Source organism: Conger conger, chromosome 10, assembly GCF_963514075.1.
Source record: "Conger conger chromosome 10, fConCon1.1, whole genome shotgun sequence".
NCBI classification, from domain to species: Eukaryota; Metazoa; Chordata; class Actinopteri; order Anguilliformes; family Congridae; genus Conger; species Conger conger.
The window spans coordinates 22,755,939-22,900,117 of NC_083769.1; the positions used below are offsets into that span (position 1 = coordinate 22,755,939).

General features: G+C 44.9%; 3 protein-coding genes across 4 annotated transcripts in view; all 3 read left to right on the forward strand.

The window, feature by feature from the left end:
* Nucleotides 1-27,332, forward strand: part of dip2ba (disco-interacting protein 2 homolog Ba) — a 69,388-nt gene extending 42,056 nt beyond the window's left edge. Inside the window, exons 14-38 of the mRNA XM_061257612.1 lie at nt 1-15; nt 524-617; nt 999-1,118; nt 1,780-1,894; nt 8,553-8,692; nt 9,120-9,256; nt 9,549-9,629; nt 10,043-10,170; nt 10,626-10,740; nt 11,617-11,818; nt 12,241-12,353; nt 14,550-14,630; nt 15,318-15,441; nt 15,756-15,877; nt 17,352-17,463; nt 18,796-18,905; nt 19,958-20,088; nt 20,567-20,735; nt 21,712-21,882; nt 22,346-22,407; nt 22,531-22,588; nt 22,795-22,869; nt 23,024-23,198; nt 23,370-23,493; nt 23,743-27,332. The exon at nt 1-15 is cut by the window's left edge and continues 50 nt beyond it. Of these exons, the coding sequence (XP_061113596.1) occupies nt 1-15; nt 524-617; nt 999-1,118; nt 1,780-1,894; nt 8,553-8,692; nt 9,120-9,256; nt 9,549-9,629; nt 10,043-10,170; nt 10,626-10,740; nt 11,617-11,818; nt 12,241-12,353; nt 14,550-14,630; nt 15,318-15,441; nt 15,756-15,877; nt 17,352-17,463; nt 18,796-18,905; nt 19,958-20,088; nt 20,567-20,735; nt 21,712-21,882; nt 22,346-22,407; nt 22,531-22,588; nt 22,795-22,869; nt 23,024-23,198; nt 23,370-23,493; nt 23,743-23,995 (3,027 nt within the window). The 3' untranslated portion in view covers nt 23,996-27,332. The remainder of the gene's footprint in view (nt 16-523; nt 618-998; nt 1,119-1,779; nt 1,895-8,552; nt 8,693-9,119; nt 9,257-9,548; nt 9,630-10,042; nt 10,171-10,625; nt 10,741-11,616; nt 11,819-12,240; nt 12,354-14,549; nt 14,631-15,317; nt 15,442-15,755; nt 15,878-17,351; nt 17,464-18,795; nt 18,906-19,957; nt 20,089-20,566; nt 20,736-21,711; nt 21,883-22,345; nt 22,408-22,530; nt 22,589-22,794; nt 22,870-23,023; nt 23,199-23,369; nt 23,494-23,742) is intronic.
* Nucleotides 27,333-30,797: 3,465 nt separating this feature from the next.
* Nucleotides 30,798-37,484, forward strand: atf1 (activating transcription factor 1). 2 transcript variants are annotated; one of them, XM_061257124.1, is made up of 8 exons: nt 30,798-30,986; nt 33,210-33,313; nt 33,965-34,087; nt 34,174-34,268; nt 34,878-35,011; nt 35,467-35,640; nt 36,101-36,257; nt 36,723-37,484. In XM_061257124.1, the coding sequence occupies exons 2-8, from the start codon at nt 33,215-33,217 to the stop codon at nt 36,865-36,867; spliced, it is 927 nt and encodes a 308-aa protein (XP_061113108.1). In that variant the 5' UTR covers nt 30,798-30,986; nt 33,210-33,214; the 3' UTR covers nt 36,868-37,484. The 2 variants fall into 2 exon arrangements, with proteins under 2 accessions (XP_061113108.1, XP_061113109.1); XM_061257125.1 differs by lacking the exon at nt 30,798-30,986 and adding an exon at nt 31,076-31,186.
* Nucleotides 37,485-44,685: 7,201 nt separating this feature from the next.
* Nucleotides 44,686-120,359, forward strand: LOC133138880 (sodium channel protein type 8 subunit alpha-like). The gene is made up of 27 exons (XM_061258001.1): nt 44,686-44,789; nt 54,385-54,723; nt 61,701-61,819; nt 63,348-63,437; nt 63,869-63,997; nt 66,679-66,770; nt 71,282-71,491; nt 71,886-71,949; nt 72,288-72,429; nt 76,859-77,065; nt 77,328-77,615; nt 79,337-79,618; nt 82,678-82,813; nt 83,272-83,510; nt 84,623-84,796; nt 85,337-85,693; nt 86,024-86,494; nt 90,146-90,263; nt 90,979-91,133; nt 91,445-91,618; nt 100,435-100,557; nt 107,829-108,113; nt 109,104-109,157; nt 112,936-113,073; nt 113,310-113,414; nt 115,001-115,271; nt 117,853-120,359. Exons 2-27 carry the CDS (start codon nt 54,442-54,444, stop codon nt 119,004-119,006), a joined length of 5,859 nt encoding a protein of 1,952 aa, XP_061113985.1. The 5' UTR covers nt 44,686-44,789; nt 54,385-54,441; the 3' UTR covers nt 119,007-120,359.
* Nucleotides 120,360-144,179: the final 23,820 nt, after the last annotated feature.

The window sequence follows — 144,179 nt, forward strand, 5'->3', positions numbered from 1 at the left end:
CATGGCGTTCTGACGGTAAGATCAGCCCCCTGCTCTGTGCTATGCTCTGATTGGTTCTGACCTTGATCACCCCCTAGCTTCTTTAATGCTGAGGCCTGCAGGATTTCAGATTTTACCTATAGCTGAACTTTATATTCAAATATGCGAGTAAAATATAAATGACTATGGTTACATAAACCCCAGTGAGCTGCACTCAGGGAGGAGACTGTTTAGAGAGGGCTGTGTGTAATCTAATGAAAAGAAAGCCTGTTTTGGTGGATGCATTGCATTTTCTAGTATTTCTGGACATTGGTATTACAGTTTGTGTCAGTATATGATAAGATAATTAGTGTAATTATCTGCCGGTGTCAGTGGCAAAAGATAATTAGATGTAATTCAGCATGCGAAGATCACCTGTGTTAATCAGGAGGTGTAAATGAAGGCAGAAAAATCAGTCTAAATCCTCCAGTGTTGTTGTTGCCATGGGAGACTGCGCAGACCTAGGAGCTGAACATGCGTGTTCTGCATCCATGTGCTGTTACAGAGCGTGATGAACCGGATCCACACCATCAGTGTTCCCTACGCCGTGATGAAGGCCTGCCCCCTGTCCTGGGTACAGAGAGTGCACACCCACAAAGGTACACATGCTGGCACGCACCCACACACGCACACGGAGAGACACGCACATACCCACGCACACGGAGATACACACGCATACACACACACACACACACACAAACACACACACACACACAATCAGACACACATGGAGACAGACTCACACAAACAAACCTGTACACACATACACGCAGACATGTAAACACACACACCCTTGTACAGACACGTACATGCGCAAACACGCAGACACACAGACACACACTCTCTCTGACACACGCGTACACACATACACGCACACAGAGATACACACGCATGCACGCACACACACAAACACACACACATGCTTGCACAGATACACACATGCGCAGACACACACATGATGTGTAACTGGTCCCCTGCAGCGCGGGTGGCCCTGGTGAAGTGTCGGGACCTGCACTGGGCCATGATGGCCCACCGGGAGCAGAGGGACATCAGCCTGGCCTCCCTGCGCATGCTCATCGTGGCCGACGGAGCCAACCCTTGTGAGTCACGCCGGGGTCGCAGCGGGGTGGGGGAGTGCTGGGGTGGGGAGGTTAGAGAGCTGAGAAATTATAAGCTTAGGAACCGTGGAGCCTGAAGGCTACAGCTGCCTAGATTACTGTTCCTGTCATCAAACAACAGCTTGGATCTTTTAAACAAACGCTGCTTGGATCTAGAAATCTAGGAATGACAGGTATAAGGGAGGTAGGCAAATAGTAAACAATAACCATTGAGCAAACACCACCTCTGAAAAGTGAATAAACTTTAGAAAATTGTAACTCCAAGGAAAAACACCATGGCACTTGGTCTCTGGGTGAAGAAATATGTATAAGTCTTTAATGGCCTAGAACAAGGATAAAAGACCTATGTGTATCAATTTTACATTAGGTCTTCTTCAGGGTTGTGTCAGTCAGAGATTTTATCAGTAGCTTCAGAAGTGCATGTCATTCGTGCTGTTGATTTGATACCACGTGGGAGAGTGTCATGTGAGCCGTGTCGCGGTATGCTCTGTACTGTGGCGAAGTTCAGCTGTATTCCTCTGCCACATTGTCTGGTACTCAGTGGGTGGAGGTCTTGAGACTTTGTAACTAGATGCTGCTTTGCTATTTTGTGGGCATGTTTTATGCAAATTTTTTGTTTCACTGTTTTGTGGGCGTGTTTCAGGGTCGGTGTCATCATGTGACGCCTTCCTCAACGTGTTCCAAAGCCATGGCCTGAAGCCGGAGGTCATCTGTCCCTGTGCCACCTCCCCTGAAGCCATGACTGTCGCCATCCGCAGGTACGGCAAGCTTTCTCCTGTAGCTCCTTTAAATATTCCCCTGTAGTCACCTCAAGCTTTCATCCACAGGCATCCCAAACTTTCATCCACAGTCACCCGAGACTTCCCCTGCAGTACCCCAAACTTTTGCCCACAGGCACCCCAAACTTCCCCTGCAGTACCCCAAACTTTCATCCACAGTCACCCAAGACTTTCCCTGCAGTACCCCAAACTTTCATCCACAGTCATCCAAGACTTCCCCTTCAGTACCCCAAACTTTCATCCACAGTCACCTGAGACTTCCCCTGCAGTACCCCAAACTTTCATCCACCGTCACCCCAAACTTCCCCTGCAGTACCCCAAACTTTCATCCACAGTCACCCAAGACTTCCGCTGCAGTACCCCGAACATTCATCCACAGGCACCCCAAACTTCCCCTGCAGTACCCCAAACTTTCATCCACTGTCACCCCAAACTTCCCCTGCAGTACCCCAAACTTTCATCCACTGTCACCCAAACTTCCCCTGCAGTACCCCAAACTTTAATCCACCGTCACCCCAAACTTCCCCTGCAGTACCCCAAACTTTTATACACAGTCACCCGAGACTTCCCCTGCAGTACCCCAAACTTTCTTCCACCGGCTCCCCAAACCTCCCCTGCAGTACCCCAAAATTTCGCCCACAGGCACCCCAGACTTCCCCTGCAGTACCCAAAACTTTCATCCACAGTCACCCAAGACTTCCCCTGCAGTACCCCAAACTTTCATCCACTGTCACCCCAAACTTCCCCTGCAGTACCCCAAACTTTCATCCACGTTACCCCAAACTTCCCCTGCAGTACCCCAAACTTTCATCCACTGTCACCCAAGACTTCCCCTGCAGTACCCCAAACTTTCATCCACAGTCACCCGAGACTTCCCCTGCAGTACCCCAAACTTTCATCCACTGTCACCCAAGACTTCCCCTGCAGTACCCCAAACTTTCATCCACCGCACCCCAAACTTCCCCTGCAGTACCCCAAACTTTCATCCTCAGTCACCCCAAACTTCCCCTGCAGTACCCCAAACCTTCATCCACAGTCACCCAAGACTTCCCCTGCAGTACCCCAAACTTTCATCCACAGTCACCCCAAACTTTCCCTGCAGTACCCCAAACTTTCATCCACAGTCACCCAAGACTTCCCCTGCAGTACCGCAAACTTTCATCCACAGTCACCCAAGACTTCCCCTGCAGTACCCCAAACCTTCATCCACAGGCACCCCAAACTTCCCCTGCAGTACCCCAAAATTTCATCCACAGTCACCCGAGACTACCCCTGCAGTACCCCAAACTTTCATCCACAGTCACCCCAAACTTCCCCTGCAGTACCCCAAACCTTCATCCACAGGCACCCCAAACTTCCCCTGCAGTACCCCAAACTTTCATCCACTGTCACCTGAGACTTCCCCTGCAGTACCCCAAAATTTCATCCACAGTCACCCGAGACTTCCCCTGCAGTACCACAAACTTTCGCCCACAGGCACCCCAAACTTCCCCTGCAGTGCCCCAAACTTTCATCCACCGTCACCCCAAACTTCCCCTGCAGTACCCCAAACCTTCATCCACCGTCACCCCAAACTTCCCCTGCAGTACCCCAAATTTTCATCCACTATCACCCGAGACTTCCCCTGCAGTAGCCCAAAATTTCATCCACAGTCACCCGAGACTTCCCCTGCAGTACCCCAAACTTTCATCCACCGTCACCCCAAACTTCCCCTGCAGTACCCCAAACTTTCATCCACAGTCACCCAGGATTTCCCCTGCAGTACCCCAAACTTTCATCCACCGTCACCCCAAACTTCCCCTGCAGTACCCCAAACTTTCATCCACCGTCACCCCAAACTTCCCCTGCAGTACCCCAAACTTTCATCCACCGTCACCCCAAACTTCCCCTGCTGTACCCCAAACTTTCGCCCACAGGCACCCCAAACTTCCCCTGCAGTACCCCAAATTTTCATCCACTGTCACCCGAGACTTCCCCTGCAGTAGCCCAAAATTTCATCCACAGTCACCCGAGACTTCCCCTACAGTACCCCAAACTTTCGCCCACAGGCACCCCAAACTTCCCCTGCAGTACCCCAAACTTTCATCCACCGTCACCCCAAACTTCCCCTGCAGTACCCCAAACTTTCATCCACAGTCACCCGAGACTTCCCCTGCAGTACCCCAAACTTTCATCCACAGTCACCCAGGATTTCCCCTGCAGTGCCCCAAACTTTCATCCACCGTCACCCCAAACTTCCCCTGCAGTACCCCAAACTTTCATCCACCGTCACCCCAAACTTCCCCTGCAGTACCCCAAACTTTCATCCACCGTCACCCCAAACTTCCCCTGCTGTACCCCAAACTTTCGCCCACAGGCACCCCAAACTTCCCCTGCAGTACCCCAAATTTTCATCCACCGTCACCCCAAACTTCCCCTGCAGTACCCCAAACTTTCATCCACAGTCACCCAGGATTTCCCCTGCAGTGCCCCAAACTTTCATCCACCGTCACCCCAAACTTCCCCTGCAGTACCCCAAACTTTCATCCACCGTCACCCCAAACTTCCCCTGCAGTACCCCAAACTTTCATCCACCGTCACCCCAAACTTCCCCTGCTGTACCCCAAACTTTCGCCCACAGGCACCCCAAACTTCCCCTGCAGTACCCCAAATTTTCATCCACTGTCACCCGAGACTTCCCCTGCAGTAGCCCAAAATTTCATCCACAGTCACCCGAGACTTCCCCTACAGTACCCCAAACTTTCGCCCACAGGCACCCCAAACTTCCCCTGCAGTACCCCAAACTTTCATCCACCGTCACCCCAAACTTCCCCTGCAGTACCCCAAACTTTCATCCACAGTCACCCGAGACTTCCCCTGCAGTACCCCAAACTTTCATCCACAGTCACCCAGGATTTCCCCTGCAGTGCCCCAAACTTTCATCCACCGTCACCCCAAACTTCCCCTGCAGTACCCCAAACTTTCATCCACCGTCACCCCAAACTTCCCCTGCAGTACCCCAAACTTTCATCCACCGTCACCCCAAACTTCCCCTGCTGTACCCCAAACTTTCGCCCACAGGCACCCCAAACTTCCCCTGCAGTACCCCAAATTTTCATCCACTGTCACCCGAGACTTCCCCTGCAGTACCCCAAAATTTCATCCACAGTCACCCGAGACTTCCCCTGCAGTACCCCAAACTTTCGCCCACAGGCACCTCAAACTTCCCCTGCAGTACCCCAAACTTTCATCCACCGTCACCCCAAACTTCCCCTGCAGTACCCCAAACTTTCATCCACCATCACCCCAAAGTTCCCCTGCTGTACCCCAAACTTTCGCCCACAGGCACCCCAAACTTCCCCTGCAGTACCCCAAACTTTCACCCACTGTCACCTGAGACTTCCCCTGCAGTACCCCAAAATGTCATCCACAGTCACCCAAGACTTCCCCTGCAGTACCCCAAACCTTCATCCACAGGCACCCCAAACTTCCCCTGCAGTACCCCAACATTTCATCCACAGTCACCCGAGACTACCCCTGCAGTACCCCAAACTTTCATCCACCGTCACCCCAAACTTCCCCTGCAGTACCCCAAACTTTCATCCACAGTCACCCAAGACTTCCCCTGCAGTACCCCAAACTTTCATCCACAGTCACCCAGGATTTCCCCTGCAGTGCCCCAAACTTTCATCCACCGTCACCCCAAACTTCCCCTGCAGTACCCCAAACTTTCATCCACCGTCACCCCAAACTTCCCCTGCAGTACCCCAAACTTTCATCCACCGTCACCCCAAACTTCCCCTGCTGTACCCCAAACTTTCGTCCACAGTCACCCAGGATTTCCCCTGCAGTGCCCCAAACTTTCATCCACTGTCACCCGAGACTTCCCCTGCAGTACCCCAAAATTTCATCCACAGTCACCCGAGACTTCCCCTGCAGTACCCCAAACTTTCGCCCACAGGCACCCCAAACGTCCCCTGCAGTACCCCAAACTTTCATCCACCGTTACCCCAAACTTCCCCTGCAGTACCCCAAACCTTCATCCACAGGAACCCCAAACTTCCCCTGCAGTACCCCAAAATTTCATCCACAGTCACCCGAGAATACCCCTGCAGTACCCCAAACTTTCATCCTCAGTCACCCAAGACTTCCCCTGCAGTACCCCAAACTTTCAGCCACCGTTACCCCAAACTTCCCCTGCAGTACCCCAAACTTTCGCCCACAGGCACCCCAAACTTCCCCTGCAGTACCCCAAACTTTCATCCACCGTCACCGCAAAGTTCCCCTGCTGTACCCCAAACTTTCGCCCACAGGCACCCCAAACTTCCCCTGCAGTACCCCAAACTTTCATCCACTGTCACCCGAGACTTCCCCTGCAGTACCCCAAAATTTCATCCACAGTCACCCGAGACTTCCCCTGCAGTACCCCAAACTTTCGCCCACAGGCACCCCAAACTTCCCCTGCAGTACCCCAAACTTTCATCCACCGTCACCCCAAACTTCCCCTGCAGTACCCCAAACCTTCATCCACAGGCACCCCAAACTTCCCCTGCAGTACCCCAAAATTTCATCCACAGTCACCCGAGACTTCCCCTGCAGTACCCCAAATTTTCATCCACTGTCACCCGAGACTTCCCCTGCAGTAGCCCAAAATTTCATCCACAGTCACCCGAGACTTCCCCTGCAGTACCCCAAATTTTCATCCACTGTCACCCGAGACTTCCCCTGCAGTAGCCCAAAATTTCATTCACAGTCACCCGAGACTTCCCCTGCAGTACCCTAAACTTTCGCCCACAGGCACCCCAAACTTCCCCTGCAGTACCCCAAACTTTCGCCCACAGGCACCCCAAACTTCCCCTGCAGTACCCCAAACTTTCATCCACCGTCACCCCAAACTTCCCCTGCAGTACCCCAAACCTTCATCCACAGGCACCCCAAACTTCCCCTGCAGTACCCCAAAATTTCATCCACAGTCACCCGAGACTTCCCCTGCAGTACCCCAAATTTTCATCCACTGTCACCCGAGACTTCCCCTGCAGTAGCCCAAAATTTCATTCACAGTCACCCGAGACTTCCCCTGCAGTACCCTAAACTTTCGCCCACAGGCACCCCAAACTTCCCCTGCAGTACCCCAAACTTTCATCCACCGTCACCCCAAACTTCCCCTGCAGTACCCCAAACTTTCATCCACAGTCACCCGAGACTTCCCCTGCAGTACCCCAAACTTTCATCCACAGTCACCTAGGATTTCCCCTGCAGTGCCCCAAACTTTCATCCACCGTCACCCCAAACTTCCCCTGCAGTACCCCAAACTTTCATCCACCGTCACCCCAAACTTCCCCTGCAGTACCCCAAACTTTCATCCACCGTCACCCCAAACTTCCCCTGCAGTACCCCAAACTTTCATCCACCGTCACCCCAAACTTCCCCTGCTGTATCCCAAACTTTCGCCCACAGGCACCCCAAACTTCCCCTGCAGTACCCCAAACTTTCACCCACTGTCACCCGAGACTTCCCCTGCAGTACCCCAAAATTTCATCCACAGTCACCCAAGACTTCCCCTGCAGTACCCCAAACTTTCGCCCACCGTCACCCCAAACTTCCCCTGCAGTACCCCAAACTTTCATCCAGTCACCCGAGACTTCCCTGCGGTACCCCAAACTTTCATCCACTGTCACCCGAGACTTCCCCTGCAGTAGCCCAAACTTTCATCCACAGTCACCCGAGACTTCCCCTGCAGTACCCCAAACTTTCGCCCACAGGCACCCCAAACTTCCCCTGCAGTACCCCAAACTTTCATCCACCGTCACCCCAAACTTCCCCTGCAGTACCCCAAACTTTCATCCACAGTCACCCGAGACTTCCCCTGCAGTACCCCAAACTTTCGCCCACAGGCACCCCAAACTTCCCCTGCAGTACCCCAAACTTTCATCCACCGTCACCCCAAACTTCCCCTGCAGTACCCCAAACTTTCATCCACAGTCACCCGAGACTTCCCCTGCAGTACCCCAAACTTTCATCCACAGGCTGCCCAAACTTCCCCTGCAGTACCCCAAACTTTCATCCACAGTCACCCGAGACTTCCCCTGCAGTACCCCAAACTTTCATCCTCAGTCACCCGAGACTTCCCCTGCAGTACCCCAAACTTTCATCTACAGTCACCTGAGACTTCCCCTGCAGTACCCCAAACTTTCATCCACAGGCTGCCCAAACTTCCCCTGCAGTACCCCAAACTTTCATCCACAGTCACCCGAGACTTCCCCTGCAGTACCCCAAACTTTCGCCCACAGGCACCCCAAACTTCCCCTGCAGTACCCCAAACTTTCATCCACAGTCACCCCAAACTTCCCCTGCAGTACCCCAAACATCCCCAGGGTCCCCACAACAGTCAACTATTCTATTCTTGGCCTTTGTAGCAGGATGGAGCAAAACATATACATGGTGGTTGTTCCTAGTACACACTTAGCCTTTCATTCACTAGCTTTCATTCATGGCCTGGTTCCCCCTCCCATTGTCCTTCATTGGTTCAGAGAAGATATAAACTATGACTCTGCCTCCCCTACAGGGCCCAACTTCTTTTCTATGTGGTCCCTTCTGGCACTTTTTACTGTACTTGTCTTCAGTGCACTTAATGTAATGTACTGTGTCATTTGGTCAGGCCAGGGGTCCCTGGGGCGCCCCTCCCAGCCCGCGCCATCTTGTCCATGTGGGGCCTGAGTTACGGCGTCATCCGCGTCAACACCGAGGACAAGAACTCGGCCCTCACCGTGCAGGACGTGGGCCACGTCATGCCTGGAGGTGAGAGACTCAGGAGGAGGATGTGTTCGGGCATCTGTCTTAAGAGCGTTTTTAGTCTTTCAAGTCTTTCAAGTTGAAAATATTAGCTTGTATTAAGTTACTGTTTGCTTGGCAAGTGAAACTCTCTCACCCCATTGGCAAATCTTAACATGAGTCAAACTTTCTCACCTCATTGGCAGTTTGTCTCATTTAGCAAAAGGTAATAGGAAGGAGATTTTAAGTCTAAATATAAGACTAAGATACTTGTTAAGACAGACTTATTTTTTGTTTTTTGCAGTGCAGCTCTGATGTCATTAATGTGTGTGCTACAGTTCTGATGTCATTAATGTGTGTGTTACAGTTCTGATGTCAGTAATGTATGTGTTACAGCTCTGATGTCAGTAATGGGTGTGTTGCAGCTCTGATTTCAGTAATGTGTGTGTTTCAGCTCTGATGTGCATTGTGAGACCAGACGGGCCGCCCCAGCTGTGTAAGACGGATGAGATTGGGGAGATCGTTGTGAACTCCCGCGCAGGAGGCACCATGTACTACGGCCTGCCCGGGGTCACCAAGAACATGTTTGAGGTCAGAGACGACCACCGGACTTCCTGTGTCACGTGGAACTCTCCTGTGTCCTGGAAATACAATAACTCCTTTTAAAAGTGTTAAAGATTAATCTTTTCTGCCTTTTCCGCTTTTCCACTAACAACTCTCACCCAGCCATAATAAACTGTTACATTACTATTTGCTGGGCCAGGAACTGACATAGGCTCCTCCATCTTGTCTGTGTGTAGTTATCAGTGTGCTGTACTGTGCCTGTCCTCTCTGGCTCTGTTCAGTCTGTCCAGTGCTGTAACAGTGTGTTCCCCTCCTGCAGGTCATCCCTGTTAACGCCAGTGGAGCCCCCATCGGAGAGATCCCCTTCATACGCTCAGGACTGCTGGGCTTCGTAGGGCCGGTAAGAGACAGGGAGCGAGGGAGGGGGGGAGAGAGGAAAAGAGTGACAAAGGGATGCAGAGCAGGAGGTATGAGGAAACAGTGAGGGAGGGAGGGGAAGAGAGAAGGAGAGATGAGAGTAAAAGAAGAAGGAATGATAGGGGAAAAGATGAGGGTAGAGAGGAAAAGGAGACAGGCCCGAGTTGACGGTTGTGAAACGGGTATGTTGCTATGGCAAGACGTCGGACAGAAAGATACAGGAGATCACCAATCCTTTATATGTCTGAAAGAATATGGACCATAGATATGGATTGTAGATTTGATCTGATATTGTATTGTAACAGCAAAGTAATTCAGTGCTCTGAATTACTTTAGCTGTAAAGATGTTAGAAGATAAGTAAAATTGGATGAGTGAGACCCCATGACCCCCTGCAGGGCAGCCTGGTGTTCGTGGTGGGGAAGATCGAGGGGCTGCTGATGGTGAGCGGCCGCAGGCACAATGCTGACGACCTGGTCGCCACGGCGCTGGCGGTGGAGCCTGTTAAAACCGTGTACCGCGGGAGGTGAGTGGGCCCGGCCTCCTCAACCGAAACAAAACCAAACCCCTGGGCTCGGGCTTGTGGTTCAGTCCAGTGTTTCTCATATACACCAGGAAAACAGGAGAACACTGTGTAATAAACAGAAGACATGTGTTTAATTTGTGTCTGCTGCCACCTTCTGGCCATTAGTGAGCCCTGCTACATCTGCAGCTTTGAGCATGTGCAGTCTGGAATGGTGTTTAGGACAACAAATTTATCTTGGTTAGTCTGTGTCTGTTCTCACTGTGACTGTTTGAAAGGGTGACTGTGTTCACTGTGCTGTGTTTGACAGGGTGGCTGTGTTCACTGTGTTGTGCTTGACATGTTGGCTGTGTTTGACATGGTGGCTGTGTTCTCGGTGCTGTGTTCTCTGCTGTGTTTGACAGGGTGGCTGTGTTTGACATGGTGGCTGTGTTTGACATGTTGACTGTGTTTGATAGGGTGGCTGTGTTCTCTGTGACGGTGTTCTATGATGAGAGGATTGTGATCGTGGCGGAGCAGCGGCCAGAGGCCAGTGAGGAGGACAGCTTCCAGTGGATGAGCCGAGTGCTGCAGGTAGAGCCACCCCCTGCCCTTCTGTCCGTCTGTCTGTCTGTGTATGTCTTCCACCCCTGCCCTTCTGTCCGTCTGTCTGTCTGTGTATGTCCTCCACCGCTGTCTGTCTGTCTGTCTGTGTATGTCCTCCACCGCTGTCTGTCTGTCTGTTTGTGTATGTCCTCCACCTCTGTCTGCCTGTCTGTCTGTGGATGTCCTCCACCCCTCTCTGTATGTCTGTCTGTCTGTCTGTCTGTGGTTGTCCTCCACCCCTGTCTGTCTGTCTGTCTGTGGATGTCCTCCACCCTTCTCTGTATGTCTGTCTGTGGATGTCCTCCACCCCTCTCTGTATGTCTGTCTGTCTGTCTGTCTGTGGTTGTCCTCCACCCCTGTCTGTCTGTCTGTGTATGTCCTCCACCGCTGTCTGTCTGTCTGTCTGTGTATGTCCTCCACCGCTGTCTGTCTGTCTGTTTGTGTATGTCCTCCACCTCTGTCTGCCTGTCTGTCTGTGGATGTCCTCCACCCCTCTCTGTATGTCTGTCTGTCTGTCTGTCTGTGGTTGTCCTCCACCCCTGTCTGTCTGTCTGTCTGTGGATGTCCTCCACCCTTCTCTGTATGTCTGTCTGTGGATGTCCTCCACCCCTCTCTGTATGTCTGTCTGTCTGTCTGTCTGTGGTTGTCCTCCACCCCTGTCTGTCTGTCTGTCTGTGGATGTCCTCCACCCTTCTCTGTATGTCTGTCTGTGTATGTCCTCCACTCCTGTCTGTATGTCTGTCTGTGTATGTTGTCCACCCCTGTCTGTTTGTATCTTTGTCTGTCTATATCTGTATGTATGTCTTCCTGCCCCACTGTGTCTGTCTGTATCCTTATCTGCCTGTGGCTGGCTTTGTCCTGCAGGCCATTGACAGTATCCACCAGGTGGGTCTGTACTGCCTGGCTCTGGTTCCTGCCAATACCCTCCCCAAAACACCTCTGGGGGGCATCCATGTCGCTGAAACCAAGCAACACTTCCTGGATGGCAACCTGCACCCCTGCAACATCCTCATGTGCCCCCACACCTGTGTCACCAACCTGCCCAAACCCCGCCAGAAACAGCCAGGTAACTCTTCCATAAACACCCAGGTAGCTATTCCAGAAATAGCCAGGTAACTATTCCTAGTAACTATTGCAGTCAATATGTGTGCGTGTAGTATTCAGTCTGTACTCCAACTATGCCAGCTTGACCAGCTTGAAAATTGAGCTGGTCAAGCTGGTCATAACCTGGTCGGTCTAGCTGTGTATGAGCTGTCAACCAGCATGGACAATCTGGTCATACGGTCATAAAACTAGTCTAGCCATGTATGAGCTGGTCAACCAGCTCGTGCCGGTAGCTTGTCTGTTCAAAACATAGCTTGTGCTGGTCAAACCATGAACTGGGCAACCAGCTACCAGCTGTTTCAAACTTTGAGCTGTTTTTTCAGCAGGGATCTCTGTTCCTCTTGCTTCATCCTTCCCTCTGTCCCCCTCTCTCTCCTTCTGCAGTGGGAGTGGGTCCGGCCTCCATCATGGTGGGTAACCTGGTGGCAGGTAAGCGTGTCGCACAGGCAGCCGGAAGAGACCTGGGGCTCATCGAGGACCAGGACCTGGTCAGGAAGGTGAGGGGAGGTCCTTTAGCACTGCCCGTCTCAGCATGATGACATCAACCAAAAGAAAAAAAACATTAAATAATCGGTATCAAGAGCGTTTATGGGGCCATCTCCAGGCCAAGAATGACATAACTCCAGGAGCGTTGACTGTAATTGTAATCTCAGTTTTGATCTGGCTGTTTAAGGCTGTGTTCTGTTCTGTCCTTCCTCACATGCTACGTGGGGACTTAGCTCTGTATGTGGCCGACCATGATGGTAAGAACTCCCCTCTGACAGCCTCCATGCCCTGCCTTTATCAGACGTGCTGCATAGTGACAAGCCCCCCTCCCCCTCCTCCGTCTGTAGTGTGGTGATGATAATCCCTGTGGCTGCAGTATCTGTGCAGTTGTTAATCAGGAGTCCACAAAAGCACTGTTTATTATTATGGAGCATATTATGAAGTCTTTCACTACATAAATTAGTACAAGGGGGGAATTTACACTGCAAGAACCAAACAGTAGCAAGCATTTTTGTCTTATATTGACACTTAAATCTTAATAATAATAATAATAAGAATAAATAAATAATAATACATTGTTTTGCTAAATACGACAAAGCTATTGACGATGAGTCAAGAGAGTGTGTCTCATCTCGAGATTTACCAATGGAATGAGAAACCTTGTCACGCAAACATTAAATTATAACAAGCGAATATTTTCTATTTGAGTGAAAACAAATAAGATCTTAAGTCTTATAACAAGACTAAAATACTTAAGACAGTCACTTTTTACAGTGTAGCCCATAGAGGTTGCTTGTTCTTCAGAGAGGATTCAGACCCAGCCAATTTACATTATCTGAAATCAAAGGTGTGTTACCTGATTGGTGACTGAGAGGGAAGTTGAACCCTATAGAGTCTATGTTAATGTGATTGTAATTGAAATGGAAGTCAGTTTGATAGCCCCATTGAAGCTGAACAGCAGTGGCTCAGCAGTGAGCCGGAGCCTTGCCCTGGGTAATCAGAGCACAGCTCTCACTGTCAGTATATCCTGATTGTGTTCACCCCTGTGACACTGTAAACACCCACAGTTTGTGTGAAGAGGCGTTACTTTTAAAAGATTCCCTCCGTACTGCTTGCTTTTTGCGAACAGTTCCTGTGGTTCGACTGCATGCAGCATATTTCGTTTTATGGGCTTTTTTTTTCTTCAACCAATTGGAACACCTTCAGCTTGCTGTGCTATTTAGCGGGCGGGCTTCTCAGAGAGAATCTGATTGGAACAGAGGGGGAAATGGCTGCCGTGTCACTACATCCAATCGCACTGAGTCTGAGTCACCTGCTTTACTGCCATTTTATTCACCAAACTCCTCCCACACAGGATGATCCATTATTGACTTATTTCCCCCAGTGTTTTTTTTTCCTTTTTCCATCTTCGCTTCAACAGCTTTTGTTAATTGCTAATAATGAGCGTGTTTTCTTTTGGCTTATTGATTTTACCAAACTAAGGGGTTTACATATTTTCAACTAGGTTATACTCATAACATTGGCGAAGATGAGATTTCAAAGAATTCTACAATATATTCAAATTGGTCTGCCATTGAAATAATACCATTTATTTCTGGTCAATGCCTTGTGCAAATATTTCATTTATATGTTGGGTTATGTTCTAACTGTATTGTGTGGTGCAACATGTTTTATTTCAGTAGTGCATCATTTGTAACTTAGTACTGACTTACATTGCAACTAGACTTAGTTTTTACTTCACAGCTGGTGAAACTGGCCCCAGGTGAGGGAGATGCAGGGTCAGAGAGACTGTTGTGTTTACCTGTCTGTGCAGGTATATAGGACTGTGTCTCCTGTAACACTTGGTTCTGAAAGCCCTTTTGGTTTAAGATGCACAGTCATGCCTGATGAAGATAGAAGCCACAAAACTATTCTTACTCACTGGGAGCTGTACAAACTGTCTAAATTACTTATGGCTGTGGTTTCATTTGTGTGGAGCCTCCTAGTAAGGTCAGGTTGGGAAGGTATAAGTGTGTAGTAGTACAGTGTGGTCAGGTTGTGGTTATGAGTGGTCAGGTTGTGGTGCAGTGTGGTCAGGTTGTGGTGATATGTGGTCAGGTTGTGGTGCAGTGTGGTCAGGTTGTGGTGATGTCTGGTCAGGTTGTGGTTATGAGTGGTCAGGTTGTGGTGCAGTGTGGTCAGCTTGCGGTCCTCTCTTCTCTCTGCAGCACCAGTACCTGACAGAAGCCCTGCAGTGGAGAGCTCAGACTGACCCAGATCACGTTCTGTTTGTGCTGCTGAATGCAAAGGTATAGAACACACCGTCACAGACACGCACACGCTCACACGGGCACGCTCACACACACACAGAAACAAACATTACGCACACACGGACTGAAGTGCACAGTTTTTATATTTTACATTGTGAAAGAGCTAAAGCACACAATGTCTTTCTCTCTCATCAACCCCCTCTCTTCCCGCTCCCCCTCCCCCTCTCTCCCCCCTCTCCCTCTCTCTCTCTTCTCTACCCCCCTCCCTCTTTCCCCCCTCCCTCTCTCTCCTTCCCTCTCTCCCTTTCTCCTTCTTCTCTACCCCCTCCCTCTTTCCCCCCTCCCTCTCTCTCTCTTCCCTCCCTATCTTCCCTCTCTCTCCTTCCCTCTCTCCCCCCCTCCCTTTCTCCCTCTTCTCTACCCCCCTCCCTCTCTCTCCCCTCTCTCTCTCCCCCTCTCACTCCTTCCCTCTCTCCCCCCTCTCTCCCTCTTTCTCTTTCCCTCTCTCCTCCCTCCCCCCTCTCTCTCCCTCCCTCTCCCCCTTTCTCCCCCTTTCTCTCCCTCTCTCTCCCTCTCTCCCCCTTTCTCTCTCTCTTTCCCTCTCTCCCCCTCCATCCCTCTCTCTCTCTCCCTCTCTCCCCCTCTCCCCCTCTCTCCCTCTCTTACCCCCTCCCCCCTTTCTCTCCCCCCTCTCTCTCTCTCTCTCTCTCCCCCCTCTCTCTCCAGGGTGTAGCGGTGAGCACAGCATCCTGTGTGCAGCTGCACAGACGTGCGGAGAAGGTGACAGCAGCCCTAGCGGAGAGGGGCGGCATCAACACCGGAGACAACGTGGTGCTGCTCTACCCGCCCGGTACGCCCTGCACACACACATACCTGCACACACACACACACACAAACACACATACATACCCACACACACACCTGCACACACACACACACACCTACACACACACACACACACACACCCACCTGCACACACACACACCCGCTGTCAAGGCAGCCAGCTATCAGTCAGGCCTTATGTCCACTCATTCTGGAGTCCCCACAAGCCCACTCTCTCTGATAATCATTCATAAGAAAAGTTGTCCTGGCGAGGTCCTGTGCCATCTTGGTTCTTGCAAACTGATTGCTGGGTGACTTTTAATATGAGCTCTGTTTCTGCAGGGATCGATCTGATCGCCTCCTTCTACGGCTGCCTGTACGCCGGCTGCATTCCTGTGACTGTGCGACCCCCCCACCCACAGAACCTGGCAGCCACGCTGCCCACCGTGCGCATGATCATCGACGTAAGGCTGCATGTGTGTGCGTGTGCGTGTGTGTGCGTGTGCGAGTGTGTGTGCGTGTGCATGTGTGTCTCTGTCTCTGTGTGTGTGTTTCTGTATGAGTGTGGTTTAAAGAGAATGTCTGTTTGTACTGTTTCAGGGTGTGTGAGTGTTTCTGTGTAACTATGTGTAGTACCAGTCGTGTCTCGTGAGCGGAAAATTGATGGAGCACAAGCATTTCTTATAAACTAATCATTACATTACATTACATTATCGGCATTTGGCAGACGCTCTTATCCAGAGCGACGTACGGTTGATTAGACTAAGCAGGAGACAATCCTCCCCTGGAGCAATGCAGGGTTAAGGGCCTTGCTCAAGGGCCCAACGGCTGTGCAGATTTTATTGTGGCTACACCGGGATTAGAACCACCGACCTTGCGTGTCCCAGTCATTTACCTTAACCACTACACTACAGGCCGCCCCTGATCTCAACCTGTTTTCATTAATTACTCTTGATTAACAAGCGTGCTATCGATCTGACTAATCATTCAGAAATGTTCAGAAAAACACACAGCTTCTTTCCATCGTGTTAGAGGGATTAAGTGATGGTTGATGGTAAGTACAATTTAGAAAAATCTGTTTTAATCACTGAACAGGTGAACTGGTGGAGACTTTCCCTGATTTTCCTTGGGTATCAACACAACAATTAATTCACAAAATACTCAGTACAAGTACCATCAGATATAGCCAGCGCTCTCCAATTTCCATTTCGTGATCTTATACATTTATTTTTATTTGCATTACGAAATCATGCACATTCTATCAATATTATTTGCAGACACGTCAACTTTCTCCGCACACTCAGGGAATAGACTAGAAGAGATGTGCAACAATCAAACACCATATGAAGCTGTGTGTTACTTGCCAATTGATTAGTCATATCGTTGACACGCTTGCTGATCAAGAGAAACAAATGAAAACATTTTGAAATCACTGATTATATTAAAGTTTTGTGCCACACCAATTTTCAGCTCACCATACAACACTGTGTACTCTTACTTTCTATTGTACATTTCAGATTGCAGGGTGTGGTCTGTGGCACTGGGAGTTGAAACATTTCTTCTAAATTATTTTGATGAACATCCTCTCTCTCACATCCTCTTGCCCTGATTCTCTCTCTCCCTCTCTCTCTCTCTCTCTCTCTCTCTCTCTCTCTGTGGCCCCTGACTCTCTCTCTCTCTCTCTCTCTCTCTCTCTCTCTGGCCCCTGACTCTCTCTCTCTCTCTCTCTCTCTGGCCCCTGACTCTCTCTCTCTGGCCCCTGACTCTCTCTCTCTGACTCTCTCACTCTCTGGCCCCTGACTCTCTCTCTCTCCCTGGTTCTCTCTCTCTGACTCTCTCTCTCTGACTCTCTCTCTCTCTCTCTCAATCTCTCTCTCTCTCTGGCTCTCTCTCTCTCTCTCTCTCTCTCTCTCTGACTCCTTTTCTCTGATTCTCTAGGTGAGTAAGGCAGTCTGCATCCTCACCACTCAGGCCCTCACCAAGATCCTGCGGTCAAAAGAGGCGGCTTCCACTGTCAACATCAAAACCTGGCCCACCATCATCGACACAGGTACCCCTAGAGCAGAGAACAAGCTGGCCCGCCATCGGACTGATACATGCTCATACATGCTATGATGCATCTTTTTTTCTTCTTTTTTTAATTGGGATTTCAAGAATTGTACACAATCACAATTAGCAAAACACATAAATGTTTCACAAGATATTACTGCAACATATTTAAACCCATCCCTCCCTCCTTCCCAATTCCCAAGAGGGAGGAAAAAAAAGATTTATTTTTTTTATAAAGTAAAAATAAATAAGGTAGATGATTCATTCTCCAGCAGATGGTACTAAATATGTATAAATAGTACACATGAGGAGGAATATAAAAGTGTGGGCATTTGGGGGTGTCAGATAAATCACATTCTGAAAATAAGTTGAGAAATGGGGCCCAGGAATTCTGAAGCTCTTCTTGCGATCCTTATTGATATGCATCTTCAGCCGAGCTCTCACTACACAACTTTTGCCCTGATTTTTAACTCCCAGACCAACTAATTTTGCAGTCTTGAAGGGTCGAACACAATGCATAATTGAGGCTCAAAAACAATTATTATTATTATTATTATTAAAATCAGTGATGTTTCATGAGAATTTAAACAGTTTAATCTTTGTAATACATATTGTCATATCATCATAAATGTGCTTGGCTTATTGAAAAATACTGCACAAAGAACAAGTTTGCAAAGAACAAGAATACTATCAAAATAAATTGATAATCATTTTGCTTATTGCCAGCTCCAGTCAACTTGCATAACCTTGGCAACTTTTGTGTAATGTGCCACCCCCCTGGGATTCTCGGTCTTTCCTAAATGGTGAAGTGTGTGCTTAATACCAGAAATCCTTAAAAGACAGCTGTGAGACAGTCCTTAGATGGCAAGCTCACCTTGAACAGGGTTTAGAAAATACTTTAAAAGTGGTGTGGCGTACACTCGTACACACTTTTCTATGTGACACATATCCAATATCATCAAGTAAAGTAATCTTGCATTTAATGATTGCTGTCTAAACACAGGGAATCAAATATAGATCCAATTTGAAACATGTCTGGGGATGGTGTGGGTAGGATTCTGCTGGTATTGGCGGAATATAAATGCTCCAGCATGCTGTTACCAACGTTCTACTGACACATAACATCCCATAATAATTGTCTGGCAGTTTATTGGTACTCTGTCAGGCTGGTTGTCAGGTTTATTTCGTAGTCTAAATGCTGGAAATCAGATGTGCGGTGTGTGTAAATGAACATGGGCGTGGTTCACTTCTGTGGATGTGTGTAAATGCAGAAGGTTAAGAGTTGATTAAATATCCAGCCTTGCGCTCATATGAAGCCCCTTCCTGCTCCCAGATGACCTCCCGCGGAGACGCCCCCCCTTCATCTACAAGCCCCCCACGGCCGAGATGCTGGCGTACCTGGACTTCAGCGTGTCCACCACCGGCATGCTGACTGGCGTCAAGGTGAGGGGCAGGGCTCTGTCTCATGTCAGTCAGGCCACAGGCCAATCAGGCTTATGCTGTATTCGCATAGATCACGGTAGACGGCAAACTGGATTTCATTATAGTGGACAAGAGCACAGTGGTAAAATAGGATTTGGACAGCAAAGAACTCCGTCAGTGAAGTTTTAAATTATTTAAAGGTACAATTGGTCACAATAGGACTTCTAACGGTCAAGAGAGGAATAACAGCACCCTCAAACCACAACATTGTTTATCCCTCCCCCTTCTCTGTGAACGCGCTGATGTTGAAACGCCATTGGCTGTGGCAATTAGAAACAATTTTCAACCAATAAGCTTGAATTATTGTACAGCGATACAATGTTCTGGTACAGAGTGTCGGGCCAACTGTTGAGCTGTAGTTGAGATGGTGTCAGTCGGCTGTTGTGAAGTGTAACGGCGGGTGTGATGTGTGTCGGTCGGGTGTTGTGAAGTGTAATGGCGGGTGTGATGTGTGTCGGTCGGGTGTTGTGAAGTGTAACCGGGTGTGATGTGTGTCGGTCGGCTGTTGTGAAGTGTAACCGGGTGTGATGTGTGTCTGTCGGCTGTTGTGAAGTGTAACCGGGTGTGATGTGTGTCGGTCGGCGGTTGTGAAGTGTAACGGCGGGTGTGATGTGTGTCGGTCGGCTGTTGTGAAGTGTAACCGGGTGTGATGTGTGTCGGTCGGGTGTTGTGAAGTGTAACGGCGGGTGTGATGTGTGTCGGTCGGCTGTAACCGGGTGTGATGTGTGTCGGTCGGCTGTTGTGAAGTGTAACGGCGGGTGTGATGTGTGTCGGTCGGCTGTAACCGGGTGTGATGTGTGTCGGTCGGCTGTTGTGAAGTGTAACGGCGGGTGTGATGTGTGTCGGTCGGGTGTTGTGAAGTGTAACCGGGTGTGATGTGTGTCGGTCGGCTGTTGTGAAGTGTAACCGGGTGTGATGTGTGTCGGTCGGCTGTTGTGAAGTGTAACGCGGGTGTGATGTGTGTCGGTCCGCTGTTGTGAAGTGTAACCGGGTGTGATGTGTCTGCGTCTCAGATGTCCCATGCAGCGGTGGGTGCTCTCTGTCGCTCCATTAAGCTGCAGTGTGAGCTCTACTCCTCCCGCCAAATCGCCATCTGCATGGACCCCTACTGCGGCCTGGGCTTTGTGCTGTGGTGCCTCTCCAGGTGAACAAGCTCACTATCTGTGTGTGTGTGTGTGTGTGTGTGTGTGTGTGTGTTTCTGCAGTGTGTGTATAACCCTGCTGTGTGTGTGTGTGTGTGTGTTTCTGCACTATGTGTTTATTACACTGTGTGTGTACAGTGCTGTGATTGCGTATGTGTTTCTGCAGTGTGTGTATAACCCTGTGTGTGTGTATAACCCTGTGTGTGTGTGTGTTTCTGCAGTGTGTATAACCCTGTGTGTGTGTTTTCTGCAGTGTGTGTATAATGCTGTGTGTGTTTCTGCAGTGTGTGTATAACGCTGTGTGTGTTTCTGCAGTGTGTGTATAACTCTGTGTGTGTGTGTTTTCTGCAGTGTGTGTATAACCCTGTGTGTGTGTTTCTGCAGTGTGTGTATAACGCTGTGTGTGTTTCTGCAGTGTGTGTATAACACTGTGTGTGTTTTCTGCAGTGTGTGTATAATGCTGTGTGTGTGTTTCTGCAGTGTGTATTCGGGACATCAGTCCATCCTCATCCCCCCTGCTGAGCTGGAGGTGTCGCTGCCGCTGTGGCTGAGCGCGCTCAGTCAGTACAGAATCAGGGACACCTTCTGCTCCTACTCTGTGATGGAGCTCTGCACCAAGGGACTGGGCACACAGACAGAGAGCTTAAAGGTACAGTCCCCACAAGCCTACAGTCCCCACAAACCCACTCACAGTCAATTTACACACACACACACACACACACTCACTCAGACAGAGCTTAAAGGTACAGCCCCCACAAGTCTACAGTCCCCACAAACCCCCTCACAGTCAATTTATACACACACACACACACACAGAGCTTAAAGGTACAGTCCCCACAAACCTACAGTTCACCCACTCACAATCAAAGCACATACACATTCACACACAGGCAGAGAGCTTAAAGGTACAGTCCCCACAAATGTTCAGTCCCCACAAACCCACTCATAATCAATAAACACACAGACACACTCACACACAGCCAGAGGGCTTAAGAGTACAGTCTCAACAAACCAACACATACACACACATATTGTGTCAGACACACAGTCACTACATATCAAGCAGAGGCAAGTTAGATGTTGGTGACTCATCCAGTTAGGTTTTCTACCCGTCTCCTCTTCCTGCTGCTGTGGTTTCCTGTTGTGTAACATCCCCATATTCATGCAAGAACACCACACACAGACACACATACCAACTGCTTTGGAAAAACGGGTCTTATCCTCTAATCTAACCTCAACAAATCTCTTTGTATTTATTTCTTTGTTTTAACTTATTTTTGAACGTATTTATTTCATGGCTTGTTTGTCTGACACGGGCATGTAATTGCGGTTGAGTATATTATCTTGATGCTTTCATAGATAATCTTTGTTCTGTTGTATTGCTTGTGATGAGAAAGCAGAAGTCAGTGGGGAATGTAAAGGGAAGTGTAGTGCCCTGTAAGAGAGCAGGGTTTGATTGTGGCCCTCTAAGAGAGCAGGGTTTGATTGTGGCCCTGTAAGAGAGCAAGGTTTGATTGTGGCCCTGTAAGAGAGCAGGGTTTGATTGTGGCCCTGTTGGAGAGCAGGGTTTGATACTGCAGTCCATTGGCATGGCGATGGGGTTCTGAGCAGTTTTCTCTGTGCAGGCGCGGGGGGTGAACCTGGCCTGCGTGCGCAGCTGTGTGGTCGTGGCTGAAGAGCGCCCCCGCCTGGCGCTCACCCAGTCCTTCTCCAAGCTCTTCAAGGACCTGGGCCTGTCCCCCCGGGCCGTCAGCACCGCCTTCGGCTCCAGAGTCAACCTGGCCATCTGCCTGCAGGTGTGCGGAGACGCTCTCACACTGCATGTGTTCACACTGTGCATTCACACTGACACGCTGCACTACACACTGTGAATGTATTCACACTGACGACACACTGCACACTGCACTACACACTGTGTATGTATTCACACTGACGACACACTGCACACTGCACTACACACTGTGAATGTATTCACACTGACGACACACTGCACACTGCACTACACACTGTGTATGTATTCACACTGACAACACACTGCACACTGCACTACACACTGTGAATGTATTCACACTAACACAATGCACGCTGTGCATTCATACTGACACACTGCGCTAGCACAGTGTGCAAGTACCCACACTGTGTGCTTGTGCACTGGTACACACCAGCGCATGTGTAGTATGTATTACTTTGTGAAAGAAAAGTGAGAACTAGCACTAGGTGAGTATGATCCTATGCTAACTCCACATCTGTCTGTCCCAGGGCACCACTGGACCGGACCCCTCCACGGTCTATGTGGACATGAAGTCTCTCAGGCATGACAGGTGAGACTGCTGGGTGTTGCCTTTGCTAGAGAACCGAGGTGCTTCTATTGAGAGCCACACCAGGGCTGACCGCGTAGGGCCGTGACCAGCGCAGTTGACCGACTCTGCCCCTCTGCATTTTAGGGTTCGGCTTGTGGAACGGGGTGCCCCTCAGAGCCTGCCACTCATGGAGTCTGGGACTGTACGTACCGCCCTGTCCACCTCACTCATAATCATAATTAATAGTCAGATCATATGAGTCAATATATGAGTGTGCCTGGAACAGTCACTGGAGGAGAAGTCAACAGTTATCCCACCACTGTGTACCCTTCTCTTCTTGTACATTTATTAAAACATGACTTCTCTCCATCTCTCTCTACCCTGCTGTCCACCCCCCACCCCTTCCAGATCCTCCCAGGTGTGAGGGTTGTCATAGTGAACCCAGAGACGCGAGGACCGCTCGGGGATTCTCATCTGGGGGAGGTGAGACTATGAGAGAACAGGGCATGCTGGGAGGTGGAGCACAGCATGCTGGGAGCTGTAGTTTATAGCCTGCCCATGGGCTGTTTTATGTATTCCTTTTTTTGTGACTTGTGATTTATTCCCCCTCTCTGGTCCTCCGTTTCCCATCTCTCAGATCTGGGTGAGCAGTCCCCACAGCGCCAGCGGCTACTACACGCTGTACGGGGAGGAGAGCCTGCAGGCTGACCACTTCAACACCCGCCTCAGCTTCGGAGACCCCCAGACCCTCTGGGCCAGAACCGGCTACCTGGGCTTCGTCAAGCGGACCGAGCTGCTGGACGCCAGCGGAGGTGAGCTGACCGGGGGGAGGGTTCTGGAGGGGTCCTGGGTGGGTAGGGCTGGTTCTGGGTGGTTTCTGGCCGGATGCTGGCCTGTGTTGCTCTGAAATGGGACAGGCTACCGCAGGCTGTTGTTTTGCATGTGTTTCTGAGCCCCTCTCATTGTAAACCCAAACTCTGCAGATCGCCACGATGCCCTCTTCGTGGTGGGGTCTCTGGACGAGACTCTGGAGCTGAGGGGGCTGCGGTATCACCCCATCGACATCGAAACGTCCGTGTCCCGTGCTCACCGCAGCATCGCAGAGAGGTGTGTGTGTGTGTGTGTGTGTGTGTGTGTGTGTGTGTAGTGTATGTCACTGTCGTGTCAAAAGTGTGGTACTGCCAATGCACCAAGTTGATTCCGGAAAATACCGACTGTTTTCCTGTAGTGTCAGGGTTAACACTGAGTGTTTTACTGTAGTGTTAGGGTTAACACTGAGTGTTTTACTGTAGTGTCAGTGTTAACACTGAGTGTTTTACTGTAGTGTCAGTGTTAACACTGTATCTCGCGTCGCAGTGCTGTCTTCACCTGGACCAACCTGCTGGTGGTGGTGTCTGAGCTGTGTGGCTCGGAGCAGGAGGCCCTGGACCTGGTTCCCCTGGTGACCAACGTGGTGCTGGAGGAGCACCACCTGATCGTGGGCGTGGTAGTGATCGTGGATCCGGGCGTCATCCCCATCAACTCCCGCGGGGAGAAGCAGCGCATGCACCTCAGAGACTCCTTCTTGGCCGACCAGCTGGACCCCATCTACGTGGCCTACAACATGTGACCAGCCTCGGCCACGCCTCCCCCGCCCCTCCGAGGGCCCCGGCCACGCCCGGGGGGGCAGGGGACACTAGTTTCGGAACGGGGCCGCGGAGGTGCGGGCGTGGACTCGCGCTCTCCCAGGGCGGGGAAACGGAGCGAGGGTGGGTAGGTTTATCGGAGACCCGTGACCTCCTGACCCCCATTCGCTCTCGGTTTGTCCGCACCTGACCCTCCAGCCCTGACCACAGAGACAGCTTGTGAGGGAGGTGTAGAGGGAGGCAGGAAGGAGAAGTTGGGTCTCCGTCTTTCCGTCCCACCCTCTCTCGTTCCTTCGGCTGAGAGAGCAGAGACCCTGCCCTGCGGTTTCTCATTGGGGCACACCTGCATCGATTGCGCTGGTGTTACATCACCTGCCCATGGTAGACTATGGGAGCCCTCGCTTCTGTACCTCTGCCTGCCCCCACTGCTGAGGATGGAGGGATAGAGTCAGTCAAAACAATGCTTTTGTTGCGTCTTCAGTGATAATACATCAAGTGTGGCTGAACGGACTTCTGATTTTAGAACCAGCTTCAAAATTCCATTAGTGAGTCGCAGAAAGGGACAGGGGGCCCAGGCAGACCTCGCCGCTCTGGTGTACAGGGGGCGGGGATGCCAGGTTTACCCCCTTTCATTTTAGGCACATTCCCCAGTCACCTTCAAGCACCGGTGCTGCAGCATGTCATACCACGCCTGCTCTTAAAAACCACAAGCCCCACGTGTCTTTCACAGGCGTGTAGCAGCCAGGCGGTTCGCGGTGGTCACCCCTGCCGCTGGGTACAGGAGTGAGTGTTCCAGAGGATCAGCTGCAAAAGGAAGCCTGCTGCTTGCCTTACTAAAAACCTGTGGATCTTTTCTTGTTTTATTTGTTTTAAATTTGTTTTTTGTTTTTGGATATTTCATGTGCATTGCTGTTGTTTTGTATATTCTGATTTTAAAAAGGGATTCGTTTTTGGGAGGTGGGAGCGGGTTGCTTTACAGGGGGATATTCGATGTAAGATATTGTACAGAGCCTCAGATACTGCATCTAGTCCGTTTGAAATTATTGTGTTTAAAAAAAAAAAGACTATTGAGTTGTGGGAAATTGAAAACTTGACTGATCTCTCATACTTGACAGCAATTTTCTGGATCACGGACTCCCTCAATCAATGAGACAGTAAAATGATCCCAAAAAAAACATTTTTACACTGATATACGTTCTTCATAAAAAAATCTGTGGTCAGCGACCAATCACAGCTTGCACTTATCTACGGGTTCTTATTTCCTGGCTCTTTCTTTGTGGACTCTGTCTCTGTCTCTGTCGACCACGTGTAGGGGTCAGCCTCCCATTCACCAAGTTCATCTGTACAAGGAAGCCTCTCTGGAAGTCTCACTCATTTTCTTTAAGAAAATAAACGGTTAAAAAAGACATGTTGTGCTACAGATAGTACCAAACACATTCTCCAGCAGTGATGTCATCATGAAAAGTTTGAGCTCTCCTCATAAGTATTAGCTTTGGTGTTTGTTCATAGTGGACCAGTTAGTTGCATAATTTGTTATAGCAGCAGTTTCCTTCTATTGGGTGGGTTTTCATGCAAAGTTATGGCTCCAAGGCCATGCCTGTGCCAGTCCATCTTGAGGCATTTCTGTGCCTGCGGCCTAAGAGTGGCTCATTGGCTGCTGCTTTAATGATATCAGAGCCGTGTAAGAGCATGACCATTTGAAGAAGACTGAAAACTAAGAACCGTCACTATAGCTGATGAAAATTGTCTCCTGGTGATGACATCATCAAGCTGGAAAGCTCAGCCAGTGTTGGAGCGTTTGTGTCTCTAAGCCAAAAACACAGTTTTCTCAGGACATCGCATTCTAGTGATGTGTGTTCGCCTCCCGCGACTGCCACCCACCCTGAAGCAGAAATATTTCACATATTGCGCAAGTTCCCTCGCAGTGCTGGGGGGATCTGCCGCTTACCGGAAGTTGTGCATGATGCAGCAGAACAAACCTAACAAGCTCTGTATACATTTGCTCTGCTTGTGCTGGGATCTACTCAGAAACTCCAGCCCAGCCTGGGGAAATCAGGCCAATGCAGTTTACTGCTTTTTGTTAACAAACCAGCCTCATTCAGTAGTCCGATAAATTAATAGAGCTAATTAATTTATGTTTATGGTTTCCCATAATGCAACGCAATGTTTTAGATAGACACCGAAACTGAAAAAACTGTGACTGAGCTGGTATAGAAACGGAGAGCAGATGTAGGAGTACAAGCCCATGCACTCACACACACACACACACACACACTCATACACATGCCTGTACACACACACACACATACACACGCCTGTACACACATGAGCACACACAAACAACTGCTGACATGCGGAAATAAGTGGAAGGACAGTTTTAAATGCATTTCTGAGCCATTGGAGGCCACAGCAGACACAGGAAGGACCGTATGTGCTAGACAGCAGCCATCTTGTTTCCTGGCCTGTCCCTGTAGTCACACTGGGGGGTTAAACACACAGAGTGTCCATGTTTGGGTGTGGCAGAGAGAACGCCATTTGGGAAAGTGGCTCTAACTGAAACTAACGACAGGAGCCAGGTGGGTTAGACCAGCTTTCCCAGTCATACTGGGAAGATTACTGCTAAAACTGGAAGACCCTGCAGCCTGGTGGCACCAGGCCTCTGAGACACTACAGGCACATAACAGACCCCCAACAGGCCTATGTGCTGTCCCTAGGGCCCAGGGCCACACCCGCTGGGCTGTGTATGACCACGCTGGTGTCCGGCTGCAGGTGCCAGTCCCAGAGAGGGCGTCGTTTTGGCCCTCCTCGCCGTGCCTAACTTGCTTCAGTATACATCTGTATGAATGGACGTGTAAATATGTAAGCTCACTGTGGAGGAGGGCATCTTCCAAGCACATCGTGAAAAATAACCGCTGTTTTAACACACACATACTTCCTTATTCTGCAGACTAATTCTGAGTAATTTCCCAATGTCGTGTTCTTGATTTATTTTAGTTGCAATATAAAAAGGTAAAGAAATATGTGATTTTTGAAGAAAAAAATTGTATGTCATCTCTTTGAGAGAACTGTTTTCTGATGGACAGTCCCTCAGGATACATGTTACTAAGAGCATGTTTATTTTTTTTCTTCTTTTTTTGACGAGTGAGCAAACATACAAACAAAAACAAAAGCAAACAAAGCACTGTGAAAGCAAAGTGATATTGAAGCTACGTATCCTTTTTTAAAACATTTTATTTTATCTCTGTATGCTTTTATGTTACCTTGAGTTTGGCCTTTATTTTTGATATCAAGGATTAAAATCATCATTTAATTTAAGAGAAACAGCATGTGCTTTGGTGCTTTGTCTAGAAAACATATTGCTTTCAAGTCCATAAAGGAGTTCAACATTGCAGCTCTGCAGTGAACTGTAGGCCTACACAAAGAAAGCACTAAAATAGCCCTCTACCCTGTCGGGCAGACGGATAAAATATCTCCTTAATGACAAAACATTTTGTCTTGAGTGAGAAAAGGGATTAGGGCTTTAACAATATACAGAATAATTTCAGAATCTGCAAGGACCAAAAAAGGAAAATGGAAAAGTCTGAAATGGCACTGAAGAATCAGGCTGGAGAATGACAGTTACAGCACTGCCTGTGCCTCAGCTGTGAGGGGAAGCATCTGTGGTGTGGCTCTGTATCTCTGGACCGTGCTGCCTGTTCCTTGATCGAATGCACGTCTTTCTTCATTCCTTGGTTTTTCACTGGTTTTGCAGTGGCAGTCTTGATTGTGTGATTTCAAATGGATGGTTACAAAAAACATCTCCAGTTCATAATACATTCCCGGAATTATGATTATTAAACAGTAGGGAAATGAGAGCAGTGGTTTGTTCCTGTGTTCTCTAGTGTGGATATATGAGAAATGGATAGACATTAATTAGAAGATGTTTATGCGGTTTCAAAAACTATTTTGCGTGTTATGCATTGTACTGTAACATGATATATTGTAAGGCCCAGATTAATGATTTTTTTGTGTGTATATGCATATATGTATATATACAGAGAGGTGCTTAAGAATAGAGGATGTCTGAATTAGAGTGTAAAGATTATTAGCATTGCTGTTTCAGTCTTGGGCAGCCTATACACCCAGGATTGAGGCTTTTAACACAACACAAAAACTTTCAGAGTTTAGTCCCATATCTGTATGGGTGCTTGGCCTTTTACTTCTGGACCCGAACTGAACAGTTTTAATTTAAATTTACTGAGTGTATTCTTTATCTTCCTGTACATGTATTATTTACAGGCCTTCGGTATTGTCTAACACTGGTATGAAATTTACCTCCACCCTCCCCTCCACAAAAGAGAAACCTATTCCTCTCAGCTACGGGGTTAAATTGAGTGAAAGTGACCATGTCCACATGCAAAAGATACTCCGCTGCAGCAGTTTCTTAATGTGCTGGTCACTCCAACGATTTGTGTGGTTAAACACAGCAGGCTGAAGACAGCCGGGCGAAAGGGACATTTCTCGGACCTCCTGATCGTGCTGACAGCATGGCACAGTCTCAAGCATTACTGCTGCTGCTGGCTTTCATATGTGAAGGTCCAAGATCACTGCACAATTGAGCACGCACAGTACCAAGCACAATATGGTCTCTTACACGTCTCCAATCGGTAGGCCAGGAAATTCCTGGATAACGGAGGCAAATAAAAGTAAGGTTCTTACTGCAATCCTTGTGTAACGCATGTCATCAAAAAAAGGACATGTCTGTTGTTCCGAGTGCAAAAGCCCTTAAATGAAGGAAAGGGTTGATATTGCATGCTGCAGTCTATTTGCAAGCTACAATGGCAGGGCCTAAAATTTGTCAATATACACTATGCAAACAGCTCCTGCGGCTTATCTCAAAAGGCTTGCGCTAAGTAGGATATGTGTGTATCTAAAACATATATTAATAAGTGGAAAATATAATGTTCGTCCCCAGCTAGGGTGGAATTCTAAATTGCACATCCTGTGTAAAAAAAAAAAAAGGAATCATGATGTCTTTAACATGGCTTACATCTATCATCTTAATCTGTATACTTGCTGTGTATATATTATTTGATGATACATGTTCTTATGAAAAAAATATTATGGTAACAACAAGAATAATACATTTTAAGATGAATGCAGTGATGGGCTGTAGATGGACTGACGGTTTCACACAGCGATGTTGGTGTAATATTATTTTTTGTTAAAAATGTAAAAAATAATAATTGGTTTACCTGCATCACTACTTTCCAGTCCCTGTCATTGCTCACCCTTTGATTTTGTAAACATGGTGATAATTACTGTTTTATATTTCAATTGCAAAATGAATAAAATGCTTTTATTTTGCAACAACGTCCATTATTTTGACAAAAACTTGGCCAATGTGTATTCACCTTTCTGCTAAATTAGATCATGTTCCCTGAATATGTGGAATATTGTGATGTCATATTATGCGGTCATAACAGTAAGAGGTCTGGATGTGCCTCTAGTGGGTGTGGAATTGGCCCAATGTTTAAGGTTTAACATTACATTACATTTTCATTTAAAAGGAGGAGGAAGGAGGCTTCCTGTCCTGTTCCTGTCCTGATCCAGTATGTGAGCATGGAAAAGAATAAGGGTGTAAAGTAGAAATACAAAGGAAAGACATACAAACTGAGCAGAGACATATGAACTTCATGAAAAATAGTTAAATAGTTAATAGTTAAAATAGAATGTTAAAGGGAGAAACTAGGGTTTCAGTGATTACATAATTGAGTATGGTAGTAGTTTGATCTAACTTATATAAGGAGAGGTAGAGGGATGGCATTCCTACATCAGGGGCCTGTATCATGAAGCAGGATTACGGAGTTACTTGGATAACTGTAAAATCCGGAACCCTCCCAAATCTGGAACATGGAAGTAAATAGAGCTGTTCTGGGGTTCAGTAATCATGCTTTGTGATACAGGCCCCATGACTATGGTTATTATGTAGTGTTTATCACTAGTGTGTGTAATGGTCCACCAGGCTTCCCATAGCATTGTGCTTAATATAGAAGAATGTGTGCTTCAGTTGACAGTAGCTTTCTGTATGTGAGCAGGTTGTTACCTGCAAACATCTGGTGCAAATCTCCCAACACGGCTGACACGGCCTCTTTTTAAGTGTGTACATAATGTTATCTTTCCTGTCTCTCTTAATCTGTCTCCCACAATGCTTAATTAATGCTTCTGCACCTGTCTGGAGCAAAAGATAAAATCTTTATTGTTTCTTATACCTTACATGTACAATCTATATCAATGCACACTGCAGCATTGTTTGCAGACAATTCCTCTTTAGAATAAATCAACATTGGCTAACTAAATAACAGCTGCAACCTTCTTCGGGGGCATTTCTTTTTACACTATTAGTAGATTAACATGGAAAGCTGTGAATATTATGTATTGTTGGTAATGCAAACACTTGTTAATAGTTAAAACAATATTTTGATATATTGGCCCACTGGCCCATGTTGAAACCGTTAGCTCAATATTTAAATGACGTATATTTAAGAGTAAAGTACTAGTCTGAGAAAGCCATTTCAAGTTTTTTTAACCGGAGCGTGGAAATCCTGCAGCTTTCCCTAACATTAAATATAGCTATATCTGCCACAGAACCTATGTGCGACATAGCAGAATATTTGTAGACAATCACCGATTAAACTTGATTTCCCTTCAGGGTGAAAGCTTGGGTGAAAGAGGTGTGGTGGTTACGTCATGCCGAGACAGGGAGATCACGTGTTCTAAGAGGGGCGGAGCACACTGTAACGCTAGCTTCTGTCCCTTTAAAAAAAACGCTTTTGGTTTTTTTTAATGGTTGCAAGCTATAGATCATAATAAAAAAAACACATTTCCCTCCTTTTTCCTGTTTGCTTGGTAAACAGAATAGGTATTTGGATATTAAACACCGCTCATCATTCGACAAGAGGCTGCGTTGAGGAACAGTTGGGACGGGATTTTAAGGTAATCTTTTTTTTTTAAATCGCGTTTCTTGGCTGGCTGTTAGCTCAACATTGTGCTCCTCGTAATGGCGGTTCTCCACTCGGTGGCTGTGGAAGGAGAAGGTGTATTAATGGCTCTCCGTATCGCTGACGTCTGTTGACGCGGTGACTTGCGTGCCAGTGACTCGGATACCGCACCGCCACACTGAACAAATACATTTGGTGATGAGACAGAAAAACTTTGTTAGCTGTGCTTCTTGGAGTTTGAGATGCGCGGCAGTTAGTTGGCTTAACAAGTAGCTAACCAGCTAACATTACTTAGCTGCGTTTAGCTAGCCAACCAGCTTAGCAGAACATGGAGTTAGTTTGCTAGCTAACATTAGCTATCTGACTTTACAACGCGCTAAGTGCTCTTTTTGAACAGTGTAGTCACAAAGTGTGCACTGTGAGCTAGCTGGCTAGTTAGCATGTCAGCTAACCTTAGTTGTATTTCAGAAATCTATTGTAGCATACAGTTAGCTAGCTAACTGGTAGTTACGCCCCGATCCAGGGACATCCTCAGGCCAGCCATACCTCGAACCTTACTAACGTTAGCTGCGGCACCTATTATAACTAGCTACCGCTAAGTTAGCGAGTAGCTAACGTTAGCTCTTTTTGAGTGAGCTAGTTACTAGCTTAACATCCAATACACTTAAAATATAATATAACTGTCATCTTTGTTAGGTAGCACGTAATTATTTGGCGCACAAGTTAAATGTGTCTTGCAGATGGTTATCACTGGTAACGGTTGGCAGCCAATGTTGGCTAGCTATATTTAATACTTGAAGCTAGCCTTGATTTCTTTACAGTAAGCGAACGTTATCCAGCTTTGCAGCAACTGAAGGGGATTGTTTATTGTCTAGTCTGTCAGTTACCTGAAATAAACCCGTCCATTGCACTTGCAGCTAGTCAATTAGCTTTGTAATATCATTCGTTAGTGATATTTGCTATCTGGGTATCAATTTTAGCACGATAATTAAGCGTACTGTATTATAATAATGTATCACCACCGGCTGTGAAGTCATGTTTCTGCTCTTTGAGGATAGTGAAGTGATAGGCGAACTAACGTTAGCTACAATATAGTTTGCTAAGTAACATTAGCTATCTATCTTGCATTAATAGTGAGATTATGTCCAGATCCATGCCTATAGCTCGTTATAATTTAACGTCTAATTTAGGCTACGTTTTAAACAGTGTCTTTCCTGGATTGTCTTGAGATAACCACGTTAACCGATTGCTATAGGGGGTGTGTGCCTGCCCACGTGGCTGTGAACATTCACAATCTAAAGCCATTTGCCCCCAGCAGCATAATGTTTTCATATTCATGTACCTGCATACCGTTGGGGCATATCAGTGTTTTTCAAGGATTATGAAATGTCCATTGTCATTTTTCCATGTTACAACATTGCCTTCTTATTATGGCTAGTGTCGTACCGTCACCATCAATGTCAGGGATCTGAATATCTATGACTATGCTAGCATTTTGTCCGCTTGTCTCAGTGGCTTTCAGTAGGTTGCAGGTAACCGTGACTCTGCGGTGGAAGGGGGAGGGAAGCACGCGAAGACAAATTTGAAAGCTCAGCGCCTTTTGCTCCATCGTGGTCCAAATCCGGTCTCGGGTCGTACATAAGTGGTCTGCATGGTTCTTGGCTGGGTTGTCGGTCTAATGTAAAACACACACACAGAGCGAAGTCGACGTGACGTGATCTGTCTGCCAAAGAAGCTCAGACCATGACGTTATATGATCGAAATAAAACACAGGCTTCTTAAGAACGGGTTCTTATTACATGAATCACAACGGTAACACAAAATGTCTATTCCACCAAAATGTATTCCGGAATGGCCAAACCTGCCGGGCATCAGTATTGATGCGAGCCCTGTATCTTACTGTAACAAATTGGACTTTAAAAGACACCACATTTGCTAACTCCTGATTGCAGTTGTATTCGATCAGCTTGGCAGTGTGAGGACAAGAGGCTTGTTAAGCAAAGATACTGAGTGTGAGTGTGTACTTGTATAGGTGTGATCATTACTGTTAGCAACTGTTTGTTTGGGTTGATCGCCCATCTGGTTTGCAATAGCTGTGTTGATGGCTGGTCTGGTTTTTTGATTGGTGTGTTGGTTTGTGATGGTTATCATAGTAATGGTTGTCTGCTCTGTGATTGGTGTTGATACTTTGTCTATTATGTGATTGGTGTGTTGACAGCGAGGATGGAGGAGGTGCAGCAGAACAGCAATGGCACTGAAACACAGACCATCACCATCCCAACCACTATCAGCGCCTCCCAGATCTCACAAATAGCCCAGCAGGTAACTGTGTGCATGTGTGTTGTGTGGGTGAGATAAGAAGAGCCTGGACAGAGAAGAGCATGTGTGTGAGAGTTGTATGTGTGACAGAAAGAAGAATGTCAGTGCTGTGTGCCTCTGTGTGACTATATGGCGACAACAGACAGCTGTACTCTGTGTCAGTTTGAAGGGGTGGTCCTACACACACACACACACACACACAGTAATTATGAGGGAATATGATTTAGAGTAGCTCAGTGTGAAGCTAATGATGTTTTTGGCATGTTCTCTGCAACCTCATTTCCTGGGTTGTAGAGGCACAGAGCTGACCTGGGGTTTGGTAAGAGGTGGAACTGGACTGCAGCAGCCACTGCAGAGGAGTGGGCCGAGCGGGGGGAATTTATGGAGGAATGTGTCACCTGAGGCAGTCTGGACAGTCTGTCGCTGGACAGAACCGTTCTTCTGTCTCATACTGAAACTGTCCTGGCCCCATGTGTGTTCTGGGGGTGTAGTCTAGTCTAGGTTGATGACTAATTTATGTATAATTTTTTTATCGGAGGGCTCATAAAGATCTCTCGTGTGCATTTTGTTTTGTGATGTGCGTTTGTGTGTTCTCGCATTCCATTTCCATGTGTATATTTGTTTTGTGATGTGCGTTTGTGTGTTCTGGTGTAGATGTCCCTGGGGGGCTCTCCGGTGACGCTGGTCCAGCTGCCGGGGGGTCAGTTCCAGGTGCAGGGGGTGATCCAGTCGGCCCAGTCCTCAGTCATCCAGTCTCCGCAGGTGCAGCACGTGCAGGTAAGACCGGCCCCCGCGCGGGGGTGCAGCCACGCCCTTTCCCCGCTGCCCCCGTGCCGTTTCTCACCGGGCCCCTCTGTGCGCAGGGCGGGTCGGATACCGACGACTCCCAGGACTCCTCCGACAGCGGGAGCTCCGCCCACAAGACTCGCGAGCTCCTGGCCAGACGGCCGTCCTACAGGTACCTCCCACCGAGACCTGCTGCCATGATGACCACACCTCTGTGACATCATTAGTCTGACATGGCTCTTTTCTGCATTTTAAACATGGACTGTAGAACATATGGACCAATTGACTGTCGCCCACTGACTATCCACAGGCTTGTGAAAAGCTTTTTTTAAACCGCAGAACTCAGCATGACTAGGAAATTAGCTTCAAAGGCGTCACAGTGCCTCCTTTTCAGGCTCATGTTCTCAATAGAGAAGCGTTCTCCCTTAGCCTGGATGGAATCTGGGCCCTGCCAGGTGTCCCAATTGGCTGCAGCGTAGCCCAGGGAGGAAGGGCTTTCAGTCGCCAGGATTACCCATTTGTAAAAACAGTATTGAGAGGGAAACCAGGAACGCTATTTCCTTATTTAATAATTGAAAAGATTAAATGAATAAATCTCTTTGCAGAATGGCTTTAGGCTTGAAATTCTTTTGCTGTAAAATGAGCCAAGTGAACGAATGTGTGTGTGTGTGTGTGTGTGTACATTAAATTAACTGTATTATTGTTATTTTTTTCTTGGATCATAATGTTGGGTTCATGTTGGCCAGTCACATTAGCTCACTGCTCGCTTCACCTCCTACAGAAAAATTCTGAATGAATTGTCTGCGGAGGAGTTGACCTCTCGGAACGAGGGAGAGGAGGAGAACCCTTCATCCACGGCGGCCACAGCGATGACCGTCCCCACTCCCATCTACCAGACCAGCACCGGCCAATACAGTAAGAGCTCAACGCCAAACTACTGCTCCCCACCAGGGGCAGCGCACAAGCTGTTTATGCTATACTACCCCAGGCCACAAGAGGGCAGCATAGTAAGCTCTTCATGTCAAACCACTCCAGACCACCAGGGAGTTTCATAAGGGTGACCTAATGAAGTCTACCCAGGGACTACAAATTCTAATGGATTATCTTTACCCTTCTTGTCACACAGATATGTTGATTACATTATATATTTGTTGATTAGACTAAGCAGGGTTAAGGGCCTTGCTCAAGGGCCCAACAGCTGCATGGATCTTATGTTTCACTACACTGGGGCTTGAACCACCAGCCTTCTGGGTCCCAGTTGTGTACTTTAGCCACTAGGCTACAGGCTGCCCCATGATGAGTTTGCACTGTCCATGTTTGCTAAATGCTGAATAAATGAGGGATCCAACCCCTCTCTTTATTCTCCGCAGTTGCCATCACGCCCAACGGGACAATTCAGTTGGCCAGCCCGGGCACAGAGGGCGTTCAGACCCTCACCATGACCAACTCGGGCACCACGCAGCCCGGACACACCATCCTGCAGTACGCCCAGACGCCCGATGGCCAGCAGATCCTGGTGCCCAGCAACCAAGTGGTGGTTCAGAGTGAGTGCAGTCGGCCCTGAGAGAGAAGGCAGGGTCATTCAGCAGGCCTGGCTCCAGAGTCACAACCCTGTTCTAAACTGAGAGGATATATGCCCAGGGCACGGAGCCATGTTGTAAACTGGGAGCCTGAGCAGGTAACAGCAGGGGGTGTCTCTCTCTACGGGCAGGTTTATCAAGCGGAGCTCCTCCCTGTGGTCTGTGGATACTCCTCTCCGTTAAGATCACGGTTGTGAGCAGAAGGCATGCAGGCCTGGTGGAGCTGTTTCTCTGTTTGTTAGGCGATTGTGTGCCTTCAGCTGGGGGGGCCAGCTTCGTGATCCTCACTGGCCCTCTGGGACTCCAGTTTGGCACCTGCCGCTTTGACTCCTCCACAGTTTCCATAGCAATGGCCGAAATCAGGAAGGAGCGGGAAGCCGGCGGTTTCCATGGTGATAAGATGAGCGCTTTGGCTCTCTCGTAGGTGCGGGCGGCGAGATGCAGACGTTCCAGATCCGCACGGCCACCAACACCAACTCCCTGCCCCAGACCGTCGTCATGACGTCCCCCGTCAACATCTCCCAGTCCACCAAGTCCGACGACCCACAGATGAAGAGGGAGATCCGGCTAGCGAAGAACAGGTGAACATCTTCACATCCTGTCCTGCTCGCTCCCCGAAACTCTACCCACCCTGCCCCACTCGCCTCCTAAAACCAACCCCCACCTGACTTACGTTCACCCCTCCTGCCCCAACTGTCTCCCTGAAACGCCACCCTGTCCCTCTCAACTCTTCCAAAGCTCCCAACACACCGCTAGTCTGTGTAATTGCATCTCAGTCTGCTACAAGCCCCGATAAACAGATCTTCTTTTTCTAATGTGTATTAAAGACAAACCAAAGCGTAGAGCGCTTTCAGGTTTGCGTTTAGCGGCCATGCACACGTCACACGCACACGTGCTTCTGTCGAACGTGTTCCCCGAATCCTGAAGTGCACGTCCTCAGACACGGGCTTATAGCAGCCAATGTGTGAATGAGAGAGAGGTCACACTGCACCGGCCAATCGCATGCCGGCTCTAACACTCTCCTCTCTCCCTCTCTCCGTGTGAAGGGAGGCGGCCCGTGAGTGTCGCAGGAAGAAGAAGGAGTATGTGAAATGCCTGGAGAACCGCGTGGCGGTGCTGGAGAACCAGAACAAGACGCTGATCGAGGAGCTGAAGACGTTAAAGGACCTTTACTGTGTGAAGACGGGCTAACGAGCCGGAGCCAGAGCAGAACCTGGCCGCTCGCTATGGACCACTGGGGACAGGGGACAGCGCCCTGTATTTACCATATTCCTTTTATTGGTTCCGTTTGGTTTTTTATCCTTTGTTTAAATGTGGTTATCAGCAGCAGAACGATAAAACAGCATTTCGGCAATGTTCGTGTGAAAACAGGTTTGTTTTTTTCGTCGATTGAGAAATAACTGATGAATTCACCAAAACCGTTTTTATCGTTTTATTTTAGGGACACACAGAAGCTGGAATTGAGAGCATTTAAAAAAAACAAAAAAAAAAAACAAGCAATGCTTTTGTAATTTTCAGAGTTTTTTTCTGCAAGCCAAGGTTTTTGTTCTCCATTTTTATTAACATAGCAGTAGGAACGTGCAGTTTTAATCTCTAAGACGCCGCATTGTTGTGAGTGTATCTATGAATTGTAATCATGTATCTTTTTGTAAGTAAAACATACTTTTCAGTTGTTTCTCTCCTTGGTTGAAGGCATGGTGCAGATCCTCTGTTACATGTCCTGGTTTCCTGGGAACTCGATGGAAAAGCTCCTGGATGTTGGTGTCCTGGTGGGACGCTTTATCAAGGAGCAGAAGTTGTAGTTCTGCCTGGGGGGTGGGGGCGGGGGGGGGGGGGGGGGGGGGGGGGGCGGGCGAGCCAAGGCGGGTCGGGCTGGGGGGGCGGGAGGGGGGTGGTTGTTTGGTTTGAGCCGGCAAATCAAATGTCACTCATTTGGTAGGTGAATCGAAATAAATATTTTTTTCCAATCTTTATTCTGCTGTATAAGTATGTGTTCCAGAACTGAGACTCATGGATGTTACAGGTTCAACAGGGGAGGCAGTCAGTGTTGAGAATAGTGAGCCAACCATCTGGGTAGTACGTGGAATCTTGTGCTTGTTCCAAATGTGACTCAGTTTAAGAGTCATGGTTTTCCACCTTCTGCAGGTCTATTCAGGGATTCCAGGGGAAGTGTGAGTGAGAAGCATGTGAGAGCCGTGCTGGTGGAGAGATGAGCGCTTGCTCAGGGTGGCTACAGACCGCACACAGCCTCCGGGAGAGCTGCAGCCCAGGTGTGAATGGTACTCTGACCTTCACCGTGGGGCTGCACACAGCCAGGAGAGCTGCAGCCCAGGTGTGAATGGTACTCTGACCTTCACCGTGGGGCTGCACACAGCCAGGAGAGCTGCAGCCCAGGTGTGAATGGTACTCTGACCTTCACCGTGGGGTTGTGGGACCCGACCCCTCCCCGGCTCCGGCCACCTTTTCATTCTCCTGAGCTCCGTCTCCATTACGTCAGGGCCTCCCAACCCCATTCCTGGAGATCTACAGTGCTGTCTGTTTTCACTCCAACCCTAACAAAGCACACCTCATTCAACAACGAGATGTTTGAGCTGCCAGTTATAGAATCTGTTGTGGCTAATTTGGGTTGAAGTGGAAACCGCAAAGGCCAGTTTTGTGCCGTAACTCTATGCTTTTTGAATGCGTATTTTGAAGACGTATTTTCTCACTATACAGTATACTTTTGGGTCTGTGACTGAATGTAGCCACTGGTGAATATGGGGCACAGTGAGAAAAGAGCCTGAGCCCCCTCCCTCATTCCTGTGACCACCAGATGCCCAGAGAGCATCTCTCTGCACTTCAACATATTCTTATGTTATATACTCATGGGCCACTAGAGGGAGGTATTGCTTAATTGTTTGGCCAATGGCATTTCATATGGAGCAACATAGGCAACCTTAAAAGCTCAAGTAAAATCTAATCTTAATAATTTCACTTCCACAAAAAGAATATCTTTGAGAAAATATGTAATTCACGTTACTAAGCGTAGGTGTTCGTGGATTGACGGTAATGTGCTACAGTTTGTCTGCTTTACACCTTAAGTGGCTCTTAGAATCTCTCCCAAAGCTTTCATTTGGTATGTCTTATAAGCTATATAAGGACCCCAAGAAAATGGATACTTCTTCACATCCCAAAATATAGCACCTCTTTGTTTTGCCTTCACTTCCACTTCCTTCCCTTCTTGCGCCAACTTCTAGTTTCCTAGTTCCCAGAGATATCCATTTGATAAGGCTTTTAAGGTCCTTGCGTTGTACAAATGAATTTTGGCTTTGATTTTACATGTCATTTGTATGTTTAAAGGCCTTTTATGCGCTGGGCTGTATCATAATGGCGCCTCAGCCGGGATCTCTTTTGGTCCGCATTTCCTTTCTATGTGACCCTGTTTATTATCATTGTCATATGAAATTCTTTTGCTCTTTGTGAATGGCAGTTAAAGTGGGTATGGCAAGTTTCTCATAAATTGTGGAGGAGGAGGGCCATAACCTCTCAAGTCAACTTCTTAATTAGCCCAACCCAATTATTAACTGATATTTCAGCTACATCTTTGATAAGTTACTTTACATTACAGTAGTGGTATTTTGGCAGATGCTCTTATCCAGAGTGATACACAGTTGATTAGACTAAGCAGGAGACAATCCTCTCCTGGAGCAATGCAGGGTTAAGAGCCTTGCTCAAGGGCCCAACAGCTGGGCAGATCTTGTGGCTACACCGGGGATTGAACCACCGACCTCACAGGTCCCAGTAATGTCCCTCACCCACTACACTACAGGCCACCCTCTAAGTTGAGCTGAAGACTTCCTAAGTCTTCATGTTATTGTGTTCTAATCTGCAGCTAAATCAGCAAATTAACTTATTTGGCAAGTGACAGTCGTGGTGTTGTTCGGTCTGTCCTGGTGTTCTTGTTCTCGATGTTTCTGTTTTTAATGCAACAGCCTAGTAATTCACCCTGCCGCATTAATAAGTAATTATGAATCTCTTAAAATCTTCTATTCAACAGTTCTACCCTGCGGCATTCTCTTGCAGGTGTGTTGTAACGGGATCTCCAGATACTGAAGCAGTCTTTCCTCGATTTCCTTAAACATTTGTGGGTTTCTGTGTTCAACGCAGGTGATGGTGCTTGCTGCATTACATCCTCCACTTTGAAATCCTCAGCTGTAATTTTAGGCCCGTGCCGTCCCTCTGTGATATCTACTCTAAATTTGGGAGGGTGTACGTGCAGCATGTGTGTCAGCTGGACCACATGCAGCCAGCCACGTCCCGCATGGCCGACCCACGGTCTTCAGTGTTCAGCCTGGTGCAGGAGCACCTCAGCTTCTGCTGAACCAGAGCTGGAAACGCAGGGGCATCACTGCGTCAAGAGAACCCTGGGAGAGCCCCTGCTGCCTCCCAAGGAGCGAAACCAGGTAAATATTTAAACCTCAGCATTATACTAATTATCAGGTCTGAGCAGTGAAAGCAATATCTGCTTTTACCCTATGGTCATCAAGACATTAACTGCAGAGCAGTATTATTTATCTGACCCATCTGGATCTCTCCATTTCCCTCGGGGATACCACACATCACGCCAGTGCAAGGAACCTCGGTGTGGTGATGGACAGCAGACTGTCCCTTTCTGAGAACATTGCGGCGGTGACCCGGTCATGCAGGTTCTTCCTATACAACATACGGAGGATCCGCCCCTTTCTCACCCCCTACTCGACCCAGCTCCTGGTCCAAGCGATGGTTCTGTCCCTCCTGGACTACTTAAATTCCCTCTCGGCTGGCCTCCCAGAGTCCGCCATCAGACCCCTCCAACTTATCCAGAATGTAGCAGCTCGTCTGGTCTTCAACCTTCCCAAATACTCACATGTCACCCCCCTGCTTACTTCCATCCACTGGCTGCCTGTCGTGGCTCGCATCAAATTCAAAACATTGGTGCTAGCCTTCCAAGCAGTTAAGGGGTCTCCAAGCAGATTACCTACACAAAATCATCAGACCCTACACCCCTGCTAGACCTCTTCGTTCAGCCTCCACAGGCCGCTTGGCAACTCCCCCTCTCCGAACCTCCACCTCACGCTCACGACTACTGTCTGTTCTGGCTCCACGGTGGTGGAACGAACTCCCCGTTGAGGTCAGAACTGTAGAATCGCTCCCCACCTTCAAGCGCAAACTGAAGACGCACCTCTTCAAGCAGCACCTCTCCACATCCCTCCCTACCTCCCTGTGAACCTTAATTGTTGTCTTTGTGATTTACTTTGTGTTTCGGTATTTTTAGTTGGCTTGGTAAGCAGTATTTGGATAGTTAAGTTTGGTCACTTTTGCTTTGTTGTTTGTTTGTTTATTTGTTTGTTTAAATTTTTTATTTATTTTTTATTATTTGGCCCTGGTCCTTATCTTTGTTGAACGGGTAGCAATTGAAATTGTACTTCCCTTTCAGCGCACTTATCCCTGGTTATGGGTATGCACTTTGTTGTACGTCGCTCTGGATAAGAGCGTCTGCCAAATGCCAATAATGTAATGTAATGTAATTTATAAACCACCAGAGGGCAGTGCTGACAATTTAAGAGGATCATCTGCGAGATGCTTTCTCTAGTTCCTTCAAAGATGGTGGAGGACCTAAAAAGATACACAAACTGCTTGATTCTATGCAGAGGAATGAATTTGTATTTTGCCATAGTATCCAGGACACAGGGGGATTTCCTCATCCTTGTCACAAGTGAGGTGTTTCACTCACAAAGTAAACGAGTGTAATAATCAATCAGAGCCTTGATCACAAAAAGATTTGTAAAAACGTATGTAAGAAATGATTTTCTATGACAGTACTGACCTACTGCTTTCTAACAAATTAATGAATTAGGTTTGAGGCTTGCCATATTGAATAAATTTTTTTTTAATGCTGTCACATTTTCTTACTCAGCCACAAATAGATTCAGAAGCTAGCTAGCTCACTTGCTATCTAGCTAGATCTTACCTTTGTTTTGCTTGATGCCTGCATTCTGTTTGAATATTAATTTAAGTATTAATTTATTTGAATTGTATGTCACTTGAGTTCTGCTGACCAATAACATAATATTGGCTATAACTTCATAGAACCAATCAGAATACTGGAAACCAGTATTTCTTTTCTACGTAACTGGATTAAAAACTAGGGAGTTAATGTCTCCACAGCACCAAAATAATGCCAATTTTACTTAAACCACACAATAGTGTCTGCATGTCTAGACATGTTAAATTTCCTAACATTTCCCTTTAGCAAATTGCAATAGCTTTTTAATGTGTGGTTCAGTTTCAGTGAAAATAATCATTAAATCCACAAACCAAATTATGCTGCTGCTATCAGCAGGAGAATCTGAGAGAAGGGGATTGATTTTCAGACTTCCTGTCACCAGTAGATGTCAGTGTAAATGTCTGAGATTATGCGTCATGTAACTACATTCCGGTTTCACTGTCTGTTTGTACTGACTGGGCACTAAACTGGGATGTATGAGTGGGAGAGGGATTGGGACATCCTGACTAATTTAACAGAATTTCACTCCTGGTACCTGAAATTGATCCTAGATAGGTGTCTGTGAGCAGAACTACCTCTGTCTTACAGGAACCTGGAGTGGAGGTGATCTTTTTTCTTTGCAGTTCCTCACCCTACTCTTTAGTGGATTGCATGACATGATTAAATGAACTTTAGTGTAGTGTGGGGCTGCCTGGGTTTAGTTAGTCATTTATTTTTGCCTCCATGTAAAAAGCCCTCGTATAAGCCGCATTTGCCTCCTGGTTTCCACTGTGCTTTCTATGTGACTGAAGTGCTGCTGATGGGCAGGGAAGGGCGTGGCTCAGGGAACTGGCTTCAGCTGTGTGTCTGACAAACACCCGCACACACACACCGATTGAGATTCAGTTCAATAAATTAAAATTGCCCATAATATTCTACAAATATTGCAATTAATTTATTGAATTAGTTGAAAAATCCTCAAAGAAAATATTGGATGGGCACCCACGTACAAGCAAACACACACGCGCTGGCATATGCGCAAACACAAGCACACACAGAAGGGATGGGGTGAATACCATTTCTGTTCAGAAAATTAATTGAAAATAATATCACAAATTGATAATTGCATGTAATGTTCAGATGTTTTTCAATGAACTTCAATTTACTTCCTGAATTGAATTAATTGAAATAGTATTGAGCAAAACTGTGATGCACAGATAAACACATACATAAACAATGCAGAAATAATAATGATGATGATGTTATTTCTAATTATTGTTATTTGGCAGAATATCAATTTCGCTGGGTTTTGAAATGGACTCTATGGCTGTAAACGATGTGTGCCAATTTCTTAGTCCAAGATCTCTTTACTGGAGATCCAAAATGCTTTTCCTTATGGTCAGCCTGCTGCTAGTTTCTGGTATCCTCGGTGTGCATTGCTAACAAAAATAGAATTTTCTCTCTTGCATTGCAGCTCAGCCAATGGGGGATAGTGACAAATGAAATGACAAATCCTTGGGTTGATGGAAATCCTTGTGTTTTAGCTCAAAATAGACTCTAGATTGCCCAATGCAAATCTTCAGTTGAAGCTTTGCCACAACCAAGCTGGCCTAGCGGATGGTTGATGGACACTTTTTTTTCTCACATGCAAATGTGTTGTGTGTTTACCCTTCTGCTTCTGCTGAGGACCAGCGGCCGAGCTGCCTGGCAGGGACGCACACTTCCAAAAGCAGAGTGTGTGTTTGGCAGCTTGCTTCAGGTTTCACAATTGCTGAAACAGAGGAATTATCATTGTGGGCCAACTGGGCAGGTATTGATTCGAGATCCTTTGCCAGGTGGTGTCAGGTAGTGCTCTGTAGTGCACCAGGACCCAAACAAAGCCTTCACAGTTATGGGAAGGAGCCCAAAGCCTCTTTCCGTCCTAATGTAGGGAACCGCACTGAGCTCACCTGTGAGTAACGGGTTTTACCAGCTTGGAGCGTCACTGTGAGTGATGGCTCTCTCCTACCTCATCTCTGTGATGGACACTCTGGAATGATTCCGGCTAGTTTGGAGACGGGAGTTAAGATCCATAAGAGCTTTTATCAGCTGTCTTAAAGGGACGAAATGCGCGAGGTTTTAATTTTATGATGGAGTGGCTCTTTAGTTTTGCTTCTTCTGACAGCATGATGAAGTGAAATATGTATGCTTGAATGCTGTGGCTTGGAAGACCAAACTTCACAGAGAGGTTGCCACTGTGCCTCTTCCGTAAAAATAACAATGTTATGAAAATATATATAATTTGATTTATACATTTGAGTTTTCTCTCAAAGAAGCAGGAATACAGTAATTTTAGTGATTGGTGTGTCCATGTAAGGAGTTATTCATATTTTATTGTAGTTTATTTTTGTTTATCATTGAATTAAAAAAGAAAAAACCTGATTAACCAATTAAGTTGCACTTTCCCACATGTCTGGATAAAAGTGACTAAAGTACCTGGTTCCTTCCCATGACTGCATGATGTCATGTTCCATGAACAGGAGGTCATGTAATGGCAAATTATTCTGAGGTAAATGGAGTGTATCTCTGAAGACCTTGTCAAAGAAAGTATATGGCATTGTGCCTTACCCCAGGTCTTTTCCACTCAAACACCTCTTTGACGTGTCATGTAGTACCCTTTAGTACATGTCTCTGAATGTGTCAAGACGTTATTTACTTGAAAAAATTCCAATATAATGGACCCTGTTGATAGTCCCATTATTGGAGTTAGTCTATACTTAGCCTTCCTATAATGCTTTGCAAAGGCTGTCATTTTCCTGTACTGTTACAATATTTTCGTCGCACACTGTGACCGTCTTTCAATGCATCAGAATAAGGAATGCAATAAAATCGTATCATTTTTATGAACAGCATTTTTATATACAAAACGACGGTCCCTTGTCGTTTTTAAACATGGTATTTGCCGACACTCCCTGATATTTTGCTGGGAGTCATCAATTATGCAGGGTAACCGCACGCACTGAGAAGGAAGATAGCAGCAACAATATGGCGACGACCGCAGTTTCTCCAGAAACCGTTCGACATCTGCAGTCCAGCGACGCCTTTCTGGATTTCTGTTAACGGGGAAAAAGTAAGTAGTTCTTCTCTTTTCTGCAGCGGGTGAAGGTTTTTTGCCGATATATTGCATTTCTGTGCTGCCAGCAACGTATACAAAATGTCGCAGAGCAGGTTTTCTCCCGAGCATCTTTTTTCGCCTGTATTTGTGAATAGGCTGATTGCCAGAACTATCACGTATATGCTCAATAAATGTCACAAATCAAAAACTCAACGCGCGATTCATTTTCCTGTGGATACAAATGGAATTTTCTGGATAGAAGAACATAGAAAATGTAATGGGTGTTGGCCTTACGTAGGACGGTATGGAATTATTTTTTTCATATATGTGCGCATATCATGGATTAAGTGTGACAGTCATGTCAAATGTCGTATTTATCAAGAAAACACGATAAAATGGGCAACCAGAAGTGATTTTGTTGTTGTTGAACATAATCGTTACCAGTTGTAGTTAAGACTTGATACAGGGAAGCGCCATATAGCCAATAACGTGATAACCCCCCCCCCCCTCATCCCCCCCAAAAAATCACCCCTCCCCATACTATTTATGGCTGTAATGCATGAAATGAGCATAGTAAAATGGAACTGTTACTCTTCTCACCTTACCCGCAGCTAAAGTAACATTATAACATTTGACATTTTGTATGCAATAATCACTCATATCTGCTTTCATACATACTGATGTTGGAGGCAACATAGTGTTCACGGGTGTGGTACATTTCTTTCACATATTTTACAAATTCAGAAAAAAATATTGGTGTAAAGGAAAAAATCTGGCAAATGAGATCGGGCTTGTATGAAAATTATTTTTTCTCATTACACGCATAACATTTATTTAGTTGCGGCTATGTATGCTCGATATTGACTTTTGTTCGGACGAAAAACCGTTATACACAGAAACCTCCCACTGCAGTGTTTGCAGTATTTCTTGCAGGCTGTGGCCCGCGCGCTGGGGTAGACGTGTCTATGTGAATGCAATGTTATACGCATACTCATCAATGTGCGTCAACATGCTGGCTGTTTGTATGTAAATTGTAAACCGCATTTTCTGATTATCAATAAAAAATACAATTTATCTCGATAAGCTCGAAATCAATATTAATATTATTTGTAAATAATGTTCTTTATAAAAATAGGGTGGAAAAAAAAAGAGCGGGGGGGGGGGGGGGGGTATGGATTGGGGGCGTTGTATCAAGTGTGCAAAAGTAGTAAACAACCACCACCCCCCCCCACCACCATTGAAAGGAAAATGTAAAACATGAAAACCTGTATTAGTACAAGTTTAAAGAGGCTGCATTTCCAGCATTACGTGGCATTCAGCTTTAGTTTTCCCTTGGTACCAGGATTAAATAAAATGCACAGAGCCTCCAGCCCCATAAAGTGTAGCAGTGGGTAAGATAATTAGAGAAAATATAATTGGTTATCGATTCCTTGTCGATTGACTGGTTATAACCGGTTGATGTGGTGGAGTGTCTTTCCGTGTAGGTGAATGAGAGAGCCAGCCGCGTGTTCCTGTATGTGGCTGTTATATAACAAATTCCCGGTGTAGCTACATAGAGTGGGGAAGATGAGATTCGGTTCTACGAAAACGTAACGCGTCATTATTTTCTGAACGATCTAACCCTGTGCAAAGTCTATACAGCATTTCTGCTCGACGCAACATTAGGTTGAATGGACCTGTCGGTAGACAGCCGCGCGCCACCATTTGTGCTATTTACCTGCTCAGGCAAAATATCAGGAAACACGACGCCGAATTCGGAAAAGAGTGGCTTTTTGGTTCTCCTGTGCTTGTGGGTAATCACTGAATGACTTGATTGCGGAGATGAGGTGGTGCCTATTAAATTATTTGGCCATACGGAAAGGAATAACCTACACACGGCCTATGTAGTGGCTATGCACATTGGTTGTGCGGTAAATGTGCATTCAGTAGCCTACATTGCTACTCGTTGATGTATCTTATACGCCTGCGCTTCTGCTCTTTAGAGCACTGGCTGTAATTTCTCCAGTAGGTTACCTTCTACCAGATCTAGAGATTGCCCGCATTTTATACATGTGGCTTTTGATGTGCAGGAATTGAAAGATCAGGATGTGTGTTGTGTTGGGCAAATGGAATGACGCCGTGTGTACCCACTTTTTTCTTAACCGATGCCTGTGATGTTCACCATTTCTTCTCTGCGGCTCTGCACCACATCGTGGTTCTGAAACGGACAGCGCCTTGTGCGGAAGGATTCCATCACGCCGCCGAGCTGTAGGATTTCCCCCCCGCTCTCGAATCCAGTGTGTTTTCTACTTAAATCGTATTTTATCTGGACATTTGGGGAATCCAAATAATCCACATGGATTACAGGTTTATTACATATTGGGTTTTGGGAAATATGTGTTTCTTTCTGGGGAAATTCTACTGAGGAATACGGACTACAATTTGCAGCGTTTGATTTGAAATGTGAGTATATACCTTTTTCTTTCAATGAATGATTTTCTTGGCAAGCTCGCTTACGTTTTCAGAGAAGGCATCAAATTAAAGGTCTGGCTGGAACGTTTAGTAATGTAATCAATGTTGTTATGCTTACGGTAGTATTATATCCTGCAATGTTATTGTGTTTAAGTGTTTTTATTTAACTCGGACTAATCAAATAAATTACTCAGAGGTTTCAAATAATTTGTTTGTAACATCGGTTTATGTGTTTCATCTGAAGGTTTAACTGATGTTATCTTTGATGCACTGTGAGCGATTGTGTGTTATTTGGCCTGCAATAATAACGATTCACCTTGAACGATCTCGCCATCAAGAACACCTCCCTTATGATCTGGCTTTTCTTAGATTGGCTAATCGAATGTAATTGTTTTTCACCTTTCCTCCTTTTCGTAGCCTATATATTCCTATCCAAAGGCCTTTAATATAGATTTAACATAGATTTAACCACATTTGCTTTGGAAGTCTGTTTAAAAGAGTACGCTTTATATTGGCATTTTCTTGGGCTGGAGGCCTGACTTGCTGACATTGGCATATATAGATAAAGCAAATTGATGTAAATAAAACGAGAATCGTTTGCTTAGGCATGTACGCGTTGTTTTCTACTTGGAAGGTTTAACGGGTTCTTAATATGGAAGGAGTTGTATAGTGGAAACATTAATTCGCTGTCCCTCGAGCACTACGCTGCGCTGCTGATTAGCTGAGCAGGTCTGAACGCGATGGGGCCCATAAGCCTTCCAACCATCCTATCTTTTGGCTATCGTGCTTACTGATAATGGTTACAGGCTTCTGCGCGTTACACCTTATAATAAACCATCGTTCTTATTGTATATTAATGTCGATGTTTCAAGACAGAATGGGTGTATTATGGACATGTACATGTCTCCAGCTGCGCATATAAAAAAAAGTATTTGGACATATTAAGATTTGTCCTTAACTGATATCATATTAGGTTGCACCCGGTTTAACACATTGCTTTATTCATTTATCAGCTTATCATTATTAGCAAGCGTTTTTTCGCTCCAAATTCGGTTTATGTATAACAAAAACAAATTAATGTATATACAAGTAATTCCGTTAAAATTCAGTTAACAAAGGTTAATAGTGTGTTAATAGTGTGTTAGTTCCCATCCTTGTGCAATTATGAAGGCCATTATTCCACATGTAGCTCCAACGGAGCTGAACAGTTTTCATATTATAATAAAACATTCAAATGAACTATAGTTGTGGAAGTGCCCTCGTTATTCAATTCCTAGAAGAAACCTGAGGACTCATTCGAATGGACATTGGGCTGCCTGTACCCTGCAGTCTTTTTGATGTAAAACGACATCTCTCTTTTGATGTTAATATCTATGTGCAATGAAACAGCAGCAGCAGATGCCTTGGCATAATTGTCATAGATAAGCTCTTTAGCATCATAAAAACTTAATCATAGTTATGGCCAGTTGGTATCTAAGGAGTTTGTTGTATCTAAGCATTAGTTGCAGTGCTGGAATGGTATAATTGCTGGGATGGAAAGTATAATTCAAGCTCACATCTCTTGGGCAGGAAATGGTGCAAATTGCACAGAACTTTGGAGGTGGAAACCATGTAAATTTTCTTACTGGGATTTTCTGGAAATGGAGCAAGAACTTTTAAGCCTTTCACTCAGGGTGGATAATGGTTCATAATCTAAAATGTCTAAAATCTACACAAATAAATAAATGGTATGTCTAGGGATGGGGATGTGTGGGGGTGGGGCGGTGGTGCAGTAGTGTGAGGGCTGGTTTAGGGCGTGCTTAGCTTATATATGTACGTGTGCATTTGCTTGTGAGTGCGTCAGCAAATCCAAGCTTTTGTGTGTATCAACATCTTTCCCAACATGTTATACAATATTATATGGCACATTTTATATATTTTATGTGATACCTCTAGCTTTTCCAAGTGGGACTCATCCAATTCTGAACCGGAGAGAGGCTCATGTTATGCTCGATAGGATTCCACAGTGCACTGCATAATTTATTAACTTTGTCACTCTCATCCATAATCCTCATTCAGGGCTGCGGCGTTACTCACTTTTGCCCCATGTTATCCTCCAGTATGGCTGGGTGTATGCTGATGAGATTCATTCCTTTGCTTAACGGTTGCACAGCTGTGTGACTGCCATGCCATGCTGCTGCCTGTTGACTCTATTGCATGGTATAATTTCTTGCTAATAGACTTTACTTTTTTTTTTTTAAGTAAAAAATTGATAAGTTGTAATGCCCCAGTCATTGGATTCTGAGATAATTCCTTCATTAAATGCCTTTGTCTAGAGACTTCCGGCAGTGTGAACAGGAGGTTTAAGGAATATTCTGCATGGCCTTATTAATTGAGATTATCCAGGGAAGATTTAGAGCTCCTGTACAGCAGTTTCAAATCTCCTGGCCCTCCAGCCCGGCTCCCTGTGTCTGACAGCATTTAAAACGGATGAGGTCTGCTCCTCAGGGTGCTGTCGGCCACCAAGTGCTGTAAGCTCTGCAGTGATACCACATCCTCCCTGCCTCCAACTCCCATAATCCTCTCTGCCTCAAACTCTCATTATTCTCCCTGCCTCCAACTCCCACCATCCTCTGTCTTTAACTCTTACCATTCTCAATGCCTGTAACGCCCATAATCCTCTCTGCCTCCAATACCCATGATCTTCCCTGCTTCCAATGTCCATTGTCCTCTCTGCCTCCAATGCCCATAATCCTCTCTGCCTCCAACACCCATCATCCTTCCTGGCTCCAGGGTCCATCATCCTCCTTGCCTCCAACACCCAGCATCCTCTCTGCCTCTAATGCCCATAATCCTCTCTGCCTCCACCTCCCATCATCCTCCCTGCCTCCAGCACCTATCATGCTCCTGTCATTTTTAATGGCAGGAGCTGTACTCTGTTTTGCTGCATGTGGGAACGATAGCAGTGCTTTCGTGCTATCGTTCCCAGTAACAATGAGTACAGTGATGCTTCGTGATCTGTTCTCCTGGGTAAAGCGAGTCGCAATATGATTATGTCGTGACTCAGAGTGTGACAGAGTGAAGTTATTCTGTTTTTGGTTCTTAAATTTTAATTTTCAGTGGTATGCTGATGGAGATTTGTAGGACTGTGGCATGTTTATGTGTGTGTGTGTCCCAATGGCCCTGCAGCAAGATCTCTTGATAGCTTTTTTGTGATGTAATTTTTTTTTTTGGGAATGAGAATCCACAGATAATAGAGATATTGATAGAGTTAGTAGAGATATTGTTAATAGAGTTAATAGAGATATTGATAGAGTTAGTAGAGATATTGTTAATAGAGTTAATAGAGATATTGATAGAGTTAGTAGAGATATTGTTAATAGAGTTAATAGAGATATTGATAGAGTTAGTAGAGATATTGTTAATAGAGTTAATAGAGATATTGATTGAAACATTACAAGTTGAGGGAACTGCAGAGCAGGTTTAAGCCCCTCTAACCCACCCCACCCCCTAACCCCACCAGTGTGAAATGGGAAGAAAGAAATATGGGGACAAAAAATGTCAGTGCTTGTTGAACATCTTCACATGCGTTTTGTAACAGAAGGATGTTGACAGGCAACAGCACCATTGCTTTTCACTGTTTCGAAAAGGATTTAAACAATTATGCACAGTGGCGTCTGTACATTCTGCACCACTGGTTGGTGGTATTGCATTCTTATCTCTCATTGACTTTCTCTGAAGCACTGCAGTTCAATGAAGAAAATTAGTTTAGCTCAAACTTTGATAGATATTATCCATAATTCCTCTTATATTGCACTCCAAGTAATAAAAATATCTTTACTGTAGCGTATGGTGCTTGATGCTGGTAATTATCTGTCAGTGGGGCCGGCCCCACAACCCATAGCCCTGGAAGTATGGAACCCCTTCTGTGCATGTCATAACAGATATTCTATGTTGGCTTGTGGGCCTGATTGTCTTGGCCCCACGTCTGGCAACGCCCACATAAAGGTTAAGTGCAGGGTGCAGAAATAGTAGCTATGTGTCAATTAGCTGTCTGTAGATATTCTTGTTGTAGCTGTAGTAGCTGTTGTGTTATAACTTTCGTAGTAGCTTACCTGTAGCCAAATAAATATCACTGCTTGTGAAAACATCACCAAGAATGAGGTTGAAAACCTCACCACCCAAGCAGGAAAGGATAAAAACCGCAATTTCAATCTGGAGTGGTTCCAGAGATCTCCGCGATAGGGTAGGCTAGACTAACTTGGTCAAATGCTTTGAAATGACCCATTTTACATTTTAGCTAGATGAGCGACATGCAGTGCTTTTTAAAATTTAATCACAGAAGTGAGATTAATTCAGAAAATTGGCAGAGGAAAGCAAATTAAGATTGCTTGCTCTGGCCCTTCTGCTGGACTTTTCATTGAATAGTTCTGTGATATAGCTTGTTGCATTAATGGCAAGTAGTTTGCTGTGTTATTGTAAAATTATTGAAAATAGTTGGCATAGCCTCCACATAATTTCAGGGAGGTTGAGTTGATTTTGTAGCCCATTTAGTGATTCTTACTCTGTATGATAGCCTAATATTTGAATATGTAATAAAAACATACTGATATGACCTTTCGTCTGTTTTAATTGTCCACATTTATTTCACTTGTCTCATTTTTAGACTAGTTTCCCCACAATATAAACAGGTACTAAATGCTAAATTGGCAATGATAAGTATAACTGAAAGGCCAATACAATAGTGACAGGCCAGTAAAGGCGTCCTAATTGGCTAGGTTTTTCCTCTAAAAGAAAAGGGCTTTGGTAACTACCCAACTGTACACTCAAGTGTTGCTCTGCTTGACACAAGTTGAAAGCTAGTGCTTTTATCTGAGTTTAACCCTTGCATATCAGGAACCTGTCCATTGCAACTACTAAAGAGTTGAATGCCAATTTCATGGCCCTCTGCTGTAGGAGACCTCAGGATTTTGTTTTACCAGAATGGTCATAGGACAATATTTTTTAAAAGGTTGTATTTCTTACACTTTAAATAACAACAAATTTTAAGATTTTTTTGGTGTGGAGCTGTTTTAGCAGTCTGAAATCACTCACACCTCTGCACATTTGATGGTTTGTTCTCTTGCACTCTCAGCATTTGTAGCTAATCAGCCCCAGCATGCTGTATGCTGCGGTGAGCCACAGAGCTCCCAAACAGGTTAATCATCTGAAAGTTTCATCACTGATTAATGTCCTAAAATCATTTAGTCTGAAAAAAAAGTTGTTACCTAGGAATTAAAACATCCAACAGGAGTGCGAGGGCACCGTAATATTTAGCATGAAATGTAATTTTGAAATGATGATTGAATGATGAGATGAGAAGTATAGCCAATCACAAGTGGCACGAAAGGCTTATGATGTTGGATTATTCGTCCGTCTTGTTGCTCATCATGTTGGGTAGTCAAGCTGCTCAGCCTGTTGGGTTTTTGGGTTGTTTGTTCTGTTGGGCAGTTGGTTTATTTATTTGTCCTGTTGGGCTGTTGAGTTATTTATTGGGCTGTTGGGTTGTTTGTCCTGTTGGGCTCTTGGGTTATTTGCTGGGCTGTTGGGTTGTTTGTCGTGTTGGGCTGTTGGGCTGTTGGGTTATTTATTGGGCTGTTGGGTTGCTCATCGTGCTGAAGCTCCAGTTCTCCCATGATCTGGTGTGGAGTCCTGACCATGCCCATGCCTTCGGAAACTGGCTGAGCACTGGACTGCTGGCCCAGTCTTGGCCCGGGAATCGGCCATAACCTTGTTGTGCGAGACTGACTCCTACAGTCGATTGAGCACCTGTGGGGTGCACACTTCCCCTATGGAAGGTCTGCACAGATCAGATGATATTTCATTGAGTATGCAGTGCTTCTGCATGTAGCTGTAGCAACATTATGAATAGTGAAGTGATTCATTGCAAGGTTAATTAAATATAGCAAAACATATATGTATGAATACTGAATTATACATACAAGCATACATATGAAGACATATTTATTTTGTCATTGTTTTTGTTGTCAAGCTGGTATTTCAGCTGCCCATATGTGTATTAATTTGTTAAAGCATGCCTTAAGGCCTAACTCAACTGTAACTAATGAAATTAGTGGCATTTTAGAGGCTAACCTAAGGCTAACTGAACATATGCTGTTTGGTGCCTGTTGTCTTTGTTAGCCTTTCAAGGCTGTTGATTCTGCTCACAAACATACAGGCTGTTAATAAAACAGACCAGAATTATTCTGCTGAAATATTAAATATACCCCCCGTTGGAAAAGTAAAGTTATTAGTAAGTGTACTTGTCAACAATGATGCATTTAATTGTTGTCTGTGAAATGACATTGGTCCAAAAATGAGTGCATTTTCTGTGATTGAGACCTTATTAGAAGTTATAAAATATGTGGATTCATTTAGCAGATTATTATCTTTTCCAGCATTGTTAGTACTGGTAGCAGTGCATATGCTTATAATGAATATGTTCGGAAAGATTTGATTTTGTTTAGTTTGATTATTCAGTGTTGTATGACACATTGTGATTATTCAGTGGTGTAGTCCACACAGTAATTATTTGGTGGTTTAATATGACAGATAGCAAATATTCAGTCACAGAGTACAGATAGGAATGTTCCAGCAGTATAGTACAGATGGCGATTATTGGTATAGTAGCTGATGATTATTTGGTGGTGTATATCAGATTGCAGTTATTCAACTGTGTAGTGGCATTGTACATATTGTGAAAGAGATTCTATAGATTTTTTCCCCCTTATGTAACATCATGAGATGGATGGCAGTAGAGGGTTGATGAAAACATCTAAAAACACTCAATAGCCTTTCTGAAATGCAAAACCAAGCCTCTAAGCAGTGAAAAGACGGCCTCTTCTCCCCTGTACTAATTCACTTCCATGTAGCTGCCATCTTGTTTGCTTAATGCACAGTTATCCAAACTAAGGTCTGTATAGTGGTGGTGGTTTGCTAGGTGCCCCCTTGTGGTGGTTGTGGGAAGGTAAAAATAATACAGTTTATATTTGAATTCGCTGTTGGTCCACTGGGACCCTCCTGCTCTTTTGGCAGTGCTAGCCCTGCAGGGTAATGGCGGTCTGCCGTGCCTCTTCTTGTCTTCCATGGGGGAAAGAGCTTGAGAACCGCTGCCCTAACGTCTGCTGTCTCCTCCCTGCAGAGCTGGCTGTCCTGGATGGTACCTAACTAAAGAGGAAGCTGTAAGCAGGATGAAAACATGGCCGCGCCCCTTCTTGCACCACCAGGACCTGACAGCTTCAAGAAGTTCACCCCGGAGTCTCTGGCCAACATCGAGAGGCGCGTCGCCGAGCAAAAGGCCAAGAAGCCGGCCAAGCCCGACAGCAGTCACCGTGACGATGACGACGAGAACAAGCCCAAGCCCAACAGCGACCTGGAGGCGGGCCGCAGCCTGCCCTTCATCTACGGGGACATCCCTAAAGGAATGGTAGCAGTGCCCCTGGAGGATTTGGACCCTTTCTATGTGAATCAAAATCAAAAAGTGAGTCCGCCCACTACCTGCCCCCTGCTATGTTCCTTAGTTACACTTTCCAGACTAGAGAAGCCACACCTCCCCCTTGCCACCAAGGGCAAAAGTAACTCCCATGGTGGATGAATGGGGGGTGGGGGGTGGGGGTGGATGGGGGTGGGTCGTAGTTCTGGCCATGTTTGTTCAGCTAACTGTTGGGTAGCTTGTTGCTTGTTCAGCTAACTGTTGAACCTGTACAGTATATCCAGAAAGGCTGGATGAAAATGACCCGTAATGGCAATGCAGCAATGTGTCTGGCAGTTACTGTATGTGTCTGTGGTTTTGTTGTTTTTTGCGTGGGGGGGGGTGAAGGGCCAAGGGCTGAGGCTCCTGCCCTGCTGGTGAATGGGACTGCTCACATCCAGCCTCTAAATCTGATTACTTCTCTTTCATTTGTCCTTTTTATAAAGAAAGCAGATTGCCGCTGGCAAAAGCCTTCTCTATTGAGAAGGCCCAAACAATGCCCAGATTTAATGCATGAGACGTAAGATCATTCATCTGAAAGCTCAGTACAAACACAGTCAAAAAGGGAAAAACATCAGAATAAGATTGGGGGCCTGATCTTAAAGAGGAATCTCTCCCTGATTGAGCCATACCTTATAGTTTTCAGGTAAGTTGGGTCAATGAGCAGCCTTCCAAACTTGTTACATCTTTCATAAACATAAATCAAACTGATGACGTTTATACTTTTAATTTTTTTAACTCTTTTTCATTAACCCAGACACCTGATTGGTTTGAAGCAGATATTCAGTGTTTGACTGATCGAACAATAGATCAATTGAAATTGGGTTTCTGTCACTTGCAATGTGTGAGCTGTGTCTTACATAGGAGCTCTTTCTCCCAACCAACTGAAATGCAGAGCACTGGGGGAAAAAAGTCCCATGATGCACTTGGGTCCGGTTCTCTCTGCTGGCTGCCACTTCTGCACTGTAGCGACACACCACAATGTTCAAATGCTGTGGACGCCAGTTACAGGGTGACCCCTCTTGAAATAGATACAATTGGAGAACAAAAAAAATCCCACTTCCAACTTTCCCACTTTTTCCCCGGAAGCAGCACCTGCCTCGGTTCTCCTTTGCGGATATACTGTTATGGGCAGAAAAAAAACTTTAAATGGAAACCGCGATGGACAGCGATGTTCAAAGTCATGAAGTGTTTTGTAGGTGAAATGTGGATTGTTTTCTGAGAGTGATAATGTACATGAAAGCAGAGTACCCCTGTGTGCTGCAGGGTACAAGGTTCTGATGGGCTGAGTATTCTCATGCAGAGATACTGATAACACTGGATTATTCTGCTTCATAATCCTATGTCAGTTGTTATAAGATGGTCATGATGTATGTTTGTGCTTAAGACAACAATTATTTAGAGTTGGCATAGGCGTAATTGTATAGAAATGGAATGGAAAGAGGCCTGCAGACGGAGGTGAGGTCACAGAACAGGTCTCGTGGGCTGATGGACATGTGGACTGAGAGTTGGCTGCCCTACAGACTGTGTCACACAGTCCCCCTCCTGGATATTCATTTAAATCCCCAAAAGGTGCATTTGGCCATGCACAATGCAGGCCAGCAGCACACTGGCTGACTTTAGACCCAGCTGCGGTAGGGAAGATTAGCTCAGGGCAAAGGGAACTGCCAAATCCCCCAGCCTTTCAATGAGAGATTCTAGATTCTGGATGTGTCAACCCAAGCCCCAAACAATCCCAGGCTATATGAACCCTACAGTAGTACAGCCTATAGGCTAAAAGTCCTCCCCAGCACTAACCAATGGGGGGAAAGCTACATTTTAGGGCAGTGAATTGAATCGGAGCCCTCACCAGCCCTGCACATTAGGTCAGCCAATGAGAGCCCACGGCAGGTAACCCAGCAGCCACTTAAATGAAGCTGCTTGAGAATGTTTTTCATGGAAAGCCATTGCAGACGTAATTTCCAGCTTTATTTGGGAGTATGTTTTTCAATGCTCTGTCATTGGAACCTAAACTAATCAGATTCCCTGCAAGGTAAATTAAGAAGGCCACTTCTGAAATGTACTGTATCATTTGTCATGCGAGTTCAGAAGGAAGCTGAAGTGGAGGATTAGGGCAAAGATGGTGGATGGAAGATGGGATTATTTACTAATTATTTATTAAGTTTTAATCAGTTATACCGACTGGTCCTTTATATTGTCCGTTCGGAACTTCAAACCGAACCTTTAATAATAATTTGAAACCAAACATTCTGGTCAAAAACCGGGAATCTGGCAACCCTAGTCAGTATACATTGTGTGTGCTTATGTGAGTGTGTGTAGCATGAAACTGTGTGTATGTGTGTGTGTGTGTGTATGTGTTTGTATATACGTGTGTGTATGTGTGTGTGTGTGTGTGTGTGTGTGTATACGTGTGTGTGTATATATATGTGTGTGTGTGTGTATACGTGTGTGTGTATATATGTGTGTGTGTGTATACGTGTGTGTGTGTGTGTACGTGTGTGTGTGTATGTGTGTGTATATACGTGTGTGTATGTGTGTGTGTGTGTGTGTATACGTGTGTGTGTATATGTGTGTGTGTGTGTGTACGTGTGTGTATATATGTGTGTGTGTGTGTGTGTGTGTGTATACGTGTGTGAGGGAGGCTTGTGCTGCTGAGCACATTGTTGTTCCACAGCGCTTAGGTAACTGTCAGCAGATGAGCTCAGGAGTAAAATGGGTACCCTCGATAAAGCGCGCTGCTTCCAGAAACACTGAAACACAGGCTGGGGGAGGTGCACTTATCCTCATTATCAGTCCTGTCCAAACCTCCGTCACACTGGCTACCCCTGTCTTCTGGGGCGGGGTTAAAGCAAGCGCATCAGGATTCTGCAGTAGATTGGGCCTTGCGAATTGCTTCTCTCGATGGCTAGCAGCATTAGCGCCTGTTCTGGAGCACCTTGTGTTTTTCTCTGGCTGCGTTTTGGATTAAGGCGTACAACATTTCTCTTACATCCCCCACCCCACTCCTTTCAGGAGCCTGTTTGCTCCATTTCACGGTGCTGGCAGTTTTTTTAAAGCCTGTACAAAACGGACTGTACTAAAGTCAGAGAGTGGAAGAGCGTTAGAAGGGTGGGATTATGTGGGAGTGGGAGTGGGTTTGGGTATGGCCTAAACCTAGTCCGTATGTATGCGCTTGTGTATGTCTCTCTGGGTGTGACTGCATGTGTGTAGGCGTGAGTGTGGGATTGGGGGTGTGTCGGCGTGAGTGTGGGGTTGGGGGTGTGTAGGCGTGAGTGTGGGGTTGGGGGTGTGTAGGCGTGAGTGTGGGGTTGGGGGTGTGTAGGCGTGAGTGTGGGGTTGGGGGTGTGTAGGCGTGAGTGTGGGGTTGGGGGTGTGTCGGCGTGAGTGTGGGGTTGGGGGTGTGTAGGCGTGAGTGTGGGGTTGGGGGTGTGTCGGCGTGAGTGTGGGGTTGGGGGTGTGTAGGCGTGAGTGTGGGGTTGGGGGTGTGTCGGCGTGAGTGTGGGGTTGGGGGTGTGTCGGCGTGAGTGTGGGGTTGGGGGTGTGTAGGCGTGAGTGTGGGGGTGGGGGTGTGTAGGCGTGAGTGTGGGGGTGGGGGTGTGTCGGCGTGAGTGTGGGGGTGGGGGTGTGTCGGCGTGAGTGTGGGGGTGGGGGTGTGTCGGCGTGAGTGTGGGGGTGGGGGTGTGTAGGCGTGAGTGTGGGGTTGGGGGTGTGTAGGCGTGAGTGTGGGGGTGGGGGTGTGTAGGCGTGAGTGTGGGGGTGGGGGTGTGTCGGCGTGAGTGTGGGGTTGGGGGTGTGTAGGCGTGAGTGTGGGGGTGGGGGTGTGTAGGCGTGAGTGTGGGGGTGGGGGTGTGTAGGCGTGAGTGTGGGGGTGGGGGTGTGTCGGCGTGAGTGTGGGGGTGGGGGTGTGTCGGCGTGAGTGTGGGGGTGGGGGTGTGTCGGCGTGAGTGTGGGGGTGGGGGTGTGTAGGCGTGAGTGTGGGGGTGGGGGTGTGTCGGCGTGAGTGTGGGGGTGGGGGTGTGTCGGCGTGAGTGTGGGGGTGGGGGTGTGTCGGCGTGAGTGTGGGGGTGGGGGTGTGTAGGGCGCGGTCCCCCGCGCTCCTGGGGCTCGGCCGCTCGCGCTGTGTGTGATAAACGCAGCGGAGTCTGATGACACAGCAGCCTTCCTCTCCAGTGGGGGGCTGGGCTCTGCGGCGTTGCTTCGAGCAGCCCAGCCCACCGCCGTGCTGACAGAGTCCACTCTTCTGCGCTGTCCACATTACAGAAAATACACAGTGCCCAGGAGTCAGTGTCTCTGTGTTAGCCCCTGCTGTGCTCTCGCTTTGCTGCTTGAGGTTTTTCTGTGGGGCTGTGGCAGGGAGCATCCACCCAGACGTGCCTCACGCACGTGCGTGTTCCTATGTGTGTGCCATGACTTGATATTTTAGTCCACTGGCTTCAAATGAAGACAAACACCATTGTGTTAGCTACTGATGCTAACGCCATTTGATAAGTGTCATGGCCTCTGAAGGAGAGAGGCTATATTGAAAGAGTGCTTTGGTCACTGAACGGAAGGAGGCTTCAGGACCATCTGAAGAATCGCATGTGTTTTTGGATGACTGTTTGATTCCTAAGAGGCAGCTATTGGACCTTTTCACTGATATGCTGCAATCTCTCTCTCTCTCTCTCTCTCCCTCCCTCTCTCTCTCTGTCTCTGTCTCTCTCTCTGTCTCTGTCTCTGTCTCTGTCTCTGTCTCTGTCTCTGTCTCTCTCTCTGTCTCTCTCTCTCTACTGCAGTCTGTGTGTCTGCCTTTTTGTCTCTCTGCTATGGATAATGACATCTTCAGTAGCTTGTGTGTGTGAGTGTGTGTGTCTTCGTTGAATGGTGTGCTTGTGTTGTGTGTATTTCTGTTTATGTGTGTGTTGTGTGTGCTGTGTTTTTGTGTTTATATGTGTGTGTTGTATGTATTTCTGTTTATGTGTGTGTGTTGTGTGTGTTGTGTGCTGGCATCCTCCCTCCCTCAATTCCTCCGCTAAATACTACTTTTGGCAGGATTTCAGTATCTAAGCAGTATATTGATTTTGATGCATTGGTATTGATATTGATATCTTTGGAAGATTGAAATACATCTGATCCTGGCAGCATATAGTATCAGCCAATTCATCTTGCTCACCATATTGCCAGTGGCTTGTTTCTGTTGGGAGGTATAAGCTTGTCGCTTATTTAACATTACGCTTACATTACATTACATTCATTGAGCAATACTGCCCATGTTGCCAAAGGATAATGATATAGAGCAATGAGACCAAGGGAATTGCCAGCTTACCCCCTATCATTGCCCAGCGAAGCTGAGCCAATGGTGACTCGCCAATACAGACTTCCACCCATGGGCCGTGACAGGCCATTTTGCAGGACCTTTCTACCATTTTTTAATGTAGAATTTTCATAAAGTTATTTTTTGAGAAATATTGCATTGGAACAGGAATGCAGAAATAAGGCCATAGGAGCTGTTTGAAATGTAATGCCGTAGATTTAGTGCAGGATTTGGGGTAACCACCCCCCCCCCGCCCTCCTCAGGCGCGCCCGCTCCTCTCTCAGGCCTCTGTGGTGTGCAGAGCGGCTGCCTCAGCTGGGTCTAATGCAGGGGGAGGCCTTGTAAAAGCAGAAGAACGGCATGCATGAATGCGCAGGGGAACCTCATCAATCTTTCACGTAAATTGCAATGTTTTATTTAAACAATTGCGAGGTCGTCCACTCTCACTTCGCCGTTGCCGTCCTATGAACAAAAAGGCAGCTGCGGTGGCCCTCACAGTGAAGGGGAAGGTTGGTAAATGGGAGTGGAAAGTGGATTGAGGGGGAAGGTTGGAACTGTACTCCTCACATCCCACCCCACCCCACCCCCAGCAGGGCTCAGCCTTCTCTGTGTGTGAGCCTAATGTACCCGCTCCCCCCCTGTTCAAACCGTCCGCGCTTCCTGTGGCAGCTGTCACTTGCCCCGGTCATTCGAGGGCGGTTCTCGTCAATTGATTGATCAGCAGCGGTTTTTGGGTCTCCTAGGTGCCGCTGGCTGAGCCCGCCCCTCCTCCCCTCTTGGGCTGTAAGGCAGCGTAAGACGCTCGCTGTCCGATGTGCCTGTAACGTTAGCGTGGCTGTCTCGGGTTTGCGCACATTCGTTGCAGAGGGGAGAAAAGGGATAACTGGTTCCCTGGGAGCAGGAGTGTCCATTGTGTTTTTTTCCCCCGCATATTTATGGAGATGGGAAATGGCTCAGAGGTTCCGTCGAAGTAAATAATGTCAAAAAAGAAAAGAGAAACCCTGCTTCGCTCCCCCTCTGTTGTCTGGTCACGTCTCGTCTCTAAACCCAGCGACCCATTGCAGTAGATGTAGTTTGGTCTGTTCAGAGCTGTAAAGGAGCACCTCCAAAAAACTGTCAATTTGTACTCTGTTTCCTGCCTGTCCAGCAGGATGTGTCATGTTTATGATTGGTCACAGTAAACCCACGTAAGAATGATGTCATAGTAGTCATGGTTGGGATCTTCTGTGCGTGTGTGTGATGTCACTTCCTTGTACAGGAGGCTAAATTTCAAATTAGGAGCTTGGTTCTCCAATAGGACTATTTGGCTTTGTGGGGTGACATACTGCTTTATACTATCCAAACTAGCATTGCTGAAATAATTAATATTCTTAATACTTTTTATTCTTCTATGATTGAAAAATGCTTACAGCATGTCAGTGTCATTTGAGTGTACTGTATTGTGTGCCTGCATGTTGATAATGATTAAGCACAATGTTCTGTATGTTTCACTATTGCTACATTTTCAATTGTGCTAGAATAGGGAGCTGAGCTTATTATTATTTCATATTTGAGTGTATTAAACATTCAGCACTACATATTAATTATGTTATATGACATCATAAAGTAAGACATGCATAGCTCTTCTCCTGTTTAACAGCCCTCTCTCTCTCTCTCTCTCTCTCTCTCTCTCTCTCTCTCTGTTCTCTCTCCACAGACGTTTATAGTGCTAAATAAAGGGAAAACAATCTTCCGCTTCAGTGCCACACCTGCCTTGTACTTCATTCCTCCTTTTAATCTTGCTAGGCGAATAGCTATTAAAATTTTGATACATTCATATCCTTTTCAAAAGTGCTGTCTGATGTTAGCCATGTTAATGATGTTGACAGTGACGATTTTGACAGTGTTAATGACTGTAATGCTAATGATAATGACTGTTACAGTGATAGTGATGAAGATGATGATGATGATGATGATTGTAATCATAATGATCATAATGTTAATAATGACTTTCATTTTGACAGTGATGATAGATAGATAGTTAACAGACATGGGTCAAATATGTAATTGTTTGGGAATCAAGTACTTTTGTGAGTATTTCATAGGTTCCAATACACCAGACAGGCTCAGAAAAGCGTAGGAAATTATTTGAATCCAAAACAGTTACGCATTTGACCCAGGTCTGGATGGTAATGATGGCAACAGCCCTTATTATGACAGTGACGATGAAAATGCAATGATGACAGCAGTTATAATGGTGACGACATTAATGGTAATTCTAATGGTAATGACAACGAAGGTTACCCTGACAATGATGACAATCAGGATAAAGGTGACCTTGTGAAAGAGGTGTTGAGGTGTGTCTGAGTTGCTCTTCCTTGGACTCTGTTTCAGAAAAAAATATTTAAAAAAATCATCTTGATTTGTATGGCGGCACGGATGGTGCAGTGGGTAGCACTGCCGCCTCACAGCAAGGAGGTCCTGGGTTCGAATCCCCGTCGGCCGGGGCCTCTCTGTGCGGAGTTTGCATGTTCTCCCCGTGTCTGCGTGGGTTTCCTCCGGGTACTCCGGTTTCCTCCCACAGTCCAAAGACATGCAGGTTAGGCCGATTGGAGAGTCTAAATTGCCCGTGTGAGTGAATGGTGTGTGTGCCCTGCGATGGACTGGCGACCTGTCCAGGGTGTATTCCTGCCTTTCGCCCAATGTATGCTGGGATAGGCTCCAGCCCCCCTGCGACCCTGATCGGGATAAGCGGGTTCAGATAATGGATGGATGGATGGATCTTGATTTGTCCTGCCTCCTCTTTTTCATACTTTGACCTCAGGCAATGTTATAGAAAATATACTCACAGTTTCCTGAGATGGGCTTTTGCCTGTCAATTGAGTCTATGATGGCATACTTACTCCCACATGATAATCGACTGCCTGCACGAGCAGCGAATTTGTGCTTCTGATCTCGGCAGGTTTGGGGTCCATGGTCTCAGTTATACAGAGGCTGGACTAATGGCAGCCCCAGACTGTTTAAGTGGGAATTATCTATAACAGTTTTTCAGCCGATTTTAAAAGATTAGCTGTTTTCTCATAGGGGCAGGGCTGAAATGGCTAAGTATTAGGTCTTAAATGTACAGTAGGTTGTAAATCTGGCCTGGAGTGAGTGTAGCATTGATTTCTGGCCTGGGTAACACAGAACAGGGCGCAGGTGACCGTGAGTGTCCTAGAAGAGCAACTCAATTTCAGGGATACTTCCTTTCCTTCATGGTGGGGAGGAGGGGGGGGGGGGGGATTGAGGGGCAGTTGATTGAGGGGCAGTTGATGTGGGATTTTGGTTAATGTTTCCATTTCTGTTTTCCTTGACTCTCTTCCACTTTGTTCAGCATGATCATTATGTGTACGATTTTGACCAACTGTGTGTTCATGACTTTTAGCAATCCCCCAGAATGGTCCAAACAAGTAGAGTGAGTACCCCTTACTGCAATAGTATCTCCTATCATATAGATAGTCTGTTGCAGATATGTGTGAACACTGAATGTCTGTTCTTAGATTCTGGCTGCCACTTTCTCTGTCACTCAGTACTGTTGCATTCTGGGCTTCCTGTACATCTTAATTTTATCAGCCTGTTCCCCAAACAGACCCATTTTCAATGTTTTGTAATGTTATTACCTGCTGATTTTTCACACACAGTTCTGTTTTAATGCATGCATAGAGCATTCTAGATTAATCGCACATTAGTATTAATGTGCATATAATATATGAATCTAAGTGCAGGCACTATACGGGAAAGGCAGACAATGCCCCCTGTGGCCGCTTGCTGCATGTACTATTTAAAGAAGAGTAAGAATCGGCTCAAACCAACTCTTAATTTAGATTTTTTTTTCTTTTCCTCAAGGTACACCTTTACTGGAATTTATACCTTCGAATCAACTATAAAAATCATTGCTCGTGGTTTCTGTATAGACAATTTCACATTCCTGAGAGACCCATGGAATTGGCTAGATTTCATGGTGATCTCCATGGCGTAAGTATACTCCTACTCACCTTGACACTTTTACCTGTTTTCCAGTGCCAGGGACTAGCATACAACAGACTTAACTTGCTATCCACAATTTTTCCTGCCTAGATATAAATTAGTCTGAAGGTGAAAAAGGGTTTTATTTCCAAGTTTCTTTTGTTGATGTGTGATAAAGCCCAAATTGTTTAGGCACCCTGCTGTTTAATTAATTTGTACACACTAGTGGCAAAGAATGGCAGAACATGGGAATTACCAAACCTTCACAAGCAGCTAGTAAATGAAACAGATTTCCAGAACCTTCACAAATCAACCTGTAACATGAGAGTTCCAGAACCTTCACAAATAAATCTGAAACATGGGAATTACAAAACCTTCACAAGCAGCTAGTAAATGAAGCATCAAAATTCGAGAACCTTCACTAATCAACCTGTAACATGAGAGTCCCACAGCCTTCACAAATTAATCTGAAACATGAGAATTCCAGAACATTTTCAAGCAGGCCGTGAATATGAAAGCCGAGACATTTTCTTCCAAAGTGGTAGTTGGCTCCTTTCAGTTCTTAACTCCATCTTTAATGTGCTGTTATTAATCAGAAAGGTGTCATTCCTCTTTGGTTTAGGATGTCTAAAGGACCCCATTCCCTCATTTCTTCTTTCTATCCTCATCTTTTTTCCTCTGGGTCTTGTCCATTACAAACAGTAGGGACCAAAGGTCTGAGGACACAACACAGAACTGATTGTTTTCACTGTATGTCAAGGGCCAATACAATTGTATATTCAGTTATGCTTCATATTGAAGAGTACATTATTTTGCATTATTCAATAAGTCAAAAAAGTTGTAAGAATTTATTGAAGCTCAAAAATAAATTGTTCGTAATTGGCACTTTCTCAACACTTCCCATAGATGTTCTATTGATGTTACTTGACTTTTGATGGGAATGCCGTCCTAATAAGCTCCCTTTGTTCTCAGTGTATTCTCAAGTACTGAGTCTAACTGGAGTATCATAATTGCATAGTCCTTGACAACCAGGACTTGGCGGTGTCCTCAGATGTTTGATCCCCAGTGTATCAATCTCCTTCTCTTCTTCCCAGTTTCTCTGATTAGCACATGATCATCTCCACCCTGACATAATGGAGGCTCATTCTGCCTGACCTGGGCGAGGCCAATCAGGCAGCTCTCCCTCAATCTGACCCATCCCCCATTCCTCTGGCCCAGGCCAAACAGGCGCGGTTTCTGGATGAAAACTCCATGCACAGGCCTCCAGCTCTTCTGCTTAGCCATGACAAAACTCATATTACAGTGCAATTAAAAATGCTTCACATAGTAACCACCACTGCCTTTCTCATATGGAACAATATTCATGAAAAGGGGGAGGTATACAGTGACCTACAGTGATAACCTGAGTGTGTTTTAGACACGATTTTTGATTATACAATGGGGGCCGTGTCATTTAGGATAAGAAGCAGACCCCCCCTCACGCCCTATCTCTTTGAGAGCCAACAACCCTTTTTCAGCATTTGAGTCAGAACCAGGCAGAACTAAGGAGTTACAGTTTCCATGCTTACTTTACATTTTTTTTGTATTACTTATGGTTTAGAAGGAGAACTGTATGATGTGGAAACTTGCTGCCCCATTCTGGCAGTCAGGCTGACGCTCCCTAGCTATAACCGGAAACCCTCGGCCCACTTAACTGCAGTGGGCCTCGGTGCCCCTACTCACAGCTTTATTAACAATCAATAAATCAGTCAATCAATCCACCAATCAGTCAATCAATCAATATTGATTCTATTGAATCTATTGAGCTTGGATGGATCTGTGCAAATCCCCCATGTGTAGGTAGGGTTTCGACTTGGTTCTTTTTCTGGTTCTGATTCTGAAGATGGAAAGGGGACTGCTCACAGCTCAATGTGCCCTCGCACCCCACTCTCCTGACACCTCGCCCTCTTACCCCAGTAATCAAGTCCCTCTAAATTTCAAGGTAGTGGATGGGGGTTGTGGTGGGAGGACACATGGAGTTAGGCTTATTTCAGTGAGTGAAGTTCCATTCTACAGTGTGTTTGTGTGTGTGTGTGTGTGTGTGTGTGTGTGAGTGTGTATGTGTGTGTGTTTGTGTGCTTGTGTGTGTGTGTGTGTGTGTGTGTGTGTGTGTTGTGTGTTTTAACAGATTACCGGTTAGAATGTCTCCCGCAGTACAGCTACTATTACTACTCCTGCCAGTAATAAAAATGATATTAATAATCCTTTAGTCTATGTATGATTGTTTGAGAGGGAATGTTGTTCAACTTGAGCTTTCATATTTCACTCTACACAGACAAAGCATGAGTGGTCTGTCGTGTGCAGTGTGCATTAACAAAGCGCTACATGTAACTCTGGTTTGATTCTGCAGGTATATAACAGAGTTTGTAAACCTAGGCAATGTCTCAGCTCTGCGCACGTTCAGGGTTTTGAGGGCTTTGAAAACAATTTCTGTTATCCCAGGTAAGGAAGCACACGGGGGCGGGGGAGAGGGGTTGGTGTCATTGTACGTAGGTGTTGTACTTCTTCTCCCTTCTTTTCGTTCCTTTCCTTTCCATAGACAGGCTCTGTGAGGGCCTTCCCCCTCCCGGTGGTGGGTGTTGTGGTGCCGTTGTGCGTTGTGTGGTTTGTTTGTCATTGGGTGTTTGTGTGTGATCCTTCCCTTATTTCAGATATGTCACAGAGTTTGTGGACCTGGGCAATGTGTCTGCGCTGAGAACGTTCAGAGTTCTCCGGGCGCTGAAAACTATCTCTGTCATTCCAGGTGAGACCAAGTTTAAACACTAAGGCTGAGCTCATTTTATTATTATTATTATTATTATTATTATTATTATTATTATTTACTATTTTATTTATTTTAACTATTATTATTTCAACAGATTTCAACCAAATTATCAAAAATGGTACTAATACATTTTTGATAGGCTTTGCAGTCTACTGTCAGTCTCTAGGCCACTCCCCAGTGCCCCAAATTAGGCATTCTTTATAACGGAGCATAGCTTCCAGTCAAATTGATTTGCTATGGGTAGAATGTTGTTAAACCCTTGTGAACATCTTTAATATGGCACATACTGGAAAGGCAGAGAAGAATTTATATTGTGATTTCTGATCTCCAGTAATCATATCTTATTTTAGTGAAGAAAAAACACCCGGGAATTTAAATGAATTCCAGCATAGCCTACAGTAGATGTTTTAGGTGTCTGAACTTTAGAATTCCCGTTGGCTTAATATAAGTCTTGAATTAAGGTCACATCTGTTCTCTGGTTGTTTCCAGATACTTGTCAATTTGCACCTGCGTTTTTTGGATGAAAGGGTCGCGGCCTGATAGCTGAAATGCGGATGACGGTTTTGTAAGCCATTAAGAGAAAAAAGGTCTTAATATACGGCTTTTCATTTGGCATAGCCAAAGTCCAAAAGAAAATCATAGTCTCGTAGAAGTTCATAAAAAATAGAAAAATGTGTTATGCCTCAGATTTGAATTTCTAAAATATTGAGTATAAACAATATTTGATCACAAAAATGTAACACTGGAACTGGTTTGTCTTCTACAGAATGTAATATATAAATCCATGTTGTTATCCTAATGCAAAATGGCACAGCATTTAATGCGATCCCTAAGAACATGCCTATTATATATTTATGAAGACTGCCAAGCCTAGTGTGTGACCTTATGCTGCATGTTGCCTCTATCAAGTCACCTGCTAATAGCTTACTGAGAGCTTGGCTGACAGATTTCCTGAAATTTTTATTTTATTAACTTTTGTTCACTTTTTCTTTTTTGGGGGGAATTATTGAACATATTTGTTTGTTTTCACATTTATTTATAATTATTTGTGTTGGTTATAATTTCCTAGAAGTCCATAAAAACATCTAACATGGAAAACATACAAATCAGGAGAAATAAAGCAAATTTAATGGAATTGGGCATATTTCAGTGAAAGATTTGATAATAGTTTAATGTAGGAAGGGAGGGAGGGGGGAAAGCCTAAAACCCCACCTATGAGCTGGTAACTTTCCAACATGTCATATTTGGACATTTACTGTGTGGTACTATATTCTGTTACATAGAAATGGTACTGTCATTTTTGGAAGTATAAATGTACAATTGTACAAAAGTGACTGTGGAGGTACATTTTTGTTCTTCAAGGATCAAATTTCACAAATGTACCCTGAGAGTGTTCTCTTTGGGTACAAATGAGTATGGTTCCCAAGCAGAAAAGGTGCACATTAATTATGTATTCAGTGTGATGGACCTATAGTATACCGCCTCAGAGACATTTACCTTTTGAGGCACTTTTCGTAAATTTATTTCTGAGTGTACAACAAATTATTCAAACAGTGCTTTGATTTATTTAGAACTTATTTTGATATAAAAACCATTTTTAAAAACATTTACTGATGACATAAATACAAACTCAGATTGCAGAACCTTGCCTGTTTCTTTGTCTTATTAGAGCTCACAATTGAGCCCCTGTTACTGACTCCATTAGGGCATGTTACAGCCTCAATTACAGCCTGTTACAGATTCCCATTACATCCCCTGTTACAGACTCCATTAGGGCATGTTACAGACTCAATTACAACCCCTGTTACAGACTCAATTACAGCCTCTTACAGACTCCATTAGGGCATGTTACAGACTCAATTACAGCCTGTTACAGACTCCATTAGGGCATGTTACAGACTCAATTACAACCCCTGTTACAGACTCAATTACAGGCTGTTACAGACTCCATTAGGGCATGTTACAGACTCAATTACAACCCCTTTTACAGAATCAATTACTCACCCTGTTACAGACTCAATTACTGCCCCTGTTACAGACTCCATTAGAGCAAGTTACAGACTCAATTACAGCCTGTTACAGACTCAATTACAGCCTGTTACAGACTCCATTGCATTTCCTGTTACATACTCCATTAAAACCCTGTTATAAACTTATTTACAACCCCTGTTACAGACTCAATTATAGCTTGTTATAGTCTCCCATTACAGCCTGTTACAGACTCAATTATCGCCTGTTACAGACTCAATTACAGCCCTTGTTACAGACACCATTGCAGCATGTTATAGACTCAATTGGAGCCTTTTACAAACTCCATTACATTTCCTGTTACAGACTCCATTAAAGCCCTGCTATAGCCTTGTTTACAACCCCTGTTACAGGCTCAATTATAGTTTGTTATAGACTCCCATTACAGCCTGTTACAGACTCAATTATAGCCGGTTACAGACTCAATTACAGCCCCTGTTACAGACACCATTACAGCATGTTATAGACTCAATTGGAGCCTTTTACACCAATTTGCAAAGTGGAGTCATTTGTGAGCTGAAGACATGGAAGCTAGTTGATGACACTTTTTTCTGAAGATAATTACAGATAAGAACATTCTACAATAAGGTTGTCATGACAAATGAGCTAGCGATGGAGTGAAAGTTCAATATAATTTAAGTCTCAGCGCTGGGCACAATGATGATACCAATGACGTCAAATCCTCCGTCACTGTACTATAAAGAAAAATTGTTGCGACCGACCATGAAATGTGATAATCGCTGGTGGCAGGTGGCAACGATCATACATGCCCTAACTATGAACTGGCCTTCATACTCCAGCTCTGCTTCCCCAGACAGGGGCTGTGGTTCAGCCCAGCATACTGCTGCACCGGCAGGTACCACTGAGCCTTGCGTGGAGGGGGTGGGGTCCTCTGCCCTCTATTCAGCCATGGATGTGTGCCAATCAGCAGAACCCTTCAGAATGAAGTGGACCAGTCTAGTTCTCAGGCATTTCTTTTATATGCTAAATTAAAATTTGTTAGTAAGGAATGGGGTATGGGGAGTTTGTAATTATATGAAAAAATGCACAGAAAATCTGTTACTTGAAAAACTTTTTCAGATGGCAGAGATGTGAACAATTTTTCTCTTCAGCCTTGGCGTTTAAATGACCTGCATGTCACTTCCATCCCCTGCCTGCAACCCACCCCGCCCTCTGTCCTTTAGTTCTGCTTGGTGTTTGTGCTGCAGAATTCATTTAACCGCCGGAGTGCCGCGTACTCCCTCTGTTTTTAGGAGTCCCCACACTTCCTCACCTCGGGTTGGACCCAGAACGCTGTCCATTGATCTAAGATCTCTGAGAGCCGCCAAGATGTCGGCCTCAGCTGGCTGCTTACCACCCGCGAGCTCTGTAACCCTCAGAGCCACGCGGCTTCACTGAGCTTCATAGCTTAAGCCTCAGCTCTCCATCCTGCCAAAAGTGCTGGCATCTTTTCGTCTACAACATCAAAATATGTCATTTGCACTTAAATGCCTGGCTGGGGACCTTCCAAGGCTAGTCGACTTGTGCTCTATATCTGAAAGTCATTGACGTCACATCATGATTGATATTAATTAATTTTGTAATTCAAAAGGGCCCTGTGGACTTAAAGCAACAACAAGTTCATTAGTTACCATTACCATTTTTTGCATTAAAATGTTAAAAATAATACAAAGTACGAACTGAAGTATGAACACTGAAGTGTGTCCACTGGCATACTGCTTCATCAGCAAGTTAAACCACAAGACCAAATCTGACCAGTTAATGCACTGGATCGATTAAAAGCAGCCCAGGTTATACAGTCTCAGGGGCAAGAATTAGAAAATGGTGAAATTGATGGTCAATGTGGGCATGTAAGACCAGCTATGCCTTTAATGCAATCTAGTAATGATGCGGTCAGTGTCCAACCGCTAGGAGAAGTGGGGTGACTCTTAAATTCTACTTGTTCTCTCTGTTGGAGCTACTGTATTTACAAACGTCTTTCAAATGTACCTTTTGGTACATTAATTGGTAAAGTGACGGTAAATTCTAATGTTTGTCTGATTGGCTCACTGCAGCTCACATCCTGAATGGTTGTCTCCTGCTCAAGCCAAATTGGTTTATGGCACCTCGACTCAATACAGATTCGGCACATAATATGTTTTCCTCTCAAATGTAAACTTTGTCACTAAAGTGTAACATTGCCGAACACGTGCTGTAAAAGATGTAAATAGATGTTTGTGCTAACAAACGCAAACATTTGTTGCAGCAGGTGAGAAGAATTGTGCCATCAACCTGGTTACTGCCATAGTCCTGTACATATTGAGTCTGGCCCAGTAACTGGCCCCTGGTGGCGGCCAAACATGATGCGTCTATAGGCTGGTCCCTCTAGATGCAAATTCCATTCAGAAGCGCTTAAGGACCCTTTGCTTTGGAATATCGGTGACTGTCTGCGCCCCCCCCGTGTGTGTGTCACCGCCCTACAGGTCTGAAGACCATTGTTGGCGCCCTGATCCAATCTGTGAAGAAGCTGTCGGACGTGATGATCCTCACCGTCTTCTGCCTCAGCGTCTTCGCCCTGATTGGTCTGCAGCTCTTTATGGGAAACCTGCGGCAGAAGTGTGTGGTCTGGCCCATAAACTCCACCGATACCAACAGCAGCAAGTTCGACTGGGACGAGTACATCATGAACACCAGTGAGCCTCCCGCATGGACATGCAAAGATAAACACACACATTGTTCTTACCACACTGTTGATATTTCAGGTGCTGTGTTTTTCTTGTTTTGTTCTGCTCTGTGAGGCACATCGTGGTTTTTTTCTGGAGATCTCTGGATTAAGAATGTATTCTGTCTATCATTCTGCTTTGCAGCTACACAGATCAAAATAAGAGATGCAACAAATTCAGTTTAACTGTTGTTGGCTGTGAAAAATACCAAGACTCGCTAAGGCTTTGAGGTCTCAAGAGTTAGTAGTGACCCATTGAAGATTTTCGAAGATGGCATGTTTGGGGATTATGAAGGAACAAAAATAATGCTGATTACAACAGAGGAGGTTTTTAAGTTGCTAACATTTCTTTATTTTGTTTTCAGCCAATTTCTACATCGTCCCAGGACAACTGGAAGCTCTCCTGTGTGGTAACAGTTCTGATTCGGGGTGAGGGTTCCATTCTAGGACACAACTACTATACAACCAAAACACTGCTACCATGCCACGTAAACACAAACACATCTACGACGCTATTACTGCACTACTACCAGATAATTGCCACTCTGCTACTAATGTATTCCCCAAATCTTGTAAAATGTTTTATTTCTGCTGTTCATCTTAAAAGGAATTACGTACATAAGGTTCAGAGGGTATTTCACTGTTGATATTTAAATGTTATGAACTGACCTAAGAGTTCATTTCACACTGAAACACAGTGGCTTTAACACACTTAAGTTGTTTTAGAAACGGTACTTTCTTTGAGTGTATTTGTCTTTCCCCCCCAGTCGCTGCCCTGAGGGGTACACGTGCATGAAGGCTGGGAGGAACCCCAACTACGGCTACACCAGCTTCGACAGCTTCGGCTGGGCCTTCCTGGCTCTCTTCCGTCTCATGACCCAGGACTTCTGGGAGAACCTTTACATGCTGGTAAGGGTTGCCTATGGTTGCACCTCTGCATTCCATATTTTGTGTACCTGTACCCCACCCTTCCAACCCCTTCGTCAAAGAAGGCAGAGACCCAGCCTGTCAGATCACACAGCCCATAATGTGAGGTTTACTGCACTTACTTATGAACATAGTCCACTAACCTGAGGATATATACCAAACAAAATTCTACAATTACCATTATTGTACCACTGACCTTGACCTTGGGTTCTAAGTTTATGAGGGCACGTGTGTTCTACACCATTACTATGTCAGAGACATGTGTTCTACATCATTACTATATCAGAGACATGTGTTCTACATCATTACTATATCAGAGAAATGTGTTCTACACCATTACTATATCAGAGACATGTGTTCTACGTCATTACTATATCAGAGAAATGTGTTCTACACCATTACTATATCAGAGACATGTGTTCTACATCATTACTATATCAGAGAGATGTGCTACACCATTACTATATTAGGGACATGTGCTCGACGGTAGGGCAGCAACTAATGATTATTTTGTTATTCATTAATCTGTCAATTATTTTTTTATTGATTAGTCGATTTTAATTTACGATTTGCAGCTGAACATTTCTAAATGTATTGACATGTTTTTGAAGTATGATGTCTTAATAGCTACTTTATTCTCTTGAAATAATGTAACACCCACCAGTTACTATGACATTGTTTTTCAAAATGTATGTTTATAAGTAGCTACATGCTGAAAAAAATATCTTTATCTCCATTATCCAATGGAGGGGCTGCACTATGATTACAGATTACTTGCGGATGGTAGTATTTGTGTCACTATGCAGTGTGCACATGGCTACTTGTTCGTCTGGCTACGTGTTTATTAGGGTGATGGTAAACGTTGTACTTGGACATGGAAACATGGAAATTCACATTTTTAACTAATTTAGTTATTTATATTTTGAATGTGACTCATTCATTGCGCACTCATTAGATTACACATGTTGCGCATGTTATGACTGAACGTCTGCCATTTCTACTGAAAAGACGGCACATAAGTAAAGACGTTATTAATCTAACCTTATAACTGGTTCATTTAGACAAGAATTTTTAAGACTGCTTTTGAAACGGTATATCCATATTTACATTCAGAACTATAACAGCTGCTGACGTTGCCTTTTGTTTGTCTTGAAAAACTCTCGATCGCTGATACCATTAATGGAATGTAAAACTGTGGTCAAAGTTTTGCAGCCTAATATTTCTACCGGTATGCATAACGTTAAGTGGCTGGAGCCATCAGGACTCGGCAGTGGAAATTGTTGCCTTTGTAACGTTAGTGTAACTGTGGCGTTATGACAATTGCTACAGTCCAGTCCAATTCCAACAATTATCATGGCTGTATTTACATTAATACGAGAGCTCTAGCTAGATTTCAGACATGCGTGGGCTTTACGTTAATTTAACTAAAATCACGCAATCAACACACTATAATTTAATACAGCTAATTCAATGACGTTACGGAGCTACATATACATAAGCATAGCAGGCTAGATAACCTAGCATCACAGCTCTTGGATCCTTCCTTTTTAGTATTGGCATGGCCGTCGTGCTGCTGTGATCTGCCGTTTCGTCTTTGAACAGCGTGCAAAGCACCATATTATTGGGTTTTTGCTTCAATAGTTTTTTGGATGTACTCTCTTCCGCACTCTCAGCTGGGTTTGCCGCCGCCATGTTCAAAACAATAGGACGCGTCGGTTATGAATATCCTAATCGACGAAATTACATGGTCGACATAATCGACGACGTTGACTAATCGTTGCAGCCCTACACTGCACCATTACTATATCAGAGATGTGCTACACCATTACAAAACCACCATTCTGCTCCATAAACAGAATTGTCAGTGGTTGAAAGGACCACTCATTCTTACCCAGGCTAGAAATAACAGGCTTTTGTTTTATACCCAAACTACAATCAGGCCACACTTTTCTTACTTGGAGGAGAAATAGACTGTCCTTTTGAGACATTTGAGTAGCTGCATAGCGCCCCAGTTCATGGAGCATTGCTCAATCGCTAGGCAATGCTGAAAACACTTATGTGTTGGAGGGCAGCAGCGGACGGAAGAGAGCATGAAATATTAATTGCGAGTTTACAGTTTGGGAAACGGGTGGAACATTCCGTACAGTCATGTCAGAAAAAGAGGGCTTTTATTTGCCCCCTCTCCCTGTTACTGCACTTTCATTCTGCCTCCATTCATTGGGATTATTATTATTATTTTTTAAATATACAGTCAAGACTGTGTCTGTGTTCTGAAGGTTCTGATGATGCTATCTTGTTTAACTAACAAAGCAGAATAAAAAAAATGCCAGATATCTTGGGCTTGAAACTGTTGTTACTGTTACATCTATTATTAGTTAAGTCTGTTAGCAGGAGATAGGAGATAAAGAGCAATATAAAAATGTTGTGTCTGTTTTTGTGTCTAAAGTGTGTGTGAAATAGATGGTGTAGTGTGTATAATGGGGGTGTGGGATTTTGGGGGTGGAATATAAGGTGTAGTGTGTGTCACATAGGGGGTGTAGTGTATGAGAAAAGAGATAGTAATAGAAGATGTAAAGTATGAGATGTGGCCTATGAAATAAGGGGATGTGGGGCATGAAATAAGGGATAGGGAGCCCAGTGGTCATCCCCTTTCCCACGTGCATCTTAAATAGTGTGAGATAGGAGCTATGGGTCCGAGTGTGTGAGATGGGAGAGAAGATGGAGGTTGCAGTGTATGAGATAAGAGATAGGAAGTATAGTGTGTGAGGTAGGGGAAGTATGTAAATGTGTGAGTATATGTAAGATAGGGGTGCAGTTTCCTCAAATGGGGAATTGGTCTAGTGTGTCAGATACAGGAGTAGTGGGAGTCATGTGTCGGATAAGGGGTCAAGGGAGTAGTGTGTGAGGTAGGGGGTGGAGGAGGTAGAGTAGGGGGGACTCAGAGTGAAGTAACTGGTTGCTTGTCTCATCTGCCTGTTCTCAGTGTTTTGTGTTCAAAATGTCTTTCTGAGCACTGCATGTAAACTGGATTCATAATTCATGCACATGTCTGAGCAAATTACCCAGAAGCCTCGGTGAAGTAAGCCAACACTTCTCTGTGCACACTACCCATCCCCCTTTAATGGGATACCGGCACTGCTCCTGTGTGCGGAGGGGGGAGAGAGATTTGTGCAGTGCTCTGGGGCCAGGGTGTAGCGTAGCATCCTGGCACACTGCTGTAGTCACGTGATCATGGGGGAATGGCAGGAGAATGATTGATGTGCCCTTTCCATTAAGAATCTTTTAAGCAATGGTTAGTTTCAGATGTTAATGGTTTTGGGCGGAGAGAATTATCCCCTTATAATGACCAGGCAAAACAGGGTATATCCATTTTGGGTTTATTTCTGTGATAGAATCCAGTACTTACACACAGCAAAGTAATGAGTCTTGGCAGTCCCGTCTTCATAAAATGAAAAAAGTGCAGATACATGATTGGTTTTACTAATAATTCTGAATCTGATTGGTACATGGTTAATATTGTACACATCAATATAATGAATTCTAAGAAAGTAAATGATTGGTTATGCTATGTTTGATGATATATCATGAATACAGAATTAGCACACATCGACCTCTAACCTTCAAAATGAGAAATTGTTCTTATTCTTTGTTTATTATATCCAAGGGAACATGGCATCAGACATGGTTCCTCCTTGGTTTGGCAAAGGGGGGATACATGAAGGGCAAAGCTCACAAAGCTAGAAACGTGTGTGTGTGTGTATGAGAGAGAGAGACAGAGAGACAAAGAGAGAGATATTCAATATCTTCATATGACTTCTTCTTGTCCTTGGTTCGGTGCCTGGAGCCTCCGGTGGAAGGCCTTGGAATTTAGTGCTGTACCTGCTTTCAGTGAAAGTAACCGTATTTTCCACCCTTCCATAGAGAAGAGGAACAGCGCTCATGCTCTGTGGATGTGCCTCGTGTAGAAGTTGGGAGCTGTTTGTAATCGAAGAGTCTAAAAATAATCACAATCTGTCCATTTGCTCAGATTGTGTGAGGAGCCAAAATGCATTTTGCAACATTAAACAGCTTGTTTGTAAAAATAAATAAATTAAGCTAATCGGTGAAAAATGTGTTTTCTGGACATGTGTTCTGATTCAGAGTGTATTCTTCATTTTCTCTGACATGGCACAAAGCCACAGTGAGTAGAGTTTCTCCAGTTAGACCACATATCTGAGAGCTAGACCCCTCAAGAGTATGTTAGTGCTTTTCTGTTCCTATGGAAGACATGAGCACTCTATTCAGCATTATTTTGGATAAATGCTAGTTGATGGAAGATTGTTTTTCGTGTCCGTTGTGGGGACTGTGAGGGGCGTGGCGAGGTCAGTGCCAGGCATGCTGGGTAAGCAGCATCTCTAACCCTGTGCCTCAGACGCTGCGCGCCGCCGGGAAGACCTACATGATCTTCTTCGTGCTGGTGATCTTCGTGGGCTCCTTCTACCTGGTGAACCTGATTCTGGCTGTGGTGGCCATGGCGTACGAGGAGCAGAACCAGGCCACCATGGAGGAGGCGGAGCAGAAGGAGGCCGAGTTCAAGGCCATGCTGGAACAGCTGAAGAGGCAGCAGGAGGACGCCCAGGTCAGCCCCTCCCCCCTCCCCCCTGCCCCCGTCTGTCCGTCTGTCCGTCTCCACGTGTCTCTCGCTCTCTGTTGGTCTCACCCTGTCTTTGTGTGTCTCTTTCCATTTCGATGTGTTTTTCTTTTTGCGGACATCATCGGAGTGCGGCTCACGGTACATGTATGTTCTTTTGTGTTTTTGCTCGTTAAAGTTCTCCCCCTGACTCTCTGTCTCTCCCTCTCTTTCTCTCTCTTCATCTCCCTCTTCCTCTTTGTGATCTCAGGCGGCAGCCATGGCGACCTCTGCAGGAACTGTTTCAGAGGATGCCGTAGAGGATGATGGCGGGGGTCACATGTCCTGCAGCTCGTCCGACATGTCCAAGGTGAGCTCCAAGAGCGCCAAGGAGCGACGCAACCGCAAGAAGAAGTGGCGGCAGAAGGAGCAGTCTCGCGGCGAGGAGAAGGGCGACAGCGAGAAGTTTGTCAAGTCCGAGTCCGATGACGGCAGCAAGAAGAGCAGGTTCCGTTTCCCTGACAACCGGCTAGGCAGGAAGACCTCCATCATGAACCAGGTGAGAAAATGGTTAACAAAGGAAGGCCACAACCATGAACCAAGTGTGAGAGAAATGAGTCAGAGCTGTATGAAGCTGGTTAGCTAATGGCTAGGCAGGTAGACCTGTACCATAAACCAGGTGAGAAAATGGTTAGGGAGGTATACCTCTCTTATGAACAAGGTAAAGTAAAGGCTAAGCAGGTAGTCCTTTTATCACAATTCAATCAATCAGTAATCAATCAATCAGCCTTTATTAATGTAGCATATTTCATACACCTTTGAAGCAGATGAGGATTAACCAGCAAAATATAAGATCACCACTGCGACAGGAGTGGCCTCCCATATTGTGCGGAGGACATGAATCCACAGTCATACACGCGTCACCTTCCTTGTCACGTACTGGACAGAGAGAGAGTCAGCTCTGCTTCTCTCGTTTCCTGTTCTTTCTCTGCTGGCTGTGAATAATTAACGAGGCTTCCATTAAACGGTCGTAGTGTTCCTGGGCCTCTGCTACGCCTTTTACACTCCTGTTTCATTATCTCTCTTTCTACTGCCCCAGTCTCTCTGAAACAGGAGTCAAACCATTTCTAGAAAATACCTTTTTAAATTGTGGGATGTTGAAGCCAAAACATTCTGATGACTATAGTGTGATTTCTCATTTTGTTACACCTGCTTGCAAAATCATGTTGCATCATGAATACTTATCATGATTGCAATACAGTTGGATACACATTAAATATTAGGTTAGCATCCAGGATCAAGACATCAGGAAATGCCCGTGTGTTTCATACATACATGTATGTGTACATTTCACAAAATATCTTATCCAGAGCAACTTAAACAGATTACATTTCTGTGGTACAATCCATATATACAATTGGATATTACTGAAGCAATTCAAGTTAAGTACTGAGCTGTGAATCAAACGCAGACAATGCTCATGCAGTCACAGTAGGCCCGACAGTGCTCTATGGCCTAATTGGCAGGTGTTGGCAAGGCAGGGTTCAGAGGAAAACTGTTTCTCTTTCTCTCTGTTTTTCCAGCTCTGTCTCCTTCTCTCTTTCAGTTCACTTCAATTTAATAATCCTTTATTGGCAAGATTGTGCACCACAATATTGCCAAAGCAATTAGCAGAGAAAAATACATACGCTAAATAGAATTAATACAGCAGCATAAAAATAAAGAATGAAAATAAAACTCATTGGCAAATTAAGTGATAAACACTGGTAATAAGAATAGTACTAATAACATCAACAACCACAACACTAACAGTAATAAGTGCTGTTCTTATGTCCTGGTGGTTTTTTGTGTGTTTAGAGGTACAATAGGTAAGATGTATGTGTTAGAATATTGTAACAAGACCATTGTAAATCCCTTCCTATCATTGAAAAAGGCTCCCTGACGTTGACTCACCCTCTCCCTGTGTTTATGGTAAAATTCGGTTTCAAAATATACCGTTGACGGACCGACACTCTGTACCAAAATATTGTATAGCTGTACAATAATTCAAGCTTATTGATTGGGAATTGGTTCTACTTGCCACAGCCAATGGTGTATGTCTGTGTGGGGATGGGGGTTCAACGTCAGCGCGTTCACAGAGAAGGGGGTGGGATAAACAGTGTCGTAGTTTGTTGCTGCAATTCCCCTCTTGACCATTAGAAGTACGAAACTACCGATTGTACCTTTAAAGTTCTCTTTCTTTCTCCTTCTCCGTCTCTCTCTTCCTCCGTCCCTCCTCAGTCTCTCCTCAGCATCCCGGGGTCTCCTTTCCTCTCGCGTCACAACAGCAAGAGCAGCATCTTCAGCTTCAAGGGCCGCTCCAAGGACGTGGGCTCGGAGAACGAGTTCGCTGACGACGAGCACAGCACGGTGGAGGAGAGCGACGACCGGCGCGGCTCGCTCTTCAGCCCGTACCGCCGCAGCAGCTACAGCGGCTACCACGGCAAGCGCAACAGCACGGTGGACTGCAACGGGGTGGTGTCGCTCATAGGACCTGGGCCCGGCGGACGCCTACTGCCTGAGGTGATAATAGATAAGGCAGCTACTGACGACAGCGTAAGGAAGTCTATGAGTAGACCAGTCTAGGCATGACATTCTTCTTCCTCTACTTCTTCTTTTTTTTAACTCCTTTTTTCCCTTTCTTGCCGTTTGTATTCTCCTCTTCCTCCTTTTTTTTGCAAGTCCTGCTCAAATTCATCTTCTCTTTCTCTCAGCCTCTCCTTCACGAAGCGTGCATGCTGCCTTCTTTCGCCAAACTAAACAAAGAAAGAATGAAAAGAAACAATGCTCTTTACACACACGAAATTGATATGAATATTTCAGTTAATATTTTGTCATTGTAGCCATTTTAGTAGTGTAGTGTACTCATACACTCAGTGATCACTTTATTAGGTAGACCTGTACACCAGCTTGTTAATGCAAATATTTAATCAGCCAATCATGTGGCAGCAACTAAATGCACACAAGCATGCAGACGTGGTCAAGAGGTTCAGTGGGGGTTTTTTATACCAAATGTCAGAATGGGGAATAAATGTGATCTAAGTGACTTTAACTGTGGAATTATTTGTGCCAAACAGGGTAGTATCCTAGAAACTGCTGATTTTCACGCACTACAGTCTCTAGAGTTTGCAGAGAATGGTGAAAAAATCCAGTGAGCAGCAGTTTTGCTGGTAGAAACACATTATTAATGTGGGAGGTCAGAGGAGAAGGGCCAGACTGGTCAAAGTTGACAGGAAGGTGACAGTAATGCCACACATTATAACAGTGGTATGCAGAAGAGCATCTCTGAACAAATCAAACCACTAAGTGGATAGGCTACAGCAGCAGAAGACTTAATAAGTCAAAAAAATAAGTCAATAGTTTTTCTGCTTGCCTGTTGTTTGTTATTTCTGCATTACAAACTTATAATGTCATACATATACATACTTCAGAGACCGGTCTGTGTGGAATTCCCTCCTGTACCCACTAGTACTTGTCAGATGACTGGTACTTTGAACTGGACTGTAGTTGGCCTCAGTCTGTTAGCTCACCAGGACTGACCGAGTCAGACTGTGACTGATTCACTCAAACGGCTGTGGCAGTAAAGCTCATATGAAGCTCTCTAGTCCACTACCTCAGTGTCTGTTACTTACCGATTTCATAATTTCATTTATTCATGAGTGTGTTTAATTTGTGTATTTCCTCTGACAAATTCCTTTAGGTATTGTTATTTGTTCCGTCTTCACTCTGAGACTTGCAACATAAAAAGGAGTTTCTTTTCTTTTCCTTTCACTCTCTCTCTTTCTGTATGTCTCCCTCTCTTTCTGCGTCTCTTCCAAACAACCTCAAAGCAAGATGAACTTTTCCAGTAACTCTTCTGTCCATTCTAGTTAGCATGGTAGTTTGACATCATTAAACTTCTCTCAATCTGAGTTTCCCGTACATGTTCAACTCAGAATGAGAAAAAAAGCCTCTGCCATGTTCTGCCTTTAATTTACTGTTAGTGATATGACTTGTGCATGCCTGTGCATGCTGATATCAGCAATGCCCCCATATTTCCCTGCTACCCCTGTTATGAGGCCCGTGGGGTGCATGGAGTTGGGGTTCAGGGTGCAGAATACAGGGGGACCGAGGGGCTCGAGGAGAGGGAGGCGAGTATTGATCTAGGGAGTGGGGTTGAGATTCACTACAAAGAAAATGACAAAGAAAATGCTCAAATCTCATACTGAGATAGTGCTCTACTGGGATGCAGGGACCAAAAAGAGAGCCAATAAAGACAGAGTGAAACAAGTGTGCACTCGCCATAAAAAAAATGTGTCTGTCCAAGCGCTTCTCCTCTTAAGTTTTAAAGGGTAAGGCTAGAGCGTTGCTGTTCTTTTGCATATGGTGACATGGCCTGGAATTATTCACTTTCACGGAGTCTTTGTCAGGCACTGCTCACCAGTGAGGCTCATGCCCAACTATTCCCGTCTGCAAAACTCCAGTGCACACTTTTTGCATTTGTTTGAAATGAAATACAATGATACAATGAAATAATTGTATCAGGATTTTTCTGTGACTGAATTTATGAGTAGACAGCAACTCTCGTATTCGCCCTCTTGTATCTGGGTTCTGAGCTGTGTGCTCTGTGACCCCACCCTCCTCCGGTGTGAGATGTGTGTTGGCCTTTAATAATAGCAGATAGAGGGTTTTTATCAAGAATGCAAGCATAAGCCGTGGCAGTATTAAGGATTCTTTTGCTCCTAGGTTGGGTGTGGAGGTGATGTCCCCCAAAATCTGAATACAATCCTGACTGTATTAGTGGCTCCGAGTCCCACAGGACCACAAATACTCATACTCGGCCGGAAACCTTTAACCATAACAATGGAGAGGCTGCTTAATCAATTGAAGATAGTATTTTCCTGCTCGTACCTAGCTAGACATTTTAACAGTTGCAGCATGTGTGTCTAGCATTGTAGAACATAAAACACTGCATTTTATTTGAGTGTTAACCAGCATTTGTGAAAGACCTTATGCATTCTAAGTGGATGTAAATGTGACAAACGATAAAACATTTTCTTTTAGTTTCTGTGTTGTCACATAAATGGCATCAGATCACTGTAATTGTTTGAGTTCACTTAGATGGTTATTTCTGAAAGCTGAAAAGCATCAATTTTATTACAAGTGTTTATGTGAGGTTGAAACCGATGGTATTGTGAATTGAGTGTGAATTGGCTGACTGGAGTTTACACTGTGTGATGTTTATGGCATCACACAGTGCCTTCACCTGCCACCTGTTTGACCTTTTATCCAAACCCAATCTGCATGTTCCATGAGGAGTCTCTTTAAAAACGTCTGATCAAATCTTAACAACAACCCCCTCCAGCCCCTGCCCCCACCCCGCCCTGCTGCAGTCACTCTGAGGGTGCTAGCAGTAGCAGGTAGGAGTGAATAAGGGCCACACTCGCTTTTTGGACAGGTGCAATTGGCCCTGAACCACCCTCCTCCATCCCAAGGGCTCTCCTCCCTGGGACACAACAGCAAGGGGCAGGTTCAGGGATTTGGGGGTTTTTGATTTTTTTTTTTTTGGGGAGGACTCACTGTCCCGGCTCTCCTTCCGACAGCCAACCACAGAGGTAGAGGTGAAGAAGAGGAACTCTGGGTCCCTGATGGTGTCCGTGGACCAGCTCAACACTTCTTTTGGCCGCAAAGAGAGGGCCAACAGCGTGCTCAGTGTCAACACCAACACTCTGGTGGAGGGTAACACCACTCTTTTCACTTCCTATCCTCTGATTCATGCTAATCCCCCTCCTCCCCCCCCCCTTTCTCCTCACCCTGGCAATCTGCTTATTATTATTATTATTAGTCATAGTAGTGGTAGTATTAGTGTTTTATTGTTGGTGATTCTTATCTGACATGCATTCTAGACGGCAAACTTTCGCAGCCAACCATGTTTGCAGCAAACAATTACTTTTTAACAATTTTAAATGAACATTCCATTTTGTTCACGACCGACACTTTTTTAATACAAATGGATGTCACTTGGGTCTAACAATCCAAGCTAACTGATGAATTTCTTACCTGTAAGAATATTACATTGACTATTTTTGTTCGCCACGCACTACCTTTTCAAACTGTTAGCTAACATTAGCTAACAGTTTGCCGTCTTGAACGCATGACTGACGGGATATGCCGTCCTCTTGCCTCTGTCCCCGCAGAGCTGGAGGAGTCTCAGCGTAGCTGTCCTCCATGCTGGTACAAGTTCGCCAACACCTTCCTGATCTGGGAGTGCAGCCCGCAGTGGCTGAGGATCAAGGAGATCGTCAACCTGGTTGTGATGGATCCCTTTGTCGACCTGGCTATCACCATCTGCATTGTGCTCAACACACTCTTCATGGCCATGGAGCACTACCCGATGACCGAAAACTTTGAGCACGTGCTCACCGTCGGGAACCTGGTGAGAACCACGGCCCCTTGCTTCTGTCACTGATGGCTCTGCCCATTTCTGTGTTTATGATGGCCCTCATTCTCCCATGACTTGTGCTTTCTAAGGCTTGTGAGGGCAGGACTGCGCCAGGTCTGCATGGTGATATGGGAGTTGCAGAGAAATTGCAAGGTTGTACGAAAAGTTTCCAGGTTTTACCTGAGCCTAGGCATTTTGTGGTGCTAGATGAGCGGCACACACATACTTGTATGTTCTCACACACACTTACTTTACACATTTTCTGTCTCACACAAATTCAGTTGCTCTCTCTCTCTCTTGCACACACACACACACACGGACACACTCTCTCTTTCAGGCACACACACATACATACACAGACACACACATGCTATGTCATACTATGTACACATGCACACATTCACACTCTCTCATATACATGCACACCACAGATAAACAATTGGGATGCAATTTAATGCGTGGTCTAACCAGGCAGTGTTCTATTTCCGAAAACTCACACAGCCATCAGTTTTGTGAGTTTGCTTCATTATGAATGCTTCATTATTCAAAATGCCAGCCATTTTATGAATTGGGTGATCTAAATTCCTGTCACAAATCCCTGCTGGCATGGTGGTCCAGTAGTTAGAACAACTGCCTCTGAGCAAAGCAGTCCTGGGTTCAATTCCAGCCAGGGACCTTTCTATGGGGAATTTGCATGTTCTCTGGATGCCTGTGTGGATTTGCTCTGTCAAATTCTCTGTGCTTGCTGACTCCGTTTGACCCTGAAAATTGCTGCATGCAGCTACTGAGGATTAAGAAAAATGTGTTCAATTCCTGAATCCAGCCGTTTTAACTGTCAACACCCTTGTTTCATATCCTGCACTTTTCACATACCTTTCTTAAGGTTTTAGGGAAATGAACCCTCTTCTAGTTAATGTCTGTTACCATTATGTGGAGAGACCAGATCAGCCCGTTATTAAAGCTAGTTATGAAGACAGCAGTGACACTATGGCTTCTGCTTTATTCTAGTATGGGCTGATCTAGAATTGCCAAAATAGTGGCTCCATTTTAAGCTCTGGAATCTTTCATGTTTAATCCTTCATATTTAATTTGTTTGTGTTGGGCAGGTGTTTACAGGGATCTTCACTGCAGAGATGGTTGCCAAACTGGTTGCCATGGACCCATACTACTACTTCCAGGAGGGCTGGAACATTTTTGATGGGATAATCGTGAGCTTGAGCTTGATGGAGCTTGGCCTGTCTGACGTGGAGGGTCTGTCCGTGCTGCGATCATTCCGATTGGTAAAGTCCCTTAATTTCCATAAATTGCGAAACCTTACAAACCCCTGTCACCATGTACATGATTCCTGTGTCTAGTTCCCTCAGTTATTTGACTGTCTTTCAATGATGACATTTTATTTCTCATCCTCTATCCTCTGATTCTTTTACCAAACCCCTTCCTGCTCTTTCTCATTCCCTCCCTCATACTCCCTAACCCCTCCCCCTCACTCTTCCTAACCCCTCCCCCTCACACTCTAACCCCTCCCCCTCACTCTTCCTAACTCCTCCCCCTCATACTCTAACCCCTCCCCCTCACTCTTCCTAACTCCTCCCCCTCCTACTCTAACCCCTCCCCCTCACTCTTCCTAACCCCTCCCCCTCATAATCTAACCCCTCCCCCTCACACTCCTTCCCAACTCCCATGCTCTAACCCCTCCCCCTCACACTCCACAACCCCAATCCCACCTATTCTTCTCCCTGACCCTCCACTGCTACCCCTACCCATCCCGCGCTTCAAACCCCTGCATTCCCTTCCCGCTTACTCCTCCTCTCCCCCTCCAGCTGAGAGTGTTCAAACTGGCCAAATCATGGCCCACTCTCAATATGCTGATCAAGATCATCGGGAACTCAGTCGGGGCCTTGGGAAACCTGACCCTGGTGTTGGCCATCATCGTCTTTATCTTCGCCGTGGTGGGCATGCAGCTCTTCGGCAAGAACTACAAAGACTGCGTGTGCAAGATTGACCCTGACTGTGAGCTGCCGCGCTGGCACATGAACGACTTCTTCCACTCCTTCCTGATCGTCTTCCGGGTGCTGTGCGGGGAGTGGATCGAGACCATGTGGGACTGCATGGAGGTGGCCGGCCAAGCCATGTGCCTCATCGTCTTCATGATGGTCATGGTCATCGGCAACCTGGTGGTGAGGAGGGACAGGACCACATTTGCACACCACATTTCATTGACTGTTTAAAAAAATAAAGTCACTCTAACACCAGCTACCTGCAGGCCTCAACATCTTTGTCCAAATAAATTTTCAACATAGGACAGTTTTTTGTTATATGTTTATTTCGCTGTATAGAGTATTGTATAGATACTATATTGTATAGATTGTATCTGCAATGAACAGGTTAAAAGTGGGGCCTGCAGAGAGAATAGTGGGATTAAAAGAATGACACAATAAAGGGATAGGTACAGGTATAAAGGTCAGGGAACCCATCCAGATGCTGATGTCCTTTGGCTCCTCCGCCAGGTGTTGAACCTGTTCCTGGCCTTGCTGCTCAGCTCCTTCAGTGCAGACAACCTGGCAGCCACAGATGACGATGGTGAGATGAACAACCTGCAGATCTCGGTCATTCGTATAAAGAAGGGCATCGCCTGGGTGAAGGCCAAGGTGCGGGTGCTGGCCTCCACCCTGCTGAAGAGGAAGGTGACGGACGAGGTGAAGCCGCTCGATGACATGTACGACAAGAAGCTCAACTGCATCGCCAACCACACGGGCGTGGACATCAACCGCGAGCTGGACTACCAGAAGAATGGCAACGGCACCACCAGCGGCATCGGCAGCAGCGTTGGGAAGTACATGATCGATGAGGACCGCATGTCCTTCATACACAACCCCAACCTGACCGTGCGCGTGCCCATCGCAATGGGCGAGTCCGACTTTGAGAACCTCAACACTGAGGACTTCAGCAGCGAATCGGATGTCGAGGGCAGCAAAGAGGTGAGTTCAAGGGACCAAAAGGGTTGTACTAGGGTGTAATAAGCCAGCCTGGTTCAGCTCTACAGTGGGAAAAGGGGTATAATGAGCCAGCCTGGTTCAGCTCTACAGTGGGAAAGGGGTATAATGAGCCAGTCTGGTTCAGCTCTACAGTGGGAAAAGGGTTTAATGAGCCAGCCTGGTTCAGCTCTACAACAGGAAAGGGGTATAATGAGCCAGCCTGGTTTTAGCTCTGCAGTGGGAATGGGGTATAGTGAGTCAGCCTGGTTCCAGCTCTATAATGGGAAAGTGGCAATTAACCAGTGTAATGGGGGTTGTAATAGGCTAGTAGAAAAACTGTAGCTGTCAGTATAGCATCAATAGGATCCAGGTTTTGAACAGAAAATGTAAAGAAGGTTTAGAGTACGACAAATGCCTCATAACACCCAACAAATTAAAGACATCCTGTTCTTTTGCATTTTTGAAAAATGCTAAACTAATGGGCCAATGTAAGAGAAACTAAGGCTGTTACATTTTAAATTGATGCTCAACCAACAGGATAAGATTTGGCTTTAGGTTTACAATAGGACAGTAAGGGTCATTTCCTATAGATGGCAGTGTTAATAATGTATGAGCTATGATTACAGATGATTGAAGTTGGCCGGTTGTACTGCAGCGGGTTGATTGATTTGAACACTGTGGTACATTAGTCACAATGGCCTTCTCTTATTTCCCTGCTGTCTCAGCATTGCACTTTTGTTGTCCTTTGGGCAGTCGGTGCACTTGTTTGACCTTGGTAGAGGTGGAACTGGGGTGCTTGACTCTACAGCGTACGACACATTTGTCAAAAAAGGGGCAGTTGTAAACTGAAGAGCTGTGTCTGCAGCATCACGTGTGCGCGCGCGTGTTGCGCCTCGATTCCCTGAGTGTTGCGCTATTTGTATTCAGGGTCCTTCCCCGCTCAGGGCCCTGAGAGCTCTTCAGAATCCGAGGAGCCCTTTCGGAAGATGCGGAATGATTCAGAGTGGTAACGACCATAGATTTCTTTGATCTGGCGCAAACTGGAATGCCATAAAAGATTCAGGGAGATGCACGGGCTCCTGCAGTTATGTGTGCAGTGCATTGTGAGGCATGCCTCTGGATGAGCGAGGGCTGCTTTTCCACTCGTTCTGGGCAAGCAGCCACACCGAGCTTCTGGGAGCCGGAAGGGCGGAGTCGCAGTAAAAACCCTGCAGGATCAGGAGGAACGGGAGGAACGCAAGCTCAGAGAGATCTCTGACCTCCAACCTCCATCCTAGTCTTTTAAAAAAATGTTTATCATACCACCATGGTGAGAAACATTTTCAGCAATGAGACCTGGTATGAGCCATACATAATTGAGTAGTTTTTATACAGTATTTGTACGTATATATACAGACTTCCTGTCCATAATGGATCATACCCCAGCCACAGCGCATGCAGGCTGAATTGGCCAAACGCAGTGGCCAGCACCTGACTGCGCGACCGCACATCAGTGCTTCCATCGTTTCCTGCACTACACAAACTCTCGTAAGCAATTTTCATGAACATGCTTCAGAATGACAAAACTGATAACCCGTGTTGATTTGGACGGATCAGTTCATGCACAGATCCAAACCTGGATCCTGTTCACACGTTTTGTAAATCCTCTCCAGCATCTGCTGAGGGGAGAGAGGAACGGGGTATGTCTGAAAGGCAGGGATGCCCTGTTCTGCTGCTCAGCCAACCACAAACGGAGGGGTAAAAGGGAAACATGGTGTGTTCTTTTAGGGCTGTCAAAGTTAATGTGTTCATTTATAATGCTTACTACATTCATTTTTTAAATGGTATTACCTCACTTTTCCCTTGATTCCAATTTCCACCAAGAGCGCATGTTGTGCATGTTATCAGTCTTCTCCGTATCGTAGGAAGATATCAAACCATGTGAAGATGGACTGCTGCAACTTCAAGATGACTTTCAATAAATTAATGAGAAAATAAAGGAGTTATGGAATGAATTTAGATGATTTGGTTATATGTGTGTTTCCAATTGCCAATGCATCATTTTTTAATCTTTACTATATGTACACATTTATATTACACCTTAGCGATAAAAAAAATATTATTTAAAAAACTTTTTTTTTTAGGAATTTAGAAATCCCACCCGGATGGATTCTTTTGGTCTCAAAAAGAGGACGTCTAGCCAGCCCATTCCTAAGTTATTTTGGCAGGAAAAAAACATAATATTGAGGGTGTTCTATCATTTTGTATTAAACAGATGGTAAATTGTATATCAGCATTCTAGTAATTGCCAGTCCAAGGTCACTTATGGCTTGTTGCTTGCTTTGCTTGACATATGGCTTGCTTTGCTTTAACGCTATATAAAAATAAGGCAAACAACGTGCATTATAATGCAGCAGAGCCACAAGACATGACAGAATTCTTGTGCCAGAACAACCGGTTTAATTTGGCAAGCCACTTCAGGAAGCAGTATCGGTAATGCTAACTGCTCAAATCAGGTGTAAGCTACAGAACATCTGCAAAAATATTGAACACCTTAATCATTGTTCCACACTTCAGAACACAGAATACTGAATTTTGAATGGATTTTGTGGAATACTTCACCCCCAATAACATTAATGGTAAGGTTTACTGTTAACAACTTATACGACTTGTTTGTTTACCCTCCTCTTCATTGTTACGTAAGAATCATTTATTTTCTATATACCATATGCTCAAGATATTAAGGACAAAAGCGGTCAATTTTGACATTATTTTATTGCTTTATTTATAAAATATGAATTGAAACAAGTATGACATTATTCCCCTGTTCAGTTTACATAATCTTCTAAATTATTTCAAAACTTCTTTCTTTGGTTATGTTTTATTAATTTTATTAATTGCTCTTTTAGAAAGACATCCGCTTCCAACCCAGGCATTACAATTTCAGGTCACACCTTTTTATTTCTTTTTTGTCTGAATCATCAAAACTTATGATTGAATTCAAAATGCCCTTAACCTGGCTAAGGGTATTTAATTGAACCTAGAGGGATATTATCTCATTCAAATTAATTAATTTGTTTCTGTGTTACTTACCTTTTTAAAACTACAAATTAATGTTTTATTGAAAGCTCTTTTAATTAGGGCTTTGGTTGAACAAATGAATACATTTTGGTTATTCATTATTAATCACAGCAAACCCTAACTACTTAATTTATTTTATTATTTGGCAACACAATTTTTTTTTATTATTATTATTATTTTTTAAAGATCCTGTTACATTCCTGTGTAAAGCTAGCCTGTAGTTTCTATGGAGCCACTGGATCGTGTCTGGAGGCCCACACTGCTCATAATGCTGGTTGTATAGCGGGCTGCTGATCTGAGAGCAGATTGGCTTGGGTAATTAGTCATTTCGCAAGGTCAGCTAGAAGCAGGTTAATGACGCTCTGTTGACTGTGTCATTAACTGAACCATGATCCTGTTCTACTTGGGGGGAGTGTGTGTGCGTGAGTGCGTATGCGTGTTTTTTAGGGGCTGTAATTTTATTTTTGAATGACGTATGGGAACTGTGTGCGGAACTGTTAAAACAAGCAAACAAGGAACATCTCTATCTCTCTCCTTTCTTTCTATCCCCCTATCTCTCTCTCTTCCTCTCTCTTTCCCTCCCTCTCTCTGTAGTTGGATGACACAAGCTCCTCAGAAGGCAGCACCATTGACATAAAGCCAGAGGTGGAGGACGTGGTGGTGGTGGAGCAGGTGGAGGAGTACTTGGACCCGGAAGCCTGTTGGACAGAAGGTAAGACCACCCCCCCCACAAGGACAGACTATGGAGCAGCCCAAAACATACCTTTCAACCACACTATCCCCCTACACAGTATGTGCCATTCAACCACACTCCCCCCCCCTACACAAGAACATACAATGGTTCGGCCCAAACCTACACTACCCCCCCCAGCAATACTACGCAGTGCACCAAACCAGCCCTTTCTATTACCAATGAGTGATTATATGTCCCACAGATGTACCTCTTTTAAATTAAAGTGTCATGCTGGGGTATCAGACCGTCCCCCCTGGGGAACCTGAAAGTGCTGTGGTGGGCATTTGCGTTGTGGAATGGAGTAAATGCGTGTCAGACGCGCTATTTGCACGCTGCTGAGCTGGACGCTTTGAGGCCCGTATTGATTTTGACGGGGTGACTTCACAATGGCTGCTCCCGTGCCGCTGTCCTCGTCATACCTCTGTAGGATATAGTGCTAATTATACTAACTTCACCCCCTGCTGCAGTTTGACCTACCCCTACCTATGGACTTTCGCCCCTCGCCCTTAAAATCATAAATATAGTGTAGTGTGGGGGTGGGGGTTGGGGGTTGACAGCTATTGTTGCAGTTTGGGTCCTGCAGTGCGATGGGGATGTGACACAGCCAGGGGTCCTGGAGAGACAGTGGAGGTGCGTTGATGTGTGAGAGGTGGTGAGGGAATGCGTCTCTGATAGGGCCGCTCCTCTCTTGCAGCCTGTATCGCTCGCTATAAGTGCTGTGACGTGCCGATCACAGAGGGCTGGGGGAAGTACTGGTGGTACCTGAGAAAGACCTGCTACCTGATCGTGGAGCACAACTGGTTTGAGACCCTGATCATCTTCATGATCCTGCTCAGCAGTGGAGCTCTGGTGAGAGCACACACGCACACACACACACACAAACACACACACACACATACGCTGACAATCTTACACACACACTCGCACACATATGCATGTGTATGCACAGACACACTCTCGCACACGGACACACACACACTCGCTTACACACATGTATGCTCAAACTTATTCACATAGACACAGACACACACTCACATATGCACGCTCACACACATTCGAACATAGACTCCCACTTGAGAGGAAGGCGGGGAGGGGAATAGGGAAAGGATTATTGAATTATTGGGGCGGGTCTTCAGTGATGCTGATGGTTCCTCTCTCAGGCGTTTGAGGACGTGTACATCGAGCAGAGGAAGACCATCCGCGTCATCCTGGAATATGCCGACCGCATCTTCACCTACATCTTCATCCTGGAGATGCTGCTGAAGTGGGTGGCCTACGGCTTCGTGAAGTACTTCACCAACGCCTGGTGCTGGCTCGACTTCTTCATCGTAGACGTAAGTACCCGCCCTCCTGTTCTCTCTGCACATGTGAGAATTTTAACACCATAACACCCCACCGTCCTCCCTGCCCTGAACGTGTTTAGACCCCGGTTGAGGGTCTCTCTGTGTTGTCATGGAGACTGTGGTCTTTCTCCTCCCGCCAAATCAGCTGCTACCCGAAGCCTGAGTGTTCAGAGCAGATTATTAAAGTTCACAGCAGATTACACCTCTGCTAGGTTTGCACAGATTATTAAAGTTCAGAGCAGATTACACCTCTGCTAGGTTTGGACATATTCTTAATGTTCAGAGCAGATTACACCTCTGCTAGGTTTGGACATATTCTTAATGTTCAGAGCATATTACACCTCTGCTAGGTTTGAACAGATTATTAAAGTTCAGAGCAGATTACACCTCTGCAAGGTTTGAACATATTCTTAATGTTCAGAGCAGATTACACCTCTGCTAGGTTTGGACAGACTATTCAATTCAGAGCAGATTACACCTCTCCTAGGTTTGAACAGATTATTAAAGTTCCTACAGTATAAGGTCATCAATGATACAGGTTGATTCTCTCTGTTCGGATGCTTGGCTGTCAAGAAATATCAAATACCTTACTTTTTTCAACTTTGAAAAATGTGTGACTGGTTCATAACGTACTACATGGTTAAATAGACCTGAACTGAGCTCATGGTGGTGAATAGAGCATTTAATAATGATGTTAATTAAGCTGTATGCTGAGTGAATAGAAAAATTAGCACATGTTAATAGTTGAGGTGGGCTGCTCATACAGTTGTAGGGTGTGCTGGGTTAATAGTGATTAATAGTATAATGAATACTATATTATAGTATTAAGTGTAATATACTTACTAATGATAATCATTATAAGGCGAGCTATTGATAGCAGTATATGGTGAGCTAGCTTCACAGAGGTGCACATAAAGGTGAATAAGGATGTCAAGATTATGCGTTGGGTAGGGTCAAAAGAGAGTAACATAATATTTAAGAATTCTGTGTGAGTTTGGTCAATAGTTGTGAATGTAATATTGAATACTGATGTTAAATTTGTTGAGCTGGGTTCACTGAGGGGAAATAGAATACTAAATGATGTTAAAACGATGAGTTAGGGTTAGGGGGTGGACAGATGTATGGCTTTAGGCCGTTTTGAAGGGTTAAAGGGCAGAGTGAAGGCTTCTGGTTTCAGCGCTGTTGGTGTGAGGAGACCCGAGTGACACTGCTGTTACCATGGCACCCAGCTGCTGAGTGGCAGCCAGAGCTGTCAAAACAGACATTGAGTTCACAGTGCCGTCTCCTAGCGCCACCTGTGGCCAAGAGCCCACATTGCGGGGTGGCTCATACTGCAGGCGGCTATATCATACACTTAGAAAAAGGGTTCTGAAAGGCTTCTTCAGCTTTTTGGGTTTTTATGGAACCCTCTGTTGTAAATGTGAAATCTCCCATACAAAGAATCATTTTGCCCGACAAAGAACCCTTTAACTAGACCTTCTACTAGGTTCTTCAATGGAATCACAGGGTTTCGATAGGAACCATTAGGCCAGGGTGGGAGGGAGGGTTGCAGATTGCAGGATGTTCCCATCCAGGATGTTTGGCCACTGCTGTTCCCAAAGCTGTGTGGCACCTCCTGTGGGTCATCATCAGCTTACACAGTCCTCAGTAGCTGCAGCCATGGTAGCTTGGCCACTGGACTGTAGAGTAAAAAAAAAACAGCAGCTCGCTGTTATTGTATTCCAAGGCAGGGTATAAAAGAAAAATTAGAAATTAATAAGTATTATATTAAATATTAAAGTATATTGTAGGAATAGTTCCACTAAACAGACACAATGCACAAGTCTCAGCAGCATATGGCCAAGATCTGGACAAAAGACAGTAATTCAGCAGTAATGAAATGGTCGCTGCAGTGTCACTGGGTCTCCATGATGATTACTCGGGATGGCTTGGTCACATGACAGGATGTTGGCAGGTGGTGGTGGAGAAGAGTCAATGAAGCAGGGGAGTGTGGAGGGGGAGGGGTTGTTGGGTGTAGGTGGGGGGTAATCCAGAATGAGCAACAGTGTGATGGAATGCAAGGGTGAGGTCTCCTTGTTTGTTTCATTTGGACCTGATATTCAACTGTCCTTTTCAGCATCACAGCAACTCCCCCCCATTTGAAACACTGAGTCTCTGGCGTAGCCTAGCATGTTCACGACAAGGCATTTTATTGTGTTCTCCCAGAAGAGCTGTTGAAAAAAAACCTCAAAAAAACAACTCCCAATTACCCCACCCCACCTCCCCCCTCCCATGAGCAACCCAAAGACTGTGTGTATTTCTGTGGAGTGGACGGGAGTGGTACCAGTACCAGTATATCTGTACCTCCCCGGCATGTTCATGGATCCGTTTCTCTCTGAATTACCCCTGCGGTTTCCGACCTGGAGGAAGCAGAGGAGCTCCAGTGCTCTGGGCAGGGGGCTGTGTCTGCCCGTACTGAGCTACAGACGCTGGGCTCAGGGCCTCTCTATACGCCAAACTGAGGAGCCTAGCCGGGGCTGAATGTCCTGCTCTCATCTTTAATATCATCTCAGTATTTCTTATGTGTACTGTCAGCTCAAATAAAACTGGAAAATAAATCTGACACTCTGCGTCAAATCAAATTCACGGCCAAAAAAACGAAATGAGAAGCCGCCAAAGTGGTTTGAAGGACAGCATCCCCCCGTGGGCCTGCTGCGGAGCACTGGGGCCCTCAGGAGCCAGCCGGTCAACGCTGTGCCGTGTGTGTACTGTGTTAGTCAGCACTGCCCTGTGCGTTCAGCTCTGTCAATAATCTCTGTGCAGGTCAGCTGTAGATATTTTGCTGTGTAGGTTCGAGATATCTGGTCCCGTATGTTATCCCTTAATGTGTTTCTGTGTTTCTGTGTCCTTCTTGTGAGACAACTTCGGTGATTTTGAGCTTCAAAGAGGGGTGGGGGGGTGGGGATTTTGGAACACAGTTTCACTCACTGTGTTCTTCCTGTGACGTGTCTGAGCACCTCCTGAAGTGACTTTGAACAAATTTGGAAAGAATGGAGCATGTGTGGTTATTATTATCTTCAGTCCGCCCCCCCAAGCTCCACACAGATCTGTATGGCTGTGCTGCACAAATAGCTCAAATATCTGGAAGTTGGTATCACAGGAAGTGACCTCAGAGTTGTGCCCTTGGTGTGCGGAAGCTGTTCTTTTATTGGAAAGTTAAAGAACTGTGTTTTAATCTTTTGCCCCGTTTGAGTACCCCCTCCCTCCCCCCACCCTTCAACAGAACCCAACATGTGCAGGTCCAGACTAAACCTTTATGGGTGCCTTGGAAAGGGGCATGTGTGCGGCAATGTTGTGAAATGTGGCAACTGGTTTTCCACAGAGATGGAGGAGAGCATCTGAAACTGGAAATATACCTCTCCCTGGGGGTCCATCGTAAATTAAAATAATAATAATTTAAAAAAGACCCTGGTCCTCTCTAGCACTTTACATTACAACACTTGATTAGTTCATTAGGTTGATTAGGTATAGGTTTTTGCTGTTGTTGGTTCCTGCTCATTATGGTAGTTTTGTACTTCTTTGGTTCAGAAGGTGTCTGCAGCCATCGCCAGGCTACTGTTCATTGTTTAGTGTTTCCTCAGTGATGCCGTGTAGAATCGCCCCCCATGTTCTGAAGTTATAAACCTTGAACCAGCCCAAAAACAGTTGCCTCAATTTCACAACAGCAATCACACTTCTCCATTTGTCCACCTATACCCCAAAACCACCCCCCACGATAATTGACTCACAGAGGACGGACAATTATCCTCTTCTCATAATCCCCCTCTGCTGTGTTTCCCTTACAATGCAGACTGAGGGGAATTGTAGTTCCTTTGTATTTTTGTTTAAGCTTGGGATCATGTGGGGTAACTACATTTCCAAGGCTGCATTTATCTGGTGATATTTACGCTGCTGAATTGTGTAACCACTCCTACTGTCCCTTACAAAGTTTTATACTGCCCCTGATATTGTTCAATATTATTCAGGGATGTTGGGGACATGCTACTTCCGGTAAGTCTGATCGCACCAAATGAATCAGTCATTTGACAATGTGATTAATGAATTTCATTTGACCTGTGTTTTTTTGTGGTGGAAATTATGTGGTTCAACAGCTCTGTCTGCCTAACACATGTGGGGAAAAGGCGTTTCATTCAGAAGATGTGGTGGTTTCGTCTGCATGTGTTGCTGTGTACTCATCCAAGTGTGTGAGTGGGTGAGATTACGGTTTTGTGTGGTCCGTTGTCTTTCTCCTCCCCCCGACCTTATACAATAATTGTTTTTATGTGAATAACACTTTTGCGTGGCGACATCTGGAAGGGGTAGCCTGGTTGACATTGGGGTTGCGGTGCGACGAAGTTATGAATTCAGTTTTACAGTAATGCCTGTAATTGTTGACCGGTAGTTTATGGGGCCGTGACCCTGTGTAACAGAGAACTAGATCTGTTTGACTTGATCGATTACAGAGGCGTTTTGTTAGGACAATTTGTGTCTCTTGGTGCTTTTCAATGGAAGGTTCTAGGTAGGGTGGCCATATCTCTACTGACAGCACTGTCATAATCCTCTAGAGGCATTTCCATCATCACAGTGATGTTCTTATTGTGAGCATTAAAAAAAAATTGTCTCCAAAAACAAATTAATTTGAATTTGAACCTGAAACCTGTTAGAGATTGATAGAGCAAATTAATTGAAGTACTGTAAATATCGGGTAGCCAGAGAGAGCAAGAGAGTGGAGAAAATATTCAGCTGTTGGCATCATCTTTTTAGTAGAGAAACAGTTTTCTAAATTCAGAGGTATATCGAAATTTAATGTTTGTTTGGTGGCAGGTGCATTTAGAACATCCATGTGTATGTGTGGGATAGATGTGCTGATTGTCTCTGGGGCTCCGAGGAAGATTTCCCGTTAATTGTCTTATTCTGTTAGTGATGTACACTGAAAATGGCATGACGAGCCTGACCAGTCGGAGAGAGCTTGTGTCTGTGCCGTCCCTCTGACGCAAGCCCCAGGGAAAGCGCCAAGAAAAAATCACCTTGAACACAAAGCCAAATCCTCTGCTCCTTTCTGCCAAAAATCCTGCCCTGCCAGGCCGGAAAATCTTCCCGCATGTCACTGTTGGCCAGAATTCAAACCAGAATTTATATTAAGAACAGAAACCTGTGTAGATGATATTGTTGTGCTGTTTGCACAAGGTTAGAACTTCAGCAGGACCTGTTGCTGTTTGCATTTGTTGTTGAGGGGAGCTGTTTTTTGCATGCCCTCATGCTGGTTTGCTGTTAGCTGGTGTGTGAGCCTGAAAAGGTATGGACTTTGGGGCACATCCACAAACTGGAATCACAAGAATCCAGATCCGGTGGCATTTAGTTTCAGGCAAAAAACTGTCAAAACAAGCCACAGTCATTTCATTTTGTTTGTTATGAAGGAACATTTCAGTTGCGGTTAGCATTGGCTGATATCACAGTGGGACAAAACACAAACACGAAGCACACATCAGTTTAACTAAATCCCCTGCAAACATGAGGCCCAGTCAGATACCTGGGGCCCAGTATTGGATATGAGATGATGGTAATGGATGTCGCCTCACAGCAAGGAGGTCCTGGGTTCGAATCCCCGTCAGCCGGGGCCTCTCTGTGCGGAGTTTGCATGTTCTCCCCGTGTCTGCGTGGGTTTCCTCCGAGTACTCCGGTTTCCTCCCACAGTCCAAAGACATGCATGTTAGGCTGATTGGAGAGTCTAAATTGCCCGTAGGTATGAGTGTGTGAGTGAATGGTGTGTGTGCCCTGCGATGGACTGGCGACCTGTCCAGGGTGTATTCCTGCCTTTCGCCCAATGTATGCTGGGATAGGCTCCAGCCCCCCTGCGACCCTGATCAGGATAAGCGGGTTCTGATAATGGATGGATGGATGGATAGATGGATGGGTAATGGATGTGGGAGGGGTATATTGGATGTGAGAGGAGCATATTGGATGGGAGAGGAGGGTATTGGATGTGAGAGGAGCATATTCGATGGGAGAGGAGGGTATTGGATGTGAGAGGAGCATATTGGATGTGAGAGGGGCATATTGGATGTGAGAGAAGGATATTAGATGTGAGATGATGGTATTGGATGTGGGAGGGATATATTGGATGTGAGATGATGGTATTGGATGTGGGAGGGGTATATTGGATGTGAGAGGAGCATATTGGATGGGAGAAGAGGGTATTGGATGTGAGAGGAGCATATTGGATGTGAGAGGGGCGTATTGGATGTGAGAGAAGGATATTGGATGTGAGATGATGGTATTGGATGTGAGACAACGGTATTGGATGTGAGATGATGTATTGGATGTGAGATGACGGTATTGGGTGTGAGAGGAGGGTAGTGGATGTGAGAGGGATTATTAGATGTGAGATGGCAGTGGATGTGAGCCGTTTGGGTGTGACAGGGTCATAAATGAGGTGGCACAGCAGGTGTCTTGACTGTGGAAGGGTCATTGTTCTTCACTGGTTTTTGTTTGTTTTGTTGTGTCTACCGAATCATAGCCACAGATGTCACTGACCTTCCCTTGCAGAGAGCTGAGAGGTGAAGGAGACCCTGAGGCTACCCCACACAGCTGGCTCTGGGGGGGGTCAGCCCCCCACCCCCCAAAAAAGGGGGCGGTCCACTAGGCTGAAGGTGACAACTACCCCCCCCCCCCCTCCACAGACTGTATGGTAGATGAAGGCGGAATCTTTATTCTCTCTGATCAGCTCAAAAGCTGCTGATTATTATCTGCGTTCAACATAAAAATAACCCCCCCCCCCCAAACCCTTTATAAGCACAGCCAGAATGTATCAGAACCTCAACATGAATCATGCTGAATCACAGCATCCTGGCTCTGTGTGAAATCCACTTATGACTCACGTATCTGTCAGAAAGTCTACTTTTTTTTATCGTAGCATGATTTTTATTTTTCTATTATAATTTTTACATTATCATCGAGTTCTCGTTCAAGGTTAAGACCTTGGGAAGATGAAGAGCAGTTTTTTGGTTTTGTTGTTTGCTGGAAGGAGAGAGGCAGCCATTTTGTGTGTGCGTGACGCTGTGGCGATGTGGCTCACGTGCTCAACGGGCGTGTGCGTCCCGCTCAGGGAAGAGCCTCCTCCAGTCCCGCTCCTCTGCCCGTGCATTTCTGATGCCTTCCTGACACAGACTGATGTGGTTTTGCAACCTATTGCATAGAACGAACACAGGGTGAACCAGAAATGCCTTTGATGTGGTACAGATCTGGGCAAATCGTAACACATCTGGCCTTTTCCCCTCAACGACATAAAAAAGTAAAAAAACCTAATAAAGCTTTCGCCTTCGCTAGAGTTCTCCCTTCTGTGACTCCTGGTTCAGCTTTGGTTGTTGTGTTCTCTTGCGGTGTTCTTAGCGAGTCATGATGTTGGTGGCTGGTTTTTGGAGATGTCCTCAGATCTTGTTTGGTATTCACCCCCCACCTCCCTGAGCCCCGGCCCCCCAGTGCAGGAACAGTGGCCCCACTCTCCTTAGTCTCGTGCATCCGCACAGCTTCTGTTTATTCCCCCTGGCTCCAGTGACCAAGCCTAAATGTAGAACCCCTCACCACACACATTTGTTTGGGTACTGCTACATTTAACCCTCCCAGACCCCATTTGGTTGAGTGGGTCTATCCCATATATCCCATAATTCCCACAAGGTTTTCTGACCGCCACCTTTCCGAAACACCTCTTGTTGGCCGTGTCCCTGACATTGATGTGGCCTTCATCCCAACCCGCAGCCGTGACCTGCCGCCTGGCTGGATTGTGCCAGGCTGATATTCCCCATCAGGTTGGTTACAATGTGAGAGGAGGTGCTGGGGGTGAGGCACTGAGACTGAGGAGAAGGGGGGGCTTGTGTTTCTATGCCGTATTCTGTCATTTAAGTGCAGTACGGTACTGTACCTGGCAAAACCCCCTCACCCCTCCCTGTTCGCTCTCTCCTCTCTCTCTCTCTCTCTCTCTCTCTCTCTCTCTCTCTCTCTCTCTCTCTCTCTCTCTCTCTCATCACTCTCATGTGGTCATGTGACTGTGGCTCTCCCCTCTCAGTGCTCAGAGTAGTGATAAATGAATGTGTTATTTTGTTAAAATGCTGAGAGTGATTTGTCTGATGCACATGTATGTATTCACCTGTATTCTTTCCCTCAGGTTCCTTTAATTTGTCTGTCTTAAATTATGTGGGAATTTATGCTTCAGCCGAGAGGGACTTGGCCACAGTGTTAGAAGGGCAAGGGTAAGGTTCTTGTAGTCTGTTGGGATTTTTTTCCTTCTGCAGGGACCCCCCTCTCCCTCCCCCACCCCATCCCCCCAAACCTTGGTCGCCCCCGTTCCCTTTTTCGTACTAAAAGTCTCGTGTGCGCTTCTCTGCCTTTTTTACCCTTCTGTTTGAGTCTTACACCTCTCTCTCTTTCTCTCTCTTTCTCTCTCTCTCTCAACAACCACTTTCTTTCCAGGTACTGAAGTTTTTCCAAGTGTCGACGCCAAAAAAAAAAAACCCAAGAAAAAAACCCCACCAAACTTGGGGGCCTACCACTTCAAAATTTCTGAGCACTTATAACCTAACCTATACTAAACATGACTCTTTCTCTCTCTCCCTTCTCTACTTATATATGCATATATAAATGCAATATTATATATGTATATATTTATATATATTTATGTGTGTAACCCAACTTTCCGACAATGCTAGGGCCGTTTTATTAACAAAAAAAAAGAAAAAAAAAGGAAATCACCTCTAACAGTGTGGATCCTCTTTTGCTTCTCTGTTTCTGTGTAGGTGTCTATAGTCAGCCTTATAGCTAATGCCCTGGGCTACTCCGATCTAGGGCCTATTAAATCTCTCAGGACACTAAGGGCCTTGAGACCTCTCAGAGCCTTGTCACGATTTGAAGGGATGAGGGTAAGATACTAAGCTAAGCGGCTCGATCCTTCTGCATGCCTATTGAACAGTTTAAGCATGCCAGAACTGATCAAAAAAAAGAACACAAATGATAAATCGTAATGGGGGGATATTGTTAAAAGAAGAATGAAAACCTTCAAGTACCTTCCATGCACACATATTCGGTATCATATGTGCAATTCGGAAAAAGACAAAAGTCATGATGCAGCTGGGATATATTTTTACAAATGTCAAAAAAACAAAACAATCAGATTATAAGATTATTTTAGCAGTAATTCTGATTCCCTGATTGCATTTGTATCTCATTTTGTAGATCCATTAGCATTTAACAGTTGTCTTACAATCAATAGTATTTTAGTAAGAATTCCGTAAACAATTTTTAAGAGGGATTTGTATCGCAAAGCTGCCTCATCACAATGAAAAATATCAAATCAAATTGGCCCCTGAAATATCAATGAAAGCCAAAAAAAAAGGCAATGGCAAAAAAAGGTTGATGTCACTCTAATCCCATGCCATTTCATACTGTAGGGCATTTATATGCAATTGGCTGTCCATTTGGCCTGTGGCCTGATTTTCAACCTCGTCTGCTTTTAACTGAAACGCCAACACCCCCACCATGCCCCCCCCCACCCCCACCCTCGCTCCTGCCATTCTCCTGATGCATCGTGTAACGACAACTACCAGGAGTTAGGGTACACCATCACAAAATATAAACCTCTATGTCCTCCCCCCCTCCCACCACCAAATGACTTACAGCAATAATGCTGTCTCCAGCACTCTGGTGGTGTCTGAAAAAAATCACTTAGAAATAAGACAAATACTAATTAAATACTAAGTAAAACGGATGTTTTAAGGAATATTTCTGCTGGGGTTTTTTTTTTTAACTGATAGAAAATCGTCACGAAGAAGCAAGCTTGAATTGAATGGGTTTTGGTGTGGCCACCCTTAATACAAGCCTAACCTTAGCCAGGTTAAAGCAACCCTTACTTTAGGCAAAGTCTTCTATCCACCAGGCTCTTTAATCCTGATGGCTGTAACTGGCTGCCCCTGGTTGTTGTCGCTTCAGTCCCCCTCCCCCCGCCCCACAGAACTGGTGACCTCGTCTCATAGTTGGAGCCTCTCTTCTCCACTTCTACAGTCTCACCCCCCCACCCCCCACACCACATTCCCAGCACTGTACAGCCCCGATCCCCACCCACCCCCTTTCCCCATTCTCTCACTGTCCACCACAGCCCAGTCAGCCCCACGCTGCCCCCAGCAGTGCTGAAGGCCATGCTCGCTGGTGGCTCACCCCACTCCCTCTCTTGCTTGTTCAGGACCTGGAAATGAGACTCTTTTTTTTTTTCAATGTCCCACATGCAGAATTGTGGGTGTGGGAGGGAGAAATTTGCTAAGCTTCTGCTGTTGTCATCACTCCATTGCCCGCCGTGTCTCTCGGCTAATTACCACAGCTGTTTCATTTTATTTGATTTTGTTCTAGTTTTAAGAGGTTGATAAAATACTGTAGTCCAAAAAATTATAAATATGTCCATATATGATATATATGAATTTCCATTCTCTGCAAAGCAGCAGCTTAGGAAATGTGCAAGACTGCCTGTTCCACTGAAGACGTTGTTGTTACTTAATGGAAAACACATCTGATGTGTGGGAGATGGAAATAGCTTCCTGCTCCCAAAGGATGCAGGAAGTTAAATTTGGGATTTAAGGGAGGGAAGGGATTGGTGGGAGGTGAGGGCAGTGGTTTTGTAACATAGTTTAACACAAGTTCTTTATGTCTTGACTGATCCAGTCAACTAAGACACGTCTGACCCCTTCAGTGGCCTTATGGGTCCGATGCTCCGACTTTACCAAAAATGACAAACTAGATTCAATGGCTCATAATGTGGGTGGGGAGGTTTGTGCTTTTAAAACTGTCTCAGGTGTTTACACCTACAGTGCGGCCCGTAAGTATTTGGACAGTGACAATAGGACAGTGGATTATTGTAGTTTTGGCATTGTACCCCAGCACATTGGATTTGAAATGAAACAGACTGTGCAGACTGTCACCTCTAATTTGAGGGCATTGATTCAACTGTCAAACAGATCAAGAACACTCTCCAGAAAGTAGGCATTGATATGTCGAAACTTACCATACAGAGAAGATTTCACCAGCATAACCTCAGAGGGTTGACCACACAATGCAAACCTCTGCCTCAAGAATAGAATGGCCAGATTAGAGTTTGCTAAAAAGTACATTGAAAAACATTGGAGTTCTGGAATAATGTCTTATGGACAAATGAGATGAGTATTCACCTGTAACAAAGTGATGGAAAGAGGAAAGTGTGGAGAAAGACAGAAACAGAAGCCTCTCACCTGTGAAACATGGAGGTAGTGTCGTGGCTTGTGCTTGTATGGCTGCTCCTGGAACTTGCTCATTTTTCTTTATTGATGATGTGACTGATACAGGCAGCAGCAAGATTCATTCTACATAAACATCTTATCTGCTCAGATACAATCAAAACTTATTGGACAGCACTTAAGCTTACAGCAGGACAATGAGGCCAAACTGTGAAAGTAAAATGTTCTTGACTAGCTTAGTCCCAACCTGAATTTCACTTCCTGAAGACAAGTGCAGAAATCCCCTGAAACAAGGCACTGAACATAGCTTGGTAGAGCATCACCACTGAACATAACCAGCATCTGGTGATGTCTCTGGGTTTCAGACTTTAAGCAGTCATCGCATGCAACACAATTACAACAATGACTTTATTTAAGATTATGTACATTTGTCTAATGGCTTCCTAAAATGGGTGGGTGGGTCGGGATTGTGGCTACGAAATAAAAAAGGTTACCTGATATTGATGCAAATACTCTCAAATTAAAGCTGACTGTCCGCACTTTAACTTCATATTCATTATTTAAAATCCAATATGCACGAGGACACTGCCTGCACCGTCTATGAGTATGAAATACTTTGAGACTTTTGACTCATGAGACTTTATCTCATGACTTTTATGTCATATTATTCTGTGGGAAAGGCAATAAGCCCTCTTTGGATGGAGCCCCATGATACGCCATGGGGTATGAAACCCAGGTTGTGGGATATAAGGTCATATTACCCCCTGATGGCCTTGTTAACATCTTCTACTGCTTTCTGTTTTGTCGTAAACAACTCAGAGGCTACCTGTGAAATATATGATGGGCAATGTTCATTACAATCAGCTGTTCAATGTCATTTAGTTGAGGGGGTTGTCTTGTTGAAATAGTATTGTCATTTTTGGGTTATAATATAATCATGGGTAGTCAAAGAAGTGTCATTTACATATAGAATTACCCCTAACAAATCATGGAATTTGGAGATTGAAGTGGTGTAGGAAATGAAAGAAAATGTCTCTGCTAGCAGAAAGACATTGAAGAGGAATGCACTCAAAGGGATTTAAAGTCTGCACTCAAAGTCTGAACTTGCCTCAACAATACAGCCGTGTTTGTTCCTCAGATAATTTGCCACTTTATTTGAATTACTGAACATGCTTGGGTGTTGCTTGTGTGGCACTGGAGATAATACAGACCTAGAACACAACGCATCTTCACAACTTCATCACAGCCTTGCCCAGCGGTGACAGACACCCATTGTCCTACCCACTCAACCCCACCCAGTAATGATAGCCCCACCCCCACACACAGCCCTGCCCAGTAATGATAGCCCCACCCCCACACACAACCCTGCCCAGTAATGATAGCCCCACCCCCACACACGATAGCCCCACCCCCACACACAGCCCTGCCCAGTAAAGATAGCCCCACCCCCACACACAGCCCTGCCCAGTAATGATAGCCCCACCCCCACACACAACCCTGCCCAGTAATGATAGCCCCACCCCCACACACAGCCCTGCCCAGTAATGATAGCCCCACCCCCACACACAGCCCCGCCCAGTAATGATAGCCCCACCCCCACACACAGCCCCGCCCAGTAATGATAGCCCCACCCCCACATACAGCCCCGCCCAGTAATAATAGTCCCACCCCCACGTACAGCCCCGCCCAGTAGTGATAGCCACACCCCCCACACACAGCCCCGCCCAGTAATAATAGCCACACCCCCACATACAGCCCCGCCCAGTAATGGTAGCCCCACCCCCACACAGCCCCGCCCAGTAATGATGCACAACTTCAGTAATGAACAGTCAAGGGGAGCTCACTGTCAGCTTGCTAACTTTTATGTTTTATTTGTGGACAATTTAAAATGTTTTGTCATCAAGTAAATGTGTATATTTCATTTTCTATTTCTGCAACAAAATGTATAACTTTTTTTGCCTGGCCTCCCAATGGAGTTACTCTGTTGGCCTGCCCTTCATTCTGCCTCCTGTTTTGGCATGGGCAGTCGTTGCAGGCTGTCACATGGCTCAAACATTCAGTCAGTATCAAAGTCAGAGCAGACAACCATGTTTTCCAAAGCCCTACCACCTCCCTTATCTAGGCAGTCCTGTGCACAGGCAAACTGCAGGTGCCCAACTGACTAGTGGAGTGGAGTGTTACACAGTGAGTTAGGGGCGCCCCCTGCTGACCCCATGTGGAAGGCCACTAGCTATGATTAGCAATAGCGAGGTTAGGAGTCTACACCTGACTGAGTGTCATACTGACTCCATACCATAGTAGGATTCACCACCTGAACCAGTTAATAACGATCTTGCTCAGAATTAATTGCCACTCTGCCCTGCCCTGTCCAGGTGAAAGAGTTGTGGCATACCATTACCCGCTGTTGGCGCCCCTCACTGCCCACTCAGGACATATCCAGTGTCATGCATACAGCACAGTGAGAGGAACACATACAGCACAGTAAGAGGAATGCATACAGCACAGTGACAGGAACACATACAGCACAGTAAGAGGAATGCATACAGCACAGTGACAGGAACACATACAGCACAGTGACAGGAACACATACAGCACAGTGACAGGAACACATACAGCACAGTAAGAGGAATGCATACAGCACAGTGACAGGAACACATACAGCACAGTGACAGGAACACATACAGCACAGTGACAGGACATTCTGTGATAGGTGGACCAGCTTTGCACACACCCAATCACTACTTTGCGACAGTCCACTCAAGCAACACACATTGCCCTTTTGAAATAAATAAACAGAAATATGGTGACAAGTTTACAGGGCTGTTGTATTTGCGAGTATCTACCTATCCATCTATCTATCTGTTTATTTATCTATTTATTTAACTGTCCTAGAGATTGCACAACAATGCCATGTAACATGCATGTTCTATTCAACTGCCAATGCCACTTTCTCCACTTCAAGAGCCATCTTCCCTCTTCACGACCATGCCCTGTTCGACCACGCCTTGCCACGTCATGCAGAAGCTGTGTCTTGCATGGCAGTTGGACTTCAGTAATTGGCTCAAATGTCTTGATCAGGTGTCTGTTCTGTTGTACTCAACTATCATACAGTACCTCTCTCGGCACTGGCAGAGATTGCCTGATGCAGAAAACAATACATCCTCTGGCTGTTTGATTTATCTTTAGAATTAAAAGCTCTTCCCACTGTTTCTACAACTGGTAATATCATATTGTGGAATTCAGTAGAAGCAATAATAATTTGTTGCAATGTATATTCAAGGAGTGATTTATATTTAATTTCTTAAACACCCTGCATAAGAGGTGGGAGAATGAGGTTTCATGACCCCCAGAATCCACGGGGTTAACATGCACTGGAAAGTCACTGACTTGAATGAACCAATCAGAAGACTGCACCCACCCAGGGTAAAACACTGTGATTGGTTCAGTGCTGCCTGAGTCATGACGATGCATTTTACCCCCGCCCATTTTGGGGATTGTGAGGCCTCTCCAGGAGATGGTGTAGCATTCCCCTGACGCAGCTGCCTGGGCCTCTGCCAGTGCGAAGGGAAGGGCGCCCCCTGTCTGTGGGAGGGAAAATGGCTACTGAAGTGAGGCTGTAAAACGCATGCATGCTCTGCGCTCTGCCTGAGAGGAGAGGTCAGTGTGCATCATACTAACACTGATCTGCCTACTGTGAGCTCAGCTCTCTGCTCATCTCTGTGGGTCTGAGGGGGAGGGGGAAGGATAAACGATGTGGGGGGGGGGGGGGGGGGGTCAGGCATTGAACACAAATTGTGATTTCTAATGCAGAGTTTGAATGGGGACTTCTGCGGAGGCATTGCTTTTTTGTAAGGGGTGCATGATGAACGCTGCATACAGGTGTTTTATCTTTTCATGTATGCATAACCTTCTGTGGAAATCAACTAAGTGAGAATTCCTCTCTTTACTTCTAGTTAAGATGGCGTGTAATACGCCATCCTTCTAGGGAGCAGTAATGTGCTCAGTGAGACCTTTACACCCTCGCATCTGCTTTCTTTCTGCGGACCCACCAGAGCTGCACAGCGTGCCACCGTGTTACAATACACTGGCCCCATTTCACCTTCTCTTCCCAGCAAATTGTGCAAAACAAATTGCCTGATAAATTTGATAACGTTTGTTTGTAAACTAGTCTTTGGTTTGAAGACCACAACAAAGAAGTCACAGTCATAGTATTGTGTATGCATCAGGCATATAGCATGAGAGGTAAAGAAATGTTCTTGTGATCCCTCAGCAACATTTTTAGAAGGGAGGCTTACCTAGTTAAGAACATACTTAAATACTTTCTGGCTGTCGTATTTTAGTCATAATGAGCAAAATAATGTAAATATAATTACTTAAAATCATTCTGAACAGATACTTATGCCCGACTCCATTAGGCTACAGGCCAAATTGCTTTTACATCTGTGGTCATCCAACATTCTCTCTGCTTGGGTTGGGTTGCTGTGGAAATGCTTGTGGTCTCAGCTAAGGTGGGTCTGTGGAAACTGAAGGGGCCATCAGTCAATGGGCTTCAAATCACATCAGATTTGAAAAATGAACCCCAGAGACGTTTGGCCAGACATTCTTTTCACAAACCCAGTAAGAGGGGGTTTGTGAAGCCAATTTATAATCACTGGGATAGACAAATAAAATGCTCTCCCTATTAGATTACAGGGCTGGAAACGATCAAATTTACACTCCCATTACCACTTTATTGTGACTTTCATGTAGTTTATGTTTTTGTGAGTCTCTGATTTAGCAGCCCTGGTTTTGAACCAGCTAGTCATAGCATTACACCAGGGAGAAATAGTATGCCAGTATGCAGCTGTTCTGTATGAGTGGGTGTGAGCGTGTGTGTACGCTAGCATGCTCAGTTTCTCTCACACTGTTGCTTTGTCTCTTTCGCTCTGGTTTAGGTGGTAGTCAACGCCCTGGTTGGAGCCATCCCCTCCATTATGAATGTGTTGCTGGTTTGCCTCATCTTTTGGCTAATTTTCAGTATCATGGGGGTCAACTTGTTTGCGGGGAAGTATTACTACTGCTTCAATGTGACAGCCGAAAAGCTCTTCGAAGTCACAGAGGTCAACAACAAAACAGAATGCTTTGCCCTCATCAATGCCAACAACACTGGTGTCAGGTGGAAGAATGTCAAGATCAACTTTGACAATGTGGGCGCCGGCTACCTGGCTCTTCTCCAAGTGGTGAGGGGCGAACTCTTCCTCTCTCTCCTTCATTCCCGTCCTCTCCTCCTCTTTCTCCGTTCCCCACTTTTCCAGTCCATATCAACTCCTTCAAATGACACACTCTGCTTGTGAGCCCAGTATTGTGTTGTGTTTATTTGCAAACTTAAAGGGACAGTTAATGGTGCTACTCACCATGAATTATGTGTTACATTGGGGGACATGGGGCTGAAGGCCTCTTGCCTTTAGTATGCCAGCTCATTCTCTGTTTGCCATTAGCCTTGTTAACCAAATAACATTGATTTAATGGGGGATGAGGATCACCCTTACAGCAATTTAACAAAGACACTTTATGAAACAAATATAACACTTTATCATGTGTTTGCTTGCATAAATATCTTATAATCAAAAACATGTTGACATGTTTTGATTACAAGATATGTATGTATTTATGTAAGCTAATAAGCATGACAAAGTGTTTTTAAAGTTTGGTTTATTAATAGTGTCTTCCTTACTGTATAGCTGTCAGATGGTGGTTCGCAGGCCCCAATAAATCAATGTTATTTGGCTCAGTAAGCTAACAGGAGCCTGACACGTCCCCAATTTATCACATATTTTGTGGTGAGTAGCTCAGTGGACCTGGGTCTAAAGGGAATTATCCCTTTAATTTAACACCATTTCAATTGCAAATGAATTGTTTCATTTTGTCATTAAAGTGTGTGGAAATGGTGTTGCTTTTGGCTTGATGAATATTCACTTTATTTTTGTGAACATCTATCCCTTGGACTAATTTTGGTGCAGCTGTTTCAATTAAGCTTAATCACTTGTTTAATTAATTGTTATAAGCCCTGCTAAATAACTAATTGCTCCCCATCAGTAAAACTAGAATGTGTGTTCTGGTATTCAACTTTATGGGCTCAAATGAATGTTAAAAAATTTGAAAAGAATTGGGTGGAGTCAATTTTTTCTTTTATTACTTGATTTTCTTCTCTTCCCCCTCCTCTCTCTAAGGCCACATTCAAAGGCTGGATGGATATCATGTATGCAGCAGTGGATTCCAGAAAGGTGAGTATATCTTTGTGGAAATGTGGGTTTCCTCAAAAAATAAAAATAAATGAAAATCAACAAACATTTCCAGTGAAGTAAACATTAATTCCTGATTGTTTTTTTTTAAACTATGAAGATTTATACCAAAAATTTAGACTATATCAGGAATGCAGAACAACAGACGCAGTAGCGAGACCCAAGAGTAGCTTTCTAGAGTCTTTATTCAGAATTTGGCAGAGTAAACTGGCGGAGGTCGATAGCCAGCAAACAGTCAGCAGGCATAAGGCAGTTCGGAAGGAAGTCAAAAACAAAACAGGTCATAGCAGGTATCAATCAGAAATAAATGTTGGAGAGTATGGTCAGGACACATAACAATCTGGCACAAACACACAAACTAGACAAACAAAGGGGTTTTATACACAGATAACAAGAGAGAAATGGCAATCAGTTGTGGGGAAACAATCAGGAAGTGAAAATGCTGGTGAAACGAATGACAGGGAATGAATAACTGACAGACTGACTACAGTGTGCACAGAGGGTAACAAAACACAGAAATGCTGAGTACATAGACAAAACTTCTACACCGTGCTGCGGAGCATCTTCTCCTACTCTTGATTGAGACGCTCCATCTGCCCATTGGTTTGGGGGTAGAAGCCCGACAAGAGCTGAAGTCCAGGGCCACGTGGGAAAGGGAACAGACAGCGGTTGGAGGAGCCCCCGGGGAGCATTCAGGACAGGCGGTGACAAAGTCAGCCGTATCAGGTTTCATGGATGGCCACCAGAATCGGCGGCCCAGGAGAGCCAACGGCTGACCCCAGGATGACAGGCGAGACAGGATGAGTGAGTCCACTCCTGGACAAGTGGACGGACTACTTCAGGAACGAACAGGCGGTTGCCAGAAGTGTTGTCTGGGACAGGACAGCCCCTCAGGGCTTCCTCCACCTTGCTGATGATGTCAAGCTGCGTGGTGGTGACTAGGGTGCAGGGAGGCAGGATGCTGGCAGGCTCTTTGTCGGCTTGAGGAGGTGAGTACAGATGGGAGAGAGCATCAGGCTTGACATTATTTGAGCCAGGCCGATAACTGAAATGGAAACGGTTGAAGAATAATGACCACCGCGCCTGGGTGGGGGTTGAGTTTCTTGGCCGACCTCAGGCATTCCAGGTTGTAGCGGTCGGTCCAGACAATGAATGGGGTGCTGGTCCCCTCCAGCAGATGGAGCCATTCCTTGAACGCAAGCAAGCTGCTAGGAGTTCCCAGTCGCCAATGCTGTAGTCCCTCTCCGTGGGCGAGAGGCGGCGAGAAAAGAAGGCCCAGGGATGAACCTTGTTGTCCAGGGACTGCTGGGACAGCATGGCTCCAACCCCAGTGTCGGAGGCGTCCACCTTGATGGTGAACTGCTTTTCAGGGTCGGACATGGTCAGGACAGGGGCGGATGAGAAGCACTTCTTCAGCTCCATGAAGGCAGAGTTGGTGGCAGGTGTCCAGCAGAAGGTGACTTTGCTGGAGGTCAGGGCAGACAGGGCAGCAGCGACAGAACTATAGTTCCTGATGAACTTCCGGGAGAAATGGGCAAACCCCAGAAAGCGTTGCAGCTCCTTGCAGTTGGTGGGAGGACGCCAATTAGCTACAGAGATTTTCTCCGGGTTCATTTCAATCTGCCCCCTGGAGACAGCAAAGCTGAGGAACTGGATGGAGGATTGGTGGAACTCACACTTCCAGGCTTTGACGAACAGGCGGTTCTCCAGGAGGCGGCGGAGCACTTGATGGATGTGGACGACATGTTCCTCCAGGGTGGCAAAGAAGGAGAGGATGTCCTCAAGGTACATAAAGATGAATTTGGAGATCATGTCCCGGAGGACGTCATTGATCAGGTTCTGGAAAACAACTGGCGCATTGGTGAGCCCCAATGGCATCACAAGGTACTTATAGTGGCCATTCGGGGCATTGAAAGCTGTCTTCCACTCATCTCCCTCACGGATGCAGACCAGGTGGTAGGCATTGCGAAGATCAAGCTTAGTGAAGTATTTGCACTTCTGCAAGGATGAGAAGGCAGAGGAGATGAATGGAATGGGGTATCGGTTTTTGACAGTGAAGTCATCAAGCCCACGGTAGTCAATGCAGAGGCATAGGGACTTATCCTTCTTCTCCATGAAGAAGAATGCGCCTCCAGCTGGAGAAGAAGAGGGATGGATCAGACCGATGTACTTCTCCATAGAGAGGGTCTAAGGGGCAGACAGGGAGAAGAGATGACCTCTAGGGGGAGTGCTGCCAGGACGCAGTTCAATGGCAGTCGTATGATCGGTGAGGACATAGGGAGCAGGCCTGGGTCTTACTGAACACCTGTCCAACATCGTGGTAGACAGGTGGGACAGAGGACAGGTCAGGAAGGGTTTCAGGAACAGCAGGACAGGACTCAGGCTGACTGGAGGCAGACAGGAGTCAGGACTGGTGACATTTGGGCTCCAGCCCACTTGGGGATTGTGCTGGAGGAGCCAGGGTCTGCCAAAAACCACGGGGACCAGGGGAGACTTCATGATGTAGAAGGAGATCTCCTCCTTGTGGTTTCCGTAAATCTGCAGTCAAACTGGGGAGGTGATGGTGTTGACTGCAGCCAAGGAGGCCAGGTCAATGAGAGTGTTGAGGGAGGCTGGCAGGTCGCAGGTTGTCAGTTGGTCCTGGGTCTGCTCTGGAAGCCCATTCTGGAAGGCTCTCCTCAGAGTGGTGTGCGTCCTTCCAGCCGAGGCCGCCAGGGTCCAGAAGTCGATGGAGTAGTCAGAGACACAACGTGAACCCTGGTGGATCCGGAAGTAGCCAACATGGCCACCTGGTTCAGTAAGTTGGCCACGTTCTGGCTCAGGGAACGGAGTTTGGTCTTGAGTCCCTGCAGTCTCAAAGCCTCTGAGATCGGGGTTGGGCTCGCTGGGTCCATGCTGGCCAGATTGTTCTGTCAGGAATGCAGAACAACAGGACGAGTAGCGAGACCCAAGAGTAGCTTTCTGTTTAGAGTCTTAATTCAGAATTTGCCAGAGTAAACAGGTGGTGGTCGATAGCCAGCAGGGATAAGGCAGTTCGTAGTACAGTGTCCAAGCAGAGGGTCATAAACAAAGGGGATTTTATACACAGCTAACAAGAGGGAAATGGCAATCAGGTGTGGGGGAAAAATCAGGAAGTGAAAACGCAGGTGGAACGAGTGACATAGTATGAATGAACTGACAGACTGACTACGTTGTGCACAGAGGGTAATAAAACACGGAAACACTGAGTACTTAGACAAAGACTAGACAATGAAAACCAACCTGACAGACTATGGACTAAGCGTTGTCTTACTGCTGGATACAAATGTCCTTTTAATTTTTTCAATACACTGAATACATTTGGGGTTGAGATAAAAAGATGAACACGAGACAAGAATTTAAAATCGCAGCTTTTGTTTCCTGGTATTAACACCTAGATGTGTTAAACTACTTAGAACATAGCACCTTTTGTATCAGACCACCCCATTTTTAGGTGAGCAAAAATATTGGAACAGAGAGTATTTAAGTAAATGAAAGTAAATAACACTTAATATTTGGTAGCGTATCCCTTGCTTACAATAACTGTATCAAGCCTGCGACCCATTGACATAATATCCACTGAAGTGTTCACAGTGTTGCAAGTTCACCTGTGTTACTAAAAAACATCTAATTAAAAAAAGATGCTCAACTATATTCAACATGTGGATTTTGCTGGTGAAGTTAGCCCATGGGATGTGCGTGATTGATTGGGCATGCCCTTATTTTCCATGGTTCTTTGCAGGTGGAGGATCAGCCTATTTACGAGGACAACATCTACATGTACATCTACTTTGTCATCTTCATCATCTTCGGCTCCTTCTTCACCCTCAACCTCTTCATCGGTGTCATCATCGACAACTTCAACCAGCAGAAGAAAAAGATAAGTCCACTTCTCTCTCTTGGTCTTCTTCCTCACTTTTCCCACTGCTACTTGGGTTGTACAACAGTCTTCACCTGAGAAGGTTCTGTGGCCTTAGGTTTACTGCGTATGTATGGTAAATGGAGATATATGGAAGTTAATGGGAATATCATGGTGGACTAGTTGGTGGTTGGAATGAGGGGCTACCTTTTTTTGGGTTTCAAGGTTGTAACCCCAATTCTTGTTTCTCCCTATACTTTGGGGGTCAGGATATCTTCATGACAGAGGAACAAAAGAAATACTACAATGCCATGAAGAAGTTGGGCTCCAAGAAACCCCAAAAACCCATCCCCCGGCCAGTGGTATGTTTCCTCAGTTATGGTCAGAGGGGAAAGGGTATCATAGGAAAAGAACTGCTGCAGCTTTTTACACAATTTATGTTTCATGTTTTTCTCTGAACATATTGACTCCCTGATGAGAATAGTTTTGTGTTTGGTAGATATGTAATAATGGAATATTATACATTTTCCTGTTTTTTTTCTTTTCTTTAGGTGATACTGTTATGTCTGCTGTAAGGCTGTCCAATCAGTTGACATTATTATCCATTTTCCAAGAGTAATGTTTTTCATTAACGATAGAAATAAATATGTATTATATATACACTCACCAACCAATTTATTCTTTAACTTATTTACTTACATATTACACCTACATATTCATGCGATTATCTAATCAGCCAATTGTGTGGCAGCAGTGCAATGCATACAATCATGTAGACACGGGTCAGGAGCTTCAGTTAATGTTCACATCAACCATCAGAATGGGGAAAAAATGTGATCAAAGTGACTTTGACTGTGGAATGATTGTTGGTGGCAGACAGGGTGGTTTGAGTATCTCAGAAACTGCTGATCTCCTGGGATTTTCGCGCACACTAGTGGTGGACGAATGGCCAGACTGGTCAAAGCTGACAGGAAGGTGACAGTAACGTAATAACCACACATTACAACAGTGATATGCAGAAGAGCATCTCTGAACACACAATGCATCATGAAGTCAAGTGGGTAGGCTACAGCAGTAGAAGTCTAAAAAAGAAGTCTAATAAATACCTAATAAAGTGCTCACTGAGTATAAATTATTAATATTAAAGTATGATATATAAATATTTATGTTATGTGTAAATGTTAAATATAAATGTAAATAATAAAGATCTGAGTTTAACTTTTCTGAAAAATAATAACTGAGACACAAATTTGAGGTTTATTTTATACCTGTACTGCTTACCCCAGCTTCAAACTACTTCAAATACTTCAGCTAGTTTGTCTAGACTAGCAGCCATTTTGAGGCAGCTGATTCAGATGCTGCTTACAGTGTTTGTGTGAGTGTGGTTGAGACCACCCTCTTCCATACAAAAAAGACATCATACATATCGGAAATATTCTGATATATATATTCCAAACGTTTAGATTCCAGATTTAATATTTACATTTAACACTTACATTTATTAACATTTACATTTGCATGCCATTTATTATTGCATTTATTCCATTTTAATTTATTATTGAACAGGATTACAACGTGCAAATTTTTACAAATGGCACCCCGTAGTCCAGTGCCTACTACAGTCATTATATTACTACTTGGCCATGTGGTCCCATGGAAGGTGGATTTCAGTCTGCGGTCTATTCCCCCAGCCGCATTGCTCATTAGCGCCACCTCTGGTAGCTTGTACAACTACAGCACCTAGATCTGTGGACTGCATGCATTTCCCAGCAGTGTGTGCTCTCTTTCGGGTGTAACCACGATTGGATGGATGGGTCAGGCCAGCAATTGTGATTGGGCTTTCTAATATGAGGAAGTTGAAAAAGGGGGGTGGCATTGATTTGTTAACTGTGCCAATGTAATTAACGGAAATGAAAACCATGGAGATTTTTATCTGTCTCTCTTTTAGAACAAGATCCAGGGGATGGTGTTCGACTTTGTGACACAGCAGGTCTTTGACATCTCCATCATGATCCTCATCTGCCTCAACATGGTGACCATGATGGTAGAGACAGACGACCAGACAGCGGAGATGGAGAACATCCTCTACTGGGTCAACTTCATCTTCATCATCGCTTTCACCACTGAGTTTGTGCTCAAGCTCTTCGCCCTGAGGCATTACTACTTCACCATCGGCTGGAACATCTTTGACGTGGTTGTCGTCATTCTCTCTATAGTTGGTGAGCGGTGGCGGTGGTTTAGCCAGACACTGGGAGGATGAAGAGCTCTGGGGGCTGAGAGCGGGCGTGTTTGAATCGCAATAATGTTGTGTGGTCTGCATGTTTTCTTTCTTCTGTTTTGTTTTATTCAGTATTAATAAAAATGTCTTATTTGGAGGAGTATTTGGCTACAAAATAGATTAGGAAATCTCAGTGTACAAGCTTTTCTAGTGTGCAGAATATAATAACAAACCCAATAGCCCATTTGTGCAGGTGCTCTCTTTGCAAAAAAGTGCTTCATGTTACATTAACTCTAAATGAGTTTGAGTCCAATAGGCAGCACATATGCCATTAGAATAAAAGAGCTACTACAGTCCCCTCAAAAAGTATTGGAACAGCAAGGTCAATTCCAATTGAGTTTGAGGTCAAAAGATGTTCATTAGATGACAGATCTGAATTGCAGCTTTTATTTCCTGGTATTTATATCTATATTTATTAAACAACTTAGAACATTATCACCTTTTGTATCAGACCACCCAATTTTTAGGCCAGCAAAAGTATTGGAACATGTGACTGAGAGGTGATTCCTGTTGCCCATATGTGTCCTGTTAGATTGACTGGTTAAACAATAATTCGTTCTGAATGTCTACTCTTGGTTTTTGCCTTGGGTTTTGCTTTTGACTGCATTTGTGTTAGAAAAGATAAACCAACATGTCTTTGGGAGAAAAGCAAGCTGTATTGATGCTTAGAAAAGAGGAAATCGATCAGAGCTTTTGCAGAAGCATTGGGGATATCTTGTACAACAACTTGGAATGTCCTGAAAAAGAAAGAAGCCGCTGGTGTATTGAGCAACAGACATCGAACAGCTCGACCAAGGAAAACAACAGCAGTTGATGACAGAAACATTTTGAGGGCTGTGAAGAAAAAACCCTATACCACAAGATGCAAACCACTCATCAGTAGGTGAGATTACAGTTTGCAAAGAAGTACAGCGATGAGCCACAAAAGTTCTGGAACAAAGTTTTAAGGACTGATATGACCAAGACGTACCTCTACTAAAGTGATGGAAAGGCCAAAGTAGGGATCTGCTCATGATCCAAAACATACAAACTCATCTGTGAAGCACAGTGGAGGAAGTGTCATGACTTAGGCTTGCATGGCTGCTTCTGGAGTGGGTTCATTAATCTTTATTGATGATGCAACTCATGATGGCAGCAACAGGATGTCTATTTCTGCCAAATTACGAAGAAATGCATCCAAACTAATTGGGAGGAACTTCATCATGCAGCAAGACAATGACCCAAAACACACTGCCAACACAACAGTCTTCATTAGGGTGAAAAAGTGGAAGGTTTTAGAAAGGCCAAGTCAATCACCAAACCGTAACCGCATTGAGCATGCATTTCACCTCAAGAGGAAATTGAAGGGAAAAACCCCCTGAAACAAACAACTGAAAGAGGCTGCAGTAAAAGCCTGTAAAAGCATCACAAAAGAAAAATGCAACAGTTTGGTGATGTCAATGCGTCGCAGGCTTGATGCAGTTATTGCAAGCAAGGGATATGCTACCAAATATTAAGTGTTATTTACTTTCATTTACTTAAATACTGTGTTGCAATACATTTGCTCACATAAAAACTAGGTGGTATGATATCAAAGGTACTACGGTACTAAGTAGTTGTAAATGAGGTGTAAATACCAGGAAATAATAGCTGAATTTCTGAACTCTTGTCTCGTGTTCATCTTTTTATCTCAACCCCAAATTCAATGTATTGCAAAAACAAAGGAATTGACCTTGCTATTCCAATACTTTTGGAAGAGACCGTATATCAGGGCTCTGAGGGCTGTGTGGGCTCTGAGACACTATAGTACAGGTATTTATTTTCTTGAGAGCAATGAGTAACTTCCATGAATGGTAAATGGTAAATGGTTGGCATTTATATAGCGCCTTTATCCAAAGCGCTGTACAATTGATGCTTCTCATTCACCCATTCATACACACACTCACACACTGACGGCGATTGGCTGCCATGCAAGGTGCCAACCAGCTCGTCAGGAGCATTTGGGGGTTAGGTGTCTTGCTCAGGGACACTTTGACGCAGCCTGGGCGGGGGATCGAACCGGCAACCCTCCGACTGCCAGACAACTGCTCTTACTGCCTGAGCCATGTCGCCCCCATGACATGTATTTTTAAATGGATAGATTTCCTAGTGCATGGATAGTCCTGAATCTAATGTCAACCATGCCAGTACCGGCTATGGCTGGTGACTCTGCAGGACAGTGTGTGATTTGGGTTGGCATCGCACAGGGTTAGGGAAAGTTCAGTTGCGCTCTCTAGCAACCAACCATTGCATACAAAGACTGCACATGAGGGGTCTTCCCCCCACTCTCTGTACAGGTTTGAATGTTAAATGCAGTGCATTTAAATAATAACTTGCAGTTGCATGTGATTGGGCAGTCCAGTTTAGGGGAAAAATGGGGGAAACTTTTGAAAGGATGGTTTAGCAGAATGGTTTGCCAGAAATGAATGATAATCAATTTTTGGATTTTTTTTTTTCCTTTAATCCCACATTGATGTCTTTCTTGGCTCCTCTCCAAACTACAGGTATGTTCCTGGCAGACCTGATCGAGAAGTACTTTGTGTCCCCGACACTGTTCAGGGTGATCCGTCTGGCCCGAATTGGCCGCATCCTGCGTCTGATCAAGGGAGCCAAGGGGATCCGGACTTTACTGTTCGCCCTGATGATGTCACTGCCAGCCCTCTTCAACATCGGCCTCCTCCTCTTCCTGGTCATGTTCATCTTCTCCATCTTCGGCATGTCGAACTTTGCCTACGTCAAGAGGGAGGCTGGCATCGACGACATGTACAACTTTGAGACTTTCGGAAACAGCATGATCTGCCTGTTCATGATCACCACCTCGGCTGGCTGGGACGGCCTGCTGTCGCCTATCCTAAACTACCCCCCAGACTGCAGCCCCGACAAGGAGAACCCCGGCACCACCGTGAAGGGCGACTGCGGCAACCCCTCGGTGGGCATCTTCTTCTTCGTCATGTACATCATCATCTCCTTCCTCATCGTGGTCAACATGTACATTGCCATCATCCTGGAGAACTTCAGTGTGGCCACGGAGGAGAGCGCCGATCCGCTGAGCGAGGACGACTTCGAGACCTTCTACGAGATCTGGGAGAAGTTTGACCCGGACGCCTCCCAGTTCATCACATTCGCCAAGCTCTCAGACTTTGCTGACACCCTGGAGCACCCCCTGAGGGTGCCCAAGCCCAACACCATCGAGCTGATCGCCATGGACATGCCAATGGTGAGCGGTGACCGCATACACTGCCTGGACATCCTCTTCGCCTTCACCAAGCGCGTGCTGGGCGACAGCGGCGAGCTGGACATGCTACGGCAGCAGATGGAGGAGCGCTTTGTGGCGGCCAACCCCTCCAAGGTGTCCTACGAGCCCATCACCACCACCCTGCGCCGCAAGCAGGAGCACGTGTCTGCTGTCATCATCCAGCGCGCTTACCGCGCCCACCTGGTCCGCCGGGGCTTCATCTGCAAGCGCAGGCCAGGGACCAACAAGTTGGAGAATGGGGGGACCAATCAGGACAAGAAGGAGGGTACGCCCTCCACTGCCTCCCTCCCCTCCTACGACAGCGTGACCAAACCCGACAAGGAGAAGCAGGAGGACAGCGATGAGAGGAGCAGGAAAGACAAGGGTCGAAACCAAAAAGATGTCAGGGAATCTAAATGTTAGAAATACATTGACAGTAACGAAAAACTTCTATGACTACAACAACACACTGCAGCAAACTGAGATCAAACTCTTTTGACAAAAAAATGAAAAACCCTCAACACCCACCTGTGTACAAATGATTTCATTTACAAGTGAAGAAAACAGATAGGGAGAAAAAAAAAAAAAAAAAATAACAAAAAAAATATTGTTTACAGACTTCATAAACGTATCAGTGCAGAAGAGGCTTGATTTCTAATGGCTTTGAAGACGATTAAAAACCAAACATAATCGGCTTTCTGTGTGACATTGCAAAAAGACCAACATTTTAAAAATAAAATAAAAATGAATAAAAATAACAACGAAAATAAAAACAAGCTGACCGTCCTGTGCAGGCTATGGGTGGACTTCACAGCCATGAGCAAGAGAAAGAGCGAAAGAGAGGGGAGGGGAGGAACTTTATGGGATGGGACCTCCAAAACTGCCATTCGGATTCCGTCGGAAAACCAACGCCATTATGGATTTTCCAAAAGGAAACAACTGCCGTGGAGCCTATGGCTGTCAGGCAATCTCTGACGGGCGTTCTGTACCACTGTTTATAATAATTGAGGAAAAAAACAATAACCACCAAGACTGAATAAAAGCAAACTCAAATGGGAAGGAAGAAAGAGCGAGAAAGAGAAAAAACCCTTGAACAATTTAATATAAGGGTTTTTTTTGTTCGTGCTGAATATACCTGCATCTTTACATTATTTGAGCGGCAAAAAAAGAGAAAAAAGTTAACATTTAGCCCATGTCACTCGTCTTTTCATCTTATCTTTGTTATACCCGCATTAAAAAAGACGTTTTCTACATGGGCTTTCACACTGATCGGGAAGGGGGGATTAATAAGGGGTTTGACTTGGGCTTAATGGGGACTCGCTCAGACCGATTTCCAAATAAATAAATAATTGTGCTCGTTCAATGCATAGAAATGACTTGCATGATGGCATGTTTTGATCAGGAATCATGCATGAATTATCATAGTCCACAAGACACAAATACTCGGACCACGACAGTGGATTCACCATGCGTTTCAGGCTGCCAACTGGGAAAAATTATCAAAAGGAATATTGCTTTAGAAATAATACTAATGATAATAATAACCATAATACTAATAACAAAAAGGATTGTTATTATTATTGTGATTCACAAATTGGGGAAAATAACCGAATATAAATTCTGCCCTTCTCAAATGTTAATCATCCAACTGAGAGATCTTTCGACAAGGCCTCGTTAGAAATTAGCGAGTGTAAGAAGGATGTTAACAGGAGCTCATTCTGATGTTTTGAGTATACCAACATTGTGGCACATTAAAAAAGCGACAAAAAAGTATAATTGCTGCTCTCGATTTTTGTGAATGGGGAGGGACGCGTCGGGGTGGGGGGCAGGGTTGTGCTTAGTATGTGGAATATATATGCAGAATGGCTCATACGGTCAGGAAAAAATGCACATTTCAATCACTGTTGAAACCAAATCTGGGGGTTAGTAACTATGTATACCTTTTTAACCTGTAATGTTATTTTGTCCACCGTTGACCTCCCACATTAACCATTGAGCTTGTCTTGTGGTGAGAGAGGAGACTGCTGGGTGTTAGGGCGGGGCTGTGGGCGGAGCCAGCAGCAGGGCTGTATGTGGATGTAGCTAGCTGGTTGATATTGTGTCATTTCTTCCAGGGTTTGAGGGAAGGCTGGTGAAAGATGTCATGAGAGACATTTGTGCTTGTGAAACTATGTTAATGAATAACTGCTTATTAAGGGTAACTGTTTGTTGTTTTGTTTTTTTTCTCTTCATTTTTTTTCCCATCCTCTTTTCAGCACCTTCCCCCATTGCATTCATAGTGAGGGCTTTTTTCTCCAATACATTTTTATTTTTAAAAAGTTACCATTTATTTTCCACGTGACTTATCTGTTCGTAAAATTCTTTACATCTTTCACACAGAGTGGAGAGAGAATGTTGACGAGATAGGGAGACAGAAAATGAACATTATGTAGTTTCTGATGTTGGATGAGAAGCTATGGAGTCCTTGTTACTCAAAGGCGAAGCGATAGGTTGGACCTTGCAAGTACTCAGGCAGTGAAATAAATCTGTGCATCTTAAGAGGCACACCCTTCAGCCGGGGGAACAATCATCAGATTCCCTCAGTGAGAAGCTAAAGTCACCCTGCTGTTGAGGGTGTTTTGTGGCTCACGATTGAGACACATAGACAACATGGGGCGCCCTATTGAGCTTGAGAAGGGCCAGTGTGCGCAGCATGTTGAGAGAAGATGATTTTAAAAGCCTGAGCCTTAGTAATACGATACTATGATAATGGACATTTTTAAATCAAATTCTGTGCATCTTAACTGAACAAGGCACTAATAGTTCCACCTCTGTGCATGCAGACCTCTCTGTAGAGGAAACGCTGAGTAGATGTGGCTACAGAGAGCAATTGGGCACACAGTGTCCTCTGCTTAAGGCATGGGTGTGGTTCAGGGGCTATCCCCTGAAAATAAAATGTTCAAACCCCTTATTTCTCTAAAACAGGCAGACAAAAATCCCAAGAGTTAAGCGCTGCTGAACACCTGCTAAACTCATTAGTGCTATTTTGGTGTTTGCGCTTCCCTGCTCCCCCCCCTTCCTTCACCCCCCCCCCCCCGCCCACCCCCACCCCCCAGCCTGCCTTCATCCAGAAATCTTCTGGTCCAATTGCTGCATGAGGTCGCCTAATCAGTGTGGTGCTGTGGACTCAAACCAAATAAACTCCCAGTCGAAATCATACAAGCAAATAATGCCATCCAATTCCTGCCCCCATGTCCACCTTGGATGTAATGTATAAACAACAATAAAGGACATTCATACATTAATAAAAAAATATATATATGAAAAATAACATGTACAGTACAGGCTGCAATGTAAATGGCACAACATGCTGACGAGATGGACAAAACTTTTTGAGAGAAATCTATAAATAATGTAATATATTATTTTCTTTTATCAGCATGCATTTTTGTTGTTTTTTGTAAATAGACTATTTTAAAAGATTACCACTATTAATCTAATGATAATTATAAATAATATTCATATTATTAATATAATAATGATAATATAGAATGGCTTTCAGCCCATGACGCCCTTTGTCACATTTGTTACTTTAAGATTTTTTTAAACACTTTTCACATTGTTGAGGGGAATTGAATGAAATATTATATAATATGAAAGATTATATGCATATATACACACATATATACATATATGTATGTATATACACACACAATGAATTTATATATGAACACTGTTTGTCACACATCTTGCTCTTCTTCTAATCCCCATTTTAAGGAATGAACCGTATTACCAAACATGAATGCTCACATTTCATTTTTGTGCAACAGTGCCGTTCGGTGAATGACCAAATCTCTGGTTGACCCAGAACCACGGCATTTTTTCCGGGACCACCTCACCTGCGGGTACCGCTCACTGAGGATTTTATAGCGTGTAATGGTGAGAGGCTTGCGCTACCAGCACACTTTTGTGTACATTTTGTGAAGTCGTCATACAAACCTCCACCAGTTACTGTCTCACCCCTACACTCAACCACATGAACACAAGGACACACAGAGACACACACAGGCACACACGCGCTCACGACTAACCTGCCAATCAGAACGCAAACGTGTCCAGACACTGTAGTTGTGATGCCTGGTTTCCAGTTGCTCTGAAATTCTTCCTAATTATTAAGCGCTCCCAAAAACATCAGTGCGATTCGCGCCCAAGATTTTATTTATTTATCTATTTATTTATTTGTAAATTTGTTATTTATTTGGTTTGTTAATTTCTTGATTTTTCATGCATTGTTTTTTTATGGCGCATGATTTTTAAAAAACCATTTTTAATAACTGGGGAAAATGACTCAATCGCTATCATCTTATAAATCTAGGAGCTATTCAAAGTGGAGCACAATACAAATCAGGGACCGTAACATACCGGAGGATTCAAAAATACTGCCTGAGAAATTAAGCAAAAATGTATTCCACATAATTTAAAAAGAATAATAATCACAAAAGGTAATTTAAGTGTTCCATATGTTTTGCAGTGTATGTACTGTGGAATATGCAGCCTTCTGTTTTATAGCTCTCTGTTCATTTTTGACGTTTATTTTTCTATCAATACTTAGCTATGAAACGGTTTCATTTATTTTTGTAGCATGACTGAAATGTTATTTTCTTTTTTGCTGGAAAAAAGTTTGAAAAGTGCTTTTTAAATTGTCATCATGTGCCACTATGATACAGGAGGAAATACGATTGTGTGTTGCACAACCACTTGGACTCTTAGTAAGAATCTATGAAAGATTGTCTTCATTTGAGCACGAACCTTTTTATTAACAATAAAGCAGCCTTCCAGTTATATGCTGTGTTTGGGGGTTCATTCATGGTTGGAGGGATTAAGGGAATTTGGGGGTTCTGAATGCGGGAACAAACGAGCCATCCCGCCTTTTCTTTGCCTGGATACTGCCATGGCGGACGCTCTTGGACTGAAACGCCGATCTCCATCGAGCGGACCTCTGTCACCTACTGCCACATATGGGACTGCCTCTGTACATGTCTTTTGCTATGTTTTTTCTCAGTAGGTACTCGGCCCGACAGATTGTTTAACTGAAATGGCACTTCACTGGAATAGCGCTCTCCCCAGCAATCAATCATTTGACTTCTAGTGATTTAAAGCGGAGCACTGACAGCCCTTCCGAGAGGGCGCTTGCCTGAACCAGTGGACGAGGCAGGAAATGATTATGCATATGAAAATCTTAATCTCCAATCCTTCAGAATATTCATGTTTTTGGATTCTTTTATAATCTGTTGTTCATGGGTGACGGCTCATTAAATAGGAGGGGGAGTCTGTGTAGCGAGTGTGCGTGTCTTTGTGTGTTCGTGTGTTTTTGTGTTTTCTTGTGTGCATGCCTGTACGTTTGACGTGTGCGGCTCCCAAACCAAAGTTTACGCGCGACTTTCTCCTTTGAAAAGTCGCGGCAGTTGCGCTGTGTTTCCGCACCAGTCTTGGACCTCAGAGTTCCTGACTGTGGGCGGAGCCCATGTCTGTATTTAACAAGTCCCCTTTACCTGGCCCACTGACCTCACATAGATATTTACTCTAGAAAAAAGTCAATCAATAAATAATAAAGTAAATGTGTATACCACAAACGTGTGTTTGTTAGCTTTATCAAAAAAGATTTTTTGATAGAACCTTTTGAGGAAAAACTGAACATGACACCACACTACAGCCTATTTGCACCCCATCTCACAAGCTAATGATGACAAACACACAGGCCTGTTGTTCTCTGCGATAAAATTCCAGATTTGGGATTCTCACATGGTCATAGCCCGTCAGTGGCTGGTCAAAGCTGGTTGAAGCTCATTAAGCCGGTAAAGTAAGCTGATAGCAAAACTGGTTGACTAGCTGACCAGCTTGGAATTTTCTAGTAACTGTTTAACCATATGGTATGCTTTGGGTGGCAAGACCTGCGCAAGTCTTGCTGGCATACTGTTCTCTTAATTTCATTATATCGACATGAAACTGGGTAAAACACAGAGTAACAACATATACACCTATACCTGAAAGCCGAAAATAAATTAGAGTAGGTCTGGTTGCTTTACCACAATGGTAGCTTGGCACGTGTTATCCAGCTGAGGGATGTTATGTTCAAACTGTAGTCTGCAAGCTAAAAGCCTACTCTGAGAATGTGACTTAGTAATGTTAGTCATTATGTCACCATGCTTGACCTATAGTGCCGTCTTTTCCAAAGAAAACTATGCAGAGCAGGCCAGCGTTTCAATATACAATAGGTAAGTGATTGAAATTTACTAATGCTCTCCACTAAGGTTATTATGTGAGTCTAGCATTATTGGTGCCACTGGTTAGCTAATGGGTTCGTTAATTTCATTCTTGAAGCTTTACATTTCTTGTTAATACCCATTTAATTACCAACAGTAAAATATGTTATTTTAAAATATGTTATATTTTTGTGCATATTTTTCTATTCACTATTTTACTGTTGCCTATAGCTTGTTGGCCAGACAAGGAAGGACAGAGAAGAGGCTTTTGAAAAATCAACTGTTTAGTTTAGTTTGGAGGAAATGTTAATGATACCCTCTCAAAATTCCATTAATGCCAATAAATGCTGAGGAAAAAAAAAACAGTGAATGCTTTGACACATCAACAGTTGCCAAATTTTCCAATAAACCAATTCTCTAGTTTCAATTGTATAATAAGTTGCACATTCATACCCAGCTCCAAAGCTTTTTTGAGACAATATGAGTTAAATTATTTTATTGAAACAAGAATTGCTGTAAGTAATGTCAACAGATAACAATTTTGTAACATTTGCATAATTCACAAAATTCCTGTCAGAGAATGTGTTAAAAAGCTAGTCTGTTGGTGTGAAATTATCATCAATAAAGCCTTTTAGACTAAACGGTATTGGAGATACATCAGTAGTAGGTTGACATGAGATTACACAATTCTAGGCCATTGCTGGCTGCTTTCCATTTGCTGACTTCAGTCTGAAGAGAGGCAGCCTTTGATTGGCCGACTTTAATGCCCCAGTCAGTCAGTGATGTAATGATTGGCCCCCCTCCCAGTCATACAGAAGCCCTCTGACCCTGGGAACAGGTCTGGACTGCCAGGTCTTAATTTAATCTGCACGTTATATTGCTTGCAACCAGAAGACACTGTTGTTTTTATCTTTCTGTCTATTTTTCTTGCTTTCTCTCCTCCATTTGGTTTTGCTCTTTGTTTCCCGTCTGGTCTCTAGCTCTCTTTCCCCTCCTTCTCCCCTGTATGAGACCTTTTTGATTTGAGTCAGTGGCAGCTTCACCAGATCGATGCACAGCTGAAACGGTTATTGAAACAAAAAAAGAGGTCTCTTCCTCTCCCATTTTTTGTCGCCCTCTCTCTTCTACTTGCTTCCTCACTTTCTACTCACCATTCCCCTTTCTTTTCTCCTCCTCACTCCTGGTGCCATTCTTTAAACTTCACTCCCTCTTCTACTATCCCTCTCTGTCCTCCATCTCAGATCCCCCCCGAGGGTGACACACAGAGATGGTCTTGTGGATGCCCCCCCCCCCCCCGTCTCATGTCTTTCCTCCTCCCTTGTGCTGTTTAGCTCTTTTCTTCTTCTCTCTTCTTCTTCTTCTTCTTCTTCTTCTCTTCCTGTGAAAATGTGCATTAAATATGGTATTTTTTCTTTAATACTGCGCCTTTCTCTGGCGCTCATCCCGGCATCTCGGCAAGCGTGAGATTCTGCGTTATCGTCTCCCCCCGTGCTCCGCTTCAGTCCTCCTAACCGGCTCAGAATAGCAGAACGGAGAGCAACGAGAGCGAGAGAGAGAGAGGGGGAGAGTGAGAGCGAGAGAGGGGGAGGGGAAGGGAGGGAGCGACAGAGCACTGCAGTGCAGATAAATGAATGCACCAGGAGAGGCTGAGTCAGCAGGTACTCCCAGGCTGTCCCGCTGCCCACACGCACCTGCAGGGGCCACATCCCACCGCCGTTTCCATCTTACACAGCCTTTTAAACATGCGAACACCGTGCCCCCAACCCCCACCTCGGCCAAACTGTCCCCCCCACCCCTCGTCCCATCAGCGCTGCACACAGAAACATTTTTGTTCCGCCACGTCCTTATTTTTTTGGTCGTTTGTTTTGTGGTGCATTGTGGGTCTTTTTTTCGTTTTTTTTTTATTACAGTGTCTCGCACGGCGGTGGCAGAGAGGCAGGGACGTCATCATTGGGAGGGGATGCGGGAGGAGAGTTCTAGCTGGACTGCTGGCGGCATGCCGGTACGGGGGCTGTTACAGCTCTGGCAGGAGTGTGGGGGGGGGGGCTTGTGGAGTGGGATGGGTTAAGCGGGGGGTGGTGGAGTAGATGGGCGGTGGGGGGGTGGGGGAGCTTAGACACAGGAGCCAGTGCCTGCCTCCAGGAGCCTCCCTTCTTCAGAAGCTGGTGTACGCCTCCAGCTCTGGTTTCTTTTTTTGTCTATGCTTTTTAAGGTATCAGAGTAAACACTTTGGTGTACTTAAAAAAAAATCAAGAATGGTATATTTTCTGCCTGGTCAGTCACATTACATGAAACTCAGATGGACTCAGTGGTTCTGTTCTCCAATCTAGTCTGTTTTCCTGACTAGATTGGAAAATAGACTAGCCCAGTTAACACCTGCAAATAGACCTTTAGAGGAGGTGGGAGCATAGAGCTACTGGTGGAAAAACCTCTGTGTTTCAAACCTAAACTCTGCTAGGCAGACTGTATCGGACATCATACTGTGTGGGCGTCCCTTAAGACTCCAGCTCACTGAGACCTGATTACGTAAGTTGCTTTCATGATGGCTCTTCAAAAGATTTTTTTCAGATAATACATACACTGTTTTAGCAAAACATGAAGTAGAATGGAACAGAACAGATCAGAATGGAACCCAATGTACCATAGTGGATTGGAATAAAAATTCATGGGTCCATATACTTTCCATTTCCAGATGAGAAGCTGTTCTTGCACAGCGATCAATATGATCATAGGTTATGGCTTGCAAGATTGAGGTTATCTCTGTTCTGTCTGGAAGATGATTGCAAGAGTCTTTTAGCACTGTGGTTTTATTGTTGGGAATCTGATGAAATAGAAGATTTAGGAATTCTGGGATGCAGTGTTCGGTTCTCTGACATGAATATTGTTGACTATACAGTCTATGGCTGCACTGCTCCACTCCTGGCAGATTTACTCACATTCCCATTACACACTACCTCCCAAAATTCACAGAATTGGAACTGAACGCTGTTTTTCTCAAAAACATGGTTTGGTGGCACTCAAAATGCAACTCTCTTCATATTTGGAGTAGAGAGATAGCTTTGCTATAGTAAGAAAGCTTACATTCTCCTCGTTTCTAAAACCCAAAATACGTTTTGGGGTTAATACGACTGATTTTGATAGAGCAGGTCGCATAGATGCTAGTATTAGCGCTAACTATATGTTCGAGTTGGTTAGCACTTCCATTCAAAACAGCACATTTTTAAGCTTGATATCTCACCCGTTTCAAAACCAATATCAATGCCATTTATGTGTTATGGATACCCTTAAAACATTATCATAAAACATTAAGACTTTTTGCACAAAAATAACTCGATTTAAATCTGACAGATCCTGACACAAGACCACTCATTCTGTGGGAAATTCAGAAATATACATCCTTTTTCTCATTTTATGACTGAACATTTTACTAAGTTTGAATTCGACCTCAAACTAGTCTAGCTAATACCAATGTGTTTGATTCATTTTTATGAGTAACGTAGCCAGCTAGTAAGTAACTGTTTGACCTAACAACAGCCATTCTACATATTAGATAAGTTAGCTAGCTATCTAAGTTACATAAATGTATGGCGTTTAACCTAGCTCTAATGTTATCTACACAGACTCTATGCTACCACATGCTCTACAAATTAGCTAGCTAGCTGTCTGGCTGATGTGGGATGTTTCTCATTAACGTTACACATGATTGAACATACAATCTCGCTAGGAAAGGTAACTTAAAATGCAAATACCGTATCGATGGCAGACAGTTGGCTTCTCCTTAAGATTTTACTGAAGAATTATCCTTCAAATGGAATGGAATGACGCTAACTATACTTTTAAATCATGCATCTTTATACATGCTAGCTAGTTATAAAAACCTTTGGGAGAATTCACTTCATGTTCAACCAAGAAAAAAGAAAAATACTACTTATAAAGAATATTGCATATAAGAAATATGGACAGTTACAGTTAAATAGCTAGTGGGCCGAACAGATTATTTAAGCCAAGTTCTCAGCCAAGGGTTTTCTTTTTTATACATATTTACAATGACCTATCAAGTATTAATTGAACCTCCCGATGTAAAAACTGCCTTGATGGGGAGCAGACTGATATTAGCATTAGGACTGATCTCTTTAATTTCCTGGATTTCAGCCAATGGAAATATTTCACTTAAAACGTTTCACTTGTGATTAATAAGCTTTAGTACAATACCAATTGCAAACAAATTATAACTGCATAATCAGTTATCCAATTACTTAGCAGTAGCCTAAATAATAGATAACTATATTTAAATGCACTCATAAAAATTGTTGTGATCGTCGTATTGATGATTACCGCTTACTTGCACTGGGGTTGACAACGGACAATTTCGAGCAAACTCTGGCCATCTAAGTTGCCGACCGGCCTTAGCCTAATATGCAAATTCACAATAATAGCACAATCCTAATATAGCCTATGTCGTTCATAACTTTTTTTGACCCAGAAACTGGATGAAATAGCGGGATTAGTAAGATGACAATGCAATGAGATAACGTTAGCCTTAGTTGGGTTTGTACTTCTGATCAAAACGATTTTTACCGCACAACTTAATATTAAAAAAACGAAGAGATTTATGTTTTAATTCAGCAACTTGTTTAGGCTACATGCTGTGCAAGCTATAGAGCGTGACGCATCGTTTTTGACTATTCAAATAAAGCGCGTTCTCTCGCAAATCTGCTATCAGGCTGTGTAGGCTAGCCTAAATATTATGTTATCTTGTTATGGTTCAAGTCTGGGTCACTGTCGGATGAATTCTTTAAAAGGACGTCGGAGTCCTTGAATTTAGCTATAGCACGCAGTGTATTTTGGCTTTTTTCCTGTGCAAAAATACTTGACCACTGACAAGTTTGCTACACTAACGTTACCTAGTTACGTTGCTATTATGAGTTGTGGTTGTTTTAGGACTGGCATCTCCAAACAGCCTTTCCTAAATAAATCCAGTTTTTGACGGACCTTTTGGTTTGTGGCGGTTCCTCACGTGAGTCAAGGCAGGTGAACAGTTGACCCGATTAATCTCCGTACAGTCAACAATTTGGAGCTTTTTAAAGCAGGCTAACTAGCTGGACGACTGATGCATGCCGTTTTTTATTGTGCGAGTTGTGTCAGGCTATAGCATAGGCTATAATGGCGAGGATGAGAAGATATTCCTGGCCATTGGAAAGGTAAGTTAACATTCATGTCATATTTCAGAATTTTCTTGCTAGCAGAACGGTACTAATTAACTAACGTTAGCGTTATAGTGATCTAACTTAAAGGTACAATAGATAAGATGTTTCTGTTAAAACATTGTTACAAGACTATTGTAAATCCCTTCCTATCATTGAAAAAGCCTCACTGACATGTTGAGTCACCCTCTGCCTATGTTTATAATTAAATGCGGGTATAACTGTACAATAAGTCAAGCTCATTGGTTGAAAATTGGTTCTAATTGCCAAAGACAATGGCGTTTCAACATCAGCGCGTTTACAGTGGTTTGAAGGCATTTTGAAGGTGCAATTCCTTTCTTGACCATTAAAAGTCCGAAATTACCTATTGTACCTTTAAGACTAGATACAGGTGTAGCCTAAGTAACATTACCACTAACTAAAGTTATTAAAGAAGGCATTGGTGTCTGAAGTGAGGATTACCTTATACAATTCAATTAACTTAGTAACTTATTAATGCTTCGTATTTAATACGAAAACACTCTATTTTCCTTTTAATGTCATGGACAAACTGCAGGCCTAACGTTAAGGTTGTTCTAAACAGAACAACAGAATCGGCCACTTCCAACAGAAGTTAAAGGAGCGCTGTCACACTTTTTTTCAGTTGAGCTTATTTGGATTCAATGCTTTTGTAGGCATTTTAAATCACTGTCAGTGTAAACCAGTCTCTGTGTTCAAGGGTGGAGTTTGTGCACCCATTACCTTCTGGGAAGCACAGGCTGGAGATTCAAGCCAAACACGTCCAGTGACGTCACTGCACGTGTTTGTTTTGAGAAGTTTTGCCCCATATTTAGGAAGCGGCTACACTGACAGTGATTTTAAAAATGCTTACACACATAATTTGAAGTTAGTTGTAGTAGTGAAGGGGGTAGCTTCCCCACCACACTGTCACAGGGGAGCACCATTATCGTGTCACTGTACGCTGAGACGATTGCGTAGCTACGTGTCTCGTACAAAGTTTTATGAAAACAGAAGTAATCAGACTTTACACATACAAGAAAGATTATCTGGAGGTAATTTCTTATTTATTCTTACTTATTTATGAAAATTTCACTTATGAAAGTGTGTTCAGAACATTGTGAGCTAACTTGGTTTTCGGAACACCGTGTGTCTACGTTACTCTCAGAACTGCTGTAACTTTGCTGCAGTGAATAATTTGCGACCGAACTGACACTGCAGAATATTGACTTCATCATGCAGCACAATGACCCAAAAAAACTTTATTATGGAGAAAAAGTGGAAGGTTTTAGACTGGCCAAATCAATCACCAGACGTTAACCCAATTGAGCATTTATTTCACGTCCTGAAGGAAGCCCACCCACCCCCCCCCCCCCCCCCAAAAAAAACCAAAAAAAACCAAAAACAAAACTGAAAGAGGCTGCAGTAAATGCCTGGAAAAACATCAAATAAGAAGAATACAATAGCTTGGTGATGTAAATGGGTCGCAGGCTTGATGCAGTTATTGTAAGCAAGGGATTTATGCTACCAAATATGAACTGTTATTTACTTTAATTTACTTAAATATTCTCTGTTCCAATAGTTTTGCTCTCCTAAAAATGAGGTGGTCTGATACCAAAGGTGCTATGTTCTAAGTAGTTGAACAGATCAAATATACCAGGAAATAAAAGCTGAAATTCTGAACTCATGTCTCGTGTTCATTTTTTAAATCTCAACCCCAAATGTATTTAGTGTATTGCAAAAACAAAGGAATTGGCCTTGCTGTTCCTATAGTTTTGGAGGGGACTGTATACTGTTAGTTGACTACTCTGGTGTAAACACCAGGACACTTGACTTTGTTTTTAGTTCTGGCCTGTATTTATTTCAGAACAGTAGCCTATACAGCTGCCACGTTATTCTGAAAAACTGTGTGAAAACATGTTGTGCAGTTGTTCAGTCCATTACAGTTCAGTCGTCCATTACAGCTGCTGTTTGTTGTTTCCTTGCAATCAGCAGTGAGCTACTTGAGAACATGTGTGTGGATTCTTTGGTCAGTCAACCACTTAAGTGGATCATGGTGAAACGCACAAGAAATCAGCAGACACTGCGGCTTTCCTAGGACTGGATTCTGGCTCCTTTAAAGGTTGTTCTCTTGCACTGTCCTACTAATTTGCCTCTGGGTTGGAGCACGGTACTGTTTTGCAAACGATACCTCTTCCCAATGTCTCTCACTCAGTTTTATTTTTGCCTTGTCTCAATTCTCTCCCCTTCCTAAAATGTATGATTTATTTATGCAAGAGAACTGTAAACATGATGAGAGATAACCACTCAATTCAATTTGTTCTGAAATGCTTTCAATGAACGTTGAGAACTTAGTGTTGCTAAAGACTGCATAGATATACACGATGGCATAAACAAAAAATGCACACTAAAAAAATAATCAACCATCTGTCTAACGCACACATGCTGCCCACAGCCCACCTATATATCTGTATCCATCTATATATCTCCCAATTTCACTCCTGTCGTTTCCTCCAGCCCTATCTGTCTTCTCTTTCTTTCCCTATCCCATATATCTCTGTCTTTCCCTCTCTGACCATACCACCATACCCCACCCCCCCACCCCCCATATCTCCATCTGTCTCCCTCTTTCTCCTGCATTAATAAAGAGAAGGCCACAGCCTGGTTCTATAAATCATGTCAATGGAGGCGGATCTGGTCAGGGAGGGCCAGGGTTCTGAGCAGATGAGGGGGGCGGAAGGGTGGGGGCGGGGGGGGTTGGGGGGGTGCAGTAACTTGCTTTCCCTCCACCTTCTCCTACTCTCCCTTGATTGACATTCACAGCGTGCCTTACGCCACCAATTCCAGCAGCTTGCCAGGCAGTGAGTGTGTGTGTGAGGAGCCTGCATTTTTTTTGATGGGTCATTTGCTGCGGAAGCCCCTCCCACCCCCCTTGCGCAGTGTTACTGCACTCTTGTGATGGAGGACTGGCATTTTTACTGAATGAATGGTCACTGTGGCTTTGGATCCCTGCCCACCAGGGACGCACTGCCTGAAGAACACGCAGCAGTGTCCAAGGGCAGCCAGCCTCTCTAAGCAGGAGGTCGCTGGATCAGTGAAATAGCTGAGAAAGCAATGATCAGCAGTTATTCAAACTAACCCTCTCTTGGGGGTTGGGGGTGGGGAGGAGTTAATAGCATTTTCCTGTGGATTGGTGGTACATACAGAAATTATGTAGGGACACAGGGGTGGTGAGGAGGCAGGGGAGGGGCACGTAGACGCTTTGAGATGGGCATGCTTTCAGTGACGCCATTTGCAATAAAACTCTTACTTCCTGCCAGTTGGGTGTGGCAGAATCACATTACTTATGGAAAGAGCTGCAATGTGGGAGGGGTTTCAGACGAGGGACTGGGAGGGGCCTCTTGGCTGTGTGTGTATGTATGTGTCTGTGTGAGTGAGAGTGAGAGAAAGTTAGTGTCTGCATGTCCGTGCAAGCGTGCGTGTGTGTTTTAGTGAGTCCACGTGTCCTGGCTGTTTTTCTGATGTGTGTGTCAGTGTCTGCATAGACCAAACCGGAGGCAGAGTTGCTCTGTCACTGGCAGGAAATGTAACCTGGGGTCAAGCTGATTGAATCTAAAGTGATGACATAATTTCCTGACTATAAGGAGACGTCACCACTGCCACTCCCCTCCATCTTGTCTTCCACACAAGGTTACCTTGATGACGTTTAAAAAAATTAATGAATGACTGCAGACCCTTTGGCACAGAGATAGTGGAGCACATGCTCTGTGTATGTGGGACTGGAATTAATTTCAAACACAGCTACAACAAAATAATCTCCTTTTTTGATAAGAAAGACTGTGGTCAATGTTAGTGTGGACCTTCATTTTGTCTTCAATCTTACAGTTTTTTCAGGGAAGAAAGTTAAAACCCTGAGAAGGTCTGATTACTGATGACTAGTCTGAGTATTCATACGTCCTGTCTGAGTGTGCGAGTGTGTGTGTGAGTGACAGGGACAGAGAGAGCACTTCCGAAATGTGTCGTGCTGGGGAGATGGCGCTTGTGTGTGTCATTCAGATGATGATGTTTGTTTTCCTGGAACACTAACGATCGTCACTCATTCACCTGTCCTCCAGGAGGATAGACCTGTGTGTGTGTGTGTGTTTGTGTGTGTGTGAATCAGTCTGGAGCTCATTTGGCTCTAATGAAGACAGGAATGTTAGTCTGGTTTGCAGTTTGTCTGCAATAAAGCTGAATATCCATGAGCTCCAGACGGATTCCTTTATTGCAGTTTACCGTCCCTTGCAGATGCGGGGTGATCTCCTTTCTGATACCTGTTTGTGTGTGTGTGTGTGTGTGTGTCTGGGAGGTGGTGGGTGTAGGTGATACAGCACTTGTGATGCAGACCCTGTCTGTCATACAGTTTTGGCATCCATGCCCGATCTGTATGCTGGTTTTAAGCCATAATATCACACTGTCTCTGTCACCTCTCCCAGCTTATTGCTGTGGGGGTAGAAAGTGTTGGGGAGAGGGAGGTCTGTGAGCAGGAGCGAAGGACTGGATTCCAAGCCTCTCAAGCTTTTCAAACTGCTTCTTTGTTGTAGTGAAATGGGAAGTAGGGTGGGGCAGATGAAGGAGGCATTATATATATTCCAGGAAAACAAGACTCTCTCTCCCTCTGTCTCTCTCTTCCTCCCCATTCTGCTGATGCAGCAGCGCCCCCATCTCGGCTTCTAAAACGCAGACATCCTCTGTGGCCCTCCAGTGGCTGTGAGAGAGACTGCAGCTCTCCTTCCTCTGGCCTCCCTGGTTTCCCAGGCCTCTGGACCTGACTCAAAAACGATGAGCCGAGGAGTTATCTGGGGAGTGCAATGCATGATGGGAATCCTCATATCTCACGTGAAGTATCTCCGTGCATCTTCTGGTGGGTAGTGATAGGAGGGTCTGATTGACTGTGTGGGCCTTGATGGACATTTGAGAGACAAAATTAGACAAAAACCAGCCAACAATCGAATAATTCTGTTAGGCATGGCAACTGCCATAGCTTCCCCTGTGACAGTACTTTGTTCTTTAATCGGGTGCAGAATGTTGAGCAGAGCCAGGATAACCAGGTAAATCTTTTTTTCATGTAAGAATATTACCAGTGCCCTCCCCTGTTGACAGAATGGAGAATCTTTGGAAGGCTTGCTGAGTTTATTAAGAGTGGAGTAGAGATAGTTTAATATTGGAGAGAATGCCCACTGTGTGTTCAGTCCTGTATCCTTTAATCAATGTCACCAGTGGCACTGTTGAAATAAGAAGTTGTAGTGATGGCAGCTTAGAGAACTTGAATGTAAAATTCAGAGATTTTTTGCATATATTTTTAATCAAATACTGTATCTATTATTGTGGCAGTGCAATATAATGTTTAGGGAACTGGGTTCGTACCCTTAAAGTTGTTGGTTTGGTTCCCAGGTAGGGCACTGCTGTTCCACCCTTGAAGAAGTTGTATAACCTGAATTGCTTCCATATGCAGTATATCCAGCTTTGTAAATGTGTGAAAAAAAACAAAAGAAACACCAATATTTAAATAACATTTAGATTTTAAAAATGTAAGTGGTGTAGTGTTTTTTTAAATTTGTATTATTTCTTCCAGACAGTGTGTTTTACCCATTTCCAACCAGTACAATTGCTATTTGCTATGACATCCATTACAGACAGAATATCAATTGAAACATGGAAAAGCAAGTCCTTTCTTCTTATGGCAATGGTGCCATCTCCTGTCAAGATCTGAGAATGCAGAACGCAATGGCCTGAACATACAAAATAAGTACACACTAGGGCCCTGAAGTCATTTTCCTGTCTTGGCATGGGTGCAGGACCCAATTGACCTTGCATCGAATACTCACAAGCTACCAGTTGTCACTAGTGATCAATGTCCTTCTCATATGATTGATGGCATATGATATATTCTAAATATACTTACAATGAAAGATGTCTTATCCCCTGGCTATTTATATACGGTATATAATATACTATTATATACTATTTATATATGGTCCACTCAAACAGATATTATGTGTGTGTCCCCCCAGGTCTGTTTGGTCAGTAGGCTCTGATGATCTTTTGAAGATATAATGGAGCTATCCTTTCAGCAGCAGCATTCTGGATGAGCTGCAGAGGGCTAATGGGAAAGACAAGTAAGGAGTTGTAGTCATCCGGGTGGGAGATAATCAGCACCTGGACTAAGAGTTGCATGAACTGCCATGATTTTCTCAGAGAGGGACTGTTTTTCAGGAGAGTTGGTTCAGAGAGTGATCGTCAGAGGACCTGTGGAACTAACTGTGCCCCCCATCCATACTGGAAGGGGAAACCACATTTGCACCTTGGAAAAATGTTATTTTAGAGCCCTGTCTGCATCTACTGTACTGTAACATTCTTTCATTTCAAGAATGTTTGTACCACTTGACATTACCACTATTCAGCAGCTAGCTGTGTAGTCATGTAGTAAATTAAGTGTGTTTTCTGGCTAGTGGTATTCCAGGACCTGTTTCTGAACAGCTGCTCTAGTTAATAATACTTGCATGGTCAATAATCAGGTGGAATAGCCAGGTGAAGATCATGAAGTCCGTCCTGCAGGATTGGAATGAGGTCTTGGCAAAGCTCAACTGCCCTATTTAAACAAAAAATACAATGGCCATGTTCATCTGAAGAGGCTGACCCTTTGTTTTATTAAAAGAATCACAGAGTCCTTGCCATTACCTGTTCCAACTCACATGCAAAGGCCTCTGCTCCTGTCATGCAGATTTTTCATCATGGCAGGAAAGATATTCAGGCCAGGAGAATGTAATCTAAATGATAAAACATTTGAAAATCTAATGAGAATCAAATGTTTCAATGGTAAATAAGGAATTTTAGAATGAAATTAAATATATTTGCAACAAATTTAAACACTAAAACATATTCTTTGAACAAGGCTTCATCGTTATGCAGTTATGCTTATATTCATCAATGGATGCATTTAATAGCGAGGAGTGTACTGGAACTATTGTTCACTAAGCTGATCTGAGATCAGATTTGTGTGTGTGTGTGTTTCCATGAGCCATTCATCTGTTGGTGAGCCACTGCACAAAGTCCTTGGCTTTGACCTTGTCCAGGTATGGGGTGAAGGTTTCCTCAGAGTGGCATTTGCCCCAGTAGCACATACTCATTCCAGTTGGCCAGGCAGGGAGAGACAGTGCTGTCTGTTAAGTATTTGGAGAGTGACACATTGGATTTGGAATGAATCAAGGACTGTGGGGGTATTTACATAATGAGTCATTTCTTTAGAAATTACAGACCATTTATACACAGCCCCCATTTTACAGGACCAGAAGTAATTGGACAAATCAAAATTGAAAATATATTTTTTTGGAAAGATGCTTCTCCATGGACCTTGCTTCTCCATGGCCTCATTCTATTACACACATGGTGTGAGGAAGTGTGGTTCTCCATCAGAGGGTCCATGTCCCCCTTTCAATGGACATCGAGTGCATGAAACCGCTCTGTCCTTCATTTTGGCTGATGACTCACTCCCTCATTACTTTCTGCACTGCACTTGTGGGGCTCCTTGGAGTAATAGATACAGAGCTTCCCACCAAGGGCACAGGCTTCGCCCTGACAATACTGGTCTGCCGCCCGCACCAGCTGCACCCAGAGAGCGCACTTGCCATGTGATGCGGAAGATACTGGGCTTCCCCCTGGAACCAGGGAAGCTTACAGTGAGCCATTTAGCATTTAGCCATTCCCTGTCCTTTGCAACAAGCATCAATTTTGTATGTCAATGCTCGTTATGCATTTCAGCTGCATTGTGTTTGATATGAACGCATTTGACTTTACTAACGGATATTAACATCTTTTTGAAAGCAGCATTTCACCTCCTCGATATGAGCTTGTCAAACCTGGATGTCTCGGACATCCTTCCAATCCACATTTTCCTTCCTCAGCATTATGGTTACTCGAGGCGAGAGGTTTGTGAAATCGAAACTGCATCAGTATAGACGTGATTGCAAACAGCTGGCAGCTCTAACCCCCAATGTCAGTGCTCTCCTCAGATGTCAACCTTGTCAGTATCAAGGCTGGGTGGGACAATTGGGGTGCAGGATGAGGGCTTCACCTTGCTGCCATGTGCAATGTGATATGGCGAATGGACCTTTTATCCTGGAGTCTGTGTTCATGTGCGTGTTTCGCATTAACGTCCAATGAGGTATTGGGTCTAGTGGTACTTGGTCTAATCAGTGATTCAGTTTCTCTTTGGGGCTGTGGGAGTGCTTTCTGGACCTGCTGGTGAGTTATATATACATCCCATTTAACCAGCCAATTGTGTGTAAAGATTCTACACACAGTAAACACCATTTCAAGGATGTGTCAAGGAAAAAGGGTAACTGCAGGTACACAGACTCTGCATTGCCTGCTTAATGTTGTGAGTAGTTTTATATCCGTTAAGGTATTTAGTGGTTTTTCTGATGATGGGACAGACAGTGCGGGAATGTTAGCGAGGTGCCCCTGGATGACATCGGTATTTCATTACTTTACATTGCACTACAGTTATTTAGCTGTCATTTCTATCCATATCAACCTGCAGTTGATTAGACTAAGCAGGGGACAACCCCTCTGGGGCAATGTGGGGTTAAGGGCCTTGCTCAGGGGCCCAGCAGCTGCATGGATCTTTTGGCTACAGCGGACCTTGAACCACCAGCCTTTCCGGTTCCCAGTCACTAGGCCACAGGCTACATGTAGTATGCAGGGGCAGAACTCCCGCATTAGAACTCCAGCACCCACCCCTTCAGGGGATCTGCACCTCGCTGTTGTAACTGGGCGCAGAACTCTAGCACGGAACACGAGTGCGGAACACAAGCGCAGAACACGGGCGCAGAACACTGGCACAGGACAGGAGCGCAGAACACGGGTGCAGAACATGGGCGCCGAACACGGGCGCAAAACAGGAGCACAGGGGCTGTCTCTGCTGCATCCTCCACAGCTACCCTGCACCGTACTCCCCCTGGTTTGCTGAGACGTCAGCGCCGGCACCCGAGTCCGACCTAAGAAAGTCATCACATGTGCTTTGGATTATGAACAAATGAACAAAACCACTTTGAAGTTTTCCAATGGTTGGTTTCGAGTTATACGATAGCTGTTCTAACAAAAAGAACAGATTAACTGCCATTACCAACATGCAAAATAAATATTCATGTCAGATGACTCGCATTATAAATATCTTAAAACCCAAAATTGTTCACATCATGAATCAAAACATGATCGTTCTGTCCACGCACTCTTGGGTGTGGCGGACATCAATGGATTTAACTGATTTTATTGTGCACTTCAAAAAGCACCCCTGTTTGTAAGGTGGCTTCTGTTGCCTTGACAGGAAGTGTCCAGTTCCTTTCTTCCATGCATTGACTGAGGGAATTTGGTATTTCACCTGTATATTGGTTTAATACTATTTCCTACCACACTGGACATTTAAGAGGATATCTTTAGCCGAGTTCCTGACTCACTGTGGTCAAAATCAAAATCCCATTGCACTTTCATTCACTTCTTATTTTGAAAACATCATTATTCCTTCTTTTGTTTTCTTCTTATGTTATGAGGGATCTTTTTTAATGACATGAAAACACATTTATGTAGATCTACTGTACAATCAGTGAGCTAGGTATTTACTAGACTTATTTTTTAGACTTATTAAGTCTTAGACTTCTGCTGTTGTAGCCTATCCACTTAGGGGTTTGGCAGAGATGCTCTTCTGCATACCACTGTCGAATGTTTGGTTTGGCTACTTGCATTACTGTCAACTTCCTGTCTGCTTCAACCAGTCTGGCCCTTCTCCTCTGACCTCTCTCATTAACAACGTGTTTCACCCCACAGAACTGCTGCTCACTGCTTGTTTTTTGTTTTTCGCTCCATTCTCTGCAAATTCTGTTTTGCATGACAATCACGGGAGATCAGCAGTTTCTGAGATACTCAAGCCACCCTCTCTGGCACCAACAATCATTCTATGGTCAAAATCACTAAGATCACATTTCTTCTCCATTCTGATTTGATCTGAAAAACAGTGGAACCACTTGACCACATCTGCATGCTTTTAAGAATTTAGTTGCTGCCACATGTTTGGCTGATAAAATATTTGCATTTACAAGCTGGTGTACAGGTCTACCTAATAAGGTGCTCACTGAGTGTATATCTATGGCAAATGATGGTAATGTAATCTAAGCAGTTGAATTTGTATGAAGTTGAAACTTCAGAGATTAAATTCAGGCAGGTATTTGGGCTGAATGTGTAAATAATTAGCTCATCTGACTGATACAGATGCATCATGGTTCAGGCCCAAGGTTTCCTTCACTCCTTCTCCTTGACAAGGCAGTTGCAGCTATTGACCACTAGATGTCTCTGCTGCCCACATTTCTGTCTTCCTCTCTTCCCCTGTGACCTTGTCGCACATTCCATGAGAAACCAACAGAAGCCATTTTTCAGCTGTTGAGCTGTTATAGAAATCCATTAAGTCACTGAAATGGCTCCACTGAATGAGTAAAGAGTAAAGAGATGTAGTGGGAACCCATATAAGGCCTATTGATGGGAACAATGAGAGGGTCAGCACCCAGCGCCCTTGGCCAATGAAAGAACTGAATGACCGGAAACATTTCCTATCTGCAGCTCTGACACTGTCTGCAATACAAAGGCATCTCTTCTGTTCAGCAAGCAGTATCTTAGATGTGTGTCCTTCCAAGTGCCAGGCTTGGAATCCTTCTGCAGAAAAGAAAAATCCTCAAATAGTGTGACCCCAGCTGAAATATTTACACACATCATATATATGTAAATAGCCCCACCCTAAATACTGTTTTCCAGATCTGTCTTTAAAAGATTTACCTGTAAGGTAATTTAAATGCCGTTATGTCTGAGGCATTTCAATGGTAGTCAAATGATTCATCCAGGTAGTAACAAACTTGTCAAACAAAACGTAAGGGTTCTAAAATATTTTCTGAGAGGCCCCTAGTAGTACTGAAGTGTTCGCACTGCTTTGTGCATTCTGAAGACTCAGATACGCATTTGAGCGTGTACTGGTGGAATGACCCCTGAGTGAGATCTGAGATCGGTGATTAAATGCAGTCGTTACAGCAGAGAAAGGGGAAAGTATGTTTGCGGTGCCGAAACCAGATTTCCCCACATTTTATACCGGTGATGCTGTAATTCTTGTCAGGCCTTCCTCTGGTAATAGCCACACTGCCTGGATGGCACATCTGGAACGAATCCAGCTGTGCAGGGTGAGGCAGGGGGCGGGAGGGGCGAGGGGTGGGGGGTTTGAGCTGGGGCTGGGTTTGATCAGGGGGTGGGTTGGTGACTGGGGGTAGGGCAGGTTATTGTGGGAAATAGGAACAGAGAAACACCGGCTGCCGAGGTAATAGATTTAATGCACACCAGTCTGCTAGTCAGAGGGGCTGCTGAAAAAGTCCAAAAGTCCACAGTCCCATGGCCCCCTCGTCCTAACTCCCAATGTCCTTAGGACACGCCAAGCCCACGTCACACCATATTGGCTGACATCGTGTCTGACCGAGAGACACAGAGCCAGTTGTTTGCCTGCCCCGCGATGTCCCAGTTGCAGCAGACCAACCTGACCCGGATCCTGGAATAGTATGTTTGCCTTCGAATGCCAAACATATCGCAATACGTAGAGAGATAGATGGAAGAAAAAATACTGAACCATGCTAATGAGTGATAATGTGATAATCGCACAGAAAGACCTGCATTTCATTAATCAGGAACATATGATATTCACCTGAGGGGACTGAGCCACATCAGCAGACCTGCAAACCATCAGTCTCTGGTTTTAGTGAATACTCCACTTAGAGTGGCCCATGCAATGTGTGTGTGTATGCTTGAGTTTGTGTGTGTGTTTGTGTGTGCCTGTATGTGTGTGAGTGTGTGTGTGTGCTTGTGTTTGTGTGTGTGTGCTTGTGTTTGTGTGTGTGTTCTTGAGTGTGTGTGTATGTGCCTGTTTGTGTGTGTGTTCTTGAGTGTGTTTGTGCATGTGTGCTTGTGTTTGTGTGAGTGAGTGTGTGTGTGTGTGTTTGTGTGTGTATGTGTGTATTTGTGTTAAGGCCTTGAGTGTAAAGCAGGTACAGGTCACAGTTGGCATGTTTGGAGATTACAGATGTTTAAGTACAAGGACACTGGCGCTCATTTGCTTCATCATCCACATGCTTATTCTAAGCATCTGATTCTGAAACTGCACAGGGGGTAAGGATGGGGGTTGGGGGGCAGAGGGGACGGGGAGCGGGGGTGGGGGTTGGGGTTGGGGTGGGGAGCTGGCAACGCCAGTTGATGCTTAGGCCCTGGGGGTCCAGGCGTCCCTGACTTCAAAATAGACCTGATTGCAAACAGCTGGCAGCTCTAACTCACCCTGTGTCAGTGCTCTCCTCTGATGTCAACCTTGTCAGTATCAAGGCTGGGCGGGACGATTGGGGTGCAGGATGAGGTGGGGGCTGGGGCTTCACCTTGCTGCCATATGCAATGCGATATGGCGAACGGACCTGGCGTCTCTGTTTTATTGTGTGTCTGTGTGTTTCACGTTGATGTCCAGTGAGGCCTTGGGTTTGGCAGTAGCGGTTTGACTGTGGATACTGTTCTTGTGTCTGACTGTGAGGGCATACAAACCTGTGGCCTGGAACTACACATGAGCTGCAAGCACAGGCTGACTGTCACCCTGTGTGAGCGTGCTGCACCTTAAATCTCAGTTTTAAAAATATAATAATGATGGGTGTCTCGGTGGCGCAGCCTGTAGAGCACTGACTGCATGCTCATTGCGAGCCGCGACGTCGGCGGTTCGAATCCGACTGTCTGACATTTGTCGCATGTCTTCCCCTCTCGCTCTCTCCCATTCTTCCTGTCTCGCTATACTATACTGTCCAATAAAGCTGAAAAAGGCCTAAAAAATATCAAAATAATAATAATAATAATAAATATAATAATGATGATCGCCTCACAGCAAGGAGGTCCTGGGTTCGAATCCCCGTCGGCCAGGGCCTCTCTGTGCGGAGTTTGCATGTTCTCCCCGTGTCTGCGTGGGTTTCCTCCGGGTACTCCGGTTTCCTCCCACAGTCCAAAGACATGCAGGATAGGCTGATTGGAGAGTCTAAATTGCCCGTAGGTATGAGTGTGTGAGTGAATGGTGTGTGTGCCCTGCGATGGACTGGCGACCTGTCCAGGGTATATTCCTGCCTTTCGCCCAATGTATGCTGGGATAGGCTCCAGCCCCCCTGCGACCCTGTTCAGGATAAGCGGGTTAGGATAATGGATGGATGGATAATAATGATGATTGTGAAAATCACTATGACTTCAAAAATACTGAGGAGCAGATTTGCGCAATGAATCAGTGGAAATGTACATTTGGGATGCATTTATCAGGAATTACTCACACTTACTGAGGCTGGTCATAAAATTCATAAAATTCCCATCAACTTATGGGAATATTCACATTTTTTCAAAGATAAATATCCATCATACACAGCTATATTTTTTATTGGAATTAGAGCATCGAGGTTAAAGTTTGTTTACCATATAAGTATACACTCAGTGAGCACTTCATGAGATATTTTTTATTGCTTTTGTAGCCTATCCAATTATAGGTTTGACGCATTCTCTGCAAACTCTAGAGACTGTTGTGCATGAAAATCCCAGGAGATCAGAAATTTCTGAGATACTCAAACTATCCTGTCTGGCACAAACAATCATTCCACGGTCAAAGTCACTTAGATCACATTTCTTCCCCATTCTGACATTTGGTTGAAAAACAGCTGAACCTCTTGACCATATCTGCATTGTTTTATGCATTTAGTTGCTGCCACATGATTGGCTGATTAGATATTTGCATTAATAAGCTGGTGTACATGTCTACCTAATAAAGTGTTCACTGAGTATTTATTTCATCTTGATTATATTTAAGAGAGCAGTACATTGTATGATTCTCATGCATAGAGGAAATTAGTCACACCGCCTCTGGACTGTGACTTCAACCATTTATTTTCCATGGGCTTGTAAAAAGCATTTTGATGATGCAGAAGTTATGTTTTTCTGCCGTACAAATGTACAAATTAGAGCCAGAGACTGCAGTAGGGAAATGGGAGGACCCTTATATGGTCATGAGGTCCAACCGTTTATGG

What these genes read in the sequence shown, in the direction of transcription:
- LOC133138880 (XM_061258001.1), top strand. Translation starts at nt 54,442, where the DNA reads ATGGCCGCGCCCCTTCTTGCACCACCAGGACCTGACAGCTTCAAGAAG. An exon ending in GGTAACAGTTCTGATTCGGG is followed by an intron (nt 71,950 to 72,287) that starts GTGAGGGTTCCA and finishes TTTCCCCCCCAG; the next exon opens with TCGCTGCCCTGAGGGGTACA. An exon ending in AGACCTCCATCATGAACCAG is followed by an intron (nt 77,616 to 79,336) that starts GTGAGAAAATGG and finishes GTCCCTCCTCAG; the next exon opens with TCTCTCCTCAGCATCCCGGG.
- atf1 (XM_061257124.1), top strand. Translation starts at nt 33,215, where the DNA reads ATGGAGGAGGTGCAGCAGAACAGCAATGGCACTGAAACACAGACCATC. An exon ending in CGCAGGTGCAGCACGTGCAG is followed by an intron (nt 34,088 to 34,173) that starts GTAAGACCGGCC and finishes CTCTGTGCGCAG; the next exon opens with GGCGGGTCGGATACCGACGA. An exon ending in CAACCAAGTGGTGGTTCAGA is followed by an intron (nt 35,641 to 36,100) that starts GTGAGTGCAGTC and finishes GCTCTCTCGTAG; the next exon opens with GTGCGGGCGGCGAGATGCAG.